The 144179-nt window shown below is 41.1% G+C and overlaps 3 protein-coding genes and 2 long non-coding RNA genes across 5 annotated transcripts; 2 read left to right on the top strand and 3 right to left on the bottom strand.

Moving 5' to 3' along the window:
* Nucleotides 1-93486: 93486 nt before the first annotated feature.
* Nucleotides 93487-95533, top strand: LOC103723955 (heat stress transcription factor A-5-like). Its single transcript, XM_008815054.4, has 2 exons — nt 93487-93870; nt 93975-95533. Exons 1-2 carry the CDS (start codon nt 93658-93660, stop codon nt 95169-95171), a joined length of 1410 nt encoding a protein of 469 aa, XP_008813276.2. The 5' UTR covers nt 93487-93657; the 3' UTR covers nt 95172-95533.
* A 9277-nt stretch (nt 95534-104810) lies between these two features.
* LOC103723954 (protein RALF-like 33) lies at nt 104811-105560 on the top strand. The gene has a single exon (XM_008815053.4). The coding sequence runs from the start codon at nt 105025-105027 to the stop codon at nt 105376-105378; it is 354 nt and encodes a 117-aa protein (XP_008813275.1). The 5' UTR covers nt 104811-105024; the 3' UTR covers nt 105379-105560.
* Nucleotides 105561-114372: 8812 nt separating this feature from the next.
* LOC120105339 lies at nt 114373-115432 on the bottom strand. Its single transcript, XR_005507719.1, has 2 exons — nt 115362-115432; nt 114373-114549 (listed from the first exon to the last, which is right to left on the bottom strand). It is a non-coding gene; the product is annotated as an uncharacterized LOC120105339 (long non-coding RNA).
* Nucleotides 115433-119059: 3627 nt separating this feature from the next.
* Nucleotides 119060-121280, bottom strand: LOC120105338. The gene is made up of 3 exons (XR_005507718.1): nt 121030-121280; nt 120058-120157; nt 119060-119245 (listed from the first exon to the last, which is right to left on the bottom strand). It is a non-coding gene; the product is annotated as an uncharacterized LOC120105338 (long non-coding RNA).
* A 6542-nt stretch (nt 121281-127822) lies between these two features.
* LOC103696915 (adenosylhomocysteinase-like) lies at nt 127823-130890 on the bottom strand. The gene is made up of 3 exons (XM_008778635.4): nt 130089-130890; nt 128701-129237; nt 127823-128334 (listed from the first exon to the last, which is right to left on the bottom strand). The coding sequence occupies exons 1-3, from the start codon at nt 130797-130799 to the stop codon at nt 128125-128127; spliced, it is 1458 nt and encodes a 485-aa protein (XP_008776857.1). The 5' UTR covers nt 130800-130890; the 3' UTR covers nt 127823-128124.
* Nucleotides 130891-144179: the final 13289 nt, after the last annotated feature.

Genomic DNA, 144179 nt, shown 5'->3' with positions numbered 1-144179 from the left:
GTCTCTGAGAGGCGAGTCGACTCCAAGACAGTTCGAGTCGACTCCAAGGCAGCGCTACCCCAAAAAAAAATAGAAGACTGCTTTTCGGATACTGAGAGCCGAGTCGACTCCAAAACAGTCCGAGTCGACTCCAAGACAGCACGAGCCAAAGACAGAAGCTCGAGAGTTCGAACTCCTGAGCGCCGAGTCGACTCCCAGAATTCAACGAGTCGACTCGAGTGAGCAAACTTGAAAAATGCATACATGGATTCCTTGGGATGAGCCGACTCCAAAAGTGCCAGGTCAGCTCCAGACTTTGGGGAGTCGACTCCGGGTTAAGTCGAGTCGACTCCCAGTCGAGAAGAGCACTTTAATTCAAATCCGGAATAGTTGCCGAGCCGACTCCCAGAAAAGCATGAGTCGACTCCTGCTACAGCCGAGTCGACTCCGGATCGCGCGAGTCGACTCCGATCCCAACGGAAACATTGTCAGGATGTGCAGAATGTGCAGAACGGCTAGTAGATTGTGTCTAACGGCTAGTTTCCGTGGAGAATGGCTTAAATAGCCACAGAGAACTGTAGCAAGGTAGACAAGTGACATTCCTTTCAAGGAAAACACAATATTCTTCATTCTGCCAAAGGATTTTCAACGGAAAAGAAGGAAGAGGTGTGGAGTGAATTGATTAAAACCCCATTTGATTTTGATGAGCTCAAAGCAATTAAGTATATCTTGGTGATTACTAAATGAATTCAATTGAGTGTTTTCAGTGAAAATCCTGTCCAAGTGTTTCTAGACTTGGTTCATAGTATTTTGGATATAGTTAAGAAGTCTGCATGAACCAATGTCTGAGACTCGAGTCGACTCCCGAGTATCACGAGTCGACTCCAAGCGTATCAAGTTCACTGCACGAGCTCGAGTCGACTCCAGATTAGTACGAGTCGACTCCGACTGAGAACAGAAAGCTTCATCTCAGACCTATCAACGAGTCGACTCCTGAAGTGCGCGAGTCGACTCCAATGTTCACCGAGTCGACTCAGGGAAGTAAGAGTCGACTCCAAGCAGTCACAGGCAAAAAAGTCAGAGAACGATTTTCGGACTCTGAGATTCGAGTCGACTCCCGCCAGTACACGAGTCGACTCCGAGACTGAGCGACCATCAACAGACAGAAGACCATGTTACTGCCTCTGAGATTCGAGTCGACTCACAGACAGCTCGAGTCGACTCCAAGACAAGCTTCACGTCAAAGGCAGAAGACCAACTTTCGGAAACTGAGAGCCGAGTCGACTCCAAGGAGGTTCGAGTCGACTCCAAGACTGGATGAGCCAAACGACAGAGAATCGAGAGTTCGGACTATGAGATTCGAGTCGACTCCCAGGACAGTCGAGTCGACTCGAGTGGATTTAATTCAAATTTGGATCCACGGACTTCAGTGGATGAGCCGACTCCAAAAATTGCCAGGTCAACTCCAGAAGTTGGCGAGTCGACTCCAGGTCAAGACGAGTCGACTCCCAGTCAAGACGGCAACTTTAATTCAAATTTGGAACAGTTGCCGAGTCGACTCCGGAAAAGCGTGAGTCGACTCCTGCTACAGACGAGTCGACTCCTGATCGCGCGAGTCGACTCCAACCCACCAACGGTCATATTGTCAGGCTGCGCAGAGTGTGCAGAACGGCCAGAAAAAGCAGAGTAACGGCTAGTTTCCGTGGGGGTTGGCATAAATAGCCACAGAGGACTGTAGCAAGGGAGAGAACAGATATTCCACTCCAAGCATTCAAGTTTTCAAGCTCTCCAAGTGCTTTTAAACGAAAAAGGGGAGATCTGCATTTACTGCTCCAACAACTTCTTCCCAACAATCAAAGCTTCCTCCTCCTGCATTCAAGTCGACCACTCTTTCAAGAGGAGACCGGAGTTCCAGAAGCCATACCTCTTCACCAGCTTAAAAGCGTTTGAGGGCTTCTAACTCCTTTACGATTATATTGTCTTAAATCTGCTTTTTGAGAAGCTATTTTCTGTTTTCTTCTATCTCTTGTATTTACTTGATTCAATCGGAGGATTGAATCAAGGGGTTTAAGGTTGGTTGGTGAGCCAAGTTAAAACCAACGTGTGTAAGGGTTTGATTGTGAGCCCGGAAAAACAATCGGGGTTGGTTCTAGTCGGTGAGCCTGGGAAAACCGACCGAGTTCGTTGTGAGCTCGTAAACAACAAGTTTGGTTGTGAGCTTGCAAAACAACCGGCTGTAATCCAAGGGGTTATAGTGAAATTCCAAGTGAGACTTGGGGAGTGGACGTAGGAGCAAGGGTTAGCTCCGAACCACTATAAAACTTTGTGTTTGTAGTGCATTGTCTCTCATCTTCTTCCCCGCACATTACTCACAGCATAGGCGTTAATTAATAACTTGCTATAGTTTTTAATTAATCATCCACAAAGTTTTAATTAGTCAAATTATATTAAAACCCAATTCACCCCCCCCCCCTCTTGGGTTGTCTATCTGGGCAACAAGTGGTATCAGAGCCAAAACTCTTCCACTCAAGAGTTAAAAGATCAAATGACAACCCATTTGGATCTTCTCACATTGAGGGTCAGTCCACCCAAAGACCCCCTTTCTTCAATGGATCGACTACTCATACTGGAAGGCTAGGATGAGAATATTCATCCAAGCCCAAGACTATGAGATGTGGACCATTGTAGTAAATGGCCCATACATCCCATCCATATAGTAGATGGTGTTAAGGTACCCAAACTAGAAAGGATTGGGATGAACATGACATGAGGAAGGCACAATTAAACTCTAAAGCTATGAATGTTTTATTGTGCCTTAGACCGTAATGAATTCAATAGGGTCTCTACTTGCAATTCTGCAAAAGAGATTTGGGACAGACTTGAAGTGACCCATGAGGGCACGAATCAAGTAAAGAATCCAAAATAAATATTTGGTTCATAAATATGAACTATTTAAAATGGATTCTAATGAAACAATCACATGCATGTTCACTAGGTTTACTGATATTGTCAATGGCCTAAAAAGCCTTGGCAAGAACTATACTAACAGTGACTTGTCAGGAAAATCCTTCGGTGTCTACCAAGGTCGTGGGAAGCTAAAGTGACGGCAATCCAAGAAGCTAAAGACTTGAACAAGCTTCCACTTGAGAGCTCCTTGGATCCCTATGACGCACGAGCTACCATGAAACAACACAACGAGGAAGAGTCCTCCCATAAGAAAAAGGTAATAGCTTTAAAATCTACTTCTTCTAACAAGGACTTGTCTTGCAGCAGCAGCAGTGAAGAAGAAGAAGATGAGGAAGATGGTGGTGAGGCTCTTCTTGTGCGCAAGTTCAAGAAATTCATCAACCACAAGAAGTCCTATCATCAAAGGAGAGGCCCCTCAAATTCCTACCGCAAGGACAAAGGTAAGGAAAGGGAAAATGAGGGGAGTGTTACGAGTGCAAAAGCCGGGTCACATAAGAGCTGAGTGCCCCTTACTAAAGAAGAGCAAGTACAAGAAGAAGAAGAAAGCCTTGTCACACCCTATCGGACTCCGACTCATCATCCTCTCATCAGATGAGAACAAGAAGAGAAGGCCAATTTCTGCTTCATGGCCAACGAAAACGAGGTAACTTCCGATACGCACTGATGATTTTCTTTTGATGAACTTTATGATGCATTTAATGAATTAATGTAGAATATAAGGCTATAAATTAAGAATAAAGAACTAAAATAACTAATCAATATACTACATAAATACGATAAATTAGATAAAGATTAATCACCAAAGAAAATATAGAACTTAAGACAAGCAACCAACTTTTAACTCAAAAGACTAACACCTTAACTAAAGATAATGAAAAACTAACTAAGGAACTTTCAGAACTTAAAAATATAAACAAATCTTAATAAGGATCTACAAAAGAACTTAATGATCTAAAAGCGAAAATCAAACACTAACTAAAGAACTTAACAAATACAAACCCTTAGTTGAAAAATTTACATATAGTTCTGAAAATTAAACATGATACTAATAGTCAACGAGCCAGTATTTAATAAAGCGGGTTTAGGTATAAACCAAGAAATAAACAAAAACTTCTTAGTAACTTCTTTGTTAAAGCTGGGAAACTAAAACTAAGAAAATAACCTGCTTTTGTTGTGGAACTATAGGACATAAAGCAAATGCATGTAACTTAGGAAAAGTAAAACTAAAAGAAAAATTAAAAGGGTATGGGTTCCAAAAGGAACCAACTTGACTAACCATGAAGGACCCAAGAAAACTTGGGTACCTAAGATGACATGATTTGCTTGTGTAGGAGTGTCTTGCAGCCAAGGTCAACAAAAACTGCTGGTATTTGGATAGTGGCTGCTCAAGGCACATGACGGGTGATAAAGATCAATTTTTCACCCTTGAAGCTAAGAAGGGAGGTGCTGTGACTTTTGGAGACAACAACCAAGGTCACATCATTGGTATTGGTAAAGTTCAAATCACCCCTTCTACTTTTATAGATAATGTTAGATATGTTGATGGTCTTAAGCATAACTTGTTAAGCATTAGTCAATTATGTGATAAAGGATATGATGTTATGTTTAAACCATCACTATGCATTATAACAAATCCTAATGATAATAGTTTAGTTTTTAAAGGGATTAGACGTGGAAATGTATATGTTGTAGACCTAGAAGATCTTGCAAAACATAACCAATGTCTAGTTGTAAATGAAACTAAAGATAATGATGCTAGTTGGTTATGGCACCGTAAGTTAGGTCATGCAAGCATGGACACAATAACTAAACTAGTTAAAAGAGACTCCGTGATAGGTTTGCCAAAATTAAAATTTGAAAAGAACAAAATATGTGAAGCATGTCAATTTGGCAAACAATCTAGGAACTCTTTTAAATCCATAAAATGTGTCTCTACCTCTAGGCCTCTAGAATTATTACACATGGACCTATTTGGTCCAACTAGAACAACAAGCCTAGGTGGAAATAAATATGGTCTAGTTATAGTAGATGATTACTCTAGGTACACATGGGTCATGTTTCTAGCACATAAGGATCAAGCATTTTCTATGTTTAAAAAGTTCCATAAGGAAGTAACAAATGCTAGAGAGTCTTCAGTCATAGCCATTAGAAGTGACCATGGTACCGAATTCGAAAATCAATTATTTGATGAATTTTGTAGTAAAAAGGGGATAACCCATAATTTTTCTGCACCTAGGACACCACAACAAAATGGAGTTGTGGAAAGGAAGAATAGAACACTAGAGGAAATGGCTAGAACGATGTTATGTGAAAGTAACCTCCCTAAGTACTTTTGGGGAGAAGCCATTAATACTTCTTGCCATATATTAAATAGAGTTTTATTAAGACCCATTATAAAGAAAACACCTTATGAACTGTGGAAAAACAGAAAACCAAAAGTTAACTATTTTCATGTTTTTGGATGTAGGTGTTTTGTACATAATAATGGGAAAGATAATCTAGGAAATTTGATCCTAAATCTGATGAAGGAATATTCTTAGGTTATTCTACAACTAGTAAAGCCTATAGAGTCTTTAATAAAAGAACCTAGTTATAGAAGAATCTATACATGTTTTTGATGACTCTAGTGACATCTCTCTAGTAAGAAGGTTAATTTTGATGATGATATTGAAATACTTGAAGAAAAGATAGATGAGATGGGATTACAAGATGATAATCAAAAGTTGATTGAAGGAGAATCATCAACCAAGAGCCTATGTGGATCATGGGCTAACTAAAGCTTGGAGGTATGCTCACGGGCATCCTAAGGAACTAATTCTAGATGATCCATCACAACCGGTTAGGACTAGAGCATCCCTTAGGAATTTGAATAACCATCTAGCTTTTGTTTCACACTTTGAGCCCAAACATATAGAAGAAGCCGAAAATGATGTAAATTGGATAAATGCAATGCAAGAAGAACTAAACCAATTTACTAGAAACAAAGTGTGGGATCTAGTAGAGAGACCTTCTGAATATCCAATTATAGGTACAAAATGGATATATAAAAATAAGCTAGATGAAAATGGAATTGTTATAAGGAATAAGGCTAGACTAGTAGCAAAGGGTTATAATCAAGAAGAAGGCATAGATTTTGATGAAACCTTTGCTCCCGTAGCTAGACTTGAGGCTATTAGACTTTATTAGCATATGCATGCTCTAAGGACTTCAAACTATTCAAATGGATGTAAAAAGTGCTTTTAAATGGGTTATTAATGAGGAGGTGTATGTAGAACAACCTCCTGGTTTTGAAAATCATCAATACCCTAATCATGTGTATAAACGAACAAAGCGCTTTATGGACTAAAACAAGCACCTAGAGCATGGTATGAGAGACTTAGTAAATTTCTATTAGAACATGAATTCTCTAGGGGAAATGTAGATACAACATTATTTCTGAAAAAGAAAAATAAGGATATGTTATTAGTATAGATCTATGTTGATGATATCATTTTCGGTGCTACTAACAATCGCCTCTGCGAGGAATTTGCTGATTTGATGCAGAGTGAGTTTGAGATGAGCATGATGGGAGAGCTGAACTATTTCCTCGGGCTTCAAATCAAACAATCTGAAGGAGGCATCTTCATCAATCAAGCAAAATATATCAAGGAGATGCTCAAGAAGTTTGATATGGAGGGAAACAAGTCAATCAGCACCCCCATGAGCTCATCATACAAGTTAGACCAAGATGAATCAGGTAAATCTGTAGATCAAAAACTTTATAGAGGTATGATAGGTTCTTTACTGTATCTTACTGCAAGTAGGCCTGATATTATGTTTAGTGTGTGCATGTGTGCTAGATATCAGGCTAATCCTAAAGAATCACACCTAGCTGCAGTTAAGAGAATCTTTAAATACTTAATTGGAACTAAGAACATAGGGCTGTGGTACTCTAAAGAATCTAGCCTAAACTTAATAGGGTACAAGATTCAGACTTCGCTGGATGTAAGCTTGATAGAAAAAAGTACAGCGGGTCTTGTCAATTTCTAGGAGAAAACCTAATCTCATGTTTAGCAAGAACAAAACTCCGGTTGCATTAATCCACTGCAGAAGCTGAATATGTTGCCAGCCGGAGTTGTTGTGCTCAAATCTTATGGATTAAACAACATTAGAAGATTATGCATTAAAACAAGATAAAATTCCCATTAATTGTGATAACACAAGTGCCATAAATCTAACTAAAAATCCATTCAACACTCAAGAACTAAACACATTGAGATAAGACATCACTTCATAAGAGATCATGTATTGAATGGTGATGTGTCACTCCAATTTGTGTGTACTGATAATCAATTAGCAGATATTTTACAAAACCCCTAAGTTGAAGAGAGGTTTAGTGTGTTTAGAAGGGGATTAGGAGTGATTGATCCATCCTAGTGGGAGTTTTTCACTAGATTAATTGATTTTGATGATTAGAATGAGGTTAAAATAGAGTTTCTATGCAGTGATCATCAAATCAGTCCTTAATTAGGTGATTTTCCCTCATTTGGCACGATTATGGCATGGTTTTTAGGTGCGTGCCAAGGTTAGAGACGACTCGAGTAAGTTTCAGAGCCGGCTCGCGCATTAGCGGGAGTCGACTCGCAAGTTGGCAGCTGAGGGGGAGTCGACTCGCACACTGTCGGGAGTCGACTCGAAGTCTACATGCGCTAACGGAGAGTCGACTCGCGCATATTCTGGAGTCGACTCGAGGTCGAGTCGACTCGCGACTCAGGGAGTCGACTCGCAGTCGGGATCCGACTTTTTAACCCTAGGTTTGTCGTTTCGCAAACACTTTTCCTCAAGCCGCCACTGTTCACAAAGCCCTAGAGCCGACTCCTAGGTCATCCCCGATCGTCTCCAAGCCCTTTCCCGTCGATTCTTCGCCGGACATTGAGGTTCCGTCCGTTCCTAGGTCATTTCCGGTCCGTCCCGAGCTTCCTCTGTCGGTTCTTCACCGTCCTCTAGGTATTCTTCTTCCCGTTTAAGTCAAGATGCTCGTAAGACCGTCATTAGAAGAGGTCCCGTCCCGAGGCCGGGTCCCGAGCGACGCTCCAAGGCGCGGCACGATCCCCACGAGGCAACCACCTCCGGATCGGTCCCCGCCTAGGGGGTTCTCGTTAGGCCGTGGCCGGAAGGCCGTCACCTCCGGGAGGTTTGTCATTTCGACTATCTCTCCCCGGGAGGGGTCACCATAGGCGATAGGCTTAGAGCCTAGGGCCTAGAGTACTTCCTCACCTTGGACCTTCCCACCTATCCTGCCTAGTTCAAGAGTTTTACCAGTACCGTCCATCGGGGAGATGGAGGTATCGAGGGTACGGTAGTAGGTGTCCCGTTGCGTGTCACAGAGGACCTCATTGCCCATATCCTTCATCTTCCATTAGTAGGGGTGGCCTCCCGCACACCCTGAGGATAGAGTTGCGGCCCTTACGGTCGTCTTAGGGCATCCACCTCAGTCCCCCCTAGATGAGGTATCTGCTAGCTCACTTCCTATTGAAGTAAGAATCCTTTTGAGCATTCTGTCCAGGTCCATCTTCCCTAAGACAGGGAGATTTGATTTTGTGAATGAGAGGGACTTAGCTATTATGTCTTATATCCTTCAGGACACCCCGATCAACTTTCCAAAGCTCATTTATAGGTATATGTTGAGCCCCTAGATAGACCTAGGCTCTCACTCCCATACGGGATGTTATTCACTCTTCTTTTAGGCAGTACGAGATTCCCATTCCTGAGAGGGAACCCTCTCGTGCCTTGCGATGGACTGATCGCCTGTGTACGGGGACTATGCACAGGATGGGATTTCGAAGAGAGAAGGGATCTGGGTTAGGAAGTCTACTCTCACTGCTCAGACCACCAGACCATCACCCAGTCCTGAGCCAGATTAGACTACCCAGACCTTCCAGACCATCCAGACCTCCCATCCACTCCTCCTGCTCCTACCACCTTTGCCGGACCTTCCTCCTCAGCTACACCATCTATGGAGGTTCGGATTGATCCAGAGCAGCTCCGGGAGCGCGCAGGAGATCGTCCGAGATCTGAGGGACGAGCTGCTTCGGGAGCTCCGAGGTGCGGCTGCTGCTCCCACTCCTGCACCCGTATCTTCTCAGTTGGTGCCCTTCCTTGACAGCCGTGACTGAACATGACGGCTCATGTACGGGAAAGAGATCTACAATATCCGGAGTTTGGTCCAGGCCCAGTTCCACAGCATGAGTGAGGTCACGAGCTCCACTCGACAGATGCGAGAGAGATAGGTCGTGACATGCACACCACCACTGAGGGGGCCGAGCGCTTGTCGAATGTACTCATCGACAAGCGGACGCACTTCAGACATCGGTGACCGGGCTTCAGGCGTCGGTGACAGAGCTCTCCACTACACATAGCAGAGCCACCACGGTCTATCATCGCACAGCTTGGCCATGTGACAGATGCAGTCACCCTCCTCATGGAGCAGAGCCGATGAGAGGAGGAGCCACATCCTCGAGAGGAGGAGCCACATCCTCCAGAGGAGGAGATGCATCCTCGAGAGGGGAGCCTCATCCTCGAGGAGGCCATAGATGTTTTTGTGTTTTGTCTTGTTTTGCTTTACTTATTGTATTCTCAAATGTATTCACATTCATATCAATACAATGAGTAGACATTTTATCTTCAATTATGTGCCATTTGATGTGCCATTTGTTGATTGCCATTGATTGTGTGTGATTACCTCCTTTTTGGTATGATGACAAAAGGGGGAGAAATATGTATAAAATATGGTAAAATATGTAAAAGGGGAGAAATATTAAAAAATATGTAAAAGAAATGGATTCGGTACCTCGAGGCTCATTATCTCTCTTTTGGGGCTCCTAATGGAGTAATCTTCAGAATCTATTCAAGGGATATTCGGAGATTAGCTGAATCCTACTCAAGAACAAATTGACAGATTTTTCCTCTAAAAAGATAAAATTCAGTTCAAAAACTTCAAAGCATTAAAGGAAATTCAGAGAATCAAAACATAGTTGAATGCATATGTTGAGGGGGAGAATCTGAATTTTAATCAAGCTAAATCATTAATGACATATAAGCCAAACAATTGATTGCATAATATGAGGCTTATATAATTCCAAATGAAAGGGGGGAGCTTTAACTCCGAAAATTTAATGTTCACTCCTTTCAAAACTGGATAAATTAAATTATCAGACATTTGAATTCATTTATGGATTTTACTTCATTGTTTTATGAGCAATTCATTTTACATATTACTCAAAGTTTTGTCATCATCAAAAAGGGGGAGATTGTGGGAGTGATTGATTAAAACCCCATTTGATTTTGATGAGCTCAAAGCAATTGAGTATATCTTGTGATTACTAATGAATTCAATTGAGTGTTTCAGTGAAAATCCTGTCCAAGTGTTTCTAGACTTGTTCATAGTATTTTGGATAAGTTAAGAAGTCTGCATGAACCAATGTCTGAGACTCGAGTCGACTCCCGAGTATCACGAGTCGACTCCAAGCGTATCAAGTTCACTGGCACGAGCTCGAGTCGACTCCAGATTAGTACGAGTCGACTCCGACTGAGAACAGAAAGCTTCATCTCAGAACCTGTCAACGAGTCGACTCCTGAAGTGCGCGAGTCGACTCCAATGTTCACCGAGTCGACTCCAGGGAAGTAAGAGTCGACTCCAAGCAGTCACAGGCAAAAAAGTCAGAGAACGATTTTCGGACTCTGAGATTCGAGTCGACTCCCGCAGTACACGAGTCGACTCCGAGACTGAGCGACCATCAACAGACAGAAGACCATGTTACTGCCTCTGAGATTCGAGTCGACTCACAGACAGCTCGAGTCGACTCCAAGACAAGCTTCACGTCAAAAGGCAGAAGACCAACTTTCGGAAACTGAGAGCCGAGTCGACTCCAAGGAGGTTCGAGTCGACTCCAAGACTGGATGAGCCAAACGACAGAGAATCGAGAGTTCGGACTATGAGATTCGAGTCGACTCCCAGGACAGTCGAGTCGACTCGAGTGGATTTAATTCAAATTTGGATCCACGGACTTCAGTGGATGAGCCGACTCCAAAAATTGCCAGGTCAACTCCAGAAGTTGGCGAGTCGACTCCAGGTCAAGACGAGTCGACTCCCAGTCAAGACGGCAACTTTAATTCAAATTTGGAACAGTTGCCGAGTCGACTCCGGAAAAGCGTGAGTCGACTCCTGCTACAGACGAGTCGACTCCTGATCGCGCGAGTCGACTCCAACCCACCAACGGTCATATTGTCAGGCTGCGCAGAGTGTGCAGAACGGCCAGAAAAAGCAGAGTAACGGCTAGTTTCCGTGGGGGTTGGCATAAATAGCCACAGAGGACTGTAGCAAGGGAGAGAACAGATATTCCACTCCAAGCATTCAAGTTTTCAAGCTCTCCAAGTGCTCTTAAACGAAAAAGGGGAGATCTGCATTTACTGCTCCAACAACTTCTTCCCAACAATCAAAGCTTCCTCCTCCTGCATTCAAGTCGACCACTCTTTCAAGAGGAGACCGGAGTTCCAGAAGCCATACCTCTTCACCAGCTTAAAAGCGTTTGAGGGCTTCTAACTCCTTTACGATTATATTGTCTTAAATCTGCTTTTTGAGAAGCTATTTTCTGTTTTCTTCTATCTCTTGTATTTACTTGATTCAATCGGGGGATTGAATCAAGGGGTTTAAGGTTGGTTGGTGAGCCAAGTTAAAACCAACGTGTGTAAGGGTTTGATTGTGAGCCCGGGAAAACAATCGGGGTTGGTTCTAGTCGGTGAGCCTGGGAAAACCGACCGAGTTCGTTGTGAGCTCGTAAAACAACAAGTTTGGTTGTGAGCTTGCAAAACAACCGGCTGTAATCCAAGGGGGTTATAGTGAAATTCCCAAGTGAGACTTGGGGAGTGGACGTAGGAGCAAGGGTTAGCTCCGAACCACTATAAAACTTTGTGTTTGTAGTGCATTGTCTCTCATCTTCTTCCCCGCACATTACTCACAGCACTAGGCGTTAATTAAATAACTTGCTATAGTTTTTAATTAATCATCCACAAAGTTTTAATTAGTCAAATTATATTAAAAACCCAATTCACCCCCCCCCCCTCTTGGGTTGTCTATCTGGGCAACAAGGGCCATTAACTCCATTCAACCAACTCTTTCCAGCATTAAAGAAGTCTCCTTTAGCTTTCAAGTCTTCAAGACATTCAAGAGGAGACCCAGAGTTCAAGAAGCCCTCCACTACATCATCATAAATCGTTTGAGGGCTCTTAACTTCTCTTCTATTTATATTGCTGAAAATCTGCTTATTTAGAAGCTGTATTTTTCTGTTTTTTTTCTATCCATTTGGTCCTTACTTGATTCAATCAGGGGATTGAATCAAGGGTGTAAAGGTTTGTTGGTGAGCCTAGGTTGAAACCAACGTGTGAAGGGTTTGATTGTGATGCCGGGAAAACAATCGGGCGGTTCTAGTCGGTGAGCCTGGGAAAACCGACTGAGTTCGTTGTGACCTCGTAAAATAACAAGTTGGGTTGTGAGCTTGTAAAACAACCGGCTGTAATCCGAGAGGTTATAGTGAATTTCCAAGTGAGGCTTGGGGAGTGGACGTAGGAGCAAGGGTTAGCTCCGAACCACTATAAAATCATTGTGTTTGTGATTGCCTTGACGTCTTTATTTTCATCTCACTCACTGCACATAGCATCTAATTAATCAACTTGCAAAAAGTATTAATTAGTGTCCACAAACATTTTAATTACAATAATTATTTTAAAACCCAATTCACCCCCCCTCTTGGGTTGTCTATCTGGGCAACAAGTGGTATCAGAGCCGGAACTCTTTTACCCAAAGAGTAAAAGATCAAAATGACAACCCCATTTGGATCTTTCCACATTGAGGGCCAGTCCACCCAAAGACCCCCATTCTTTAATGGATCCGACTACTCATATTGGAAGGCTAGGATGAGAATATTTATCCAAGCCCAAGACTATAAGATGTGGACCATTATACTAAATGGACCATACATCCCATCCATTTACGTAGAGGGTGTCACTGTACCCAAACTTGAAAAAGATTGGGATGACAATGACATTAGGAAGGCACAACTAAATGCCAAAGCAATGAATGTGCTTTATTGTGCTTTAGATAGAAATGAATTCAATAGAGTCTCTACTTGCAATTCTGTAAAAGAGATTTGGGATAGACTTGAAGTGACCCACGAGGGCACAAATCAAGTGAAAGAATCCAAAATAAATATATTAGTTCATAAGTATGAATTATTTAAAATGGACTCTAATGAAACAATCACTTGCATGTTCACTAGATTTACTGATATTGTCAATGGCCTAAAAAGCCTTGGCAAAAATTATACTAACAGTGAGCTTGTCAGGAAGATTCTTCGGTGTTTACCAAGGTCTTGGGAAGCCAAGGTGACGGCAATCCAAGAGGCTAAGGATTTAAACAAGCTGCCACTCGAGGAGCTACTTGGATCCCTCATGACGCATGAGCTAATAATGAAACAACACCATGAAGAAGAATCTTCTCACAAGAAAAAGGTAATAGCACTAAAATCGATTTCCACTAACAAAGATGTGTCTTGCAGCAGTAGCAGTGAAGAAGAAGACAATGAGGGAGATGATGATGAGGCACTCCTTGTAAGAAAATTCAGAAGATTCATCAACCGGAAGAAGTCCTCACATCAAAGGAGAGGTGATGAGAGCACAAAAGTGCGACCTACATATTACTAAAATTAGTGTTATTGTTAACCGATAAATAAATTCACTGGATTAATATTATATTTGGGTTTAACATAGATTAGTATAAATTAGAGATAAAATGCACATTGAGTACAAATTTGACTTCAAATCAGATCCGAGTCGGGTTCGGAACCGAGTCGGGTTTGGGTCCGAATTGGGTCCATTTCTTTTGTGCTTTTGGAAAATAATTTTGGGCAAATCTAAATGGGCTATATCATAACTATAAGGTACTGAGTGACCCATGACTTGAAAGAATTGCACTTGACCTCCAGCCAGAATAGATGACCCGTCTACAAGCCAAATTTCATATCACACTATTTTTCTATATGACTAATTGAATGGAACTTGGTATCTCCCAGCCTCTCCAACCTTCCATGCTCGTCCGACTACTGCAGCGTGATCCAAGCACCGTCCCCGCATCTCCAGTGGTCCCGAGTCCCTGCTTCGTTCGCATCACAGCGCCCGCGATCAGCGTCAAGCTCCGTCGATCAAGTGAAGCATTCCTCCCAGCCGTCCGCGTTTCTCCCACCGCGTGCCAGCGTCCCCACCTTCCATTCCAGCATCCTCCCCTCTTCCGGATTCAAGCCGTTCGCATCCCCCTCATGGCCCAAAGAAGGAAGCTCACAGCCTCCCAAATCAGCGACTCCCCTCACGCGTCCGTGATCTTCTCCTCCGCATCCAAGCATCTGTGCCAGCAGCACCCGAGGAAGGAAGCCAACGTCCCCACCTTCCACTTCAGCTTCCAGCGATCCCGCGCCCGTGAAGGAAGCCCCAGCATCCTTCCTCCTCCGCGTGTGATCCCGACGATCAATCCCGGCCGAGCCAACGCCCGAACTCGCAGCCAGCACCTCCCCGACGTCCTCCGACTCAGCATGTCTTCATCCCTGCCATCTTTCTGGAACAGCGGATGTTCTCCACGGATTTTCCATCCTCAACGTCTTCAAAGCAAGCCGTCTTCTTCAGCCATTTCCATACAGTTCTTCATCAACTCCCCGGGTTCTTCTCAGCAAGCGTGCCAGCCCAACCGCGATTCCAGCTCTTCCCCGAGTATTCCGCCATCAGCAGCCGTCCCCGTCTTCCACGCGATCATCCATCGCGTTCGCTGGCAAAGCCGCATCCCAGCTGCAAGGCGTCTCCAAATCCTCCGCAATCACCGTGCTTCCCAGTTGCCGTTCTGAGCAAATGCAGTATCTCCAGCTCCTCAACCACGTGCCAGCCATCTGCGAAGCCAGCAGCCGCGTTCCTCACACGGTTAATGCCCTAGCGCTTTCCGCATCAGGCGTCCGACCGAGTCATCCCCGCCTCGCAGCCGTCCATCTCACCGCATCCCGCACCGCATCCAGCTCCATCCGCGCGTGGCAAAGATCTCCCCCAGCGAGGCAGATCTCCAACACGTCTTCAACGCGTCTCCAAGACTCCTATAAGAAGAGGCCACCAGGGAAGGAGAGGGGGTGTGCTCGGTTGGGGTGGTGGCTGGCTGGTCGAAGGAAGAAGAAGGAGTTTGGCTCCTTCGGTTTGTCCAAAGAAACAGGGGAAGAGGAGAGAGGGAGGAGAAGGGAGCTCGGTTGGGGTGGGATCCAAAGGAGGAGCTCGGCTGGGATCGGGTCCAAAGAAGAAGAAGGAAAGAGGCCATCGGCTGGTTCGGGGAAGAAGAAACAGAGAGGAGTGTTGTATGCTCTGTTTTCAAACAGGCACATTCCTTTGTTTTTTTTTTTTATTCTTTTCTTTTTCTTTTCATGTTTAGTTTTATTTTTAGAGCATGTTTATGCTTAGTTTTATTTTTAAAGAGCAATGCTTTATGTTAGTTTTATTGAGAGCATGTGTTTTGAGTTTGAGTTTTACTTGAGAACAATGTTTTAAGTTTTACTTTAGAGAATTTTATTTTGGAGGGTGTTTTACTTTTAAGATTGTATTATGCTGAATTTTAATTTTTTTATGCAATACATTAAATTTCTTTTAAATTTATGTTTGCTTCAATCCTTAGTTTCATCCATTTAATTTTATGCCAGAGCTTTATTTTTCATTAAAAATGCTTTTTGAATTAAGTACATGTCTTCTAGTTAATTTCAATTAAATAATAATCCGGTAGACTAGAACATCAACATCTCGAAATAATGTTTTCTTTTATCATTCAAAAATCGATTTCAAATCCGAGTGAACGTTCTAATTTTTATGCAACTCCAATCGCCTCCCTGTGGATCGACCTCTTACACACTATTCTTCGAGTAGAAAGGTAAGAGTAAATTTAATTAAACTTTTGTTCGTCGTTCTAACAACGATCTGTCTAGATATTTTTAGGTAACAGGAAGGACGAACAAAATTTTGGCGCCGTTGCCGGGGAGGCAAATCGAGAAGCAAGAACGATCACGAAGATCAAATGATTTTGGATACCCGGAGTGAACGCACTCCGGTAGTAAGTTTTTATTTTTATTAATTTTTCTTATTTTGATTATTTTTAGTTAAGTAATTTTGTAGTTTTATTAGTTATTAAGTTTTTTTTTATTAGTTATTCTGAAATTTGAAATTCGAATTTAAAGTTTTCTAAAAAAGTAAAAAAAATTAAAAATTTCCAAAATTCAAAATTCAAAAATTTAAATTCAAAATTTGAATTCTGTGATTCGAAATTTGAAATTAAAAAAAAAATTTTAAAAAAAGTTAAGTAAATAAAATTAAAAAAAAAAAAAAAATATATATTATTTTTGCTAGTAATTGATAGGGTGCAATCCCCGAGGTGATCATACCTCTATTGGGGCTCCTCACGGAGTAATCTCCAGAGCTTATTCAACGGGCATTCGGAGATTGACTGACGCATAAGGATTAGTTTTAGTTTACATTCAAGTTATTCCTATATTAAAAATTAAAAAAAAAACAAAAATTAAAAAAATTAAAAATAAAAATAAAAAATTGCTTGCTCATTTAATCAGTACAACCTAATGACATTGCATAAACTTTAAAAAATATTGATTATTTGCTGCATTTAGTATTAAGCATTTGCATAAAGTAATTAAGGGCAAAACCCATTAAAAAGATAAGGTCGGGAAGTCATTACCTGTCCTTAGCCCAAAAATCACCACCTTATATCCTAAGCCAAATTAAATTAAAATCAAATTAGACGTTGGCCTTAGGGTTTTCGAGCTCAATTAGGCTCTTGGAAAGAAGCGGCTGAAAGCCACTCCAGTGAGGATTTAGTAATTGGTGATGTCTAGGAAAGTTTTACAACAGTGAGAACTGTTACGGGTATTGTGGTATCGGTGTATCCCTTCTGGCACCACCGCACACCCCGGGACTTTCCTGGTCACTGGTTACTGGATCACTTAACTGGTAAGCTCAAGCTTAATCTGAAAGGGAGATTAGGAGCTGTCTAATCTAGAGAGAATTTCAGGAACTTTTTAACCTGATAAGTCTCTGTGCAACTAGATTTAAGAAGCTACAACCTCACTTAGCTCTAAGACTAATAGGGTCAAATTGTTATGTGGTGTTGATTGTGGTCATCTGTGTCTAGCCCTTCTCTTTCTTTTAGGATTTCGTTTAGGAGTCGAGTCTAATTAAGTTATTGATAATGTATGCATGGTAGAAATCATTAAGGGATAATTAACCCATTTGATCCTGAGATTGACAGAACTTTTCATCATAACCTGCGAACTGTAAACCAACCGTCGATCTCTACAATGGGTGAACATATTAGAACCCTGAATGAATTGTTTGCACCCGCATCCGCTAGTCCCCTACTTGCATAGTATTACCAATTAATAATGCAGCCCAATTCGAGATTCGGGCTGCAACAATAAACATGTTACCCAAGTTTCATGGGTTCGAGAGTGAACAACCCTACATTCATCTAAACAAATTTTTGACAATCTGTCAAACGTTTAGAAATCAAAATTTAGATGAAGAGGGTATTAAATTAAGGTTATTTCCATGACTTTAGAGGATCGTGCTGCTGCATGGCTGTATTCCCTAGCTTCAAATTCCATCACATCATGGGAACAACTATCTAGGAAGTTCATGGCTAAGTTCTATCCCATGGTGAAGACTGAAAAAATTAAGGATGCCATCAGAACTTTTAGAGGAAAATCTGAGGAGGAATTTTCCAACTTTGGGAAAGATTCCATGATCTTTTGGTCAAGTGCCCGCACCATGGGCTTGACAAGGCTGATCTAGTACATTTTTTTACAAAGGACTACCTCCAGCACATAGAAACATGATCGAGTCCATGCACAAGGGTAGGTTCATGAACCAAACCCGGATCAAGCCTATGAATTTCTTGTTGACTTAGCCGAGAACGCCCAAAATTGGAGTAGCTATGGTGAGGAATAAATAGAGATGAGTTCGGGTCTAGAAAACCAGGTAATTATGAAATGAAGGCAGACCCAGAACTCAAAAATGTCATGTCCAATCTGGTGACTGGAATGAACAACTTAAGCAAAAAGTTTGATGCTTTCACTGTTTCACAAGCTCGAGTTCATACAAAGAGTTAAATCCCATCATGAAAGTGGATCACGAGCCACATAGTTTATGTATCTTGTGTAATAGTTCTGAGCATCTAGTGGAGTGCTGTCCTAGTTTACCCAACATTAAGGCTGAGCAGGCAAATGCTCTAAACTCATATAGTGCCTTCAAGAAGCCCACTCCCAATTCATTCAGCCCAGTTTACCACCCTGATAATAGGTTCCATCCAAATTTCTCATACAAGCAAAATGAACCTATTCAGCATCAAGGTGGTCCACCAGGTTTTCAGAAGAATTTTTCCAGGATAGGTCCATCACAAATAAACCAATCATTGGCTCCACCTATCCTACTTATAGTGCCCCTATCCCTCAGCAAACTACATCATTGGAAGCCATGATGGCTAACATGATGAAGCAGCAACAAGACTTCATCCAACAACAACAACAGACCAACATGGCTCAAACCCAGACTAACCAATTCCATGCGCAAGCGATTGCAAAACTTGAGGTTAGTCTGAGCCAAATAGCCAACTCTCTAGGGGATAGGAAGAAAGGTGAATTGCCCAGTCAGCCAGTGCCTAACCCTAGTAGGCAACAGAATCAAGGGCCGAGAGGCCAGTTTCATATTGATTCTAATGGAAACCCTACCCATGAAGTCCAGGCAATTACCACCTTACGGTCTGGCAAGCAAGTGGACAACAAGGTCCAACTTCCTGTGCAAGAAAAAGAAGAAAAGCATGAGCCAAACCCCACCCAGAAAAAGACACAAGAACAGGGAACACAAGGAAAAGGAGAAACCAATAGAAACTTACACACCTAAGGCTCCCTTTCCTAGTAGACTACAAGACTCAAAGAAAAAATCTCAGTACGATGAAATCATGGAAGTCTTTAAAAATGTCCAGATAAATTTACCCTTCCTAGATGCCATCAGACAGATCCCCTCCTATACAAAATTTTTAAAAGACCTAACCACGGTAAAAAGGAAAACCAGTATTCCTAGGCAAGCTGTGATGGCTGCACAAGCCTCATCTCTTATTCAACAGCAGATTGCCCCAAAATACAAGGACCCTGGTTGCCCCACTGTTGAAATTAAAATAGGAGAAACCATCATTCGGAGAGCCCTATTAGACTTAGGAGCAAGTGTAAACCTATTACCCTATTCTGTCTACACCGAACTAGGTTTGGGGGAATTAAAACCCACAAACATTACCTTGTCATTAGCAGATAGGACTGTGAAGTATCCCAAAGGAATTGTAGAGGATGTGATTGTAAAAGTTAATGAATTCTACTACCCTGTGGATTTTGTAGTCCTTGAAACTGAACCAGTAAAAAATCCAGAAAGTCACATCCCGGTGATCCTAGGTAGACCATTTTTGGCCACTTCAAATGCTGTGATTAGTTGCCGAAATGGAATAATGACTCTAGCCTTTGGGAACATGACTGTCCAGCTCAATGTTTTTCATAGTAGTAGTCAGTCAACTGAGATGGACGATTTGGAAGAAATTCACATGATTGAGAATATAATTAGCAGTTCTTTTGAAGAATCGAGTTATTCTGACCCATTAGAAAGATGTTTGGCTAATTTTGGTCAAGATTGTGTGTCAAGTCAAGAGGTTAATGCATTGTTAGATTCCATTCCAGTGATGGATACTAGCAGATGGGCCACCAAGTTTGAATCATTGCCTATTTCGGAATCTCAGCTAGTGTCATCCAATGTCAAACCTCCACAACTAGAACTTAAAGACCTTCCCGAAAACTTGAAGTATGCATTTCTTGGAGAAAACAAGACCTTACCTGTTATAATTGCATCGAATCTAACTAAAGAACAGGAAGAGAAGCTGTTAAGTATCCTTCGGAAGAATCAGGAAGCTATCGGTTGGTCTATAGCTGATATTAAGGGGATTAGTCCTTCTGTGGTCCAACATAAAATCCATCTAGAAGAAGATGCAAAAATTTCTAGAGAACCACAAAGGCGACTTAATCCAATCATGAAGGACGTAGTTCGAGCCGAGGTCATCAAGCTTTTAGATGCAGGGATTATATATCCTATTTCTGATAGTCAGTGGGTAAGCCCAGTTCAAGTCGTACCTAAAAAGTCTGGCATCACTGTGGTGAAAAATGATCACAATGAGTTAGTCCCTACTCGAGTCCAGACGGGATGGCGAGTATGCATCGACTATAGGAAGCTTAATGCCATGACTAGGAAAGACCACTTTCCTCTACCCTTCATCGATCAAATGCTAGAACGGCTAGCTGGCCACTCCCATTACTGTTTCCTCGATGGTTATTCTGGATATAACCAAGTCCCTATCGCACGTGAGGATCAAGAGAAAACCACATTCACCTGTCCTTATGGTACTTTTGCCTATCGTCGCATGCCTTTTGGGCTATGCAATGCACCAGCTACATTCCAACGGTGTATGATGAGTATTTTCTCCGACATGGTGGAGAAATTTTTAGAAGTTTTCATGGATGATTTTTCTGTATTTGGATCCAATTTTGAGGAATGCCTACACCACTTGACACTTGTTGTAGAACGCTGTAAACAGAAAAACTTAGTTCTTAACTGGGAGAAGTGTCATTTCATGGTAGAATCAGGTATTGTTTTAGGACACATTGTGTCACAAAGGGGAATTGAGGTGGATAAGGCCAAAGTAGAATTAATTGCTAAATTGCCACCTCCCAAAACTGTTAGGGAAGTCAGATCCTTTTTAGGGCATGCGGGTTTTTACCGCCGCTTTATCAAGGATTTCAGTAAATTGTCGAAACCCTTATGCGATTTGTTGGCGAAAGATGCTACTTTTAATTTTTCGCCAATTTGTATAACTGCTTTCGAAAGACTAAAGTCTGAACTAACTTCAGCACCCATCATAAGGAGTCCTGATTGGAGTCGTCCTTTTGAAATCATGTGTGATGCATCCGATTATGCCATAGGTGCTGTCTTAGGTCAGCGAGTAGAGAAGCTTCCCCATGTGATTCATTATGCGAGCAAAACTCTGAATGACGCCCAACTTAACTATTCTACCACTGAAAAAGAATTGTTGGCAGTGGTTTTTGCCCTAGATAAATTTCGTCCCTACCTGATAGGATCTAAGGTTCTTGTTTATTCCGATCATGCCGCCCTTAAGTACCTTCTCACAAAGAAGGATGCTAAGGCAAGGCTCATTCGTTGGATCCTATTGCTCCAGGAATTTGATCTCGAAATTCGAGATAAAAAGGGATCTGAAAATGTTGTAGCTGACCACTTGTCCAGATTAATTGTTGAATCATCTGGAGAATCCATGCCTGTGTCCGAGACCTTCCCTGATGAACAATTAATGATGATTTCCCATACCAATGTTCCATGGTATGCTGATGTAGTCAACTACCTTGTTACTGAACAAATGCCCAGCTCTTGGACCAAACAAGAGAAATTTCGCTTCCTAGCTCGTGTAAAATGGTATTTTTGGGATGAACCATACCTGTTCAAATACTGTCCTGATCAAATCATCAGACGATGCATCCCTGAACACGATCAAAGGAATGTCCTTTCCTTTTGTCATGACCACGCTTGTGGTGGTCATTTCAGTGGTAAAAAGACGGCTGCAAAGGTCTTGCAGTGCGGATTCTATTGGCCCACACTATTTCACGACTCACACGAGTATTGCAAATCATGTGATCGATGTCAAAGACTAGGAAAAATTTCAAGAAAAAATGAGATGCCCCTGAACCCGATCTTAATTGTAGAAATCTTTGATGTTTGGGGTATTGATTTTATGGGTCCTTTTCCTATGTCATTTGGGCACCAGTACATACTCCTAGCTGTTGACTATGTATCTAAGTGGATTGAGGCTATCGCGTGTAAGACCAAGATCACAAAGTAGTGATCAAGTTCTTAAGGAGTCTGTTCGCTCGCTTTGGCACCCCTCGTGCTATCATTAGTGATGGGGAAACATTTTTGCAATAGAATTTTTAAAGCCCTTGCTAGGAAGTACAACATCACCCATAAGGTCGGTACACCATATCATCCACAAACGAGTGGACAAGTTGAGATTTCCAACAGAGAAATCAAGATCATCCTTGAGAAAACTGTCAATCCATCTCGAAAGGATTGGTCCCTTAGGTTAACAGATGCATTGTGGGCATATCGTACGGCCTACAAAACACCAATTGGAATGTCCCCATACAGGATTGTCTATGGCAAGGCTTGCCATTTACCTGTCGAGTTAGAACACAAGGCCTATTGGGCAATCAAACGCTTAAATTTCGATCTCGACAAGGCGGGAGAACATAGAAAGCTTCAGCTTGACGAGCTTGAAGAAATTAGGAACGATGCTTACGAGTGTGTTAAGAAGTACAAGGATCGTATGAAAGTCATGCATGATAAAATGATTACTCGTAAAGAGTTTTACCAAGGACAAAAAGTTCTCTTATATGATTCTCGATTACATCTATTCCCTGGAAAACTTAAATCCCGCTGGACTGGCCCATACACAGTAGAGAAAGTACATCCGCATGGTGCGTAGTAATATGCAATACTAAAGATGGTAGGTCATTTCAAGTTAATGGACATCGTTTAAAACCATACCTTGAGTATTTGAGTCCAGAAGTCGAGGAGACACTTCTGACCGACCCTGTGTATCATGAATGAATTATAATTGTCTGGCTGAAGACATAAAACTTAGCGCTCTTGGGAGGCAACCCAACATATAAATATCTTCTATAAAAAAAAAAAAAAAAATAAACATGCAGGTTTGGAGAATTTTACCCCAATTTTCAATTTACCTACCCATATCAGGTAACTTCTCCTCTGTCCTCTTACTGCTTTAATTTTTCTTTAACATTGAGGACAATGTTAGATTTAAGTTTGGGGGTATTTTTAAGCATTTGGAATTTTTATTAAAAAAAAAATTTGGAAATTAAAAAAAAATAAAAAAAAATTAGAACACACAAGGTATATAAAATCTAAGAGCCCAATGACTAGTTGGAAGTAGTGCAAAGTGAGTTCTTTTTATTAAGTTTCTTTTAGTGAGTTGTAAGCTAATTAGTGCTTTGAATTTCACAACACATCTGGCCTGCATTTTCTAAGGTATAGGTTCGACATTGTTGTTAGAATATGGTAGCAACCTCGAATCCTGATGAACCATCTTTTTCTGATCCAAAAAAAAAAAAAAAAAAAAAAAATAATTGGTGGATTTAGTCAGGTACATCGAAAAGGGCTACCTATTGTCAAAGGCCAGCGGGCTTGTGATGAGGAACCCGAGCATAGGTCCGTAGGGGAGTCTTGATGCCCGACACCTCATGCCAACTAGTGTGAGAATTGTCGACTAATTGCTCGCTACATGGAGGAATCATCACAGGAGTAAAAGTGCACAATATATACATTATCATTTCCCTTTAATGCAAAAAAAAAAAAAACAAAAAAAAACACAAAAAAAAAAATCTGAAAAACAAAAAAAAAAAATGTATATTGACCTTAAGAAAGACAATAGTGTGAAAGCCGTCGTTGTAAAAATTCGAGTAAACTGGAATATACAGATAAAGCCCATGAGGTATTAAAGTAAACATCCACAGCTCTCGAAATCCTGCAGAAAAGATGATTTTGAATCAGCAAATAGGTCTTGTCCGACCAATTCTTGGAAACTACTAATATTAGCGATATTTTGGAGATCCAAAACCTTAGCTTGTGCATGGTCCAAACTTCACTGAGCACTCAAGTATAAATAAGTTTTACAACTTCCTAACGGAAAAACTTAATGACTTCAACTTAAATGCATACTAACCTAGAATTTGGGCTACTTAGTAATTAAAACCTTGTGTGCTTTTGAAATTCTTATCAGTTATGTACTTGAAATTAGACTTTCATTTCATAAAATAAATTTTATTTTGGGATTGAAGTTTGTGGGTAACTTCACTGCAAACCCTCACGAGACAACACTCGTCCACTAGGGTAACCTAGGGGTTTAAAGGCTTGTTGCACGTGCTAAGTGCAATCGTAATGCTCTACGAAAGTGAGTATTTATCTTAGGATAGTTAATAAATAACACTTTTGCTCTCTCATTTTATCATTTTCGCACCGAATTGCTAGAGACTAGCAATAAGCTAGTTGGGGGTTGTGATGAGAGCACAAAAGTGCGACCTACATATTACTAAAATTAGTGTTATTGTTAACCGATAATGATAAATTCACTGGATTAATATTATATTTGGGTTTAACATAGATTAGTATAAATTAGAGATAAAATGCACATTGAGTACAAATTTGACTTCAAATCGGATCCGAGTCGGGTTCGGAACCGAGTCGGGTTTGGGTCCGAATTGGGTCCATTTCTTTTGTGCTTTTGGAAAATAATTTTGGGCAAATCTAAATGGGCTATATCATAACTATAAGGTACTGAGTGACCCATGACTTGAAAGAATTGCACTTGACCTCCAGCCAGAATAGATGACTCGTCTACAAGCCAAATTTCATATCACACTATTTTTCTATATGACTAATTGAATGGAACTTGGTATCTCCCAGCCTCTCCAACCTTCCATGCTCGTCCGACTACTGCAGCGTGATCCAAGCACCGTCCCCGCATCTCCAGTGGTCCCGAGTCCCTGCTTCGTTCGCATCACAGCGCCCGCGATCAGCGTCAAGCTCCGTCGATCAAGTGAAGCATTCCTCCCAGCCGTCCGCGTTTCTCCCACCGCGTGCCAGCGTCCCCACCTTCCATTCCAGCATCCTCCCCTCTTCCGGATTCAAGCCGTTCGCATCCCCCTCATGGCCCAAAGAAGGAAGCTCACAGCCTCCCAAATCAGCGACTCCCCTCATGCGTCCGTGATCTTCTCCTCCGCATCCAAGCATCTGTGCCAGCAGCACCCGAGGAAGGAAGCCAGCGTCCCCACCTTCCACTTCAGCTTCCAGCGATCCCGCGCCCGTGAAGGAAGCCCCAGCATCCTTCCTCCTCCGCGTGTGATCCCGACGATCAATCCCGCCGAGCCAACGCCCGAACTCGCAGCCAGCACCTCCCCGACGTCCTCCGACTCAGCATGTCTTCATCCCTGCCATCTTTCTGGAACAGCGGATGTTCTCCACGAATTTCCCATCCTCAACGTCTTCAAAGCAAGCCGTCTTCTTCAGCCATTTCCATATAGTTCTTCATCAACTCCCCGGGTTCTTCTCAGCAAGCGTGCCAGCCCAACCGCGATTCCAGCTCTTCCCCGAGTATTCCGCCATCAGCAGCCGTCCCCGTCTTCCACGCGATCGTCCATCGCGTTCGCTGGCAAAGCCGCATCCCAGCTGCAAGGCGTCTCCAAATCCTCCGCAATCACCGTGCTTCCCAGTTGCCGTTCTGAGCAAATGCAGTATCTCCAGCTCCTCAACCACGTGCCAGCCATCTGCGAAGCCAGCAGCCGCGTTCCTCACACGGTTAATGCCCTAGCGCTTTCCGCATCAGGCGTCCGACCGAGTCATCCCCGCCTCGCAGCCGTCCATCTCACCGCATCCCGCACCGCATCCAGCTCCATCCGCGCGTGGCAAAGATCTCCCCCGAGGCAGATCTCCAACACGTCTTCAACGCGTCTCCAAGACTCCTATAAGAAGAGGCCACCAGGGAAGGAGAGGGGGTGTGCTCGGTTGGGGTGGTGGCTGGCTGGTCGAAGGAAGAAGAAGGAGTTTGGCTCCTTCGGTTTGTCCAAAGAAACAGGGGAAGAGGAGAGAGGGAGGAGAAGGGAGCTCGGTTGGGGTGGGATCCAAAGGAGGAGCTCGGCTGGGATCGGGTCCAAAGAAGAAGAAGGAAAGAGGCCATCGGCTGGTTCGGGGAAGAAAAACAGAGAGGAGTGTTGATGCTCTGTTTTCAAACAGAGCACATTCCTTTTGTTTTTTTTTATTCTTTTTCTTTTTCTTTTCATGTTTAGTTTTATTTTTAAGAGCAATGTTTCATGCTTAGTTTTATTTTTAAAGAGCAATGCTTTATGTTTAGTTTTATTGAGAGCAATGTGTTTTGAGTTTGAGTTTTACTTGAGAACAATGTTTTAAGTTTTAACTTTAGAGAATTTTATTTTGGAGGAGTGTTTTACTTTTAAGATTGTATTTATGCTGAAATTTTAATTTCTTTTATGCAATACATTAAATCTTCTTTTATGAAATTTATGTTTGCTTCAATCCCCTTAGTTTCATCCATTTTAATTTATGCAGAGCTTTATTTTTCATTAAAAATGCTTTTTGAATCTAAGTACATGTCTTCTGGTTAATTTCAATTAAAAATCATAATCCGGTAGACTAGAGAATCCATCAACATCTCCGAAATAATGTTTTCCTTTTATCATTCAAAAATCGATTTCAAATCCGAGTGAACGTTCTAATTTTATGCAACTCCAATCGCCTCCCTGTGGATCGACCTCTTACGACCACTATTCTTCGAGTAGGAAAGGTACGAGTAAAATTTAATTAAACTTTTGTCCGTCGGTTCTAACAACGATCTGTCTAGGATATTTTAGGTAGACAGGAAAGGACGAACAAGAGGCCCCTCAAGTTCCTATCACAAGGATAAAGGTAAGGAAAGGAAAATGAGGGGATCGGATGTTATGAGTGTAAGAAGCCGGGGCACTTCAGAGCTGAGTGTCCTTTGCTGAAGAAGGGGAGCAAGTACAAGAAAAAGAAAGTCCTCGTCTCCACCCTATCGGACTCCGACACATCATCATCATCATCGGATGAGGAACAAGAAGAAAAGGCCAACCTTTGTTTTATGGCTAACGACAATGAGGTAACATCCGGAACACATTTAGATTTACTTTGATGAATTATATGATGCCTTCAATGAATTAATGGACGAGTATAAGACAATAAACCTTAAAAACAAAGAATTAAAACTAACTAACCAAACTCACCTCCGTAAGTATGATACATTAGTTAAGGATAAAGATGTTTTTAAAGAAAATTCAGAACTTAAGACAAGCAACCAAATCTTAATTCAAAAGACTAATACCTTAACTAAAGATAACGAAAGGCTGAACCAAAGAAATATTAGAACTTAAAAACAATAAACAATCTTAAAAGAGAGTCTCACAAAAGACCTAAATGACTAAAAACAGAAAAACAAAAATTGACTAGAACTTGAAAAGTACAAGCCTTTTGTAGAAAAATTTACATATAGCTCAGAAAAATTAGAATGATACTTAATAGTCAACGAGCTGTGTTCAATAGAGCTGGTTTAGGGTATAAACCTAAAAATAAGCAAAAACTCCTTAGTAATTTCTTTGTTAAAGCAGGGAAAGCAAAACTAAGAAAATAACATGTTTTTGCTGTGGAACATTAGGACATAAAGCAAATGTGTGTGATTATAGAAAAGAAAAACTAAAAGAAAAATTAAAAGGGTTTGGGTTCCAAAAGGAACCAACATTACTAACCATGAAGGACCCAAGAAAACTTGGGTACCTAAAATTGTATGATTTGCTTGTGTAGGAGTGTCTTGCAGCCAAGGTCGACAAAAATTGTTGGTACTTGGATAGTGGCTGCTCAAGACACATGACGGGTGACAAGACAATTCTTCACCCTTGAGCCTAAGAAGGGAGGTGCTGTGACATTTGGAGACAATAACCAAGGTCACATCATTGGTATAGGTAAAGTACAAATTACCCCTTCAACCTTTATTGATAATGTTCGATATGTTGATGGTCTTAAGCATAATCTACTTAGCATTAGTCAATTGTGTGATAGAGGTTTTGATGTTTTGTTCAAACCATCCTTATGCATCATAACCAACTCAAATGACAATAGTTTAGTTTTTAAAGGAATAAGACGTGGGAATGTGTATGTAGTAGACCTTGAGGATCTTGCCAAACATAACCCATGTTTAGTTGTTAATGAAACTAAGGATAATGATGCTAGTTGGTTATGGCACCGTAAGTTAGGTCATGCAAGTATGGACACAATATCAAAACTAGTTAAAAGAGATTCCGTGATAGGTTTGCCAAAACTAAAGTTTGAAAAGAATAAAATATGTGAAGCTTGTCAATATGGCAAACAATCAAGGAACTCCTTTAAATCCATAAATTGTGTCTCTACCTCTAGACCTCTAGAACTACTACACATGGATCTATTCGGACCAACTAGAACCACAAGTCTAGGTGGAAATAAATATGGTCTAGTTATTGTAGATGATTTTCTAGATATACTTGGGTCATGTTCTTAGCTCATAAAGATCAAGCATTTTCAGTTTTAAGAAATTTCATAAGGAAGTAACAAATGCTAGAGATACTTCAGTCATAGCTATTAGAAGTGACCATGGAACGAATTTGAAAATCATTATTTGATGAGTTTTGTAGTAAAAAGGGATAACTCATAATTTTTCTGCACCTAGGACACCACAACAAAATGGAGTTGTGAAAGAAAAATAGAACCTAGAGGAAATGGCTAGAACCATGTATGTGAAAGTAACCTCCCTAAGTACTTTTGGGGAGAAGCCATTAATACCTCATGTCATATTAAATAGAGTTTTATTGAGACCCATTATAAAGAAAACACCTTATGAACTTTGGAAAAAGAAAACCAAAAGTAAACTATTTTCATGTCTTTGGATGTAGGTGTTTTGTTCATAATAATGGGAAAGATAATCTAGGTAAATTTGACTCTAAATCTGATGAGGGTATATTTTTGGGGTATCTACAACTAGTAAAGCCTATAGAGTTTTTAATAAAAGAACCCTAGTTATAGAAGAATCTATACATGTTGTTTTTGATGATTCTAGTGATATCTCTTCTAGCAAGAGAGTTATCTTGATGATGATGCTGAAATTCTTGAAGAAAAGATTGATGAGATGACATTACAAGATGATGAACAAAAATTAATTGGAAATGCATCATCAAGCCAAGAGGCTATTGTGGATCATGGGCTGACTAAGGCTTGGAGGTATGCTCATGGGCATCCTAAGGAATTAATTTTAGATGATCCATCTCAACCTGTTAGGACTAGAGCATCTCTTAGGAACTTAAATAATCATCTAGCTTTTGTCTCACATTTTGAACCCAAACACATAGAAGAAGCTGAAAAAGATGTAAATTGGATAAATGCAATGCAAGAAGAATTAAACCAATTTACTAGAAACAAGGTATGGAACCTAGTTGAACGACCCTCTGAATATTCAATTATAGGTACCAAATGGATATATAAAAATAAACTTGATGAAAATGGAATTGTAATTAGGAATAAGGCTAGACTAGTAGCAAAGGGCTATAATCAAGAAGAAGGTATAGATTTTGATGAAACCTTTGCTCCTGTAGCTAGACTTGAGGCAATTAGATTATTACTAGCATTTGCATGCTCTAAGGATTTCAAATTATTTCAAATGGATGTAAAAAGTGCATTTTTAAATGGGTATATTAATGAGGAGGTGTATGTAGAACAACCTCCTGGTTTTGAAAATCATCAATACCCTAATCATGTGTATAAATTGAACAAAGCACTTTATGGTTTGAAACAAGCACCTAGAGCATGGTATGAAAGACTTAGCAAATTTCTACTAGATCATGAGTTCTCTAGGGAAATGTAGATACAACACTGTTTTTAAAGAAGAAAAACAAAGATATGTTAGTAGTGCAGATTTATGTTGATGATATTATTTTCGGTGCTACTAACAATCGCCTCTGCGAAGAATTTGCTGACTTGATGCAGAGTGAGTTTGAAATGAGCATGATGGGAGAGCTGAACTATTTCCTCGGGCTTCAAATCAAACAATCTGAAGAAGGGATCTTCATCAATCAAGCTAAATACATCAAGGAGATGCTTAAGAAGTTTGATATGGAGGGAAACAAGTCAATCAGCACACCCATGAGCTCATCATGCAAACTAGACCAAGATGAATCAGGTAAATCTGTAGATCAAAAGATGTATAGAGGTATGATAGGATCTTTATTGTATCTCACTGCAAGTAGACCTGATATCATGTTTAGTGTATGCATGTGTGCTAGATATCAGTCTAATCCTAAGGAATCTCATCTAATTGCAGTCAAGAGAATCTTTAAATACCTAATAGGAACAAAAAATATAGGTTTATGGTATTCTAAAGAATCTAGCCTGAACTTAATAGGATACACAGATTCAGACTTTGCTGGTTGTAAACTTGATAGAAAAAGCACCAGCGGGTCATGTCAATTCTAGGAGAAAATTTAATCTCATGGTTTAGCAAGAAACAAAACTCGGTTGCATTATCTACTGCTGAAGCTGAATATGTTGCTGCCGGGAGTTGTTGTGCTCAAATCATGTGGATCAAACAACAACTTGAAGATTATGGATTAAACAAGATAAAATTTCCATTAATTGTGATAATACAAGTGCTATTAATCTAACTAAAATCCAATTCAGCATCAAGAACTAAACATATTGAGATAAGACATCACTTCATAAGAGATCATGTACTGAATGGTGATGTGACACTTCAATTTGTTTGCACTGATGATCAATTAGCTGATATCTTCACAAAACCCTTGAGTGAAGAGAGATTTAGTGTGCTTAGGAGAGGATTAGGAGTGATTGATCCATCCTAGTGATGTCTCTTCTAGTTCATTGATTTTGATGATTAGCTTGTGTTAAATATGAGTTTCTCATCTATGATCATCAAATCAGATCATAACTTAGTGATTGTCCCTTGTTTGGTACGAAAATAGCATGATTTTTAGGTGCGTGCCAGAGTTCGAGTCGACTCGGATACGTTTCAGAGTCGGCTCATAGGGGAGTCGACTCGCACATAGACGGGAGTCGACTCGAGGTCGATGGCAGCATAGGGGAGTCGACTCGCGCATATTTTGGAGTCGACTCGAGGTCGAGTCGACTCGCGACTTACTGGAGTCGACTCGCGGTCGGGATCCGAGTTTTTAACCCTAATCCAAGCGTTTAATCAACACTTCTATTCACCGCCTCCACTGTTCACAAACCCTAGAGCCGTCTCCGACATCGTCTCCGACCCTTTAGGTTTTCCGTCGACCTTCTTCCGTCCATTAGGTTTTCCCCATTCCTAGGTCAAATGCCTCGTAAGGGTTGTCCCAAGCCGGAAGAGGCCCCAACCCGCAGCGGCACCGAGCGACGGTCCAAGGCTCGGAACGATCCCGTGAGGCCACAACCTCCGGTTCGTTCCCCGCCGAGGCCGGTTCCCTCGCGTCCGTGCGCCGGGAAGGCGGTCTCCACCGGGAGATATGTCAACTTCGACTATCTCTCCCGGGAAGGCTTCACATAGGGATAGGTTGAGGGCCCAAGGTAGAGTTCTTTTGTCCCTAGATCTCCCCACATACCCAGGGCTAGTTAGGGAGTTCTATGGACAGTGTCTAGGGGAATGGTGGGATACAGGGAACCGTAGCGGGTGTCCCTTTATTTATTTCGAGGATTTTATTGCTCAAATCCTCATCTTCCCCAAGTAGGGGTATTCCTACTCACCCGGCCGATAGGACTGAGGCCCTTACGGCCATATTAGGGAGTCCACCCCAGTCCCCACTAGATGAGGTGTCCGCTAGTTCACTTCAGTTGAAATGCGGCTCCTCTTGAGTATTATTCTAGGACCCTTTTCCTAAGACCGGCCGCTTTGACTTTGTATCTGAGAGGGACCTAGCCCTCATGTATTACATTCTCCAAGACACCCCAATTAACTTCCCAAACTGATCTACAAATACCTATGTGAGCCACTAGACAACCTAGGCTCACCCTTCCATATGGGATGTATATACCCTGATCTTTAGGGAGTCCGAGATCCCATTCCTGAGGGGGAACCCTCTCGCGCACTGCGATGGACAGATCGCATGGGTGAGGGAACCCTTCACAGGATGGGTTTCATAAGGTAGAGGGAACCTGGGTCAGGAAACCATCCTCCTCCACACCTACTACTAGACACTCCCCCAGTCCTGATCATTCAGACTTTCCCACCTATCCCTCCACCTCAGCACCATCCACCTCAGCCGGACCCTCCTCTCACCACCTCAGCCACTAGAGGTCCGGATCTCTCCTGAGCAGCTCCGGGAGTTGCGGCAGGAGATCTGTAGGGATCTTCGGGACGACCTACTGAGGGAGCTCCGAGGTCCAGCGACTGCCCCTCCTGCTCTTCTGCATTGGTTCCCTCATATCAGCCGTGACCGAGATGACGGCTCATCTGAGGGAAGAATTTACAATGTCAGAAGCCTGATACAAGCCCAATTCTCAACATGAGCGATGTCACAAGCAACACAAGAAGATGCGAGATGACATCCGACATGACATGGGCACCAGAGTCAGGGGGCCGAGCGTCTGGCGAATGTGTTGATCGCCAAGTTGGACACACTCCAGGAGAGTCTGACTGAGCTCTCCTCGATCCACAGTAGGGCCACCTCGGCGATCATCACGCAGCTAGGGAACGTCACAGATGGGGTCAGTCTACTCATGAACAATCAGACTGAGCAAGGGAATCACATCCTCCTCGAAGAAACCCTAGCCTGCTTTTTCATTTTTGACATGTACTTACTGCTTTACTCTTTGTATTCACAAGTGTACCTACATATACATCAATACAATGAGTAGACAATTTTCTTCAAAAATGTGCAAATTAATCTCTAATTGCTTGTGTGATGCGCTTTCTTCCTTTTTGCTATGATGACAAAAAGGGGAAGAAATATATTGAATAGACATGTAAAGGGAATCAATGAAAATCAATAAAAGAAAACTTTTAAATACACCAATAATTTGTTCTTAGTGGATTCGATACCTCGAGGCTCATTATCTCTCTTTGGGGCTCCTAACGGAGCAATCTCCAGAATCTATTCAAGGGATATTCGGAGATTAGTTGAATCATACTCAAGAACAAATTGGCAGATTTTTCCTCTAAAAACCAAAAATTTAAGTTCAAAGCTTCATACACTAAAAGAAATTTCAGAGAATCAAAACAAAGTTGAATGCATGTGTTGAGGGGGAGAATATGAATTTTTAAGAAAGCAAAATCATTAAATATATATAAGCCAAACAATTGATTGCATGACATAAAGGCTTATATAATTCCAAATGAAAGGGGGAGCTTTAACTTCAAAATTTATTGTTTCACACCTTTCAGGTTTGGATAAATTAAATAACCAGACACTTGAATTCATTTTAAAATTTTACTATAAATCTCCTTGTTTGTTGAGCAATTCACTTTACATATACTCAATGTTTTGTCATCATCAAAAAGGGGGAGATTGTGGAGTGATTGATTATAACCCTATTTGATTTTGATGAGCTCAAAGCATTTGAGTATATCTTATGTTTACTAATGAATTCAATCTAGTGTTTCAGTGAAATTCTTGTAAATTTATGGTTAAGTGTCTCTAGATTTGGTTCAAGACATTTTGGATAAGTTAAGAAGTCAATTTGAACCAAAGTCTGAGACTCGAGTCGACTCCGGGATATTACGAGTCGACTCCAAGCGTATCAGAAGCACTGGCACAGGCTCGAGTCGACTCCGACTGAGAACAGACAGACGAACAGAAAGATCCAACTCAAAACCTGTCAGCGAGTCGACTCCTGAAGAGCGCGAGTCGACTCCGATGCTTGCCGAGTCGACTCCAGAGTAGTATGAGTCGACTCCAGGGAGTTACAGACAGAAAGACAGAGAAGTTATTTTGGACCCTGAGAGCCGAGTCGACTCCTGAGGAACTCGAGTCGACTCCGATGGTTGGCAGGTCGACTCCAAAGGAAGCGAGAGTCGACTCTCAGTGTAATACAAGGCAAAAGTCAGAGAGCAACTTTCGGACACTGAGAGCCGAGTCGACTCCCGCAAAGCCGAGTCGACTCCGAGACAGCGCGACCCCAAAAAGACAGAAGACAGTATTTTGTCTCTGAGAGGCGAGTCGACTCCAAGACAGTTCGAGTCGACTCCAAGGCAGCGCTACCCCAAAAAAAGAAGACTGTTTTTCGGATACTGAGAGCCGAGTCGACTCCGAAACAGTTCGAGTCGACTCCAAGACGGCACGAGCCAAAAGACAGAAGATCGGAGTTCGGACTCTGAGCGCCGAGTCGACTCCCAGAATTTCCGAGTCGACTCGAGTGAGCAAATTGAAAATACATCTGGATTCCTTGGATGAGTCGACTCCAAAAGTGCCAGGTCAGCTCCAGACTTTGGGGAGTCGACTCCCAGTCGAGAAGAGCACTTTAATTCAAATCCGGAACAGTTGCCGAGCCGACTCCAGAAAAGCATGAGTCGACTCCTGCTGCAGCCGAGTCGACTCCGATCGCGCGATCGACTCCGATCGCGCGAGTCGACTCCGATCCCAACGGAAACATTGTCAGGATGTGCAGAATGTGCAGAACGGCTAGAGATTGTGTCTAACGGCTAGTTTCCGTGGGAATGGCTTAAATAGCCACAGAGAACTGTAGCAAGGTAGAGAAGTGACATTCCTTTCAAAGAAAACACAAATTCTTCATCTGCCAAAGGATTTCAACGGAAAAGAAGGAAGAGGGCCATTAACTCCATTCAACCAACTCTTCCCAGCATTAAAGAAGTCTCCTTCAGCCTTCAAGTCTTCAAGACATTCAAGAGGAGACCCAGAGTTCAGAAGCCCTCACTACATCATCATAAATTGTTTGAGGGCTCTTAACTTCTCTCTATTTATATTGCTGAAATCTGCTTTTTAGAAGCTGTATTTTTCTGTTTGTTTTTCTATTCCATTTGGTCCTTACTTGATTCAATCAGGGATTGAATCAAGGGTGTAAAGGTTTGTTGGTGAGCCTAGGTTGAAACCAACGTGTAAGGGTTTGATTGTGATCCCGGAAAAACAATCGGGCGGTTGCTAGTCGGTGAGCCTGGAAAAACCGACCGAGTTCGTTGTGACTCGTAAAACAACAAGTTGGGTTGTGAGCTTGTAAAACAACCGGCTGTAATCCGAGGGGTTATAGTGAATTCCCAAGTGAGGCTTGAGGAGTGGATGTAGGAGCAAGGGTAGCTCCGAACCACTATAAAATCATTGTGTTTGTGATTGCCTTGACGTCTTTATTTTCATCTCACTCACTGCACATAGCATCTAATTAATCAACTTGCAAAAGTATTAATTAGTGTCCACAAACATTTTAATTGCAATAATTATTTTAAAACCCAATTCACCCCCCCCCCTCCTCGGGTTGTCTAATCTGGGCAACAGCAAGGTAGCTAGTGGACCCATATAATTAATTCTAGTCTATGCCGACTGATATTTTTAAATCCATTCTTACGATGCTACCCTGCGAATACACCATATCCATGCTGATTAAAACATAGTTCGGAAACAGGGGAATTTAGTAACAGTGAGGAAAGAAGGCATAGACCAACAATGAAAACATAGCAAACTCAAATAGCAGTAATCTAATGCTTTCAGACATTCAGAAAATGCAAGTTCTGTCCATTCATGGGATCCCAGAGAACTTATAAAATTGGATGCAGACCTTCGTGAGGTAAATTCTTGAATATAAGCACCAGGGCAATCACCAGATTGGGGTTGAAGGCTGATGTGCCATGGAAAGAATAGCTAATCCACATGCTAATAATTATTATCCCCTTAACATGCAAAAATCCTAGTGCAAACATTAATCAATTAATCTATTCTATAAAAGATAGCTAAGAAGATGACTAACAGAGGCATGGCACGCAACAGTTTCATCAGAACACAGCTAGGAAGATGACTATAAAGCGGAACCGAGCAGGAAAGATCAAAAAAGCAGAAACCAGAGAGGAAGGGGGCAATCCCTGAATCGGCACTTCCCAAAGAACCAGGAGAAGATCCTCGGGAAGAATCCTCGGGCAGAGGCGAGCTCGATCAACGCTTGAGGGCCAATTGGTGGAGCTGGAGAGGAGGGACGAGAGAAGATCCTCGAGCGGAGGTGAAGCTCACTCGAGGCTTGAGGGTCGGTTCGGTCGACGGCGCGGGAGAGGAAGGAGGAGGCTTGAGGGCGGAGGCAGCGCTCGTGCCGGAGAGGAAGGAGGAGGCTTGAGGGCGGAGGCAGCGCTCGTGCCGGAGAGGAGGGCTAGCTAGGGCTCGATCGGGTGGGTATTCGGGGAGGCGGAGAGGCGGAAAGGAGGCTAGGCTAGGGATCGATCGGGAAGAGTCGTATTTGGGGAGGAGGCCACCGACGCTTCTTTGAAAGCATGAGGATATGTGGTGCCTGGGGCATTTTTTCCCCGACGCGTGTGAATAGCGGTCGGCAAAAAAGGGGTCGCCTTTTCCCAATTTTCTGTAGTGATGGTAAATAAGGCTGAGTAAAATTTTTTTGAGTGTAAAGTTAAATTACTGAAGCATTTCTCTTGACCAAAACACCTTCCTCCAATCATCAGGATTTGATAATCCGATGTGAAGGATAGCATACCATGACGTACTTGCTGATGAATTGCCAGAGCTTGCATAATGCTGGCAATTCAGATACCGATCCTTGTTAGATACGGTAGAAAAATAAAATATATGAATAAAAAATATTATAGAGAACTTTTTCTATCTTCTTCATAAGATAGTCAATATGAATATAGTTGAGAATGTACAAAAAGTTACAACTAGAATGATAGAAAAATATAAAGAAATAATAATGGATTCGTAGGATACATTCTAAATTTATGCTATTTAAAATTCAAAATTCAAAATTCAAAATTTGAAATTTAAATTGACATTTGAAAATTTGAAATTTCTAGCAAAACAGATTTTTAATATGGTCTGATATGGGGCTAGATCAAGATACTGCGAATACCTCCCGCAAGCTAAGGTGAGTAACACTGAGATCTTGAAATGCAACTATTAAAAGCATTGGAAGGCAAGTCCTTTAGTGAATATATTAGCGAGTTGGTCGTTGGAGAAGATGAATTCAAAATTCAAAATTTCTAGAATCATGGATCATTAATATGTGATTTGATATGTTGCTGAGATGAAAATATACTTTAATATAAATTAAAAAAATATCTATATATGCATTACAATTTTTATAATACATTTTTTATTTTCCATAACTCAATTGCGCTTCGGCGGTTCCGAACAATCATAGCTCTACATACACTAAAGAAAATAATTCTAGACAATGCCAAATAAGGCTGGTGCTCAGGTACCACACAGTACTTTTCTTCTTGCAACGAGCTCGTGAGCATTCAAGCTCTTGTTCAAGAGAACCGCGCGACAACTAGAGGTCATGCATTTCCCTTCAGGTAGATAGCATGTGAATTCCACTGTCCAAAAAAAATCACAATCTCCTTTTCTATCCTGCACTATAGGTTGATCGAACATCCTGCCTAACTGAAGAAATTCTAACCTAGATGGCTGGGCGTGTTAAATTTACTTATTCTCTTCGATCATCCCACGACGCAAACCGACCAGTCTGCCTTGGAGCCCCTCCGGGTAAGGCATATGGTTGCCTTAAAGGGCCGACAAGGGGCTGCAATGGCATCTATCAGTGCCGTAATAAACGTCCTAGCAATCCGCTGTAATCATATTATGTATTCTTCCTCCAGTTCTCTTCTAGCCTTTATTACGATTTCTGAATAAAGCATTGCTCATGCAATGACATCGATGGTTAGCGGTGAAAGTTGCATATCCGTATCCTCTTCGTTTAAGGAACTACGTACGTAGGTGGCTAATAAACATGTACGATTTGTTTATCTTTGATATCAGAAAGGTGGTGCAAAAAGTGGATGAACTTAGAGGGTGTTTGGCAATCCTTTCGGACTTGAGATCAGAAAGTCAGCAACTACGTACGCGCATGGCCGGTCTAACCCATCAGCCATGGCAACCCCTAGGACCGTCAGGCCAGGTGCTCTGATCAGCTCGCTTCTCTCGACTACTTAATTTGGGTCTTCACTCTACATTAAAAAAAAAAAAAAATTATAATCTGTACCTTTGTAACAATAAGAATTTTTTTTCCTCTGGATAAAGGTGAAGTGTTTACGTGAAAGATAAACATGTTTCGTTAATTCCGGTTGTCCAATTGATGCTATCGGATTTTCATATGGCACTTGTTGGATCGATTGTCTTAATCTAGTTCAGTAGATAACACGTATATAATTGGCACGTAAGTGGAACGTTCTCATATAGTGCTATTATACATGCGGAACCTCGATAATTTAGTCGGTTAATTCGAATATCTGGCTAAACATTGTCAGATTATGCTTTTAACATTAAACATTATTAGAAAGAATTTTCTTTCAGATTAAACTTATGGTTATGAACAAGGACTACAGCATGTTTCAGAAGTTCATCGTTTATCATCCACAATATTTAATGTTAGCTATCAATTAGGTGTGATAAATCACGAGATTATCGTACCTAAAGAAGGATGTTTAGGTGTGATAAACCATAAGCATAAGGCACTTTTTAGTTAGAACTTTTCAGATATTTATCTCTCAATTCTTAAAATTTGTATATTAATCAACAAATTTTTTTATTTATTGGACCTATTAGTCCTTGAACTTTCCTAGCCGTGCCTATTGATAGAATGACCTATATGGACTCATAATCTATCAAGTTAAGGGGGAGATAGAGAATTTTCTTCCAAATTAAACTTAAGGTTATGGAACAGGGTCAAACACATGCCATCTATTTCTTTCGTCCTATTTTTGTTTTCTATCTTTTTAGATAAATTCTAGTAAACAAATAGAAGATGCAATACTTGATTCCTTCATCAAGGAATTTAAAACAAAAAATTTCAGAACCGTCAAACTATGAGTTTCAAACTAAGAGATAGAGAGAGGAATTCACCTAAATTTAAATAGGAATAACATTACAGCAACACTAGTTAATTTATGCCAAGATGTATGTTTGTATATACATATGTTTGTGTTTATATATATATATATATATATATGTATGTATGTATGTATGTATGTATGTATGTATGTGTATGTGTGTATATATATATATGTGTGTGTGTGTGTGTATCTATCTATCTATATATATATATATATATATATATATATATATATATATATATATATATATATATATATATATATATATATATATATATATAGAGAGAGAGAGAGAGAGAGAGAGAGAGAGAGAGAGAGAGAGAGAGAGAGAGAGAGATATTTGTAATGTGTGTGTGCATATAAAGAGCTCTATGTTTATAAGGAACTAATATGCAAATGTAAATGATTTAAGGAATTGTAAGAAAATAAATAGAATTCGACGTATACATGCAAATAGAATTTTCCAATCACATATTTAACTCATTAAATCAATATTTAATATATCTCAAATTTATATTTTTTAAGAATTATTAATTTTAGATTTATTATATTGACGTAGATTGTGATATCCTTAACCTAAAATATTGGCTAAGATCTCAAAAGATTTGGATCCCTCAAAATTTCTCCACTTCCCGTCATGGTTAATTATAACTAATTTGTCGATTCTTAACAACTTTGTTTAAATTAAAATATATTTCCCAAGCACAGTGCCTTTCTGATCGACATAGGATAACGCATTAAAAATGATAGGATCCAGTGGTCAAGACTTGCCCCGCCCCCATCATGCTTTGGCACTATGGATCTGATAGTAGTTCGATCTAAATTGGCCACAAAATATGTACGCTCGTATCAGCATTTCCAAATAACATTTCCTTTCAGATAACATGTGGATTCCACAGTTCCACTGTCCAAAAAAATAACACTCCGTATGCATCTAAATAATAGAGTCGTAATTAATGCTAGGGGGCTCACGGGTCGGTCCTCAAATTTTGTTTCCTTGGTACCGAGGTCCTTCTGCTGCCCAACGAATCAATGGCAATTGCTTCTGTCCACCGCCTTCCACCCTCAAACTTTTGCACTGCAATTCACGAGACAGTCGCAGGCTGTATACTTACCGTTTGTTTGTTCCATTTCTATCCTGCGCTATAGGTTGATCGAACATCCTGTTTAACTGAAGAAATTCTAACCTGGATGGCTGGGCGTGTTAAATTTACTTGCTCTCTTCAATCATCCGACGTGAAGGTGGGCCTGCCATCTACATCAATGGCATCCTTTAAAGCAACGGTGAGGTGAACAAGGAGAGGAGTGGAAAAGCAGATGGAGTTGAAGAGATTGGGAGCTCTCACTCTTCTCTTTGGTGCATTTCTTTTTAGCAATGCTGTGCTTTCAGCACACTCCGCTGTGGCTGCTCCTGCTGCTGCTGTTTACCGAGGCTCCGCATGCAAGGGAAGTGATATCCATTGCGAAGCAGAGGAGGAGGAGGAGGAGGAGGAGATGGAGTTTCAAGTTGTTTCTGAGATCGAGAGGGGGTTTTTGGAGCCTGATCAGATGACTATTCGTTACCCAAACATAGCCGACGCAAACCGACCAGCCTGCCCTGGAGCCCCTTCGTTTAAGCAATATAATTGCTTTAAGGGCGTGAATCGGCAGACAAGAGGCTGCAATGTTTACAACGACTGCCGTAATAAAAAACCCCCCACATAACAAACGACGCTGCAATCCGCCGCGTCTATCAGAGCCTTAGCTAGTAGCCGTCCTAGCAATCCGCCGTAATCATATTATGTATTCTTCCTCCAGCTCTCTACTAGTCTTTTTACGATTTCTGAATAAAGCAATGCTATTGTTCATGCCGAACCTTCATAATTTAGTCGATTAATTTGAATTCCTGGCTGAACATTGTCAGATTATGCTTTTAACATTAGGCATTATTAGAAAGGATGATGAGATTCTAATCGTAGGACATGATCGCGAAGCTCCATCAACCCTAGCCAAGGATGCAAACCCAACAGATGTTGCTTCAATTGACTGAAGATTGATATGGATAACTGGCTCCTTATTGATGTTGCACATCAAAGCGTATACCAAACAATCTTGATTGTTGCCCACCAATATGGGAAAAATTATCCTATAAGATGGTGGAACATTCATCAAATGCCTCTAAATAGCGTAATAACATTTACATTAAAAAAAAAAGGAACACAACTGCATCATGTCAAGTATTTATAAGAATATTCCGGTACTAACCCAAGCTGGGTCTGCAAAACCTGCGATTGCTGGATTCCTGTTTATGCTTTGCTCTTTCTCGCTCTCTTAAGAAAAAAAGAAAGAGAGAAAGATAGAAAGCAAGAAAGAGAAATCCTATTATATGTCTTTTTTTGGCTGAAATTGGTAAGTTCTCTTGAACATAGAATTGAACCTAAGAAGTTAAGCAATCTTTGCAATGTTCAAGGAGTTGATTAGTCCAAGAAGTCTAGTTGGTGACTTGGTGCTTGGGTTGTTTTCTCGGCCTACTCTAATAAAGCTATACTGACGGAGTTATATCAAACAAAGGTGAAAGGTGTTTTCCTTCTTGTCTCCACGCGGCTAGATGAAATATTATTCTTGGTTTGGCCTCTCCTAAAATCCGGACTATCTAAATTGGCATTCTTTCATGTTTAATGTGGACTGGTAGGCTTTGATCTTTTTTTTGTGCGTGTGTGGATTGGCTAGCTATTTTATAGTTGCACTAAGATAGTGGATCCATGACTGACTAGGCAAGAAATGTTTGTTTGGGAATGATTGCTTGGCCCAAATAACATCAATAAACTAAGAAGTTAGAAGACATCAGTAAACTCGGAAGTTAGACATTCTGTTTTATTTAGGGTAAGCTCCCTTGAGATGGAGAACATTGAGCCTAGAAGGAGTTTTCATGCTCACCTGCTGCTCAAGGAGTTTCTATCTTCTTTTTACATCTTTATAATTTTGACATCATTATGCCTGTTTTTTATTTCATTACTTTCACGAGATTTGTTAGGCCACTGAACCTAACTTTTCTTTTCTTCATTTTTTTAACAAGAAGTCTTTTAGTTGAACAGGTTAGCACGGGCTGAGTGTAACTCTGAAATGTTTTTTATTTAGTAAAGAAGAGTCAACCTATTATAAGAGAAATAATTTTCACTTAGAAGGTATTTTATCAATGGCTACAATCACTTGCGAATTTCTTATTAAGATTGATTCCTTTTTGGCTTATATCATGAACCAATTTTGCAGTTCATGAGTCTACTAGACAACTAATTTTTCATCGATCATCTTATACTCCAAAGAATTTTGCTACAATTTTGGTTTTCTAATCCTTAAGTTTCTTTATCATATTTTGTTATAAGGAATCCGATAATTTTGCGCACCGGTAAAGTGTATTAGAAAGTGCAGACAAAATTCTACCATATATAGCAAGTAAAATCCTTTTCAAAATATGATTATGCATGGTGGCTTAGATATTCAAATCACTGGTGGCAGAGGTGATGGGAGGATTAGGAGGATAAAAATTCTCAATAAATGATATAATTGTGAAAGTGCCGACCCACAGCATCTTAGTTCTGCTTGTGCCAAAAATTCTGGCCAGAAAATTTTTCTAATTCTGCAAACAATTGCTCATCTAAAGATGTCACATGTATAAATATAATAAACTAAAAGTTCTACTCTAAAATTGTTGAAATCTTTTAATCAAATTTCTTTTTATGCTGATTAATTAATTAACAAATTTTTGTCCATGTATAAAGAAAGTAAAAAAGATTAAAGTTAGAAGATATCATCTGGTTGAAAGCATTTTAAGCACAAACTACTATATATGGTCTGCGACGAGCAAAAGCAAACAACAACCTCGCTTCTAATTTGCCAAGATGCTATTTGGATGTCTGGACCATATATCGTACTTTGCACTTAGCCTCACTAATAAATAAGGCTGCAAATGGGTCGGGTCGACCCGAGACCCGACCCGACCCGACCCGTGTAGACCCGAACCGACCCGAATTTTAGGACCCGCGGGTCCGGGTCGGGTCCTAAAATTGGACTCGAATCATTTTCTGGGTCGGGTCTGGGTTTACTGAAGGGACCCGACCCGACCCGAATGGACCCGAAGAGAGAGAGAGAGAGAGAGAGAGAGAGAGAGAGGGGGAAGCAAAAGAGATTTTTTTTTTTTTTGTGTGTGTGTGTGTGTGTTTGTGGGTTGGGGGGGGAGTAGGATTCAAGCGTGGAAGGATAGCAACAAGCATAAAATCCAAAGGAACCTCGGCCCGTTAGGATTCTATCTCCATCTATTACACTGTTGATACCTCTGGTGTCACACCCCTCGACCTAGGCGCGCGCGGGGCATGCGCGCAAGGAGGCTGGCTCTGCGCTGTCCATGCGCAGGAGGCGCAGCAGGGTCAGGCCGGAGGTGGGCGCAGGCGGCGCGCACCCTATGGACAGCCCAGCCCATGAGCGGAGGCGAGCTGGGACGCTGCCATTTCAGCAGCAGCCGCGCGCAGCGGAGCGCGCGGCCAGGCATCATGCACGGCAGCAGCGCCGCAGTAGCGCGCGCGGCCGGGCTTCGTGCGCGGCAGCGTGAGCGGCCAGGCGCGGTCGGGCACCGTGCGCAGGAGGCGCACGGCCGAGCGGGCGCGATGACTGCGTGCAGGCGTGCGCGCAGCTCGGCAGGACGCATGGCCGGTGGACACCCGTGCGCAGGGGTATGCGCGCGCAGGCGGCGCGCGCATGAACCCGTGCGTCCGGCCGTGCGCAGGCGCGTGCACGGCCAGCAGGCCAGGAGGGGCCGGATGCGGTGAGCGTACAGGCGGCGCGCATCACAGATCCACGCGCGCGTGGGCGCGCGACACGGACAGGCATTCAGCAGTGCCATGGCTTGGCTTGGGGCGGCACCAAGCCATGAAACTGTGTGCGCCATGGGCACACACTAGGCAAAGACCTCGCACGGCTCAGGCGTGTGCGCGGTGTTGGGGAACCGCCCATGCCGCTGATATTTCAAAAATTTTTCAGATGGCAGCGGAATCGGCATGCACGAGTTCGACGTTCATCGCATGAACGTTGTTTCGAGACCTTTCGTAATTAGGTAAGAATTAAAACTTTTAAAACTAATAGGAAGATCAAATCTTCACCTTGCGCGGGTAGATGATCACCGCAAATATGAATTCGTGGTTTTGGAAGAGGGTTCGTTTGAAGCCGTTCAAACGTCCGGCCTCTACGGGTATCCACACGAAGTAGAGAACCGATCAAAGCTTTCTTGTCTTCCCGGGGTGCTAGCTCCCTTGCAAAGACTTCTTTTGATGGCTGGTCTCTTCTCTTTCTTTCAACTCTTGAAAGTGCTTGAGAGGAGGAAGAAGAAGGATGAAGAAGAGGAAGAAGATGAGCCCTGCACAGCCTTCTTCTGTTGCTTGCGCTGGATGAAGAAAAGGAAGAGGAGGAGGCCGCCAACACTTGGAGGTTTCTTCCCTTGCTTGCGGCTGCAACTAAGAGGGAGGAAGAGGGTGGCCACGGCACAAGAGGAAGAGGGCTCCAATGCCTAGGGCGCCGGCCTCATGGTGCTTTTTATAGCCATCAAGGGCTCCTCCAAAGTAGGAGCCCTAGATGGTTTTCCAAAGAAAGAAGGGGGGCGCCGGCTCCTCTCTTCTTCAATCCGCACCATCCAAGATGGGAGGGGCTTATGCCCCTCTTACTTGGTTAACCTAATCCTCTTCCAAAGAGGATTAGGTGCCTCTCTCATGGTTTAATCCTAATCTAATTAGGATTGGCCAAATTGGGTTCAATCTATGCTAGTCCTAATCCAATTAGGACTTGAATGAACCATGACTCAATTGAACTCTTCAATCCTAATCCAATTAGGAGTCATGTTGATTCATTAGATTAATAATTAATTTAGACTTAAGGAATCCTAATCCAATTAGGATTTGTTTAATTTTAGTCCTAATCCAATTAGGACTCTATTTGAATCCGAAGTCCTAATCCAATTAGGATTTCTAGGAATCCTACTCCAAGTAGGAATCCAATTTTAATTCAAAATTCCTAATCTCATTAGGATTGTAGGAGTCCTATTCTAAATAGGAATTCGAGTCCTACTTCAACTAGGATTCCCAGTCCTAATCCAATTAGGACTCTAGGAATCCTACCCGAAGTAGGATTTGTGTTTAAGTCCAATTAATTAATTCCCTTTGTTCCTTCTTCAACTTCTTATCAATCAAATTGATTTCTTGTGATTCCTAATCACGATTTCAACCATCGGATCGGTCAATACTTCTAGTGTGTGTGACCCCATAGGTTCTATTCTGACTGGTAGTGAGATATATTGTGATCTCTATCACTATATCATTGGAAACTCCTTTCAATGGGTTGGAACGATGTCCACTCAACTCATTAGGGTTATCGATCATCAAGATATCCCTATGAGTCCCACCATCCACCAGTGACACCTAGCGCTTGTAGTGGCTACCCAGCGAATGGAATGATGAACTCTAGGTGCAGTTAACATGTGATACAGTCCTACTATCGTGGATCCCTACAGGACGGAGGTCATGGACAACTCATCAAACCCCATCGTCTGTCATATGTCAAGATTTATTCGACTCGAGTTCGATAGTGGAAAACTCTTTTCCACTTTATATTACTGCCCTGGCCAGGTCTTAGAACTCAGTCTAACAATCACATAGGATCCTCCTCTTCTATCAAGGTCGATAGATTCCTTATAGGTGCATACCCTACTCCTACAGTGAACTACTGCAGCAATCTACACTGCATGGACCATATGGCTAGAGACCATGTATGTGTGCAGTCAAACTACAATAACCTCACTGTGAGTAGCCGAAGCACCGCAGGTCAAGGACCAGTCACACTACTGCAACATCAAGCAAGTCACTGACGAGTGGATAGACATCCAAGTGACTTCTTGTCTTGGTCACGCTCAGTACCCTTGTTCTCTAACAAGCACCTGCACTATCACTTCAGTGTCCCTACACTGTGGACTCAAGTCTCGTCCATCCAGAAGGAAAGTGATCTGTGCACTGATCGGATCGATCACCATCCTCGTGATGATCCATGATCAGGAGATTTAGAAATTAATCACAATAATACATGGCTCAAATTCTCAACTCTTGAGAATAATGTATCATCATCTTATTAATTTCTTGGACGATTCATAGACACATAAAAATATGAATGAGAAAATGCCTTTTATTTATTCAATAATAAATAGTCAAGTACAAAATTATGTCCCTAGAATTAACAATGTGTCAGCCAGATTGGCTTCTAGGGCATACATCTAACAATCTCCCACTTGCACTAAAGCCAATTAGTCATATATCTAAGCCCATCTTCTCAAGGTGGGCTTCAGTCTTTTGCTGACTTAGCTGCTTAGTGAACGGGTCTGCCACGTTATCCGCGGAGTCTACCTCTGCACCTACATCATAGTCGCGTATGAAATGGAAGCGCCGCTCTATGTGCTTGGATTTCTGATGAGACCATGGCTCCATAGCTAGTCTATGGTGCCAATGTTATCGCTTGTAAAGTGTTATGGCATCTAATGACATTACACCTACTCTGCAATTAACTTTTAATCAGAAGGTTTCCACTGCACCCTTAGATACGGCTTAACATTCAGCTTCTAAGGTAGAATCTATAATGATCGGTTGTTTGGAACTCTTCCAACTCACCGTACCACCATTGCACAAAGACATGTATCCAGATGTTGACTTCCTGTCATCGACATCAGTCATGAAGTCTGAATCTGTGTACCTTCTACCTTTAACTCTGATGATCCTCCAAAAATCAAGAATAAATCTTTAGTTCTTCCCAAGTACTTAAGAATATTCTTCACAGCTGTCAGTGTTCTTCACCTGGATTCGACTGATATCTGCTTGTGACACTCACAGCAAGAGCTATATCAGGTCGTGTACATAGCATGGCATACATGAGGCTTCCTATTGCCGATGCATAAGGAATCTTGCTCATGCGTTGAATCTCTTCAGATGTGTTGGGGCACATCTTCTTGGAGAGATGAATTCCGTGCCTTAGGGGTAAGAGACCCTCTTGGAGTTTTCCATGCTGAACCTCTTCAGCACCTCCTCTATGTACATCTTTGTGACAGGCCAAGCATCTTTTAGATCTATCTCTATAGACTTTATTCCCAAAATATAGGATGCTTCCCAAGGTCTTTCATGGAGAATTCTTTTGACAACCAGACCTTGACCGAGGTTAGCATGGGAATATCATTCCCAATCAGGAGAATGTCATCTACGTACAGTACGAGAAAAACGACAGCACTCCCACTAACCTTTTTGTAAACGCATGGTTCCTCTTCGTTTTGATGAAATCAAACGTTTTGATTGCGTCATCGAAACGAGTGTTCCAACTCCGAGATGCTTGCTTTAGTCCATAGATGGACCTTTGCAGCTTGCAGACCTTGTGATCTCCATCACTGGAAGTGAAACCCAAAGGCTTTCCATATAGATATCTTCATCAAGATATCCATTCAGAAAAGCAGTTTTCACATCCATCTGCCAGATTTCATAATCATGAAATGCTGCAATGGCAAGCAATGTTCGGATGGATTTTAGCATGGCTACAGGTGAAAAGGTCTCCTGATAGTCAATGCCTTCGCGCTGACTATACCCTTTCGCCACAAGCCTTGCCTTATAGGTCTCTACCTCTCCATCCGAACCTATCTTCCTTTTGTAGATCCATTTGCATCCAATAGGTACAATACCTTCTGGTGGATCTACTACGGTCCAGACTTGGTTGGAATGTGTTGCCCAAGGTGACAACCCAGAGGGGGGGGGGGTGAATTGGGTCTTTTAAAACTTTTAAACTACTTCTAATCTTTTAGATTAATTATGCTAAGTTGTATGGATGCTTAGTGAAGCTTAACCTTAGCAAGAGTATGATTCTAATCTAATCAACTATTAAGCAGTGGGTTCAATAAAAGATTAGTCTAATTTTGCCCTAGTATGCTATTCATTTAATGATTGAGTAAATGATTATGCTTGCAACTAAAGGATGCACGAAGAAGAGTTAAGCAAGCTTAATATCTAAGTAAGTGAGTGAGGAGGTCAGTCAACAAAGAGCATCACAAACACAACAAAAATATAGTGGTTCGGTGCATCCCAGCACTACATCCACTCCCCAAGACCTCTTGGGAATTCCACTATAATCCTACAGATTACAGCCGGTTGTTTTACAAGCTCACAACCCAACTTGTTGTTTTAACGAGCGCACAACGAACTCGGTCGGTTTCCCAGGCTCACCGACTAGAACTCTCCGATTGTTTTCCCGGATCACAATCAAACCCTTACACGTTGGTTTTATCCTCGGCTCACCAAAACCTAAACCCCGTTGGTTTTCCCCTTGGCTCACCAACAAACCTTAAACCCCGTTGGTTTTCCCTTTGGCTTACCAACAAACCTTTAACCCTTGATTCAATCCCTTGATTGAATCAAGTTACAAGATATTAAAACAAAGAATAAAAAACAAATCAAAGCTTCTTAAACAAGCAAATATAACAATGTAAACAAATAAGTAAGAGAAGCCTCAAACGAGTTTTGAAGATGGAGGAGCTCGACTTCTTCTTACTTGACCCTCTTCTGATTGGCATGAAGTAGAGGATCACCGCGGCAGCACACGGATGGTGAGGAAGCTTTGGAATACACTTGGGAAGCTCTTCTTCTCTCTATTTCACTTTGAATGGCCTTATTGTGCTTATGGGAGATTTCCCTTGGAATCTCTTCCCTAAATGTTTTCTCCTACTTCCATGCATTCTCCCCTAGCTCTCTTCTTGTTTTTATAGCTTTAGATGGAGTGGAAACAAGAATATAGCCGTTAGAGACAAAAATAGAGCCGTTGGAACCAGTCTGCAGCTCCTGACAATATGACCGTTGGGTTTGGAGTCGACTCGCGCGATCAGGAGTCGGCTCGGCTGTAGCAAGAGTCGACTCGAGCTTTTCCGGAGTCGACTCGGCAACTGTTCCAAGTTTGAATTAAAGTTGCCGTCTTGACTGGGAGTCGACTCGACTTAACCCGGAGTCGACTCGCCAACTTCTGGGCTGACCTGGCAATTTTGGATCGGCTCATCCTCTGTAGTCCGTGGATCCTAATTTGAATTTTGTCCACTCGAGTCGACTCGACTGTCCTGGGAGTCGACTCGAATCTCAGAGCCCGAACTCCCGATTCTCTGTCTTTTGGCTCATCTAGTCTTGGAGTCGACTCGAACTTCCTTGGAGTCGACTCGGCTCTCAGTTTCCGAAAGTTGGTCTTCTGCCATCTTAGTGTAGCGCTGCCTTGGAGTCGACTCGAGCTGTCTGGGAGTCGACTCGAATCTCAGAGTCGAAAAACTGATCCTCTGTATTTTGGAGCCGCGCTGCCTTGGAGTCGACTCGACTTGTCTTGGAGTCGACTCGCCTCTCAGAGACGAAATACCGTCTTCTGTCTTGGGGTTGCGTTGTCTTTGGAGTCGACTCGGACTTTGTGGGAGTCGACTCGAATCTCAGTGTCCAAAAACTGCTTCTCTGAGTTTTCCCTTGTGTACCATGAGAGTCGACTCTCGCTTTCTTTGGAGTCGACCCGGCAACCATTGGAGTCGACTCGAATTCCTCAGGAGTCGACTCGAAGACTATTCTTTTGAATTTTCCTTTGAATTTGCTCCTCCAATTTGAATCTTTTGAACTTTAAAGTTGGGCCAATGAATTGTAGCTTTCTTCTAACTTTTCTTGAGTGCTTTTGGAGGCCTTCTTGTGTTCTTCCAACTTGCTATGTCCTTGCAAAATAAATATCTTTCTCCTTGCAACATAAACATTAGTATCTATACTTCAAGGTGTTGTGATCATCAAAATCAATCTATGAATCAATCTTTGGGTCATCAATCTCCCCCTTTTTGATGATGACAAAACTTGGAGTATATGCAATATAAAAGATATTGTTTTCTAGAAGTAATACATAGCAAAGTTGCATGAAGTAGACAACATGTATATTTAAAACAAAACATACTTCATGATAATGCTTTAGATTTAATCAGCTTAACACAATCAATATATTTCAGTTCAAGCTGATTATCACAAAGCATTATAAGCATATACTTAGATATTCTTCCCCTTTTTGACAGCATCAAAAGATAGTGAAACATTAAGCACAAAGATCAGAACACTCAAATATTTCTTTCCCTTACTGTACTCTGGTTGAATGTTACATTATTGCCAGATATGAATCATTTAACTCAAGGCAATAATATTGGAATCAGATTAGTGAGCACAGATCAGAGCCAATTAAGATAATTTCAGTGCAGAACACATTGAATGTGATTTCAAGAAGTTTTCTAATTTGATACCACAGATAGTTTCTAATCAAGTGTGGGTGGAATCTCTCTTAGGTTAATTCAAGAAGTACCACAAATGATATTCAATGAAACACGAGTGGAAATCTAACCTCTCTTCAATAATAAGTATGAAAGCTTGTTCAATTAAGACCTTTTGCCCAATCTAATTAAGTATTTTATCAAACATGAGAGCAATTTTGATTAATTTTCAGAGTAAAAGATCAAAACTTATATATGTGAAAGACATATCATCATTTGGGTCATTAATTCTTTATAACTTCAAAGGTTCTTATAATAATAAGTGCATTTGAGCACAATACCAAATTATGAAATCATGCAATTTGTGATACATCTTAGAGCTCTTTTAAAGACTTTCTTTTATTCCTTTAGAAAATAAGCACAATTGATACATATATAAAAATATGAATTGGCACAGAATTGACGTTCTAAAGAGCAAGCTAATTAGGACTTATTAGTGAATTTCAAAATAAATTTTCTAAGAGATACTCAAGACCATTCAACACGTTATTCTCCCCTTTGTCATTAAGTTAAAGGCTCTTAAGATCAACTTGCAATTTGGTTCATCATTTATGCATAAGATATACTAACCAAATAACACGCCTCAAGGTGTATCATAAAGGTTTTCAGATTTAAATTTCAGATGATACATATTGGAGAGTATTAGGATCACTTTTCATTAGTATTATTTCTCTCTCCTTTATAAATTATGCAATTAAGTTCCATCAGACCTCTCCTTCTGAAATTTTCTTTCTCCCCCTCAATTGATCATTCCATCTAAGAGTTTTAAAATTTGAAGATAATGTTCAATAAAATCGTCAATCTCAAAAATATATTTTCTATAAGTTTCAGCTTATTTTCACAAGACTCAAGGTTTGAGATAAGACAACCTTTATAGAACTCATCTCAAGGTAATTAAAGCATGTCTTGCAATATAAGGAGGTTCATCAAAATCAATCCATAAAGTGCAAGGTATGCATCAAATTGAAGTGACTTTAGGATAAGATACTGAATATCTAAAGCTCCCCTTAAAAGATGCATTCTTCTTTAATCTTTCTTTTCTTTTGTCGAATTTCAGATTTTAATGATAAACGTGAATAGAGCTGAAACTTTATGATATCAAGAATGTAGTAGCTGATCTAGAAATATTCACAATTTATAGTAATCACTCTTAGTTTTAATCTTTTAAGACAAGTTATTGCTTTCTCCTAATCTTAGAGAAAATGTAGTGAAAATATTAATCAAAAAGTAATTCTTTGAAGCTTAGTTTTCCTTTCAAAGCATTTACATTTTCTTCTTTTAGATCATTCACTCTATTGATGAAGTCTTTAATGATATAGGAGAGAAAAACATATAGATGGCATCTGGATGGAAGTATATGTAATTTATAGAACTCAATTTCTTAATCATAATTTTCAGCAATGTATACATGAACTCAATAAATTTTTAAATATTAAAATAAAGTCTATATTTTAAAATATTTACTTGCAATCAAGATCATTGAAAGACACATCATTTAGACCAATATTGGTACATTTTAATGATAAGAAGATAGATGTTCGGATGCGTTATCGGAGCAATCAAATATAATATTCTGTTTTTCTTACATTAACATATTTATTTAGTAATCATATGGAGTTTAAGCTTTTATACAAAATCAAATTCTGAATTTCATAAAGATTTTCAATAGAGGCCTTTTAAGTCATAATTTGAGATATGTATCTTTCACATTGTGGCTCATCTTAAATTATTATGATTGAAAAATACATATTTCAATACCATTAAAGCACTTTCAGAATCTTTGTGTTTAATTTTGAGTTTCGATACAAAATAAAGGATATTTTAACAAGTATTAGGACATTATGTATCAAAGTTAGGCGAGTAGAAAGATAGATCAAAATCAATTTATTTTCCCTAAATAGAGATATTCTTCTCTTCTCCTTTCTACAATTTTATTTAGCTTTCAGATTTTAACAATGATTGTGAATGACAAATCTGAAATTTTTTTTCAATAAAACTAAACAAAAGATGTTATTTAGCAATTCATGCATTCAATCAAATTGTCCAAGGATGAAGCATTACAAAACATTGAGAATCAAGACATCATACATATGCAAAATAAATCATGTGTTAAATCATGCATTAAAATATTAAGAACAAGCATGTCAAGGATCCAAATCAATATTTTTCAAATAAACTCCCCCTATTTAAATATAATCTTGCAATGATTTATCCTTAAAGTGTGTTTTCAAGTGATTAAAAAAAAATTGACTTAATTCTACTTTCATTTACTTTGTTTTCATTTATAACTTTCTTATCCTCTATACTCTATTTGCTCCCTATCCGGTGGAGTTGGGAAGGGGCACGAGGTACTACCACTAGCCTCCCTCTTGTGCCGTCCCTAATATGCCCTACACCGAATAGTTGGGTCAAATAGTGCCGGGTACTACCACTAGCCTCCCCATTGGCACCATCCCTATGATGAGCAATATAGAAAATTTATAAAGTTCACTTCAAACTATTCCTGTTTAAGTGTAATTAATTACGAATTTTATCCCTTCCAAATGTGCCGAATATATTATGCTGTTTTGCTTTTCCTTAAGATTGGAGTATTTGCCTCTACTTGGATTTTACTTCTCTGAATAATATCCATTTTCTTTTCTTATCTCTCTCTCTTTTGTTATTCTCAAGTAATTTACACGAAAGAGCAGAATAAAGAATTTATCTTGTGTATCATTTATATGTGTATCATGCAAAACAACATTTTCATTATGCTCATTGGATTCATAACTTCTCATAAGTTATTTTACATCAAAATTTTAAGCATATACTTGTGTATTTCATGGTTATGACATATGCAAAGATATATTCTAGTTTTGGCAAACCATGAAACACTCTCTAAAAGTACAATTCAATCAATTATAGACATGATATCAAAAATTAATAATTAAAGACTTTAATCATGTTCGTAATAAGACTTAAGGTTATTTGACTTGCTCAATTAATTTATGAGAGAAAGTATCTAGAATTACCATTTTCATTCTGCATTCTTCAGTCAAATACCTACTAGATTTCTTATGTATGAACTTTTGGCCTGAAGAAGGTCCTCTCTCTTGTTTGCATGTGAATGTTTATTGTAATCTTACATGGAGATATCCTTCAAGTTGAGGATCTCTCATTTTCTTGCTCAGGATCCTGCATTATTAACAAACTCCTTTTCTTTCTTGAAAGAAGGTCATTAGTTTCTTCAAGATACAAAACATTCAACCAACATATTTTTATTTAAACTAGATGACTCAATCATAAGATATGACAATAATCAGATGTTGAATCACTTTACTCAAGAGATTGCCTAAATATAAGCAAGCACATTTCACTTGAACTAAAGAGATAGTTTCATTAACCAAGATAGTTCAAGGACAAGCATGTGAGGCAATAGAAGATTTATCAAGGTCAATTCAATTTCTTATTTTCAAAAATAATTTAGTTTAGATTCTATTTGTTTAAGATAATTATCAATAAGATATTTTAGCTAAGTTTTAATCAATTTTATCTTAAACAGTTGTTTCTATCAAAAATTCAGATTATGATTTATTTGTTATCAATAAAATAAGATTCATTAAAGTTAGATTGAAGTCTTGCCCAAGTGCACATAATGAGCATACATTCTGGTCTATTAGCTGTATGATGAAAATAATTATTCTATCAATCTTCAATACAACTTTAAACAATAGATCTACTTTGCTCATCCTATTCAAATTCTACAAGATGGGTCTTAGATGTACCTTCTTCATGCCAATCTTCTATAAGAGTGTTCTTGTGGACTAACATTGGTCAATGAAGATCCCCTTTCTTGTTTGTCTTAATTTGGAGTTTGAGAGAAGATGTTAATTCATTCATCACACATATTTCAAACTCACCTTACATGAGCTAAGTAAAATCTTCATATAACTCTTCATTAGTAGAACCAAAACTGATGTCATCAATGCATTCTTTGAGCAAATAAAATATTACAAATTCTTCTTTTTGATCCATAGATTTATCACTATTGCTTTCTATCAAAAAGTTTACTTAAGCTTTTATATATTAAGTTTTGATGCTTGTATCAAATCTCATATTGCTTTATCATATATGTAATGTGTATTTTAAGTATGGTGGTTATTTTACATAGATCTCCTTTTTAATGAAATAACCACACAAGAGTGTGTTCTACACATTCATTTGATAGAAATAACGCTCGTAAAGCAAATAAATGATAAAGGTGATTTTTACTTCTAATTATGCAAGAATCTTATCAAGATCTATTTTATCTTTTCTTAATTTAGTCTTTTCATAGTCAAAAATTTTTTTATTAAGAGCATATCTGAAAAATCCAATTTGGTTCTAATTATTAACAAGTTTTCAGATTGTTATATGTAAAAGATTAACCATATAATTTTAGTATCTTGATAATAAATCACTAGTCTCATAAAGAATCAAAATGAATTGATACTTCTACAACTAGAATCTTTTCATGAATGCTCTATATGCATTGCTTGGTGAATGATATCCAAGGATAGAAATATCTTTATCAGATTTGGCATTATTTTCATAAGAGCATATCAAGCATAACATGTACGACTGAAAAGGATATGCAATGGTTCATTTTCCATTTTTCAGAAGATCAAAATTTTCATCAAAATAGATTTAATAGAAGTCATATGTATGACAAGCAGTGATGATAGTCTTTTAATTGTTTGAGTAGATGACTATCATACATAATTGTCTTTTTCATTTCTTCAAGAATTCTATTAATTCTATTTTACTTATGGTGTCCTTGGTGCTGAAATCATTGGATTTAATATTATTTTCTGTATAACTTTTATCAGGATTTTGGTTTTCAACACTGTGCCATGATACTCTTTATCTTCACAGTTTGGAAACCTTTATTATTTGAAACACTTTTACAAGATTTAGTAAATACAGAAAATTACTTCAGTTTTATTTTCCAAGAATAAATCCAATGTAAGCTTTTGAAAAACTTAGAGATGGAAACAACATCTTTAGATTTAGAAATGATTTTTGTTTGTTTCCTTAGTTATCATGCATAGCAAACTTTGACCTATCAGAATATAATCTAAGTAAGCCTATGACAAAGTCTTTTGAAATTAGGTCCATACTAGCATAAGGTAAGTTTTCATGCCAAAAAGAATTCTTTGATCTTAGTATTTAAGCACATGTATTCAAAAGGTACACCAAGTACACATTCTCGTGTTTATTGTCAATAAGGATAATGCCGTGGATAATAATTCTTAATCAAGCATATAGAGAATTCATAGAGTTATCTTTAATAATGATTAATCATTTAGCAACTTTATCCAATGGTGAGTAAAGTATCTTATAATGTGAAGTGATTTGGTTATATTTCCAAAAATATTTTCTATATCACAAAACACATGCAATTCATACTTTAATCAAATACTAGAACAAGAATAATGATGAGATGCAAGAATTACTAATTTCCTTATTCTTATTATTATTACGTTTACTAAAAGACTATATTTTTTTTGAGTTTCAATGTGTCTAGAACACCCATTTGTATAAATCTATTTGGTCCATGGGTATCTTGGCACACCTATGTCTACATCCTCATATTTTCATTTTGGGTACCCAAGCTTGCTTGGGTCCTTGAGAGTTAGGACATAAGGTTCCTTTTGGAACCCAAATTTGTTTAATTCTAATAACTTTACCATTTGATTTAATTGTGTTAGAATGATGGGAAAAGTTGTTATGCCCATTCTTTTCATATTTGAAATAGGTTATCTTATTTAAGGGTTTGCTTGGTGAATTGATAACCCTTTTATCTAAAGATTTATTGTTAAGTAAAAAGTCAAGTCAAGTTTTGATTTATCAAAATCAGCATGTTGGCTTTCAAACATTATTTTTAATCTTTCTGAACTTACAGTGAATTTGTTAATAACAGATCTTAATTGGTTAATTTCTTTGCTTAAGTTTTGATTTTCTTTAATTAGGTTCTGATTTTTCTGGATCAATTGTTCTGAGTTTGACTGTAAGGTTTCATTTTCAGAATTTAGTTTATCTTGTATTTCATCATTAGAATTCCTCTCTTTTGAAATTTTTAGATTTAGTTTCTTAAGATGTTTATTCTTCACAGCTAATTTTCTACATTCATCATACAAATCATGAAAAGCATTTAATAATTCATCATAAGAAAATTCTTCTAGAAAATCATTTGATGTAAAAGTAGGTTCAGTTTTTACCTTGTCTTCTTGTGCCATAAAGCACAGGTTAGTTACCTCTTGTAGTTCCTTGGAGCTAATATCTTCATTGTTGCTCCTAACTTTTATTTTCTTGCTTGACTCTTTCTTGGTCAAGGCTTTCTTCCTTTTTATCTCTTTCTTCCTTTCTTCTTGCTTCCTTTTCTTCTTTGTCTTTAGGAAGCTGATTTGCCTTCGAGTCGACTCGGACCTTATAGGAGTCGACTCGGTTAACTTGAGAGTCGACTCTAAAATACTTGGGGTCGACTCGACTGAGATGGAAGTTTCAACACCTTTTTCTGCAGTCTCATTGTTAGTATGCAATTGAAGTACATGTGAGCTACTCTGAGATTTCTCATAAATATTTTCTAAAGTATCCCAGATCTCCTTTGCAGATAAGCATGCAGAAATTTCATTAAACATTGTTTCTTGAATCGCACAATATAATATGTTCATAGCATTAGCATTTAATTGTGCTAAGTCCTTTTCATTAAAAGTTTGAGAGAGTGTGTGAGGGTCATTTATTATGATTTTTCAATAGTAATAGTTTTGTGATTGAATAAAGATGCGCATGCGTATTTTCCAATGTGCATAGTTTATGCCATTAAATAGTGGAGGTGTGTCAATTGCTTGTCCTTCTCCTAGAAAACTATCTATTTGAGTTGTCATGATCTTTGGCTCTAGTCGGTTAAGACTACAAATAATATTTGAGCACCTGCTCTGATACCACTTGTTGCCCAAGGTAACAACCCAAGAGGGGGGGGTGAATTGGGTCTTTTAAAACTTTTAAACTACTTCTAATCTTTTAGATTAATTATGCTAAGTTGTATGGATGCTTAGTGAAGCTTAACCTTAGCAAGAGTATGATTCTAATCTAATCAACTATTAAGCAGTGGGTTCAATAAAAGATTAGTCTAATTTTGCCCTAGTAGGCTATTCAATTTAATGATTGAGTAAATTGATTATGCTTGCAACTAAAGGATGTACGAAGAAGAGTTAAGCAAGCTTAATATCTAAGTAAGTGAGTGAGGAGGTCAGTCAACAAAGAGCATCACAAACACAACAAAAATATAGTGGTTCGGTGCATCCCAGCACCTACATCCACTCCCCAAGATCTCTTGGGAATTCCACTATAATCCTACAGATTACAGCCGGTTGTTTTACAAGCTCACAACCTAACTTGTTGTTTTACGAGCGCACAACGAACTCGGTCGGTTTTCCCAGGCTCACCGACTAGAACCTCCCCGATTGTTTTTCCGGGATCACAATCAAACCCTTACACGTTGGTTTTATCCTCGGCTCACCAACAAACCTAAACCCCGTTGGTTTTCCCCTTGGCTCACCAACAAACCTTAAACCCCGTTGGTTTTCCCTTTGGCTTACCAACAAACCTTTAACCCCTTGATTCAATCCCTTGATTGAATCAAGTTACAAGATATTAAAACAAAGAATAAAAAACAAATCAAAGCTTCTTAAACAAGCAAATATAACAATGTAAACAAATAAAGTAAAGAGAAGCCCTCAAACGAGTTTTGAAGATGGAGGAGCTCGACTTCTTCTTTACTTGACCCTCTTCTGATTTGGCATGAAGTAGAGGATCACCGCGGCAGCACACGGATGGTGAGGAAGCTTTGGAATACACTTGGAAGCTCTTCTTCTCTCTATTTCACTTTGAATGGCCCTTATTGTGCTTATGGGAGATTTCCCTTGGAATCTCTTCCCTAAATGTTTTCTCCTACTTCCATGCATTCTCCCCTAGCTCTCTTCTTGTTTTTATAGCTTTAGATGGAGTGGAAACAAGAATATAGCCGTTAGAGACAAAAATAGAGCCGTTGGAACCAGTCTGCAGCTCCTGACAATATGACCGTTGGGTTTGGAGTCGACTCGCGCGATCAGGAGTCGGCTCGGCTGTAGCAGGAGTCGACTCGAGCTTTTCCGGAGTCGACTCGGCAACTGTTCCAAGTTTGAATTAAAGTTGCCGTCTTGACTGGGAGTCGACTCGACTTAACCCGGAGTCGACTCGCCAACTTCTGGCGCTGACCTGGCAATTTTGGAGTCGGCTCATCCTCTGTAGTCCGTGGATCCTAATTTGAATTTTGTCCACTCGAGTCGACTCGACTGTCCTGGGAGTCGACTCGAATCTCAGAGCCCGAACTCCCGATTCTCTGTCTTTTGGCTCATCCAGTCTTGGAGTCGACTCGAACTTCCTTGGAGTCGACTCGGCTCTCAGTTTCCGAAAGTTGGTCTTCTGCCATCTTAGTGTAGCGCTGCCTTGGAGTCGACTCGAGCTGTCTGGGAGTCGACTCGAATCTCAGAGTCGGAAAACTGATCCTCTGTATTTTGGAGCCGCGCTGCCTTGGAGTCGACTCGACTTGTCTTGGAGTCGACTCGCCTCTCAGAGACGAAAATACCGTCTTCTGTCTTGGGGTTGCGCTGTCTTTGGAGTCGACTCGAACTTTGTGGGAGTCGACTCGAATCTCAGTGTCCAAAAACTGCTTCTCTGAGTTTTCCCTTGTGTACCACTGAGAGTCGACTCTCGCTTTCTTTGGAGTCGACCCGGCAACCATTGGAGTCGACTCGAATTCCTCAGGAGTCGACTCGAAGACTATTCTTTTGAATTTTCCTTTGAATTTGCTCCTCCAATTTGAATCTTTTGAACTTTAAAGTTGGGCCAATGAATTGTAGCTTTCTTCTAACTTTTCTTGAGTGCTTTTGGAGGCCTTCTTGTGTTCTTCCAACTTGCTATGTTCCTTGCAAAATAAATATCTTTCTCCTTGCAACATAAACATTAGTATCTATACTTCAAGGTGTTGTGATCATCAAAATCAATCTATGAATCAATCTTTGGGTCATCAGAATGCATGGAGTCTAACTCTGACTTCATAGCTTCCAGCCATTTCTCGGAATCGATATCAGATATCGCCTCGTTGTAGGTTTTGGGATCCTGTATGTGATCCCTATCTCCCACTAGGAACATTTCCTCGGTATCCTCTTCTAGTATACCTAAGTATCTATCGGAAGGATGGGAGACCCTACTAGATCTACGAGGTGGTTGAGGGACATCGTGTACTGGCTTTTTATGAATGGGTTCTATAGGATCCATGACTCGTTGCTTTTCAGAGACTTTCTCTTCAAGCTCAATTTTCCTCCCACTGCCTCTATCAAGGATAAACTGATTTTCCAAGAAGATGGCATGATGGCTCACAAACACATTGTGATCCTCTGAGACGTAAAAATTGTATCCTAATGACTCTTTAGGATATCCTATAAAACGAGCACTTATGGTCCTAGCCTCTAACTTGTCCGCCTGTAGTCGCTTGACGTGGGCCGGACATCTCCAAATCTTGAGATGACCAAGACTTGGTTTCTTACCATGCCATATCTCATACGGTGTGGTAGGAACGGATTTAGAGGGAACTCTATTCAACAAATAAATCGCTGTGAGTAAGGCATCTCCCCAAAGGAACATAGGTAAATCAGTGAAGCTCATCATGGACCTGACCATATCCAATAGGGTCCGATTTCTCCTCTCTGACACCCCGTTGAGTTGAGGTGTACCCGGAGGTGTCCATTGTGAGACTATGCCGTTTTCTTTGAGATAGTCCCGGAATTCCCCACTAAGGTATTCTCCTCCCCGATCTGATCGAAGAGCCTTAAGAGGTTTTCCAGTTTGTTTTTCTACTTCATTCTTGAACTCTTTGAACTTTTCAAAGGATTCAGACTTGTGTCTCATAAGATACACATACCCATACCGTGAATAATCATCAGTAAAGGTAATGAAGTAAGAATAACGTCCCCTGGCTAGCACATCGAATGGGCCACATACATCTGTATGTACTAGGATAAGTATTTCAGTGGTCCTCTCCCCATGTCCTACAAAGGGCAGTCTAGCCATCTTTCCTTGAAGACAGGACTCGCAAATTGGATATGACTCGGAAGTCAATGAGCCTAAGAGCCCATCTTTATCCATTTTGTTCATTCTGTCCTCTCCAATATGGCCAAGCCTGAGGTGCCACAAATACCTTTGATTTATCTCATCTCTGGATCTTTTGGATCCTTTGGCACTCACATCTTGCTCGGTAACATTCACAGATACATCCATATGTAAATGATAGAGACTGTCAATCATAAAACCACGTGCGACTATTTTATTTCTTAAATAAATAGAACAGCAGTCTTTGTCAAATGTAAAAACATGACCTTCCTGTGCTAGACATGAAACAGAAATCAAATTTCTGCTAGCAACAGGTACATAATAGCAGTCTCTAAGTATTAAACTAAATCCAGACGGTAGTCGCAGATGGTAGGTGCCCACAGCCACAGCAGCAACTTTTGCCCCGTTGCCAACCCGAAGGGTTACCGCACCTTCCGCCAGCCTTCTACTTTCCTTTAGACTCTGCATGGTAGTGCACAAATGAGCACTAGAACCAGAATCTATAACCCAACTAGAAGTAGAAGAAACCGTTAGATTAGTTTCAATGATGAGCAAGTCTATACCTTCTGAAGGTGTGTCTTTCTTGTTCTTCAGGCTCTCGAGGTATGAAGGACAGTTTCTCTTCCAGTGGCCTTCGACATTGCAGTGGAAACATTTTCCTTTGTCGTTAGCCTTTTTCTTTTGAACTTCCTTCTTTGGCTTCTTGTCTTTCTTCTGCTTCTTTGCAGGCTTCTTTTTCTTCCAAGTAGACTTTCTCTTGGAACCAGAAGTCAACTCAGCAGCAAGGACATTGCCCCTTGAACCTTTCAAGGCTCCCTCAGCAGTTACCAACATGTTGATTAGTTCAGTCTTAGTGCATTCAATCTTATTCATGTGGTAGTTTACTATAAACTGACCAAATGAATCAGGAAGTGACTGTAGGATCAAATCCACTTGCAATTCCTTGTGCATGTCCATACCGAGCTTCTCAAGCTCCTCTAGGTCCTTGATCATGGTCAGACCGTGATCATGGACAGACTGCCCTTCGCGCATCTTCGCTTTGAAAAGCCTCTTGGACACTTCAAAACGAGCCGTGCGACTCTGCTCACCATACAACTCTTGCAGGTGTGCCAGTATGTCCCTAGCAGTCTTTATATTTTCATGCTGGCATTGGAGTTCATTAGACATAGATGCCATCATATAGCATTTTACTCTAATGTCATCATCCAACCACTTTTTATGCATCTCACGCTGAACATCAGTAGGACGTGCTGGTAGTGTGGGGATATCAGAATCGAGTATATAGCCTATTTTCTCACAGTCCAAAACAATTTTGAGATTTCTAAGCCAGTCCTTGTAATTGGTTCCGGTCAGTCGGTTGGTCTCAAGAATACGGGTCAAAGGGTTTGAAGCCGACATTGTATCTGCAGAGAGTAAAGATTATAGTTAGACTTTTGTACTTGATCCTAATCTGTTCTAAGGTCTTTTAGAACAAATGTGACTCCCACTATTTTCTCGAATTCCTCACACTCTCCTGGTAGAAAAACGGAAATCCCACACGACTAGGGTTTCTAGTGGGTACTGCGGTCCCACCGATTTACATGCCACCTCACCTAACAGTTATTGGTGACACATAGATGGATGAGTGTACAACTCTTGTACAATGCTTCTCATGCATGTTGCAGTGTAACTTGGTCTCCAAGCCATGAAGACCTCACCTAACAGTTATTGGTCCCATTTCTTAGTTAAGTCAGACCCACCGTATAACCGTAGGAATAAAGTCGTCATTGGGTCCTCACCTAACAGTTATTGGTGCCCAACCCCACCTTTACCCTACAACATCTCATGTCTATAGAGAGGTCCAGCCCCCCGATGCAACTTGACCACTGTGTCCAGCCGAGACAAGTCAACATCAGAAAGGCCTTAGCAGCTCTACTACAGTGGAAGACCTATTGACTTAATATTGGTTAATCAGGTCTTAGTGTTTGCAACTTGAGCCCTTCATAAGAGGTAATCGAACAATTGGCCAGGTAAGCAGGTGGGAGGCTTTCCTTACTCAGAGAGTAAGGTCCTAATTAAGTAACCACCTTTCATGCTTTCCTAGACACCAATTAGATCAATTAATCTAATATGACTTGCTCATGTCGGTTCACTCTCGACTTGATTGAGGAGGTTTTGATTTAGGTCTCAATTGGGTTTGCTACATCACATGTAAACCTATCTACCCGACTCTCATTCACATCACATGCAAACGGCGCATTGCAGGCAGTTATAATCGCGGCAATAATTAAAGCTAAACTTTAACTAGGTGATGATCATGGATTCTAATTAGGTCGTATTACAAGCACATGCACATCAATCGATCAAGTGGTCTTCAACTCTTGAATTGGTTCCAAGCTTCCTTGATTCGATCCTTGATCAACTCTTGATCCCATCGCCATCAACCGCTTAGATCACCTTTCATCTCATGCCTTTGCTTCAACTTGATCGTTGATGTACATCACATCACAGAAATACAACCAGATGTAAAATAAAAATAAAAATAAATTACATCTTCTTTTAGGAGGCACGCAGGCCTCTCAAAATATCAAATAAGATGCATGCAAGCATCTGAAAAATTACATGACATCGCAGATCACATCGCAGGTCATTACATTTGATACCAAAAAGGGTTTGAATCCTATGATCATCACCGTATGCTACAATTATAATTTCAGATCTGAAAACTAACTGATTATATCATGACATAGGTCGCTGATCATGCTAATCATGATTCTAAACTTTGTAATCCCATTAACAATGCAATTAGAATCATCTTTTTATCACATAAAAATCAGCATGTAAAAAATCAGCACCCCTGAAAAATCTGCATGCAGAATTTTTCAGCATGCATGATCATTTAATTTTCAGATCTAATATGCCTTTAAATATTTAATTCTTACCTTAATCTACGAAGCCTAGGCTCTGATACCACTGTTGGGAACCCGCCCATGCCGCTGATATTTCAAAAATTTTTCAGATGGCAGCGGAATCGGCATGCACGAGTTCGACGTTCATCGCATGAACGTTGTTTCGAGACCTTTCGTAATTAGGTAAGAATTAAAATTTTTAAAACTAATAGGAAGATCAAATCTTCACCTTGCGCGGGTAGATGATCACCGCAAATCTGAATTCGTGGTTTTGGAAGAGGGTTCGTTTGAAGCCGTTCAAACGTCCGGCCTCTACGGGTATCCACACGAAGTAGAGAACCGATCAAAGCTTTCTTGTCTTCCCGGGGTGCTAGCTCCCTTGCAAAGACTTCTTTTGATGGCTGGTCTCTTCTCTTTCTTTCAACTCTTGAAAGTGCTTGAGAGGAGGAAGAAGAAGGATGAAGAAGAGGAAGAAGATGAGCCCCTGCACAGCCTTCTTCTGTTGCTTGCGCTGGATGAAGAAAAGGAAGAGGAGGAGGCCGCCAACACTTGGAGGTTTCTTCCCTTGCTTGCGGCTGCAACTAAGAGGGAGGAAGAGGGTGGCCACGGCACAAGAGGAAGAGGGCTCCAATGCCTAGGGCGCCGGCCTCATGGTGCTTTTTATAGCCATCAAGGGCTCCTCCAAAGTAGGAACCCTAGATGGTTTTCCAAAGAAAGAAGGGGGGCGCCGGCTCCTCTCTTCTTCAATCCGCACCATCCAAGATGGGAGGGGCTTATGCCCCTCTTACTTGGTTAACCTAATCCTCTTCCAAAGAGGATTAGGAGCCTCTCTCATGGTTTAATCCTAATCTAATTAGGATTGGCCAAATTGGGTTCAATCTATGCTAGTCCTAATCCAATTAGGACTTGAATAAACCATGACTCAATTGAACTCTTCAATCCTAATCCAATTAGGAGTCATGTTGATTCATTAGATTAATAATTAATTTAGACTTAAGGAATCCTAATCCAATTAGGATTTGTTTAATTTTAGTCCTAATCCAATTAGGACTCTATTTGAATCCGAAGTCCTAATCCAATTAGGATTTCTAGGAATCCTACTCCAAGTAGGAATCCAATTTTAATTCAAAATTCCTAATCTCATTAGGATTGTAGGAGTCCTATTCTAAATAGGAATTCGAGTCCTACTTCAACTAGGATTCCCAGTCCTAATCCAATTAGGACTCTAGGAATCCTACCCGAAGTAGGATTTGTGTTTAAGTCCAATTAATTAATTCCCTTTGTTCCTTCTTCAACTTCTTATCAATCAAATTGATTTCTTGTGATTCCTAATCACGATTTCAACCATCGGATCGGTCAATACTTCTAGTGTGTGTGACCCCATAGGTTCTATTCTGACTGGTAGTGAGATATATTGTGATCTCTATCACTATATCATTGAAAACTCCTTTCAATGGGTTGGAACGATTCCAACTCAACTCATTAGGGTTTATCGATCATCAAGATAATCCCTATGAGTCCCACCATCCACCAGTGACACCTAGCAGCATGTAGTGGCTACCCAGCAGAATGGAATGATGAACCTCTAGGTGCAGTTAACATGTGATACAGTCCTACTATCGTGGATCCCTACAGGACGGAGGTCATGGACAACTCGTCAAACCCCATCGTCTGTCATATGTCAAGATTTATTCGACTCGAGTTCGATAGTGAAAAACTCTTTTTCCACTTTATATTACTGCCCTGGCCAAGGTCTTAGAACTCAGTCTAACAAATCACATAGGATCACTCCTCTTCTATCAAGGTCGATAGATTCCTTATAGGTGCATACCCTACTCCTACAGTGAACCTACTGCAGCCAATCTACACTGCATGGACCCATATGGCTAGAGACCATGTATGTGTGCAGTCAAACTACAATAACCTTACTGTGAGTAGCCGAAGCACCGCAGGTCAAAGAACCAGTCACACTACTGCAACATCAAGCAAGTCACTGACGAGTGGATAGACATCCAAGTGACTTCTTGTCTTGGTCACGCTCAGTACCCTTGTTCTCTAACAAGCACCTGCACTATCACTTCAGTGTCCCTACACTGTGGACTCAAGTCTCGTCTATCCAGAAGGAAAGTGATCTGTGCACTGATCGGATCGATCACCGTCCTCGTGATGATCCATTGATCAGAAGCATTTAGAAATTAATCACCAATGATACATGGCTCAAATTCTCAACTCTTGAGAATATGTATCATCATCTTATTAATTTCTTGGACGATTCATAGACACATAAACAATATGAATGAGAAAATGCCTTTTATTTATTCAATAATAAATAGTCAGGTACAAAATTATGTCCCTAGAATTAACAATGTGTCAGCCAGATTGGCTTCTAGGGCATACATCTAACACGCGGGGCCTTGCGCACAGGAGATGCGCATTCAGAGGGGCTGTGCGCAGCTTGGGCGCACAGCCAGGCGCTCGGCAGTGCCGCGCAACGGTGCGCGGGCGATGGCACGGCGCGCGAGCGGGCGCGCGCAGATGGCACGGCGCGCGGGTAGGCGCGCGCGCGGACCACAGGCCAGGCGGTGGCTGGCCAAGTCAGCCGACAGCAGCACATGTGCTGTTAGCCAGATGGGCGCCAACAGGACTCCAGCAGGGCCGCCACGTCACCTGGAGGCAGTTGGCCAGGTGGCAAGGTGGTTGATCAGGTGGTTGCACAGTTGGCCAGCCAAGCACATGATTGGCTGGGCAGTTGGGCAGTTGCTGCCAGCATGGCCAAAGGCAGTTGGACAGCGGCCAATAGGGAGCTGCCATTTGGACTGTGAGCTGCCACCTGGGCAGACTATAAAAAGGCTGCAGGGAAGTCAAAACAAAAAAGCTCATTAGATGCGCATTCTTGGCTATCAGAGGAGCTGAAGTCTGAAGGCTAATTCCCACCGTGAGAGGAGCTCTTGAGTGGGGGCTCAAAGGGAATTCCATGGGGGGAAAAAGGCTGAGTGCATGCTGTGAGGATTTGGGTCATTGTATGTGAGTGATCCATTCGGCCAAGGGGGCTTTGGCCGAGCCACTGTGTGTGGGTGGCATTGGGGGTTTTGGAGTAGGCTGATTGCAAGGCTATGTCCCTCGGCTTGTGAGGGATTTCCATTGATGAGATCAATGAAGCTTCTTTCCCCAAGTTCTTGTGTGTATGTGCGAGCGTTGCTGGAAGGAATTTGGTGAGGCATTGCAGCGCCAAGCCAAGGAGTCTTGGGCGTGATCCTGGCCCGAGAAAAGAAGAAGGTAGGCTGACTTGCTGTTTTGCAGGAAAATAGTCAAGTGCCGCACGCCGGGAGGAGGAAAACTCGAGAAAAATTCGGTGTTTCCATTCCGCTCTCCCAACGGTGTGACAGGAGGTATCAGAGCAGCGTTCTTGCTGTTCTTGGGGAGTTCTTGAGGTGATCTTGGTGTGCCTCCAGCACCATGACATTGGCGGACAGAGTTACCCGGCTGGAAGAGATAGTGGGTAACCCAGGTGAAGATGAGTTCCCTGATTTACTTTCCATCTCCACCGAGCACCAAGAGAGGCTGACTACATTGGAGGCTTCTCATCAAGATCTGGTCCAAGATATGGAGGTCCGGTCTGAACACCAAAGGGCGGAGCAAGCTGGTTTGGTGGAGAGCATGTCAAACCGGATACATGCCTTGGAGGAAGAGGTAGGTTTGCTGAAGCGTTACATGCTCAATGCTCCAGCAGCGTCTTCTTCCCATGCCGATCATGGAGGAAGGGTTAAGGTGCCAGAACCCAAACCCTTCGGTGGTGCAAGAAATGCTAAGGAATTGGAGAATTTCCTATGGGATCTCGAGAACTATTTCAAGGCTGCAAAGGTGCCTGATTGTGATCAGGTGAGTATGGCCACCATGTTCTTGCATGGTGATGCAAAACTATGGTGGAGGACTCGGGTGGCAGATGACATGAGTGCTGGACGCCCTCATGTGGAGTCATGGGAGGCCCTGAAGAAAGACCTTCGTGATCAGTTTCTTCCCTGCAACACTTCTTGGGTTGCAAGGGAAAGTCTCAAGAAGCTTCGCCAAACGGGAGCTGTTCGTGAGTATGTCAAGGAGTTTTCTTCCCTCATGCTTGACATCATGAATATGTCCGAGGAAGACAAGCTCTTCAATTTTCTGTCGGGCTTGCAGCCATGGGCGCAGACGGAGCTTCGACGCCAAGGGGTTCGGGATATCCCCTCGGCAATGGCTGCTGCAGAAGCCTTGGTGGACTACCGCACCAGCAATCAGGGTGCTGGACAGAAGGCTAAGTCCAAGCCTTCGGATGCCAAGCCGGCCAAGGGAGGATGGCCGAAGAGAAGAAAGACCAATGGCGATCCTAAGAAAAAGAAACCTGCTGTTCTGCAGTCCAAGAAGCAACAGCAAGAGAAGGGCAAGAGTTCTTGGGGGTGTTTCATATGTGGTGAACCCCATTTAGCCCGAAATTGCCCAAAGAAGAAGACCCTTAATGTGCTGCCGGTGCAGGAAACTGCCCCACATGATGGGGAGGAAGGGGGCACAACTCGTGTCAATCCTTTGCAAATGGTAAGTGCAATGGCTGCAGAGCCAAAGATCCCTCCTCTCTACACGGGGCTGATGTATACCATGGTACGAATCAACAAGGAAGGAGTGCGGGCAATGTTGGACACGGGTGCAACTAATAATTTTATGTCACAACGTCAAGCTGAGCGCATGCGTTTGAAGGTGTCCAATTGCCCAAGCAAGATCGAGGCTGTCAACTCCGGGGCCACACCAGTGAATGGAGTTGCTGATGTTACCCTTGAGTTTGGTTCTTGGAGAGGTAAATGTACTCTCATGATAGTACTTCTTGATGATTTTGATTTGATACTGGGTATGGAGTTCTTTGTGGCTGCCAAGGTGAGCCTTATGCCTTTCTTGGGTGGGATCTTGATCGGAGATGAAAGATCCCCATGTTTTGTAAAGACTGAAGCAAGTGCTCCTAAGCCTAAGGGCAAGGGGGTGATGATGACGGCCAAGCAGGCCAGCAAGGGGCTGAAGTGTGGGGAAAACACTTTCCTTGCTGCTGTCAGGGAAATTCAGCCCGATGTGCAGCAAGAAATCCCTCAACCGGTGCAGAAACTGTTGGCTGATTTCTTGGACATTATGCCAAGTGATTTGCCAAGAGAGCTCCCACCTAGAAGACCGGTGGACCATCAAATTGAGCTGCTGCCAGGCTCAGTACCACCAGCAAAAGCACCGTATCGCATGGCACCCTTGGAGCTGGCTGAGTTGCGCAAGCAACTGGATGAGCTCTTGGAGGCTGGGCTGATCCGACCTTCCAAGGCACCCTTTGGAGCGCCGGTGTTATTCCAAAGGAAGAAGGATGGATCCCTTCGAATGTGCATTGATTACAGGGCTCTTAACAAGGTAACGGTCAAGAACCGATATCCTATACCTAATGCTTCAGATCTCTTTGACAGATTGGCAGGGGCATCATACTTTACAAAGCTTGATTTGAGATCGGGTTATTGGCAAGTAAGGATTGCTGAAGGGGATGAGGCCAAGACTACATGCATTACGAGGTATGGCTCATTTGAGTTCTTGGTCATGCCCTTCGGGCTTACTAATGCCCCGGCTACATTTTGCAACCTTATGAATGATGTTCTTTATCCTTTCCTAGACAAGTTTGTTGTTGTATACTTAGATGATATTGTCATCTTTAGCAATAGTCTTGAAGATCATCTAGAACATCTAAGACTTGTATTCTCATCCTTAAGAACCAACAAGTTGTATATCAAAAAAGAGAAGTGTCAATTTTGCCAAGAAGAGATATCCTTTTTGGGTCATCTCATAAGCCATGGCCGAATCCATATGGAGAAGGACAAGGTGAAGGCAATTCAAGATTGGCCGATCCCTACCAAAGTTGGTGAGTTGCGGGCCTTTCTAGGCCTAGCAAATTACTACAGGAGATTCATAAGAGGGTACTCAAGGATGGCAAGTCCCCTCACTGATCTCTTGAAGAAAGACAAGTCATGGGAATGGACTGCAGCATGCAGTGAGGCATTCACTGATTTGAAGACTGCAATTGCAACTGAACCCGTACTCAAGCTGCCAGATTTTGATCACCCTTTTGAAGTGCACACTGATGCCTCTAATACTGCCATTGGAGGAGTATTGTCACAGAGTGGACATCCCGTTGCATTTGAAAGCAGAAAACTTAATGCCACTGAACAGCGGTATTCAGTCCATGAAAAAGAAATGACTGCAGTCCTTCACTGTTTGGAAAAATGGCGCCATTACTTGCTGGGTACGTACTTCAGAGTTGTCACTGATAATGTGGCCAATACCTACTTCTCTACTCAAAAGAAGTTGTCCCCAAAGCAAGCTAGATGGCAGGAATATTTGGCTGAGTTTTCTTTTGACTGGGTGCACCGACCAGGCAAGCAGAACTTGGTGGCTGATGCGCTGAGTAGGAAGGCTGTTGAAGGCTATGTTGCTGCCTTGACTTCTTTCCAGAGCACTTTCCTAGCTAAGCTCAAAGATTTTGCTGCTAATGATAAGGAGTATGCAAGAATTCTGCAGGATGTGCAGGGAGGTGTGACGCGCAGATTTTGGGCTGAAGATGGATTGCTGTATGTGCGAGGAAGGAGGCTGTTTGTACCAAATGGAGCTGGTCTTCGGCAGTCCCTTCTGAAGGAGAGTCATGACCCACAATGGGCAGGTCATCCGGGGGCCGAGTGCATGATGGCTTTGTTGTCTAGAAGCTATTATTGGCCAAGGATGGAGGAAGACATTGAGCACTATGTCAAGACTTGTCACATTTGCCAAATGGACAAAGTGGAGCGCAGAAAGGTGGCAGGATTGTTACAGCCGCTGCCCATCCCTGAGAAGCCATGGACATCCCTTTCCATGGATTTTATCACTGGTTTGCCGGAGGTGAAGGGGATGCGTTTGGTGTATGTGATTGTGGACCGGTTCTCTAAGTATGCTGTCTTCATGGCAGCACCATTTCCTTGCCCAGCAGAGAAGGCTGCAGACCTGTTTTTCAGTGGGATAGTGAAATACTTTGGAGTCCCAGCTGATGTGGTTTGTGATAGAGATCCACGGTTCACTGGTAAGTTCTGGACTCATCTTTTTAAGCTAATGGGTTCGGAATTGCTGTTTTCCACAGCATACCATCCACAAACCGATGGGCAAACGGAAAGGATCAATGGGCTACTTGAAGAATTTCTGCGACATTATGTGACAGCGAGCCAACGAAATTGGGTAGACTTGCTGGAGGTGGCTCAATTCTCTTACAATGTTCATAGATCCTCTTCCACCGGCATGAGTCCCGCAGAGCTTAGCATGGGGTTTCAGCCCATGTCACCTCTGGAGGTGGCACTTCAAGGAGATGGGGACACATGCCCGGCTGCTCACCGTTTGCTTCGGGAGAAGGAGGAACTCATTGAAGAGGCCAAGGAGAGTCTTGCAAAAGCTATCAGCCGCATGAAGAAGTTTGCAGACCGCAAGAGGAGGCACTTAGAGTTTCAAGTGGGTGATCTTGTTTTGCTAAAGATCACACCACAACTATGGAAGAAGATTGGGAAGATTAAGCTCCATCGGGGGCTGATGCCAAAGTATGATGGACCCTTCAAGGTGTTAGCAAGGGTCGGGACTGTGGCATATCGGTTAGAGTTGCCGGAAAGGTTGAAGATTTTTCCCACATTCCATGTGAGTTTCTTGCGCCCCTATTATGAATCGGGAGATGCAAGTAGACCAGTGCCAAGGAGGGTACCACCCACTGTCAGCAAGGTATACTCTAAGAAAGTTCAAAGAGTACTTGGGAAGCGCAAGGTGGGGAGAACCAATGAATTTTTGATTCAATGGGAAGGCGAGGAAGTGGCGGATGCTACTTGGGAGCAAGCAGCGAATCTGTGGCAGTTTGAGGATCAGATCCTCTCTTATATGCAGGGGGAGTCGACGAGGGCGTCGACATCTTCGGCCGGGGGAGGATTGTCACACCCCTCGACCTAGGCGCGCGCGGGGCATGCGCGCAAGGAGGCTGGCTCTGCGCTGTCCATGCGCAGGAGGCGCAGCAGGGCCAGGCCTGAGGTGGGCGCAGGCGGCGCACACCCTATGGACAGCCCCAGCCCATGAGCTGAGGCGAGCTGGGACGCTGCCATTTCAGCAGCAGCCGCGCGCAGCAGCGCGCGTGGCCAGGCATCGCGCGCAGTAGCGCGCGCGGCCGGGCTTCGTGCGCGGCAGCGTGAGCGGCCAGGCGCGGTCGGGCACCGTGCGCAGGAGGCGCACGGCCGAGCGGGCGCGATGACTGCGTGCAGGCGTGCGCGCAGCTCGGCAGGACGCATGGCCGGTGGACACCCGTGCGCAGGGGTATGCGCGCGCAGGCGGCGCGCGCATGAACCCGTGCGTCCGGCCGTGCGCAGGCGCGCGCACGGCCAGCAGGCCAGGAGGGCCGGATGCGGTGAGCGTACAGGCGGCGCGCATCATAGATCCACGCGCGCGTGGGCGCGCGACACGGACAGGGACATGGCAGCAGTGCCATGGCTTGGCTTGGGGCGGTACCAAGCCATGAAACTGTGTGCGCCATGGGCACACACTAGGCAAAGACCTCGCACGGCTCAGGCGTGTGCGCGGGGCCTTGCGCACAGGAGATGCGCATTCAGAGGGGCTGTGCGCAGCTTGGGCGCATAGCCAGGCGCTCGGCAGTGCCGCGCAACGGTGCGCGGGCGATGGCATGGCGCGCGAGCGGGCGCGCGCAGATGGCACGGCGCGCGGGTAGGCGCGCGCGCGGACCACAGGCCAGGCGGTGGCTGGCCAAGTCAGCCGACAGCAGCACATGTGCTGTCAGCCAGATGGGCGCCAACAGGACTCCAGCAGGGCCGCCACGTCACCTGGAGGCAGTTGGCCAGGTGGCAAGGTGGTTGATCAGGTGGTTGCACAGTTGGCCAGCCAAGCACATGATTGGCTGGGCAGTTGGGCAGTTGCTGCCAGCATGGCCAAAGGCAGTTGGACAGCGGCCAATAGGGAGCTGCCATTTGGACTGTGAGCTGCCACCTGGGCAGACTATAAAAAGGCTGCAGGGAAGTCAAAACAAAAAAGCTCATTAGATGCGCATTCTTGGCTATTCAGAGGAGCTGAAGTCTGAAGGCTAATTCCCACCGTGAGAGGAGCTCTTGAGTGGGGGCTCAAAGGGAATTCCATGGGGGGAAAAAGGCTGAGTGCATGCTGTGAGGATTTGGGTCATTGTATGTGAGTGATCCATTCGGCCAAGGGGGCTTTGGCCGAGCCACTGTGTGTGGGTGGCATTGGGGGTTTTGGAGTAGGCTGATTGCAAGGCTATGTCCCTCGGCTTGTGAGGGATTTCCATTGATGAGATCAATGAAGCTTCTTTCCCCAAGTTCTTGTGTGTATGTGCGAGCGTTGCTGGAAGGAATTTGGTGAGGCATTGCAGCGCCAAGCCAAGGAGTCTTGGGCGTGATCCTGGCCCGAGAAAAGAAGAAGGTAGGCTGACTTGCTGTTTTGCAGGAAAACAGTCAAGTGCCGCACGCCGGGAGGAAGAAAACTCGAGAAAAATTCGGTGTTTCCATTCCGCTCTCCCAACGGTGTGACATCTGGTGTCTCGGTAGCTGGCTTTTTTTTTTACCTTCTGTTTTCTGGTTTTTGTTTCTTTTAACTTTTGCAGAGAGGAAGTGAGGGAACACTGAACTGAACTGAATATGGGTCGCGCCAGTTTTCTGCAATGGAAGTGGATTTTGGAAGAAGGTCTGGGATTTTTTTTGTCCTCGTGAGAGGGGAGCTAGAAGACACCGAGTTCCGTCCAATCAGTCATATAGATAAAAAATAGTGTGATATGAAATTTGGCTTGTAGACCGACTTCGTTATAAGTCACGGGTCATCTGTTCTGACCGGAGGTCAATTGCAAGTCATGGGTCACCCAGCATCTCATAATTATGATATGACCAAATTAGATTTGCCCAAATTTTTTTTCTAAAACACAAAAAAATGGACCCGATCGGACCCGAACCCGACCCGACTTGGACCCGAACCCGATCCGGACCCGACTCGGACCCGACCCAACCCGACCCGATTTTCAACCGGGTCGGGTCTGGGTCCAAAATTAGGACCCAAACAAAAAATCGGGTCGGATCGGGGTCACTTAGGACCCGACCCGACCCGACCCATTTGCACCCCTACTAATAAATAGCTTGAGCTTTAAAACTCTAATTTAAAAGCTACCTGGCAATGGATATTAATATCAATAAAACTATACTTGAAATAATAAATGTTATTGGGCTTCATGGATTGTTCATAATGCTAAAATGGCATTTGCCACTTCCTCGAGATACATCAAAATAAAGAATTTTTGTGGTAGAAGAAACTTTTTGTGGCTAAGATCGTGCCAGAATGGGCCCAAGCTGATCTAAGGCCCATCTAGTTGAGTTGGCTATAGGGCTAGTGTTGAGGCCTATCCTTAGATGATTTCATTTGGGCATGGGTCTAGAAATTGAAGCACAATAGAATTTTTAGTTGGATTGAGTTTAATGCAAGGCCCAACCTGAGATTGGCCCAAATTTTAAGCATGCTGCCAGCCTGAAGCCCCCTTACCTATTCATCCCCTTACCCAATCCTCTCTCTCTACACTTCTTTATACCCTTTCCTCTCTCCCCTCTTTATATCTCTTAATTTCTTGATATCTCTCCCTATCTTGATCCCTCAATATTTCTATTCTCTCCACCCTCTCAATCTCCCGATATTTCTTTCATTCCTCTCTTGTAGTCTATCCCTTAATCTCAACCTCCCTTCTCTCTCAACCACTTTCTGCCATTATGCATAGAAACTGGAGAAAGAAAATGGAGAATCGGGCTCAAATGGAGTTTGACTTATTTAGGCTTCGGGTTGGGCTTAGATTCACACTCAAGTCAAGCTTAGGGCATCAAATAAGTTGTGTTGATATGTAAACTAACCTAGTTGCAACTCAATTGGAACCCACCGAGCCATATCTCAAAGACCAATGGGTTAGGTCTGGTTCAAAAATTAAACATAATCTAAAAATTACGTCAAGTTTGGATATTGTATTTTACAATCCAACCAGCCCGTATATCAACCAAGTCTAATTTGGATTAACAAAAAATGGACTTGACCCGACTCAGTCTGACTAGAAAACCAAACTTATATAAAATCCAGTAACCCTCACTCTAGATATCTCTCCATTCATTGAATGGACTCTCTTTTAAGCCAATCCCTCTCTTTTCATCTTAAAAACCCATCTCTTGTCCCTACTTTCACTTAGTTACTAGCAACACATGCAAAACACATTAAAAATAATAAAAAAGAGTTCAAAAATTGAGATAAAGAGAGAAAATATGTGGACTAGATGAAAGAGTGTTAATATTTTTGTTTTTGAAAAAATTCAAGAGAGTGAAATGGAATTGGAATGTGGACAAGAAATTAATAGAACCTTGGTTTAGATAGAATCCAACTAGTTTTGAGATGTCTAAGAAAAATCATATAGATGAGAAATAGTGGCGAAAGAATAAATAGAGGGACATGCGGATTTATATCTGTGGAGTGATTGATTAAAATCCTATTTGATTTTGATGAGCTCAAAGCATTTGAGTATATTTCTTGTTTACTAATGAATTCAATTAAGTGTTTCAGTGAAAATCTTGTCTAAGTGTCTCAAGACTTGGTTCATAATTTTTGGATAAGTTAAGAAGTCAGCTTGAACCAAAGTCTGAGACTCGAGTCGACTCCAGAGTATCACGAGTCGACTCCAAGCGTATCAAGTTCACTGGCACGAGCTCGAGTCGACTCCGGATCAGTACGAGTCGACTCCGACTGAGAACAGACAGACGAACAGAAAGCTTCAACTCAGAACCTGTCAACGAGTCGACTCCCGAAGTGTGCGAGTCGACTCCGATGTTCACCGAGTCGACTCCAGGGTAGTAAGAGTCGACTCCAAGAGGAATACAAAGAAAAAGTCAGAGAGCAGTTTTCGGGTCTGAGATTCGAGTCGACTCCAGTGGAACGCGAGTCGACTCCGATGGTTGGCAGGTCGACTCCAAAGACAGCAAGAGTCGACTCTCAGCAGTACACAAAGAAAAAGTCAGAGGGCAGATTCTGGACTCTGAGATTCGAGTCGACTCCCGCATTACGCGAGTCGACTCCGAGACTCCGCGACCACAAAGAAGACAGAAGACCAAGTTACTGCCTCTGAGATTCGAGTCGACTCCCAGACAGCTAGAGTCGACTCCAAGGCAGCTTCACATCAAAAGGGCAGAAGACCAAGTTTCGGAAACTGAGAGCCGAGTCGACTCCGAGGAAGCTTGAGTCGACTCCAAGACTGGACGAGTCAAAAGACAGAAGATAGGGAGTTCGGGCTCTGAGCGCCGAGTCGACTCCCAGGACAGTCGAGTCGACTCGAGTGGACCAAATTCAAAAATACGTCCACGGACTTCATGGGATGAGCCGACTCCGAGAAAGCCAAGTCAGCTCCAGAAGTTGGCGAGTCGACTCTGGGTCAAGACGAGTCGACTCCCAGTCGCGAAGGCAACTTTAATTCAAATCTGGAACAGGTGCAGAGTCGACTCCGGAAAAGTATGAATCGACTCCCGCTACAGACGAGTCGACTCCTGATCGCGCGAGTCGACTCCAACCCACCAACGGACACATTGTCAGACTGTACAGAGTGTGCAGAACGGGCAGAAAAAGCTCTCTAACGGCTAGTTTTCGTGGGGGTTGGTTTAAATAGCCACAGAGGACTGTAGCAAGGTAGAGAACAACCATTCCACTCCAAGTATTCAAGCATTCAACTCTGCAACTTGTTCTTCAACGAGAAAAAGGGAAGATCTGCATTTACTGCATCCACCTACATCTTCCCAGCAATTAAAGAAGCTCCTCCTGCATTCAAGTCGACTACACATTCAAGAGGAGACCGAAGTTTAAGAAGCCATTCCTCTTCTCCAACTTAAAAGCGTTTGAGGGCTTCTAAACTCCTTTTAGATTATATTGTCTTTCATCTGCTTTTGAGAAGCTTGTTTTTCTGTTTGTCTATTTTATTTACAACTTGTATTTGCTTGATTCAATCGGGGGATTGAATCAAGGGTATAGAGGTTAGTTGGTGAGCCTAGTTATTAAAATCAACGTGTGTAAGGGTTTGATTGTGATCCCGGAAAAACAATCGGGGTGGTTCTAGTCGGTGAGCCTGGGAAAACCGACCGAGTTCGTTGTGAGCTCGTAAAACAACAAGTTTGGTTGTGAGCTTGAAAAACAACCGGCTGTAATCCAAGGGGGTTATAGTGAATTCCCAAGTGAGACTTGGAGAGTGGACGTAGGAGCAAGGGTTAGCTCCGAACCACTATAAAACTTGGTGTTTGTGTTTGATTGTCTCTCTTCTTCTTCCTCTCTTATCACTCACAGCACATAGCATTTAATTAAACAACTTGCAATAGTTTTAATTAGTCATCCACAACGTTTTAAATATCTAAATTATTTTAAAACCCAATTCACCCCCCCTCTTAGGTTGTCTATCTGGGCAACAAGTGGTATCAGAGCCTAAACTCTTCCACCCAAGAGTAAAAGATCAAAATGACAACCCCATTTGGATCTTCCCACATTGAGGGTCAGTCCACCCAAAGACCCCCATTCTTTAATGGATCCGACTACTCATATTGGAAGGCTAGGATGAGAATATTCATCCAAGCCCAAGACTATGAGATGTGGACCATTGTAGTAAATGGGCCATACATCCCATCCATATATGTAGAGGGTGTCACGGTACCCAAACTAGAAAAGGATTGGGATGAACATGACATGAGAAAGGCACAACTAAACTCTAAAGCTATGAATGTGCTTTATTGTGCCTTAGATAGAAATGAATTCAATAGGGTCTCTACTTGCAATTCTGCAAAAGAGATTTGGGACAGACTTGAAGTGACCCATGAGGGCACGAATCAAGTCAAAGAATCCAAAATAAATATTTTGGTTCATAAATATGAACTATTTAAAATGGATTCTAATGAAACAATTATATGCATGTTTACTAGGTTTACTAACATTGTCAATGGCCTAAAAAGCCTTGGCAAGAACTATACTAACAGTGAGCTTGTCAGGAAAATCCTTCGGTGTCTACCAAGGTCATGGGAAGCTAAAGTGACCGCAATCCAAGAAGCCAAGGACCTGAACAAATTACCACTTGAGGAGCTTCTTGGATCCCTAATGACGCATGAGCTAACCATGAAACAACACAACGAGGAAGAGTCCTCCCATAAGAAAAAGGTAATAGCTCTAAAATCTACTTCATCTAACAAGGACTTATCTTGCAGTAGCAGCAGTGAAGAAGAAGAACATGAGGAAGATGATGGTGAGGCACTTCTTGTGCGCAAATTCAGAAAATTCATCAACCACAAGAAGTCCTATCATCAAAGGAGAGGCCCCTCAAATTCCTACCGCAAGGACAAAGGTAAGGAAAGGAAAAATGAGGGGATTGGGTGTTACGAGTGCAAGAAGCCGGGTCACATAAGAGCTGAGTGCCCTTTACTGAAGAAGGAGAGCAAGTACAAGAAGAAGAAGGCTCTTGTCACGACACTATCCGACTCAGACTCATCATCCTCTTCATCGGATGAGGAACAAGAGGAAAAGGCCAATTTCTGCTTCATGGCCAATGAAAATGAGGTAACGCTCGAATCGCCTTTAGATTTTACTTTTGATGAGCTTTATGATGCCTTTAATGAACTAATGATTGAATATAAGGCTATAAATGTTAAAAACAGAGAATTAAAAGTAACTAACCAAACTTATATCCGTAAGTATGATTCATTAGTTAAGGATAAGGATTTAATCACCAAAGAAAATATAGACCTTAAGACAAGCAACCAACTTTTAACTCAAAAGACTAATACCTTAACTAAGGATAATGAAAAACTAACTAAGGAACTCTCAGAACTTAAAAACCATAAACAAATCTTAAACAAGGATCTCACAAAAGAACTAAATGATCTAAAGGCAGAAAATCAAACACTAACCAAAGAACTTAACAAATACAAACCCTTAGTTGAAAAATTTACATATAGCTCAGAAAAATTGAATATGATACTAAATAGTCAACGAGCAGTATTTAATAAAGCGGGTTTAGGATATCAACCAAGAAATAAACAAAAACTTCTTAGTAACTTCTTTGTTAAAGCTGGGGAAAGTAAAACTAAGAAAATAACCTGCTTTTGTTGTGGAACTATAGGTCATAAAGCAAATGTGTGTAATTTTAGGAAAGGTAAAACAAAAAGGAAAATTAAAAGGGTATGGGTTCCAAAAGGAATCAACTTGACTAACCATGAAGGACCCAAGAAAACTTGGGTACCTAAGATGACATGATTTGCTTGTGTAGGAGTGTCTTGCAGCCAAGGTCAACAAAAACTGCTGGTATTTGGATAGTGGCTGCTCAAGACACATGACGGGTGATAAGGATCAATTTTTCACCCTTGAAGCTAAGAAGGAAGGTGCTGTGACTTTTGGAAACAACAACCAAGGTCACATCATTGGTATTGGTAAAGTTCAAATCACCCCTTCTACTTTTATTGATAATGTTAGATATGTTGATGGTCTTAAGCATAACTTGTTAAGCATTAGTCAATTATGTGATAAAGGGTATGATGTTATGTTTAAACCATCACTATGCATTATAACAAACCCTAATGACAATAGTTTAGTCTTTAAAGGAATTAGACGTGAAAATGTATATGTTGTAGACCTTGAAGATCTTGCAAAACATAACTAATGTTTAGTTGTTAATGAAACTAAAGATAATGATGCTAGTTGGTTATGGCACCGTAAGTTAGGTCATGCAAGCATGGACACAATAACTAAACTAGTTAAAAGAGATTCCGTGATAGGTTTGCCAAAATTAAAATTTGAAAAGAACAAAATATGTGAAGCATGTCAATTTGGCAAACAATCTAGGAACTCATTTAAATCCATAAAATGTGTCTCTACCTCTAGACCTCTAGAATTATTACACATGGACCTATTCGGACCAACTAGAACAACAAGCCTAGGTGGAAATAAATATGGTCTAGTTATTGTAGATGATTATTCTAGGTACACTTGGGTTATGTTCTTAGCACATAAAGATCAAGCTTTTTCAGTATTTAAAAAGTTTCATAAGGAAGTAACCAATGCTAGAGATACTTCAGTAATAGCCATTAGAAGTGACCATGGTACCGAATTTGAAAATCAGTTATTCAATGAGTTTTGTAGTAAAAAGGGAATAACTCATAATTTTTCTGCACCTAGGACACCACAACAAAATGGAGTTGTGGAGAGGAAAAATAGAACTCTAGAGGAAATGGCTAGAACTATGTTATGTGAAAGTAACCTCCCTAAGTACTTTTGGGGAGAAGCCATTAATACTTCTTGTCATATATTAAATAGAGTTTTATTAAGACCCATTATAAAGAAAACACCTTATGAACTTTGGAAAAACAGAAAACCAAAGGTAAACTACTTTCATGTTTTTGGATGTAGGTGTTTTGTTCATAATAATGGGAAAGATAATCTAGATAAATTTGACTCTAAATCTGATGAGGGCATATTCTTAGGTTACTCTACAACTAGTAAAGCCTATAGAGTCTTTAATAAAAGAACCCTAGTTATAGAAGAATCTATACATGTTGTATTTGATGATTCTAGTGACATCTCCTCTAGTAAGAAAGTTAACTTTGATGATGATGCTGAAATTCTTGAAGAAAAGATAGATGAAATGACATTACAAGATGATAATCAAAAATTGATTGAAGGAGCATCATCAAGCCAAGAGGCTATTGTGGATCATGGGCTAACTAAAGCTTGGAGGTATGCTCACGGGCATCCTAAGGAACTAATTCTAGATGACCCATCTCAACCGGTTAGGACTAGAGCATCCCTTAGGAATTTAAATAACCATCTAGCTTTTGTCTCACACTTTGAGCCCAAACATATAGAAGAAGCCGAAAATGATGTAAATTGGATAAATGCAATGCAAGAAGAATTAAACCAATTTACTAGAAACAAAGTGTGGAATCTAGTTGAGAGACCTTCTGAATATTCAATTATAGGTACAAAATAGATTTATAAAAATAAACTAGATGAAAATGGAATCGTAATAAGGAATAAGGCTAGACTAGTAGCAAAGGGGTATAATCAAGAAGAAGGTATAGATTTTGATGAAACCTTTGCTCCTGTAGCTAGACTTGAGGCTATTAGATTATTATTAGCATATGCATGCTCTAAGGACTTCAAACTATTTCAAATGGATGTAAAAAGTGCATTTTTAAATGGGTATATTAATGAGGAGGTATATGTAGAACAACCTCCTGGTTTTGAAAATCATCAATACCCTAATCATGTTTATAAATTGAACAAAGCACTTTATGGTTTGAAACAAGCACCTAGAGCATGGTATGAGAGACTTAGCAAATTCCTATTAAAACATGAGTTCTCTAGGGGTAATGTAGATACAACTCTATTTCTGAAAAAGAAAAACCAAGATATGCTGTTAGTACAGATTTATGTTGATGATATTATTTTCGGTGCTACTAACAATCGTCTCTGCGAAGAATTTGCTAACTTGATGCAGAGTGAATTTGAGATGAGCATGATGGGAGAGCTGACTTACTTCCTTGGACTCCAAAACAAACAATCTGAAGGAGGCATCTTCATCAATCAAGCCAAATATATCAAGGAGATGCTCAAGAAGTTTGATATGGAGGGAAACAAATCAATCAGCACCCCCATGAGTTCATCATGCAAATTAGACCAAGATGAATCAGGTAAATCTGTAGATCAGAAACTGTATCGAGGTATGATAGGATCCTTATTGTATCTTACTGCAAGTAGACCTGATATTATGTTTAGTATTTGCATGTGTGCTAGATATCAGGCTAATCCTAAAGAATCACATCTAGTTGCAGTTAAGAGAATTTTTAAATATTTAATAGGAACTAAGAATATAGGGCTATGGTACTCTAAAGAATCTAGCCTAAACTTAATAGGATACACAGATTCAGACTTCGCTGGATGTAAGCTTGATAGAAAAAGTACCAGCGGGTCGTGTCAATTTCTAGGAGAAAACCTTATCTCATGGTTTAGCAAGAAACAAAACTCGGTTGCATTATCTACTGCTGAAGCTGAATATGTTGCAGCCGGGAGTTGTTGTGCTCAAATCTTGTGGATTAAACAACAACTAGAAGATTATGGCATTAAACAAGATAAAATTCTCATTAATTGTGATAATACAAGTGCCATTAATCTAACTAAAAATCCAATTCAGCATTCAAGAACTAAACATATTGAGATAAGACATCACTTCATAAGAGATTATGTATTGAATGGTGATGTGACACTCCAATTTGTTTGTACTGATGATCAATTAGCAGACATTTTTACAAAACCCCTAAGTGAAGAGAGGTTTAGTGTGCTTAGGAGGGGATTAGGAGTGATTGATCCATCCTAGTGGTAGTTTCCACTAGATTCGTTGATTTTGATTATTAGATTGTGGTTAAAATAGAGTTTCTTTTCAATGTTCATCAAATTAGATCATAATTTAGTGATTTTTCCTCATTCGGTACGAACATAGCATGATTTTTAGGTGCGTGCCAAAGTTAGAGACGACTCGAGTAAGTTTCAGAGTCGGCTCCTAAGGGGGAGTCGACTCGCGCATTTGCGGGAGTCGACTCGCAAAGATGGCAGCAGAGGGGGAGTCGACTCGCATATAGTCGGGAGTCGACTCGAGGTCTACAGGCGCATAAGAAGAGTCGACTCGCGCATATTCTGGAGTCGACTCGAGGTCGAGTCGACTCGCGACTCAGTGGAGTCGACTCGCAGTCGGGATCCGACTTTTTAACCCTAGCTTTGTCGTTTCGAAAACACTTTCTTTCTCAGCCGCCACTGTTCACAAGCCCTAGAGCCGACTCCTAGGTCGTCCCCGATTGTCTCCAAGCCCTTTTCCGTCGACCTTTCACCGTCCCTTAGGGTTTTCCTCCCTTTCTAGGTCGTCCCCGGTCATCCCCAAGACTTTCCCGTCGGTTCTTCACCGCTCATTAGGTTTTCCTCCCATTTAGGTCATTATGCCGCGTAAGACCGTAGTCCGGAAGAGGTCCCAACCCGAGGCCCGTCCCGAGCGGCGCTCCAAGGCTCGGCACGATCCCGCGAGGCCACAACCTCCGGCTCGTTCCCCGCCTAGGGCGGTTCCCGCGAGGCCATTAGCCGGGAAGGCCGTCTCCACCGGGAGATATGTCGATTTCGACTTCCTCTCCCGGGAAGGGTTTACTATAGGTGATAGACTTAGGGCCCAGGGCTTAGAGTACTTCCTCACCTTAGATCTCCCCACATATCCAGGCCTCATTAGAGAGTTCTACGGTACCGTCCATCGGGGAGATGGAGGTATCGAGGGCACAGTAGCCGGTGTCCCTCTGTTCATTACGGAGGATCTCATTGCCCACATCCTCCACCTTCCACAAGTCGGGGTGTGTGGGACAGGGTTGAGGCCCTTACGGCCGTACTAGGGCATCCACCTCAGTCCCCCCTAGACGAGGTATCTGCTAGCTCACTTCCGATTGAGGTGCGGATCCTCTTGAGTATATTGTCTAGGTCCATCTTCCCTAAGACAGGGAGATTTGATTTTGTAAATGAGAGAGACCTAGCTCTTATGTTTTATATTCTTCAGGACACCCCAATCAACTTCCCCAAACTCATCTATAGGTATCTGTGTGACCCCTAGATAGACCTAGGCTCACCCTCCCATACGGCATGATATTCACTCTTCTGTTCAGGGAGTACGAGATTCCCATTCCTGAGGGAGAACCCTCTAAGGCATTGCGATGGACAGATCGCATGCGAGCGGGGACCCTACACAGGATGGGGTTTCGGAAGAGAGAGGGGATCTGGGTTAGGAAGTCATCCATCACCACACAGACCACCAGACCTTCCCCCAGTCCTGAGCCCGATTCTGACTTTCCCGACGTACCAGACTTTCCATCCACTTCTGCTCCTACCACCTCCGCCGGACCCTCCTCCTCAGCTCCACCCACTCAGCCTATGGAGGTCCGGATCTCGTCTGAGCAGCTCCGGGAGCTGCGGCAGGAGATAGTCCGAGATCTGCTCCAGGAGCTCCGGGGTTCAGTGCCTGCTCCCACTCCTGCACCTTCGTCAGCGTTGGTCCCTTCCTTGACAGCCGTGACTGACATGACGGCCCATGTGCGGGAAGAGATCGACAATGTACGGTTCCTGGTCCAAGCCCAGTTCCACAGCATGAGTGAGGTCACGAGCACCACTCGACGGATGCGGGATGACATCGGCCGTGACATGTCCACCACCACCGCGGGGGCCGAGCGCTTGTCGAATGTGCTCATCGACAAGCTGGACGGACTGCAGAAGTCAGTACTCGAGCTGGATACGACACAGAGCAGGGCCATCCAGGCCATCATTCGCCAGCTAGAGAACGTGACCAATGCGGTCCAATCACTCATGGAGCGCATGCCTCGAGGAGATACATCCTCGAGAGGAGGAGCCACATCCTCGAGAGGAGGAGTCACATCCTTGAGAGGAGGACCTACATCCTCGAGGAGACCGTAGCTACTTTTTGTATTTTGCTTTGACATGTATTGCTTTACGTTACTTATTGTATTCTGAAATGTACTTACATACAAATTAATACAATGAGTAGCCGCATTTTTCTTCAATACTGTGCCTTTTGATCTATGTTTGATTGTGTGTTCTGTTTATCTCCTTTTTGATATGATGACAAAAAGGGGGAGAAATATGTAAAAGGAGGAAAAATATGTATAAAATATGTAAAAGGAATCAATGGAAATCAATAAAAAGATAAACTCTTAAAATACACAAATTTGTTCTAAGTGGATTCGGTACCTCGAGGCTCATTATCTCTCTTTTGGGGCTCCTAATGGAGTAATCTCCAGAATCTATTCAAGGGATATTCGGAGATTAGCTGAATCCTACTCAAGAACAAATTGACAGATTTTTCCTCTAAAAACCAAAATTTCAGTTCAAAAACTTCAAAGCATTAAAAGAAAATTCAAAGAATCAAAACAAAGTAGAATGCATATGTTGAGGGGGAGAATCTGAATTTTTAAGAAAGCTAAATCATTAAATATATATAAGCCAAACAATTGATTGCATGATATGAAGGCTTATATAATTCCAAATGAAAGGGGGAGCTTTAACTCCGAAATTTATTGTTTGACTCCTTTCAAGCTTGGATAAATTGAACTACCAGACATTTGAATTCATTTATGGATTTTATTTCATTGTTTATTGTGCAATTCACTTTACATATACTCAATATTTTGTCATCATCAAAAAGAGGGAGATTGTGGAGTGATTGATTAAAACCCTATTTGATTTTGATGAGCTCAAAGCATTTGAGTATATTTCTTGTTTACTAATGAATTCAATTAAGTGTTTCAGTGAAAATCTTGTCTAAGTGTCTCAAAACTTGGTTCATAATTTTTGGATAAGTTAAGAAGTCAGCTTGAACCAAAGTCTGAGACTCGAGTCGACTCCAGAGTATCACGAGTCGACTCCAAGCGTATCAAGTTCACTGGCACGAGCTCGAGTCGACTCCGGATCAGTACGAGTCGACTCCGACTGAGAACAGACAGACGAACAGAAAGCTTCAACTCAGAACCTGTCAACGAGTCGACTCCTGAAGTGTGCGAGTCGACTCCGATGTTCACCGAGTCGACTCCAGGGTAGTAAGAGTCGACTCCAAGAGGAATACAAAGAAAAAGTCAGAGAGCAGTTTTCGGGTCTGAGATTCGAGTCGACTCCAGTGGAACGCGAGTCGACTCCGATGGTTGGCAGGTCGACTCCAAAGACAGCAAGAGTCGACTCTCAGCAGTACACAAAGAAAAAGTCAGAGGGCAGATTCTGGACTCTGAGATTCGAGTCGACTCCCGCATTACGCGAGTCGACTCCGAGACTCCGCGACCACAAAGAAGACAGAAGACCAAGTTACTGCCTCTGAGATTCGAGTCGACTCCCAGACAGCTAGAGTCGACTCCAAGGCAGCTTCACATCAAAAGGGCAGAAGACCAAGTTTCGGAAACTGAGAGCCGAGTCGACTCCGAGGAAGCTCGAGTCGACTCCAAGACTGGACGAGCCAAAAGATAGAAGATAGGGAGTTCGGGCTCTGAGCGCCGAGTCGACTCCCAGGACAGTCGAGTCGACTCGAGTGGACCAAATTCAAAAATACGTCCACGGACTTCATGGGATGAGCCGACTCCGAGAAAGCCAAGTCAGCTCCAGAAGTTGGCGAGTCGACTCTGGGTCAAGACGAGTCGACTCCCAGTCGCGAAGGCAACTTTAATTCAAATCTGGAACAGGTGCAGAGTCGACTCTGGAAAAGTATGAGTCGACTCCCGCTACAGACGAGTCGACTCCTGATCGCGCGAGTCGACTCCAACCCACCAACGGACACATTGTCAGACTGTACAGAGTGTGCAGAACGGGCAGAAAAAGCTCTCTAACGGCTAGTTTTCGTGGGGGTTGGTTTAAATAGCCACAGAGGACTGTAGCAAGGTAGAGAACAACCATTCCACTCCAAGTATTCAAGCATTCAACTCTGCAACTTGTTCTTCAACGAGAAAAAGGGAAGATCTGCATTTACTGCATCCACCTACATCTTTCCAGCAATTAAAGAAGCTCCTCCTGCATTCAAGTCGACTACACATTCAAGAGGAGACCGAAGTTTAAGAAGCCATTCCTCTTCTCCAACTTAAAAGCGTTTGAGAGCTTCTAAACTCCTTTTAGATTATATTGTCTTTCATCTGCTTTTGAGAAGCTTGTTTTTCTGTTTGTCTATTTTATTTACAACTTGTATTTGCTTGATTCAATCGGGGGATTGAATCAAGGGTATAGAGGTTAGTTGGTGAGCCTAGTTATTAAAACCAACGTGTGTAAGGGTTTGATTGTGATCCCGAAAAAACAATCGGGGTGGTTCTAGTCGGTGAGCCTGGGAAAACCGACTGAGTTCGTTGTGAGCTCGTAAAACAACAAGTTTGGTTGTGAGCTTGGAAAACAACCGGCTGTAATCCAAGGGGGTTATAGTGAATTCCCAAGTGAGACTTGGGGAGTAGACGTAGGAGCAAGGGTTAGTTCCGAACCACTATAAAACTTGGTGTTTGTGTTTGATTGTCTCTCTTCTTCTTCCTCTCTTATCACTCACAGCACATAGCATTTAATTAAACAACTTGCAATAGTTTTAATTAGTCATCCACAACGTTTTAAATATCTAAATTATTTTAAAACCCAATTCACCCCCCCTCTTGGGTTGTCTATCTGGGCAACAATATCCATTTTCTTAATTATAGTTTTCGTGGATATTCATGAACAAACGAACTAAAAATATTTTAGTTACAAAATTTGACAAATATAATATAAAATGACATATTTCCTTATTTAATAATATAGATATTTGAACTTTCATTGTTTGTTTTAATGAATTTTTGTTTATAATGTTCTCAATTATATCAACATACACTTATAAAAATTGTAGTATGTAAACTTAAGAATGAATTTCTTGGATGAAATTATATATTTTTCGTATGAAAATTAATGTTGAAGTTGTTATTTTTATTTTTTTTAAAAATAGTGAATTCATATTTAATTAGTAATTTTTATAATAGTAAAATTCTTGATTCGAATTGCAAGATATGATTTGACTCGGTCTTGACTTAGACTTGAATATTTTGGGTTGGGTTTAGGTCATACTTGACCCCAACCAACCCAACTGACCTATTGTTTCTAAAACACTTCCTACTCAACCTATCCATTTAGCTAATTGGTTGGGTAAGAGTTCAAAATCAAGACCCAAAATGAAAACTAGGTCAAGTCAGCATCAAGCATGCTCGACCCAGTGCAACTTAGTTCTAGACTTGTCAAGCTTATGATGAACTTTTTTAAATAATTTTTAAGTTTAGATCTAGCCAAGAGCTTGAAAATTCTTTCAGGCCATGCTAAGAAAAATGATAAACCTCATCCAGTTTGGCCTAGTCCACCTCTACCATGATCATATCATTACTTTCCTTGTATACATAATGGAAGGTCTCATTTAATGACAATTTTGTCATTACCTTTTCCAAACAAGCACCAATAAAAAACAAGATTTCTTTTATTGGATTTATCTTCTCATGTCAAGTTGAAAAGGATGAAGATGAAAGTCCAACTCATCATGAAAATTGCATTTAGTTTCAAGGTTGCTATTGGAAGTGGCCTCCTATTAAGAAGATTCTTGAGGCAAAAGAAAATAATATTGACATTTAATTTGCTCTAATAAATATTTTTAGAAACACTGCCTATGTTATTTTTGGAGGGATATTGATGAAAAGGGAGTAGGGACTTTATTAAAAAAGCTTGAAACTATGATATGAGCCAAGAAAAACCTCTATAGTAAAACATACTTCAATAATTTGCAATTCCATAATGGGGAAGGATACATGGTTAGAAATATATAGTTCCCCAAGCACAATCTTTTCCTTTACAAGAAAGCAAAAATTTAGAAAAATTGTAAAATTTTTAAAAGCCCAAAATTTATTTTTTTGAGTGAATCTTAACAAACTAGAGGTATTCTTATGCTTTCTAAAAATATTTGCTCCAAAAAAATTGCCCAGTCATTTTTTGGCCTACATTTTTAGGTTTACTGGATGTTAATGCCTATCTCTTACACTTATATAAGAATTGCCTCAAAAATAACAGAACATTGTGTCTTTTCTTTCCAAAAATCACTATCAAACAACATTGAATGGCATCGACTATGGTCCTAAGAAATAGATAAATCAACTCACACCCAAGGATCATGTCGATGATAGAATAGGTTGACACCACCCATTATCAAGTGATGCAGTCATGTAATACGAGCACCTAGCATAACCTAGGGCTCTTGTCCAAGTATTAATGAGCCTCCCTTTGGAATTTGACTATGCCATCCCTTGAGTCAAGTTCCACACTAAAACAAATAAACTATTAATCTTTTATCACCCCTAGCACAACCCTGCGGAGTGCACAACTATGAATTTGAGCAGCTATTATATTGGTATTATTATTTACACCACATCATTATGTAATTTCAAAAATGATAATCAAGGCAATCTTGTCTAGCTTATTCTTTCTTCTTTCTCTTCATTGGGTACTATCATCCTTTGCCTTGACACTCACCCACTTTGTGGACTTTGTCAAAGAGTAGTATAATGTGGACACTCTCAATTGCAGAGAGAATAACTTCTTTGTACAATGGTGGTAAATCCTAATTCATCTAACCTGATCCTTTATCCAACAAATCTAAAACCTAGTGCATCCAAATCAAACTTTAGTTTCATCCATCCTAAATGCTAGTCTACCTGATTCAAGCCGATCACAATTTTAGCTTATCAAATGAACCCTAGCTTGCCCAAATATAGCCAAATCAACATCGTTAGTTATATCTAATTACACCTGATTATGATCAATCATACTTGATCAAACCCTTGCCCAATTAGTCTAGCCTCTTCCTAGGCCTGTCATATCCTTCGTAACCTAATTTACCTCAGCTTAAGGGCCAAACATGACACATGAGGTTAATTAGCCTTCGCTCAATTTTTGTACCCAAATTGAGTTTGACATCACCTAGTTGTAGACTGGGCCAAGCCTAGATTTCATTAAATCCCTTAATATCCTCAAGCCATGAACCACACCTTCTTAACAAAAGTTCAGCCAAAGAAAAATTTTCTTACCCATGGGGTTGCACTACAACAAAACTACACCTCTCTTATCTGACCATCCATCTCTCACCTTGGAATCCCTTGTCAAGTGGCATCCTAAGAGGCCTTCACTTTATTATTTCCTCTAACAAACTTGATTTCTCTATTGCTCCTCTCTTGTCATATATCATTTCACACATGCTCCGTTCGCCAAATCTAATTCTAACTCCACCAAATGACAAACCTCAGATTTTCACTCATAACTGACGTTATTCATTTAGATGCCAAATCCTTAACATGCATTGACCTAATTCTTGTGCCCCATGTCTGGATCTCTTATCCTCTTCAAAAGACTTAATGGCCTTAAACCCTTCCCCTAGATCTAATAATGTTCAAATTAATGCTACCATCAACCTACACTATTGAATCACTCATTCCTCTCCTATAACATCCTAACCATTCATTCACCCTCCGTATCACCAATCATTGTGAGGTGTGGAAGATTAAATCAAATTCCTTTTTCTAGCTTCCTTCCGACACTCAGATTAAACTCTATCCCTTAAAATTAGCCCTCCCCTCTTTCCTCTAATCTTATACTTCCAAAGAAACATAACTAAGCAAACACATCCTCCTTAAATCCCCACTATCCACCCATTCAATCCTCTCTTCATACCCCTTAGTCAAAAGAATTTAGCTACCTCGAATCCATCATAACCTTTTATTTACATCCCATCTCTATAATCTAGCTAGCCATGAGCAAGTGCCATGTGGACAAGATAGGATGGGTCAGCATAGGTGAAAGTCATATGACCTTTGCTAAGCTTAATAATGTTCAGCTATAATAAATCCCACTAAGTGTAGAGGCACAAGTCCAAAAGACAAAACTCGACCATGATGTTGACCATGATGAGTAGGCTGAAGGAATAGAACTTAGCTATGACCAACCATGACACACGGGTATGAGTCATAGGCCGAAGAATATTAGTTCTAGATCATAGTCTAGTTTATGGTTATGACTTGTGTGGAATCATGGAAGCAAATCTCTAGCATGGTGGAAGATCGTAGCAACATGAACGCTTACAGAAATCAATGGTTGTTTTGGAGTTATTGTTATGTATATAAATAAATAGATTGTACTTCGGAAAAGAGCCTTCAACACATCAATCAACCCAATTTTTCTTAATTTATCTTTACATTAGCTTTCCTTTATCTTGTTCTTAGACTACCATAGGACTCTACCTTAGGAGTAGTGGTAATGTAGATCTCTTCTATCATAGCCTCACCCAACCCAACTCTATCCATCTACCTTTGACTAGGCAGTATGATAGTAGTAAAAGTTCTTGAAAGTCGAGGCAATTAGACCTATATTATTCGAATCATTTTTCTTTTTATTATCCTCTTAATGGCTACTCAAGTACAAAAGAAGAAAAATAGCTTTCATAATCAACCTTTCTAGCATGAAACCAAATTAATTTTTTGATATTTTTGTGTCACACTTCAATCTATGCTCAATCACTCTCTCTCCCAAAATTTTACAGTATGAATCGTGAGTTTAATATCACAATACTTAGAACAATATTTGGATCCCTTTATCTTAGATACTCTAATTCTACATGTATACTTGATATTTCTACCTTAATGGAACTAGTGAGGCATCTAAAATTATTTGTATGACTTTCATTTAATCGCTTATTAAACTAAAAAGTTTTATTAAATAGATGTAAAGAAATGAGATGAATTATTCGAGTGCTAAGATTATCAATCCCAATGAGAAATATATAGGGTGTACAAAGGCACATGGCTACAATGATAGGATCCTTCTGTTCGATAGTTATACATGTAGAATTATTTTGTTTCTAAGATAGGAAGGCATTATGACTATATTGGTTACAATCATACAACAAACGACAAGTATTTATTCTGATCCAATAGTTATAACTAAAAGGATATGTTGTTCCTAGCCATTACGATGTGCTGTTCTTATTTTATACTTGACGAACGACTAGATGATGGTTAAGATGCCCGCTCAAGTTGGAGCGTGGAGATCATGAACCAACTTGGCCAAGAGGCTTGGTGAATAGATTTGCAATCTACTGAGGACTGGATATAAGCTGTCTTGATGAGACGATGTTGGATCTTCTCGCGGATAAAGTGGCAATCAAGTTCAAGATGCTTGGTGAGCTTATAAAAGATAGGATTGCAATATGTAGAGCTGATTGGTTGTCACAGAAAAGAGTGGTTGTATGATGCGAGACTTGCAAATCATGAAGCAAGAATTTCAACCCTTAAATTTCACATGCAACCAATGCCATAGCTTGATTTGCAGATGAACAACAAACAATATCTTGTTTCTTAGAATTCTATTATATAGGAGTGGTGCCAAGGAAGGTACAATATCCTGTGATAGACCTTCGAGAAGTAGGATAGCAAGCCCAATCTGAATCTAAAATAAGTAGAAAGTAATAATAGGCTCGAAGAAGAGAAGAAAAGACCTGCTCGTGGTGATGATTTGATATAGAGAACCACTAGAGGTGCAACTTTCTAATGAGACTGACATGGGGCATGCATTGACTGGCTAAAAATATTGATAGGATAAAGAATGTCTAGTCTTGTAATCGTAAGATAAAGTAAGCAGCCCACAAGTCTCCTATAACGAGAAGGTTCAGAAAAAATGGGGCTCAAATATTTTTAGAAATAGTGTGAGATTGGGCTCCATAGGTGAATCACACGTATGACAACCAATAGCACCTACATCAGCTAAAATGTCCAATGCATATTTTTATTGTGAGAGATAAATACTTTGAGCAGATTGGGCAACTTCAATCCTAAGAAAATGCTTGAGAGGCCCTAAGTACTTTATATGAAATTTGGAATCAAGGATCCTTTTAACAAAAGTAATGAGGAGGGAATCATCACCTATTATGACAATATTATCCACATATTTGAGAACAACAGTGAAGAGTATGAAAGGCGCGGTCATGGAGGAGGAAGAGAGGCACGATCACGAAGGAGGAAGAGAAGCATGGTGAAGAAAAAAAAGCACATGTCCCCTATGAATACCGGATCCACTAGCCTAGAAGAGGATGTTGGAATTAAAAAAGTCATCGAGATCTTCTGATGAAGTGCTATGGTTGGCAAAGGATCGGCAACGAGAGGGGCCGCAGAGGTGAGAATAGAGAAGATGGGGATCGGGCAGAGGGAGAAGCGATGGTGTAGCTAATGGCAACGGGAGGGGAGATGGGAAGATGATGCAGGTCGGTAGAGGTGGAGAAAAGAAGAATTTTTTTTGGGTCTGGCGGAAATGGTTTTGTATTGGAGGAAAAGAAGAAGAGTGAGGAAAAATTCTCCTACTCTGATACCATGTAAAGAAATGAGATAAATTATTCAACTGCCACGATTATCATTCCTAATGAGAAATATATATAGGATGTACAAAGCCACATGGTTACAACTATAAGATCCTTTTGTTCGGTAGTTCTCATAGAATCATTTTGTTTCTAAGATAGGGAAGCATTATGAACATTTTCGTTACAACCATATAACAAACGATAAGTATTTTGTTCTAATCTAGTAGTTATAACCAAAGGATATATTGTTCTTATCAAATACGACACGTTGTTCTTATCCAATACTTGATAAATTGCCACATAATGGTCAAGAATAGAAAGCTATAATAGCTGAATTTCTATTATACATTAAGTAATGAGGTTTAATGATGGCCGAGCAAACACTCTCATCATAAATATTAGTCCTGCATGGTGCATAGGGCATGATGTTTTCTTTTTTCTAACTATTTCTGAAATACAATATAATAATACAATAAATATAATAAATAGAAGATTTTAACAACTAAATTTTTGTTACATAGATGGCCACCAAAAACTTATGTCATTAAACCAATATCTAATGGAAAATGGAGAACTCTAAAAACTCTTTTAATCGATCTCGGTATCAATAATATCAGTTGTTTAATACATAAGAAACGATAAATAGGTGAGCACATTAAGGACTCATTTGGTTCACAGGAAAAGAATAGGGTAAGATGCGGTCAAACCCCTTGTTTGGTTGGCGTTTTCAAAAGAGAGAGATAGAAAAGTAGCATTTCCATTGAAATAAAATTTCTATGTTTCATGAAAAAGAAAAATCCATTGGGGACGTAGAAAAGTTACTTTTCGATTTTTTTTTCCACTACTATTCTTAAAGCCATCAAAATATATGAATAAGGTCTTTTTTTAATTAAAGCTATAATAGATATTTCACATAATTTTCTAAAAAAAATAGATGCTCAATCAAACATAAGCCACTCTGTAATGTGTTACTTTTCTATTGTCAACTAAAATGTCAAAATTATTTTCGCAGGCATTATATTTCTATAAATTAGCTTTTCAAAAAAAAAAATTCAGTAAAAAAAAAATATCTTACGAACCAAATGAGTCATAAATACTGATATTATTAATATTTATTGTATATTAAGTAATAAATTTTATGATGGATGAGGATTTTTAAATGGTGCAGGGAGAGATCTGTATAGGTTGAGCCTCTGTTTTGATGGTCCTAAACTGGATTTAGCTGAAATGGAATACTAGCCTCCATTAATCGACCCTGTCTATCCTCCTCTTCCCTCGTCCCCTCTCGCCCAGAAGTCTTCACCAACTCTTCTTTTCCCGCTCCGGCACCACCCAGACGAAGAAGCGCCGATAGAACGAACCATAGGTCGTGGAAAAAGGAAAAACCTAGAAACCGATGGAAGGCGGCGGCGGCGGCGGCGGCCCTGCTCCTTTCCTTCTGAAGACCTACGACATGGTAGATGACTCCTCCACCGACGACATCGTCTCCTGGGGCCCCGCTAAGACCAGCTTCGTCGTCTGGAATCCCCCCGACTTCTCTGCCCGCCTCCTCCCCGCCTACTTCAAGCACAACAACTTCTCCAGCTTCATCCGCCAGCTCAATACCTACGTGACTCTCAAAACCCTAGCTCAATCTCGGATTAGGGTCGTTGTTATTGTTTCTCTGGTAGAATTTGATCTATAATTGAAGTCAAAATTTGATCTTGATGATAGGGCTTTCGGAAGATCGACCCGGAGCGGTGGGAGTTCGCTAACGAGGACTTCATCAAGGGGCACAAGCATTTGCTCAAGAACATCCACCGCCGCAAGCCCATCCACAGCCACAGCCATCCCCCAGGCTCGCTGGTCGACTCCGAGCGGGCGGCGCTGGAGGAGGAGATCGAGAGGCTCACGCGGGAGAGGGCCGCCCTCCAGGCCGACCTGTACCGCTTCAAGCAGCAGCAGACCGGGACCAAGATCCAGCTCGACGACCTCGAGCGCCGGCTGGTTGAGATGGAGCAGCGGCAGCTCAAGATGATTGCTTTCTTGCAGAGGGCCGTCCAGAAACCCCGGTTCGTGGAGAATCTCGCGAAGATGGTTACGTCGTCGTCGTTGTCGGTGGATTTCAAAGCAATTCATAAGAAAAGGCGGTTGCCGGGGACAGGGTTTTGCCAAGAGGCTCCGGAGAATAGTTTGTATGATGATCATAGCAGCACTTCGAAGCCTGACATCGGGCATGGATTCCATACCGATTTCTGTCATAAGCTGAAATTGGAGTTGTGCCCAGCTATTTCGGATGGTAATTTGGTCACTGTGAGCTCTCAGAGCTCCCATGAAGATAATGGGAGCCCGCACATGAAGCAACCTGAGTGCGGCCTCATTAGAACGGAAAACCTTCCTTTGTCGCCACAGCCACTTGATCTTTCGGATACAGGGGCATCTCTATGTCCTGCGAAGAATTTATGGTTTCCAGGAGCAGTTGATGAGGGGGATGGGCACTTTCCATGTCATTTGAATCTCACTCTTGCTTCGTCTTCAATGCAGTTGGACAGTAATCAGTATTCGAGTAGAAATTCAAACTCGGCCGATCACAGAGTTCACAATGCCTGCGAATTGAGGGAAGCTGAGATGAGTAGGGATGACAGTCTTGGTCAAGCTGCTGGGAACATCCAAAGTACTTCTGCCGATGCAAAAGCTGCCTCTCTGCAAGAGGTTACCCCATGTAGTAATCAAGAACCTAAGGCTCCTCAAGGAAGAACAAATGATGCGTTCTGGGAGAAATTCCTAACCGAAAGGCCAGGCCCTTCAGACACTGAAGAGGCAAGCTCAAGTTTCAGAGAAAATCCTGGTGATGCGGAACAGGAAGGGAGGAAGCCAGACAATGAGAACATATGGAGAAACAGAAAAGATATGGAGCAGCTTACTCTCTGAGTTGCTCATACAGCAGTCTCTTATGTGGTTTGGTGCTGCAAGATACATGTATGATTTCACAACCAACATCCCTGCACTAACTATCTGCTGTTGTGGCATAAATGTTTCATCTGATATATGCTGATCATGATCCACTGTTCTATACCAGTGTACATGAATATGACAGTAGATTAATGCTCAATGAGTTGGCTTTTTAGTGCAAATCAACAGAAATAATTGTGTTGATAAATGCTGCTACTCATCTCAAAGCATTTGCTTGCATATATTTGTTAAAAATTGATAAAGAACACTATGTATAGCTGTGGACTAAATTGACTAATTTAATTGGTTGAGTGAATGGCCAGTGGATTTCTTTTACATAATTTATACATGTTTGCATTTACTTGACATGAACCTTGCTTTTGTCTTTCTACTGCAGTTGTATTCTTTTCATGATCGGTCATTATACTTGGCATTTCTTGTTTTTCCAATAGCTTTCTGAAAAAATATATCAAGTTCATATATTTGTGAAAACAGAGCTTATGAGTGAAAATTCTCAACAAACATGACAAAATTTTAATGTTCTTGTGACCTTTGAAGAATATTTCTAGAAACACTGGAGATAAAACAAGGTGCTGTGCCATAATCAAGTGAAGGGAGAAACTTTTTACCGTGTTGTCCCAAAGAATAGCAATGGTTGCGTCTATAGTCATTAACTTTCTAATGATGCTTTATATAAAGGAAAAGATGATTTTTCTAATTTTCTCTTTATTTTCCCTGTTTTTATCTTGTAGCAATATGTATGACTTTGGCATCTTGTTCAGATTAAGCAGTTCCATTCTCATCTTTTCTGTGGTTTTGGGTTTCATTTGTGGTACCACTTATATAAGTTAATGCTGATATATAACATAAATGCTAAAAACAAATATAAGATTTTAAGATAAATTGTGGTTGAAGACGATAAATGCTGATATATAACATTAACATCTATAAGTGGTACTACAAATGAAACCCAAAACCACGGAAAATCTTAAGATTTTAAAATCAAATATAATCTTTTTATCCAAGTGTATGGTTGAGATAAACTGATAGATAAACTCAATTGTAGGATTTTAAGAGAACATGTTGAGATAAACTGATAAGACAAACTGATTTTAAACTACAAATTAAATCTTAAATAGCAATCATAATATTAACTAGTTTTATAATGCTAATCAATTGCTTTCTTCCTGGGGCAAAACTGATAGACCTGTCAACACATGATGATGCAAAAAATGTAAAAAACAAACATTTATGTTATTTGTGCCATTTGAGCTTCATTACTGCCCTTTCTGCTTTTCCTTTGTTTTCATCATGAGCTATAAAAAATAAATAACTGATAGATAGGGAAAGTCTGAAGACAATTTGAGTAACAGGACCATGAAGCTTAAGTAAAAAGGATGGGAAACACAAGTAACATGAAAGAAATAAAATAATCAGGACAGGTAAAAAATCCATATCAGAGGTATAACCCAGATTTTAATAGAAAAATCAAGTGATACATATGTATGTATGCATGCATGCTGGGAGCCTGGCACAAATATATGTACACACAAAGTGATGTAGGACCAATTGGAGGTTATAAACAATGCATGGAAGGACTTGAAGGGTTTGGAAAACTAGGATATGGGTCAAAAAATCATCTTGCTGTCCTGTTACAGAAAACAGCACAGAAAAAGGTGTTTTTTTGGCAATTATAAAATTTAACAATGGCCTAAAATTTTCTGTCTTAGGCTTTTGAATGAGGTATAGGTGCAAAAAACAACTATCTAAAGAAGGCTTGTCTGGTGTTGATAGTATGTGGTAGTCCTATATCATAAATCTAAATCACAGATTTTATATTTGTGTAAAAAATAAGAGTAAAGTTATTTCTAGAAAATCCAAAACATTGATAATATTACCCAAATTCAAAAGTAATAGAAGAGAGGTCAAGAGGAAAGGAGGGGGATTTTGTGTATATGTGTGTAGATAGAGAGAGAGCGAGAATGAGAGCAAGAGAGGAAAAGGGAGGCCAAACCTAGCCCCAAGAAATCCTTTCTTTTTTTCAGACTAAATCACATACAATACCTTCTGGTGGCCAGCCATTGGGTCTTTTTTTAATTTTTTTCACTTGTTTTACAAGTAAACTAGTTTTATAAATAACCAAGTAACTGATTTCCATATGGAAGCCAAAAACTTACCTAAATGTCAAATGTGGAGTCCCATGTAACCCTAGATAGAAAGACACCAAAAACAGTAAAAATCAAATTCCAATGAATGCATTACATATCCAACCGAAGATATGCCTAAAGTATGACACTTGCACATAATTCTGCTTAAAACAGGACTTGAAGACCTACTCTCAAAATTATCTAAATAAAAGTTCCAATAAATACAATAAAATCAAGGGTCAACTACCTTTTGCTTTGCCATCACAAGTATATATGCATAATATGTATAGATATATGTATATATGTAAACACAAATACACCTATATATATGCATACATATACATATATATGTATGTATGTATATGTATGATGTAAAAGCTTATGCGTATGTATATGAGGTGGACTAGGATCCTGTTGACCAAATCTGAAGTTGGTTTTGGTCTATTGTGACCGGACAATAGGGATCTAACATTCATGATCCGAGCCATTAAATATGATCTACCTATAAACTACTTGCAGACAAAAAATGATGAGACTTGGAGACCCCTAGCTTCTGAATTGAATGGCAAGCATTATATTATGTTATTTAAATTGTCCATTTGTTACTATTGGATACGTAGGTTTGGGGTCTCCAAAGTACATAATTTTTGGTTTGGAATCAGTTTAGTGGTAGTAAATCACATCTAACAGCTCAAACTATCAATGTCGGGCCCCTATCATTCAGTCAAGACTGACCGGATCTAACTTCAAATGGAGTCGTTTGAATCCCAGATCACCTCTATAAACATACATAATGTGTACATATACATATATGTATGCATGTTTAAGTATATGTATATGTACACATACATATGCACACATATATACCTAAGATGCATATATTTGCACATATACATAAGACACTTATACACAAATATACATAAGACACATATACACAAATATACATTAGAGACACGCATATATATACACATCCCATACATAAATGTCTGTACATATATAAGACTTACACACATATATACATATCAAAGCATGTGTATACATACATATGTGTATGTTTGTGCGTATTTAACGTATGCATAGTGTGTGTGTATAAGAATCTCCATTTTTGACATTGTCCGGAGTCCAAGGTTCACCGTACCGGTACCGAACCCCGTACCGGTGCTGCACTAGTATAGGCGTACCGAGTGTCGGTACGGTATGCGGTACGTCAGACATACCGACATTGGCGTACCGATACCGGTACCCATTGGTACGGGTACAGTACGTCCGGTACCGACCGGTACAGCATACCATAGTCCGGACTATCTTGCTGGAACAGTTAGCTAAGAGGAACTACTATGGGTGTGGGCAGGGTGGGTGGTTGTAAGATCCATACCTGGGAGAACTCAGCATACAATGTTAAATTTGTTGTAGTTTACAAAGAGACACCACTTTAAAGCAATCATTTCACTTTCCTTTAAAAACTAATGTTGTTTATTTATTCATAAAGGTGAGAAAGGTACGCATACCTTCATTGTGCGGGTTAAAGGCAATTAGTAAACACAATAGAGAGCTTAGGTTTGGAGACAAGCTAGCTAGTTGGTTATCTTTTCAGAAAAACTGATTTTGTTGAACAGTATGATGTTCATCAGCTGTTGGTGCATTTAGGGTTGAATCTTGATGGAGATGCAAGAGCTGATTTTCAGGAACAAGGACTGGGTTAAAGGGTCAATGAGGAGGAGGCATTCAGGAATTGATTTTCCTCTAGTGTTGAGGAAGTCATACTACTAAAATAGGATCATAGTTTGCTTAATTGTGAAGCATGGAGGATAGAATTTGCTAAATGTTTAGAATGGGCTGAGAAAGATTTTGGAGGTTTCAAATCTAATAGATTGGAAAAGAGAAGTTATAAGGATTGTGTCAAGACACTACAGCCTCAAGGAGTCATAAAGATTTTGAAATGTAAACATTTTGTCCTAAAACTTGGCTTTTGAATAACATTGTCTTTGTAGGACAGTGTTTACGTGGACTCTTGGATAACTCTGAAAAACCATGTTTGATACGTATCCAAATGGATACATGTCAGACACTTGGTTACTTACGAAACTTTTACATCCAAAGCTTTTAGAGATTTGTGGAGAGCTAGGCTCTACCAACACTTTATTGAACCCTGCTTTTTGATGTTAGGAGTGAGCATTTGTTCTTTTAAAAATTGATTAAATTTAGGATGTCGATATTAAAATAAACTTGAAAAATGTTATTTTTCTCATATGCTCAAGTTATTTGGAGGTTTGGATGAGAAACATGCATGTTGAAAGGCCTTGAAGACAATATCTTTTGATCTATTTATGAAGTTATAAATATATATTATTAGTTAGAATTATATCCTGTCTTATGTATCTCCATATCACCATTTTATCCTCTTATTTGTTAAGACACATGGATGCATGTCTGATTTGATTCTTGTGACTGTGTTCATGCAAGACTGTCATGGGAAGGTTGGATTTCGAGAATGTGAATAGTTTTTCATCAGTATAAAACATCTCCTTCTTTATGTTTGCATCTGGAAAACTCTTTGGCATGTAATAAGTTGGGTGGTGTTTCCCAAAAGAATAATTACTAGCACTAAACTTGATGTGGCTTGTTAACAAGAAAACTACTTGGAAGTGGTAAACCAGAACGTGTAGAATCATTTGTCTGCTGGAAATTTAATATACCACATCAAAATCTGTAAATTTTGGTGCAGTTAGCATGGTGTGAGATGTTGAGGCCAAGGTTAGAATTTATTTTAACATTATATTTCATAATCATGTTGGCTTCGTGAGAAAGGGAGTATGTTAGATAGAAAGAGTGTTTTTGAAGGACGATCATGTTGAGTTTTGCATTTGTTCATGGACCAAATGGTTTGGCAATTGATTGTGATGGGAGTTGGATTAATGCAAAAGAGGCAGGCGAAGGTTTTCTTTTATTCATTAGTAAAAGTTTCATTTATATAGCAAGACGGGAGTAAGATAGTTGTAGAAGAAATAAATCAATAAATTAGGATGATAAGGTGACGACTAACCATAATGTTAGTCAAGAAACAATGCAGGTAGAAAGATTAAAAAATTGCAAATTTGCAAGAGCCCAACCTGAAACAGCAAATTTTCATCGTATCAATGCTAAGGTTTCTGAGGCCAGTCCTTGAGATTTGAAGATAATGCCAGTTCAAAAACTCTCTTAGGCTTTTGTACCTCTCCTCTAAATTCAACTTTACCATATGTTATAGGCTGCATGATATCTTCAGGCAATCCTTATTCAAAATGTTGTTACCATTATAGATGATGATAGCATTCATAGTAGAAGGAAAGTATATGAAGGAGATCGAAAGTGTTGCTTGTTTTCCAATGATGTTACTTTTTTTTTTGGATAATCCTATGATGTTACTTTGAAACTATGAAGCATGGATATGGATATGGGATACAAATACAACACAATATGATATCAAGTGTGATTGGATGATGTTACAAAGCGCCGCTTTTTGGGGAACATGAATGGACCAATTCAAAAGCCTCTTAGGAGAGAGAAGATATTTATTGGAGAAGATTTAAATGAACACTTGGTAAATTATACTATAAGTTTTGAAAGAGTGCATGAAAGTTATGGTTTCAGCGATAGAAAGGTGAAAGGAAATGCCATTTTGGAGTTTGCGGCTAACACTTGCTCTAGAAAGGACTCAGTTGGTAACTTTAAATTTAAGCATAATACTAGTCAAACATATTTCTTCCTTGCTAGAAAGATTAATTGAGTTTTATATAAATATTATAAAGTTATACCAGCTGAAAGTTTAACTAGCTAACATACAATGGTAGTTTTGTATGTGTGTATTAGTAAATTAAAGAAAAAAACTTAAAAAAAGGGAATTCAAGGACTCGGCAGTGGAATTTGCAAGGAGAGAAAGCTATGAATTTTAAGGATAAAATGTGAGAAGGCTATAAGTTTTAAAGATAAAATGTTGAAGGAAGAAAATAGGATCTAGAAAGAGAAATAAATACCATACGGAAAGAGATGGCTAATAATATTAGAAAAGTGGCTACAAAGATATTAGGAGAATCGAAAAGAAAAGTGCTATCTACTAAAGAGACTTGGTGGTAGAATGAGAAAGTTCAATTGATGGTCAAAACTCAAAGAAATTGCTATAGAAAATTAGCTAATGTAAGAATAGAGAAGCATATTAAAACTATAATGTGGCTATGAAAGAATTTAAGCATTACCGTATGAGAGGCTAGATTCGAAGCATATGAACAATTATATCATTAGTTAGAAACTAAGGATGAAGAGAAAGATATCTATAATATTGCAACATCAAGAGGAAGGAAATTAGAGATGTGACTCAAGTTCAAAGGATCAGAGATAAAAATTAAAAAAAAACTGAGGAGGATGAGAATAGAGAAAGATTGAGGAGCTAGTTTGATAAGTTATTCAATGAAAGTTATGCAGCCCATTAACCATAGAAATATTAAGTATATATGTAAACATAGAGTATCTGAGATAAAGGTAGTTATAAAAAAGATGAAAATAGAAAAAATGATTGGACTTAATGGAATTCCTATGAAGATTTGGAGGTGTTTAGGTAATGTGGAAGTAATTTAGTTAACTAATTTGTTAAATAAGATTTTAAGACTAAAAAGATGCCTCATAAATGGAGGAAGAGTAGTATAGTATTGATTTATAAGAGTAAAGGTGATATTTAAAACTATTCTAACTATTGTGGTATTGAACTCATGAGTTATATATGAAACTTCCACGGGAGCGATTGAGAACAGATGAAGGTGTGGTATAAAAATATTAGAGCACAAAGAAGGTTGACTGTGGAAATTATTTTTCACTTTCATAGGTTAATGGAGAAATATAAAGAAAGAGATAAGATCTTCATATGATTTTTATTTATTTAAGAAAAAAGCATATAATAAAGTCTCTAGACAAGTCTTAAGTGGCTGTTAGAAAAGAAAGAAGCTTTTGTTAGTTATATTAATAAGATCAAGAACATGTTAATGAAGTAATTAGTAGTGTAAGAACTACTGGTAGTAATACTAGTCAATTTCCAATAATGAATGTCTACGCTAAGAGCCTACTTTAAGTTCTTACCTTTTTACGCTAGTTATGGACAAGCTTGCTAGGCATATTCAAGACAATATTCATTAATACATGCTATTTATGAATGATATAGTTTTAAAAGATAAAACTAATGTTGAGTTAATCATAAGTTGGAATTATGGAGAAGTGCATTAGACTCCAAGGGCTTCAAATTAAGTAGGACCGAGATAGAAATACATGGATTATACTCTCAGTAAAATTAAAAATAGAAATGAATGTGGAGTGAAAATTGATGATTATGAAGTTTCAAAGAGGAATTATTTTCAGTATTTAGGATGCATTATTTATAAGAAATGAATGATTGAAGAGGATGCTATCCCTAGTATTAAAATATAATGGATAAAATGAAGAAGTTCAATTAGGATATTATGTGATTGTAGAATATTAGCCAAGTTAAAAGAGAAAATTTTATAAGACAACCATACAACCAGCTATATTTCATGATAGAGAATGTTGGACAGTTAGAAAACATTTTTGCATGAGATGAATTTTGCCAAAATATTGAGATGGTTGTGTGGTAATACAGAAAAAGATAGAATAAGAAATAATGTTATTCGTAAAAAGGTAAAGACAGTACCACTTAGAATAAAGTGAGAGAAGAATGACTTAAATGATTTGGACATGTACAATGTAGACCAAAAGATGCACTAGTATGAAAATTATATAAAATAAAGTAATAAGGAATAAAAATCACTACATTTTTCAGAAAGTATGGTTCTAAACATAATAGAATGGAGAAAAAAGATTTATATAGTCGACCCCAACTAGTTTGGGATTAAGGCTTAGCTGGGTTGAGTTGAGTTTTATAAATTTTAAATTACAATAAAAATATTGTAAAATGACTATCACAACAATTTGCTTTAAAAAAATACCACAGATAACATGAATAGGAATTTGTTAAGACAAAATCAGCATTTTATCTTATTTTTTCTTTTATGCTTACAAAAGAACAGGTCGGTATGTGCATAGACATGTGCGTATATATGTGTGTGTGCGCGCGCATGTATCCATATGTGTGTACATATAATCGAGCCAAGTTTCAGATTTTAGGTGTGAATTTATCTAAACCTAAATGTAATTTAGAACGCAACCTCATTCAAATTATTTAGCTCAACTTTCATATGCAAATCTCATATTTTGGGTTGATTTCAACCAAGTTAGATGGTTATCAGTCTGCATTGACGCCCTTGAGTGAAGTTATTCAGAGTTTTCCTTGCTTTAGTCTATCATATATTCTACTATTAAACTCAAAACTCTTAGGCATCCCCTTTTTGAAGCTCCGATTAATTCGGTTGCAAAATTTATTTTCCGATAACACTCTAGATGTGCACTTCCATTCAACTTTTCCTCCCTATTAGACTCTAGTTATAGGTGAACACATGATTGCACATGAAAAGGATAACCTGACAATGGGATGGTAGTCAAGACTTTATTTGAATGTTGCTTGAAGGTTGGATAATATAAAGTTATCCAGCTAACTAGCTAAGCACCACTCAAAAAGTGGTGACTACATTTATTCAATCAACATGAAGAAAATGTACTCTCTTTCTCCTTTTTCTCCTTAGGTACTTGTTTTTGCTTTTTTTCATAAATTTATCCCTCTAATCATGGGATACCAACCAAAATCAATTGTTAAAGTACTTCAATTGGTGGTTAGTTATTCGTCGTCCAATATGCAACCCAAAAGTGATGAGAAAAAACGATATTTTGCACTTATTTTTCGATATAAAAAGAGTTCCTGATAAAAGACAAATCAAATAAAAATAAACTAAAAGTTTGAAGATAGAAGAGATGGAAACTAGATAGTTATACAAGGGTTAAAATCATATGATAGAGAATTAGACTATGCTTTCTTAAAAAGCAAATTGCACAAATTTAAATTTTTTTAATTATCAACAGGATCATAGCCTGCCATCATTTCTCACGTGGATGGCACGTGCATCAAGTGCTAGTTAACACACAACAATAAATCCTGCGCTTTCCCCATCAAAATGGGGTTGGAGCAGACAGAAAGGACGATCCAAGATCGTGTTGTTGGGGGAAATGGGTCGACTTAGAACGTGTAGTGCTTCCTCCAGCCCTTATCAGCCGCTGCCATTCTGATTTCTGACGTACCTCTCATTGCCTTGGATTTCTTACTGCCCTGAGCCTCTCTGTAAGTACTCTTAAGTAGCCCAACAAAACAACCAATTAGGCTAAGCTAAACATTTTAGTTCGCATCCAATTTGATGTCTTTGGAGAATAGGAACACTTTGGGCTTTTAGCTTGAGGAAGGAGATTCCATTCCTTCACACATTTACCCCATCATGATGCCTTAACCATAAGGAAAGTTCTCAGAGCACGCTTAAGCAGCTCCAGAGGCTAACACAACAATGGCACTGTTGACATAATAAAAGCTTGTGGCTCTGGTGGACCTGGTGATTGGTCCTTGTCACTCACCACACAACCAAAGCAAGTTGGAACTTTCCGACATTACATTGAAGGCCTCAGAGAGAGAGAGAGAGAGAGAGAGGGAGAGAGATCCAGAAAGAGGAAGAAGAAAAGCAGGGAGAGATCTCCAGCAAGAGGAGATGGCAAAGCCTGCCATGAGTCCCACCCTGAAGAAGAGTATGATCTCAGTGGCAATGCTGCTCCTCTTTGCCTCAAGGAAGAGCATTGGAGGGGATGTGGTGGTGAAGATGGGGTGCTCTGGGAAATTAGGGGACTGCCTTTGGGAGAAAGGAAAGGAGATGGAGATGGAGTCGGAGACTAGCAGAAGAGTATTATGGGCTGCCCACAAGAAGTACATCAGCTATGAGGCTCTCAAGAGGGATGTGGTGCCTTGCTCCAAGCCTGGGGTTCCCTACTACAACTGCCGTGCCCTTCCCAAGGCCAGTCCCTACAGTAGGGGCTGCGAAGCCATCTCAGAGTGCAGGGGAGGATAAATCTAATGATTCATGGAGAAACTGAGAGGAAGTTGATTCTCTTGTGTTTCTTCTGCTTTGCTTGGAATGTAATAAGTTATTATGGTAGTGTAATCATGTTTTTACTCATTTTCTCAAGAATCATGATCATATATTTTTTTAAGTTTGATTCGCAGACATAATCTCAAGCATGATCTTTATGATGTCTGGTTTTGGATTTCATTTTTGACAATGGCTTCCAATCATGATACATTGCTGGCATGGTCTTGAGTCGAGTGGAGTACAGCTGTTTGCAAAGAGAGATTCCCCTGAAGGAGTGGAACAAAGCCAAACAGCACACCACTGAGCCAACTCTGGGAGATCTCATATCCAGCCAAAATAATCGTACTCATGGCAATGGCATCCTTCAAAGCATGTGAGCCTTGGACCCAAATGTAGCTAGATGCCTAATCAATTACAATTCATCATGCATCATTATTTTGAACTTAAGACCTGGTTGGATTAATGTCAAATTCAGCTAAGTTGGACTTCTGCAGTCAAAATTTCCTGGATAAATTAACTCGAATTAGATCCTCAAAAACCCCTCTTATTTAAGTCCAAATTATTCTAGTTTTTGACAGATTACTGGATTTCTGGTTATAAGTCTAAGTTGTTTTAGCATTTGCAATGGATTGGCTGAATCTGTTGGTTTAATAGGTTGGCTCAGTATTCACATTGACAAAATCATGCTTTGTCATATGCACCTTTCAAAATATTGATGTTTTTGCAATCCGACAGAGAAAGAAACTTGTTGTTTGAGGATTTTGGCTGCACGTTGGTTTAGCAATGGAGCAGCCTGGCCTAAGTAGCTCGAAAGGGTGAAGGCTCTGGAATCGAGCTCAAGATTTAGAGCCTTAGGTCCATGAAAACCAAAAATTTAGGGGCCTTGTGAATTGAGGGATGGGACGAGCTAAACGAAAAGCAAATGGGGCTAAAAGGAAAGACCCTTGGAATTTTAACTAAAAATTAGAAAAATATATATTATTAAATTCATATATGTGGCTTTTCCTATTTTAAAGCCAAGACAAATCTTAAATCAACTAAGAATTTTTAAAATATTTCTCCATCAATACTATGACTCTTCGTTAAATCCAAAAACCATGCGAAGATTTTTTAAAAATGATTTGAACTCAAGAATAATTTTATTTTACAACTTCAAGCCCGATTTTTGACTCCTATGATGACCATATTAGCTAGAAGTTATAATAGGAAACTTCGAAATTTGAACCTCCATGCCCTAAATAGATATGTAAAACTAAAGTTATGCCTCTAGTAAGGCAGTTGACTCGAAAGTCTAGAAATTAACAATCTTAATCCTTGTAGAGAATTTAATTTGCATCAACAGGACTGAGTTTTAATCCTATCATGCTGCATTAACACCCATCACTGTAAATTAACATGCAGGTTTGTTTCTAGCTCTTGCTCCTACATATTGATGCTTAATGTTGTCTTTACAAATTCACGTCCTTAAGAATGATCATAGCGTTTCTCTTAGATCAATTTCTAATGATGGAATGAACTTTAATGTAAAATATGTCTAGTGTGAAAATTAGATAATAATATTTCTAAATATGTTTTGAAAACTAATAATATGATTAGATGATGAGTATTTGATGGTTCTAATGTTTTCCTTTGAGAGTACTCTCTTAGGGCACATTTGGTGTTTCTTCTAAAAACCAAAGCTAAAATTGTAATAAGTTCGTCTACAACCTATAAAGTAAAATAGTATGTTCTAAAAAAATTGTTATTTAGTACCTGAGGAGTGCTGCTTTGAGAAGTAGAAGTCAAAAAAATATTTTTGGAAAAGTTAAAAAACTGACTTCTAACTTCTCTGAAAAGTGCTGCCATTTGACAATTTCCACTTGTTCTAGTCGCTTCTTTGATGGCAATAGAAGTTTAAGTTAACAATGGAAGACCTCAAATAGAAGTTGAAAGTTTAGTAAGTTGCACATGAAGAAGCTTTTACACTTGGTTAGACTTGGATTCTGTAACACCATAACTTACATACTATTCTTTCTTAAATATTAAAATTGAAAAGCTTGTACACGAATTGAAGTACACATGTTTGCAAATGTCCACTTAAATTTAAAACGTGGAGGCTTGACCTTATTGTCTATTTAAAGGTTGATATGGTGTATATTTGTCAACCTGATCTCAATCTTGGCCAAGATACTTGACCTTGGTATTGTCTAAAGTGCTTGACCTTAGGTTAACCGAAGTAACATTCTGGCCGAACCGAGCAACGAAGAAGAGCCACGTATCTCCCATTTAAGTCTATTTAAAGAAAGTTAATCCCCATTAAGAGTATGGCCAGTGGCAGTTCTGCTAGCTCGGCCATTATTGCATAATTGGAAAGGTTGTTACAACATGCGTGACCTAGCAGCCGTTATCGAGTAGTTAAGACACGTCCTACTAATCTTGATAATGGACGCCAACCCTTTCCTATATAAGGAGACAAATGAAGTACCTTTAGGCAAGTTCTTTTCTCCATTCTCTCTCCTAAACTTCTACATCTCTCTCGAACTCTTCCTATTTTTCTAAAATATATTAGACTTAAGCATTGGAGGGTACCCCATCGAACAAACCGGCAAGAGGACCTCTTTTCCTATTTTCAGATTGACCAAGTGTCATTCTGCTCGAGCTCAAGTTCATTTGTTATCAGTAGCTTTCATCAACTCTCCAGCCTATCTTCCAAGCTCGGCGCTTCGATACCCACCTCAAGTCTTCACCTTGGTCAATTACTGACCTCGGCTCTTCAATTCGAATTCTAGGGGCAACACATTGGTACTAAAGGAAGGGTCATTGATCCCTATTTGGAAGCTTGAGAGATATCTGAGTTTTTAGCCATGAAGTTGAGAAGGACTCAAGATGCACCTACTGCTTCTCAATGGGAGGTTCACCCCAAATTTGATGCCACCCAATAGAGTCTTCAACAAGCACCTCCACCTCAGCATCCATTAGCAGCACTTGCCATCACTACCGAATAGTCTAATCTGCACATGCAGTAGGTGCAAACATTAACAACAGCTATCCAAAGCCTGCAGCACGTGATAGCCAACCAAGAGTGAGTAAATGAGCCGAATCCATCTCTAGCTCCAGTTCCGTCCAGCCATCATTCTCATCCTCAGAGTCTAGGACAAACACAATAGAGTTATCATTCTTGACCAAGAAGTCTTAAGTGAGATGACAAACATCATTCTCCTAGCCCATACTTCGCAAAGATTCTACTCCGGGTCACTCCTCCCCTCTTCAATCAGAAAGAATTTTCAGGTGGAAAGCCGACCTCAATCGGAAGATCAAGGAGATAGATCGTCAGATTGAAGCTCTAAGAGAGAGAACTTCCAAGCTCGAGGATGACCTGGACTTCACTTTGGAGCCATCTTTTTCGTCAAAGATTATGGAGGAACCGCTTCTATCTCAATTCAAAATGCACCAACTAGAGTCATACGATGGCACCTCGAATTCTTTGGATTATCTGGAGAGTTTCAAAGCTCTCATGATGCTTCAAGGTTCTACCGGCACTGTGTTGTACCGAGTGATCCCTGCTATGCTCTAAAAGGTGGCTTAATTATGTTATTCGGTCCTTCAGCTGGGCTCTATTCTTTTATTTGAGTAGCTCCACCGACTATTTACAGCCTATTTCATCAGCAGCAGGAGGAAGGCTGGGGTTCTGAGACACATTTTGTTGTGAAGCAAAGGGAGGGAAAGTCCCTTAGAGACTTTGTTAGCCGTTTCAGTGTGGCTATGTTGTAGATTTGCAATTTGAACCAATCGGTCTCGATATCCACTATGAAGAGCGAACTGAGACTATCCCATTTCTTTTTTTCCTTGGAGAAAAAGTTTCCCAAAGACATCGTCAAGCTTCTCACCTGAGTTGGGAAGTACAAAAATGCCAAGGAGGTGATGGCAACTCGATGCAAGTCAGTCGAGGATAAAACCGAAAAAAAGAATAAGAGAAGCAAGAAAAAAATGGATGAGCCAAAGAGGAAGTCCTAAAGAGATGAAGGAAGCTTGCGCCGGCCGAAGAGTCTATCTCGAAAGTTTGAGAGATATACATCTCTCAATACACTTAGGGCCCAAATTCTTATGAAGATCAAAAGCTAAAGCTATGTGAAGTGGCCTCGAAGGATGAAGGCATTGGAAAATAAGAGGGATAAGAGAAAATATAATGAGTTTCATCAAGACCACGGCCATGACACCAGAGAGTGTCTTCAATTGAAGGACGAGATCAAGGCCCTAATCCGACAAGGGCACCTTAATCGTTGCGTTAATGATTAGTAAGATCAAGATGGAGCTAATCAGGACTAGCCAATAGTAAGAGTGATAATGCCATCTCTAGAGGCCTTGGCTGGTGGTTTCAGCTTGTCAAGGACCCATGGTCAAGACAGCCAAGCAGAGAATGCAACACCAAAGTGATAACAAATTTGGAAAGTCATCTCTTTCACCGATGCTAATTTGAAGGGAGTTCAAACCCTACATGATGATGTTATAATTTTTCTTACCATTGCAAATTATGATATAAGAAAAAATTTAGTAGATAATGAAAGTTTGACAAATTTATTATTCTATGATACCTTTCAAAAGGTGAAGTTGCCTATAGAATAGGCTGAAGAGACTTGACTCTCCTCATCATTTTTTTGGGAGATCCTATTCCTATAGAAGGCATCATCAATCTTTCAGTCACTGCTAGACATGAACCTCAACAAGCAACTACGAAGCTAGATATCTGGTGGTTAAAGTCCCCTCTGCTTGCAATATAATTTTAGGTTGGTCTGGTTAAATACCTTCCAAGCTATAGTGTCGACCTACTACTTGTTGATAAGATTCTCTAGAAAGCATGGAGTTAGCGAAGTCCAAGGTGATCAAACCATGGCTCGACAGTGTTACATGGCAACACTCCTAGGAAACAACCATTATCGAAACACTCTCTATTGAAAGCTTGAACATTTGGGACGAGTTGAATGAACGGCGAGGAGAACCAATTGAGGAGATCATTCCTATTTGTCTCAATGAAGGTGATGTGAGCTAAATAGTTCAGATCAGCTCACAGCTAGACGAAATGATCCAAACTCAGCTCACAACTAGACGAAATGATCCTCATCAGCTTGCTTCAAGTCAATGCATATGTCTACGCCTGGTCGGCCTCTAACATGCTAAGTATAAGTCCTTGTTGTTCACAAGCTCAATGTAGACCCAACGCTCTAACCTATGCGGTGAAAGAAGAGGAGCTGTACCCTGGAGAGACAATAGATGATTGACGGAGAGGTTGAAAGCTTCTAAACGATAGCTTTATCCACAAGGTCAACTATCTTTATTGGCAAGTATCTTGGTGAAGAAGGCCAATGGAAAATGGCAGCTCGATCAAGCTGGACTTGGCAAGACTTGAATATACCTAAATCATATTATATATATACTCTCACCACAAATAGGACAAGCAAATTCATAAAATAAATATAATAAAATTTTGAGAATAAGAAATATTTTCTTAAAAATAAAAAGTATCAATTTTATTCCTTAAATTAGTTTCCACCAATATTTTGATAAGTTTTTCAATATTAATGCTTATAATTTATACTTTTCTAAGAATAAGTATTACAAATATCATTGTTTACAAGATGAAAATTAGCTAATAAGGATTTATCTAGCCTCGGCATAGTGTTCCTTGATCATGCAAGTAACAATGTTTAGTTTGTACAAACTCCAGATTCATTTCAAAAGAATTTCACATTATCTTATATTTTTTCTAATTATATATAAGCTAGGGGTGTTAATGAGCAATTGGAGCTTAGCATATGAGAAAAGCTAGAATCAAGCTTTTAGTTTGAAGCTAATCAAACCAAACTTGAACCAACAAACAAGCTCATGGCCCTAGCTCGATCAAGTTCAAGTCAGCAAGTATCTAAATCATATTATATACATACATACATACATTCTTACATTGGTGTATTCTTTTATTTTTTGGATTAGTTTAATGTTAAGTTAGAGCCGAAACAACCTTGGAACTAATTTTGAGAGCAAGAACCGAGCTCACACTTAGCTCGAACCAAGCTTGATTTAGTCTTGGGTTGATTTCATTTTGAATTAGGATTATCAAGCTGATCAAGTAGGCTCATATCCAATTCTATTCAAAATTAAGCTCAAATTGAGCTCAAAATAATGATAAACAAATCAAGCTCGATCTTGAAATTTAAGCTCAAAATTAATTTCAAACCAAGGTTGATTGTACAGAAGGTTGATCAAGCTCAACTCGATTATACCCTTAGTATGAGCCTCTCGGTTTCCAACTATATAGAGCACTCCCTAACTTTTTTATATAGATTAAAGGGGCAAAACTACTATATTAAGGAGAATGCTTAGAGGTAGGTCATGCAAAGTCCAATTTTGTAGTCTGAAGCCATAATTCATCTGCTGCTTTTCCCTTGAGCATCCTTTCTGGAAGGGGGAAAAAAGTTGGGGGGTTAAAATACTTGAGTTCCTTTTTTCCATACTCCACTAGATTGTCGAAGCCAACATAACTAGTTAATTCTTTCAATCTCCACACTCCCAAGCAAGAAATTAAAGAACCATGCCATCCCACTAACTTCATCTTTATTTTGGAAATTTCCAAATTTTCATGTGAACTAAAATCTCATGTCCATCTATATATATATATATATATATATATATATATATATATATATATATATTTATATATATATAGTCCACACACACACGCATATATATATATATATATATAGCCATGTCTGTCTCTTTCCCAAATTTGCTTCAAATATCTTTTTCCACCACCTGTTGGCCGGCCTAATATGACCAGCTACAGATCTTAAATTCATAGACAGCTCTAGGTCTTAGGATTGGGGGATGCATTAGTTGACTGGATCAAGCTCTTTTAGTGGAATAGATTATGATTTCAGTTTAGAGGTTATATAACGAATTTTTTCAGAAGTTATCTGTGGATTAGGATGAAATGCTATTAGATCTCGATTAATATTTTTCACCTATTATCCAAGTTTGTTAATGGTCCTACAAACATTTTCGGAGAAGGGGACAAGCTGCAGATTTCATGACCGGTTTAGCAAATTTTGTTCATGATGACATGGTTTGGACCTCGGTTTTTCCCTCTAGGTTGGATGTTCAGTGTTCTTGTACAAGCCCATTCCTCAGGTTCTACTAATTTCTTTAGATTGTGAATAAGCCGAAGTCCTTGGCCCACTAAAATAGGGGGGAAAAAGAAAAGAAAAGAAAAGCTATTAGAGCTCGAAGAAAATTTGTACTAATGGGAGTTTAAGGTGTTTGAAGTTTGAAAGAAGTCTGGCCATGCAAAAATATTTCAATATATTGTTAATATATAATAAAGAAAAAGTAAAAGAAAATTTTAAAAGAAAAAAATAAAAGTAAGCCATGTGGTGACACAGTCATAGTGGTATTTGTGATCTCTGAGTTTAGGAAAGCAATTTAGATAGATAGGAACTATTAAAATAGAGGATAACGCTAAGTTTATTCAATAATCTCCCTAAAATGGGAGTTTACACCCATTTTGCAACTTTTTTTGCCTGCTGATGTATAGGGCATTCAGTTTTTGAGACTGCAACTTTGTTTCTGGTTTGCCAGCTTTTGTACGCAAAAAAAAAAAAAGGTTTTTTTAAAAAAAAATTACTATTAGTATTTCAATGAGTTGGAGGCTTTCAATTTAACAATCTTAGCACAATAAATTTCCAACCATTTCCCTTCATATAGTGGTAAAAATTATCGAGATTTATCAAGATTTGAGGTAGCTTCTGTATAGCAATAAATTTATTGTCGTGGTAAATATTATCAATTGATAAATTTTGTGATGATTTTAGATCTGATTTTGATTTTATTGGTGTCATATTATGTTTGTGTCATAACTATCCATATTCTCTTTGATCTCCTCCAAAATGAGCCATTGAATATGTGAATGGATGCAATCCCAAGGTACAGGCATCAAATGTTATCCATGCACCTATAAGCAAGCGTGCTTGCAAGGAACCAAATGCCATGAATAAAAATAATATGGGGCAGGCACTACAGAATATCTTATAGGATGGAGCTCTTATTTTACCATATTTTTTCTAGCACCTATCTTAAAGAAAAAAAATCAAAAGTCAAATAATAATAAAACTTCTGCAATTGATAGAGTCTGTCAATCTCATAATTTTAAAAAAACCAAATGTAAAATGATTAATTGCTTGGTGTGTATTATTTGGCCATATAGTGTATACTGATAAAAAACATGCTCTGAAAATTATGTATCGACTTACTTGAAAGTGTGTACTGAATCACTACTAGGTGTGTATCAAATAAGCTTGCAGTATGTATCAGAAAGTATACGAGTGTGTATCACTGATCATCTATTATGTATTGGTGAATATGATATTCTGAAAACTGTGTATTAATTTACTTAGAAGTATGTATTAGGTTGCTAGATGACTAATTTGTTAAATGTGTATCATCTAACCGTATATTGTGTACTAGTAATACCAAATTCTATATTAATTTACCTAAATGTATGTATTGACTTGATAAATAACTAATTTACTTGGTGTATATTACTTGGTCATGTAGTATGTACTGCAATTTCTTTTCTTTTTTTTGGTTTTATTTTAATCGTGGAACTGACGATTCCATTAGTAGAAATAATCTATGACTTTCAGATTTTTTTCTCTAAAGATACACACTAAAAAAATATAAGAAAATAGAAAGCTCGCCCCATATATTTTTTCTTTCGTGTCTGCCCATATGATTTTTGTTCAAATGGGTTAATTCCATTAAGGCTCAGGAAAAAGAAGGCATTCCCCACCTAATTGTTAATTCCATCTACAGTACTAGGTTATCAATCCACATACTGTCACGCCCCGAACCCACCTCCGGCACGTGACCAGCCGCATGAGCCCTAGAGCAATGCCCTAAAGATCATGCAAGGCCTAAGATAAACAACAATTCCAATAATTCCATAAATGCCAAAATTAATGATTAATAAAATTAAATCAAATCCAACCAAAATGTACTGATTTATTACATAATTTTCCAATGTCCATAAACAAAAGATAGATTAACTCCTATCTATCCAGCAATCAGACTCCATGCTGATCTCATTTCTCGTCCCACCCATTGATCTCTACAAATCCAGTGCCTCTGAAAAAGAAAGTAAATGTAGTATGAGCTTTTCCAGCCCAGTAAGAATCCCAACAGCCACACACAGTAATTATGATAAAATGATCAAAACATCAAAATAATATCATTTCATCAAAACATCAATAAATGTCATTTCATCTTTTCAAAAGCTCAACAACAACAAGTGTATATAATCAGTACATATACACAAATCCTTTTTAGGCTCAACAAACAACAAATATGTAAATAACCATTTTGTATACATAAATCCCTTTTTCACATTTCGTGATTCATTCACGTAATACCATGATTCCCAAGTCTTCAGACTTTTTACTTCTGGCGTTGGACTAACCAAGTTCATGACCCAGTCCAAGACTGCACAAATCCCACGCATAAGCTCGTGGCAGCTATCCCACGCGTAAGCCCGTGGAGGCTATCCTACGCATAAGCTCGTAGAGGCTATCCCACGCGTAAGCCCGTGGAGGCTATCCTACGCATAAGCTCGTAGAGGCTATCCCACGCATAAGCTCGTGGCAGCTATCCTACGCATAAGCTCGTAGAGGCTATCTCATGACAAGGTTAGTCCAATCCATTTTACATGTCTAGTTTTACATGTTTAATCACATTTCAATCACGTCACATATTTTCATAATTTCTCAAAAATATGTTATTCCTTCCCAATTTAATTATTTCAATACTTTCATAATAAACAAAATGCACACCTCATAGTGTCATACAAGCTCAAAAACAAATAGCAACATACTGATAAAATATATCCAACTATAAATCCAATATATGTATAAATAGAAGTGCTCAGATGTAGGGATCCTTACAGAGATTGTAGATTGACTCAAACATAGATCCGAATCACAACCTACACGCTGGGGTGCTGAGTCCCCTGATCAAAATCTTCTGGCACCGCCGACTCTTCCTCTACAACATTAATTACAAATCACAAACTAAATTATTTAATATTTAGATATTCTAAACCATAATTTACATCTACTATGGGGTCCATCACCAGGCCCCCAAACATCTCAATCCCTCCAGATCTAGGACAGTCGGGGTGGCCCGACTCCCACCTTGTACCACCGGCCCACGTCGTCGCCAGTCGTGGCCGCTGCCACGCCGGCGATGATGGCCGGTCCCAGTAAACAGACCAACATAAAGGGATGATTCCTCTCTCTTCATGGTTGGGAATACATCTCCCCTTCCCCATTTCTTGGCCCAAGGGCAGCAGCCGCCACCTGCCCAATCCTCGGCCACCACTGGCCGAACCATCGTCGGCCGCCTCTGCTGCAGTCGCCGGCGATGGTGGCCGGCGAAAGAAAGAGAGGAGAGAAGATCCCTCTTCTTCTCCTTCCCTTAAAACCGAAAGGGTCCTCTCCCCCTTTCCTGCATTATTGACAGAAGGCAAGCATCCTCACAGCCACCGTGATGGTGGCTCGGCTCCCCCCCCCACCCGACAGCAGCCATGGTGGCCCACGACCACCGCCGCCGTCGCCGCCGGTGGCCATCCGACGAGGGGAAGAGGAGGAGAGGTTGGGATCCCGAGGAAGAGGACCTCGGATCCACCCTCCCTCATCACATACACAGCCTAGAAAACCCTCTCCGACCTTCATACGAACCCGACCAGCCCCACCGCCATGCATCTCGGCCATCCCGGCGGCCGGCGGTGGCCAAAAATTGGAAAGAAGAGGCCGAAACAGGGGTACCCTGTTTCGGGCTCTTCTCCGACGATTCACCGGCCAACACTTTACCCATGCCACCCAAAATCCAGAAAATAAAACACAAAGGAAGGATTACCTCGGTCCGGCGGGGCGTTCCGGCGAGAAATCGGAGAAGGGTCTTGGGTTTTCACGCATGGATCCGAGACTTCTTCTCCCGATTTGTGGGGGATCTTCACCGAGGGAGGGAAAAGCTTCCGGCTTCCTCCGCGGCCGGCCGGTTCCTCCCTCCGGCGCTCGTCTCTCCGGCGATCCCCTCTAATGCCGCCGCTGCCCCCTTTTTTTTGTTGTGTGTGTGTGTGTTTCTTCTCCCACGATCGTGCCCTAGGCACGATCGTATATGGTGGATGGGCCCGGTCTTTTCGGGCTGGCCCGTCCACCCCTCTTTTTTTTTTCCTTTTCTGGGGTATTACATACTCTCCCCCTTAAAAGAATTTCGTCCTCGAAATTAACTTACTTGAAGCCTCAAACTTTAAAAAAATATGCATCCATTATATCATCCCTAAGATCTCAAATAGTCTTCCTCTTGGAGTACCTACTCACAAGATTTTGACATACAAAAATCACAGCATCTCAAACCTTGATCATTTCTATTTACCACACGTAGTAAGTTCTTTTGATCTCCTTCAAAAAAATTCCAAACTCCCAACTTTGGATTAAAATGCCATAATTATATCTCAAAGAAATTAATTTCTCTTGATTCTAATAGAGATCATAATTGGCTTAACATAAATAGGAGAAATCTTTAGTATCAAATGCTCTTAATATTCTATAATCATTTTTCTTTTCTTAACTTTGCCTGTGATTAAATGATCAACCTTTATCTTAGAAAAAAACTGCAAACCTGTTCAAATAGGTATATTAACAATGTCATAGCTAGGAGTCGAAGAACTATATTAAATCATTCCAGGCCCAAGCTTAATCACAGAGCTATCAATCCTGTTAACGCTAAAATTAAGATGCCCCAAAATTCTTCTTAGAATTATCAAAAATAGGAGAGCCCACAACTACTTCCAGTAAGCAAAGAATCAACGACATTCCCCTCTACTAGAAAACTAACTCAAGTCTTCCATAATAATACCTTTCAGATCAAGGTATTATTATTATTATTATTATTATTATTTTTAATCGGTTTCAAAATAACTCAAACCACTACACTTTCGCTGCGCACTTTGATCTAACTCATCAAATTCTCTAAAGTCACAAAATAATTTCTGACCAAAGTATCACTTTGCATCGAGACTAAGAAAATCCAAATTTTAAATTTTAATTGAGCGGAACCTCTAGATCTCTCTGTCCTCAATTTATGTAGAGTATACTAACCATAACTAACACTCAAGCCATTAATCAAGTTTAAGGTCAGTACATGATCTTCACAACCATTTTAGAATTCAAAATATCTAGGTTTAATTTAAAATAAATTAACCTTGGATTTTCTCCGCAATTCGATTAGACAATCTACGTTGATCTTCTTCCCAAAAAGATTTACTTCAAATTCAATGGGTTAAAAGCCATTGAGCCAATACATTATGATTAGAAATTAACTCTATCGATCTCTAGATCTTTCTCCACCAAAATTCTTAACATTCATCAGCAATGCTATATATGATAATTCATGTAAGCATCTCATGATCGAAGTCTTTACTCAATATGACATTTATTAGTGGCTTCATCAACAATGACAAAAGATCCCTGCTCAAATCTTAAACCTAGGCTTGAGTTTTACATTAACACATCAAATAGTCTTCTACAATTACAAGTAAAATCCAGTAGCCCAATCCAAATGTGAGAATTCAAATAATTAGAATTCCCCCATCAATATGCATATTCTATGGCCTCAAAATAATCAAATATATTAATAGGAAATAGACCTATTTGCAATATCCAACATGCCAACACCAGATATAATCCACATACATATTCAACTTCGAAGAACATTCCTTTCAATATTATGAAATCTTCTTAGCTCACTCCAATACTATGAAAGATCTACGTACAAACCCTACTCTAATAATTAGCAAAACCAAAAGTACTATCACATCTACATCCATATCATGTTTGAACTTTCAGGTCACTTACACAACATCTAAACATGACATAACCAATATGCTAAGGCTAACCTTCCTATACTTGCCTTAGGTCTAATCCTCTTTTATCATGATCAAAGACAATTTATCCGGTCCTTGTAAACTTGTAGAATATCAAACCCAATACTTACATCATAAGCATTGAATTTAATTCTGCTACTTTTGTCATATCCCAAGTGATCATAACCTTAAGCTATAATACATTTTTGTCGCAAACCCAAGTGATCTTAATCTTATGCTTTGGTTCTAATTTTGTCACTAATCCCAATGATCTTAAACCTCAAACACTGATGCCACTTATGCTACGGTCCCCAGTAGTCTTAAACCTTAAACTCTGATTTCATTCCTGTCACAATCCCGAGTGATCTTATACATATGCTCAAATTCCAATTTTGTCACTATCCCCAATGATCTTAAATGTCAAACTCTAATGCCGCTAAGGCCACAGTCCCTAGTGGTCTTAAACCTTAGATTACAACATCATTCCTGTTACAATCTCAGGTGATTATAAACCAAGGCTCTGATAGTTTTCCTGTCATAATTTCCCACTCACACTCACCTGAACCTAAACCCTAGGATACCTTAACCTTAAGCTCTGATACCACTCTGTCACGCCCCGAACCCACCTCCCGGGTCCGGCACGTGACCGGCCGCATGAGCCCTAGAGCAATGCCCTAAAGATCATGCAAGGCCTAAGATAAACAACAATTCCAATAATTCCATAAATGCCAAAATTAATGATTAATGAAATTAAATCAAATCCAACCAAAATGTACTGATTTATTACATAATTTTTCAATGTCCATAAACAAAAGATAGATTAACTCCTATCTATCCAGCAATCAGACTCCATGCTGATCTCATTTCTCGTCCCACCCATTGATCTCTACAAATTCAGTGCCTCTGAAAAAGAAAGTAAATGTAGTATGAGCTTTTCCAGCCCAGTAAGAATCCCAACAGCCACACACAGTAATTATGATAAAATGATCAAAACATCAAAATAATATCATTTCATCAAAACGTCAATAAATGTCATTTCATCTTTTCAAAAGCTCAACAACAACAAGTGTATATAATCAGTACATATACACAAATCCTTTTTAGGCTCAACAAACAACAAATATGTAAATAACCATTTTGTATACATAAATCCCTTTTTCACATTTCGTGATTCATTCACGTAATACCATGATTCCCAAGTCTTCAGACTTTTTACTTCTGGCGTTGGACTAACCAAGTTCATGACCCAGTCCAAGACTGCACAAATCCCACGCATAAGCTCGTGGCAGCTATCCCACGCGTAAGCCCGTGGAGGCTATCCTACGCATAAGCTCGTAGAGGCTATCCCACGCGTAAGCCCGTGGAGGCTATCCTACGCATAAGCTCGTAGAGGCTATCCCACGCATAAGCTCGAGGCAGCTATCCTACGCATAAGCTCGTAGAGGCTATCTCATGACAAGGTTAGTCCAATCCATTTTACATGTCTAGTTTTACATGTTTAATCACATTTCAATCACGTCACATATTTTCATAATTTCTCAAAAATATGTTATTCCTTCCCAATTTAATTATTCCAATACTTTCATAATAAACAAAATGCACACCTCATAGTGTCATACAAGCTCAAAAATAAATAGCAACATACTGATAAAATATATCCAACTATAAATCCAATATATGTATAAATAGAAGTGCTCAGATGTAGAGATTCTTACAGAGATTATAGATTGACTCAAACATGGATCCGAATCACAACCTACACGCTGGGGTGCTGAGTCCCCTGATCAAAATCTCCTGGCACCGCCGACTCTTCCTCTACAACATTAATTACAAATCACAAACTAAATCATTTAATATTTAGATATTCTAAACCATAATTCACATCTACTATGGGGTCCATCACCAGGCCCCCAAACATCTCAATTCCTCCAGATCTAGGACAGTCGGGGTGGCCCGACTCCCACCTTGTACCACCGGCCCACGTCGTCGCCAGCCGTGGCCGCTGCCACGCCGGCGATGATGGCCGGTCCCAGTAAACAGACCAACATAAAGGGATGATTCCTCTCTCTTCATGGTTGGGAATACATCTCCCCTTCCCCATTTCTTGGCCCAAGGGCAGCAGCCGCCACCTGCCCAATCCTCGGCCACCACTGGCCGAACCATCGTCGGCCGCCTCTGCTGCAGTCGCCGGCGATGGTGGCCGGCGAAAGAAAGAGAGGAGAGAAGATCCCTCTTCTTCTCCTTCCCTTAAAACCGAAAGGGTCCTCTCCCCCTTTCCTGCATTATTGACAGAAGGCAAGCATCCTCACAGCCACCGTGATGGTGGCTCGGCTGCCCCCCCACCCGACAGCAGCCATGGTGGCCCACGACCGCCGCCGCCGTCGCCGCCGGTGGCCATCCGACGAGGGGAAGAGGAGGAGAGGTTGGGATCCCGAGGAAGAGGACCTCGGATCCACCCTCCCTCATCACATACACAGCCTAGAAAACCCTCTCCGACCTTCATACGAACCCGACCAGCCCCACCGCCATGCATCTCGGCCATCCCGGCGGCCGGCGGCGGCCAAAAATTGGAAAGAAGAGGCCGAAACAGGGGTACCCTGTTTCGGGCTCTTCTCCGATGATTCACCGGCCAACACTTTACCCATGCCACCCAAAATCCAGAAAATAAAACACAAAGGAAGGATTACCTCGGTCCGGCGGGGCGTTCCGGCGATCCTTCCGGCGAGAAATCGGAGAAGGGTCTTGGGTTTTCACGCATGGATCCGAGACTTCTTCTCCCGATTTGTGGGGGATCTTCACCGAGGGAGGGAAAAGCTTCCGGCTTCCTCCGCGGCCGGCCGGTTCCTCCCTCCGGCGCTCGTCTCTCCGGCGATCCCCTCTAATGTCGCCGCTGCCCCCTTTTTTTTTGTGCGTGTGTGTGTTTCTTCTCCCACGATCGTGCCTAGGGCACGATCGTATATGGTGGATGGGCCCGGTCTTTTCGGGCCGGCCCGTCCACCCCTCTTTTTTTTTTTTTTCCTTTTCCGGGGTATTACACATACCATCCATAATGTGTGTTGATTAGAGAAGAAACGTTATAGGTTCTTTGTTTCATATGAACAACTATTCATCCAATAAGATGAAGGATCTTTTTCTACGGCGGAAGAAATCTTAAAAAAATCCTGTGAAATTAACAAATAGGTTAAAAGGAACACAGATCTCACTACTGGCAATCCAAGTGTTTTGCCTCCCAACATCCATGATCACTACCTCTCAGAGAGCTTGTGAAAACTATAGAGGTTTTCTTCTTCTTGTTGTTGAAGCATGATGGCCAACCCTGGCTATTGTAGCCACTATAAAACCATGAAGGTTTTCTTTTGTAGGATCATGATGGCCAACCCTGGCTATTTATAGCCACCATAAAACCACGGAGGTTTTTTTCTGTAGGGTCATAATGGCCAATCCTAGCTATTTATAGCTACTATAAAACCACGGAGATTTTTTTTGTAGGGTCATGATAGCCAATCCTGACTATTTATAGCCACCATAAAACCACAAAGATTTTCTTTTTGTAGGGTCATGAATGGCCAACCCTGGCTATTTATAGCCACCATAAAATCATAGAGATTTTCTTTCGTAGGGTCATAATAGCCAACTCTGGTTTTTTATAGCCACCATAAAACCATAGAGATTTTTCTTTTTTTGTAGAGTCGTGATGGCCAACCCTGGCTATTTATAGCCACCATTAAAAAAAAAAAAAAATTTAGCCAATGATATGCATCGGATCCTTAAAGATCTTTATTCTCAGCCATAGGATCATAGCTGAAAACTATTTTTTATAATTTTCTTATATTCTTTTAATTCCAAATTTTAGTGTTCTACAATTTGTAAAAATGTCCATCAACACTTTACAATTGACCCCCAAGAAAAGACAATTATTTTAATAAAATCTCTTTTGCTTACAATTTTTGTTTATCTATCCTTCCATCACACTATATTCCACATAAACCAATAGGACCGAAAAAATTTTACTGATTAAATCTTTGGCTTATATAATTCTTAATTCTTATTCTATAATTTCTGTTAGACCCCAAAAATTGTTTCTAAAACAACTTTCATAAATAAATATTTATTTATCATAATAAGATATAATGAAAATAATTTTCATAAATCTCACTAGCCAGTTTTCTTTAGGACTTAACCACATACAAATATACTAAATATACTACCTCAAATTGAGGCTAGTGGATTCCTTATTGAGCATCTATGCAAATCTATCTGATGCACTCAAGACCGAACTCTGTTTATTTATTTGATCTCAAGAAGATCATCAACAATTGATTCGATCAAAGTACAAGAACACGCCAAACATCTCTTGACATACCTCTCAGGTCAAAGGACATCTAAACTAATTATATTGAATACTCTTTTCAACATCAGTGATCACTTCCAGAAGATATTAATATTTGGATCCTATTCAGTGAATGTACTCTTACAATGTACCCACTCGTCCGCTTAAGGTCTCTACCTCAATGACGGAGCCTATCATCCTATTATATAGTGGCACAACGAATGTAGGCCTAAAATATGTAACTCAGCCTAGAACAACGTGAATTAATAAGAAACCGAAAAATCACCACTCCGCCCTATGATTCATTAATCATCGGTGTAGTTCTTCTATAATGTTAATCAACATAATTACCATGTGAACATCTTATGTCACAATAAAATATCCAATAAATAAACAAATACATGTAAAAAAATAGAAATAAATAATTCAATAATTAATAAAAATAATTCATACATTGTTTTCTGATGGCATATATGTAACATAAGATGCCTTGGCGTGATAATATAAATTGATTCCATTGACTTGTCAAGGTATTAAGGTGTTGAGTCATCAACATTTATCTCTGCAAACTTCAACGGTGAAAGATACACGGATTGGGTGATCATTGGATATCTTCTATGATTCTCTCTTTCCTTCTCTCTAGCTTTTCTCAAGCTTCACCTTGCACAGGTAGGATTGTCTCTTGCCCTCTTTTCCAAGTTTTCTTTTTTTTTTAAGAACAAAAAGGTCATACAATTTTAATATGAATACATATTTTAAAATTAAAAAATAAAATATCATAAAATAGATAAGGAATAGATATAGAATCAGTCCATATACTGTCACCAAAATGTTCAGTTATATGGAAAGCTATCCAATTCGCAGCACTATTCGTCTCGATAGATTGTAATGCAACTTGCAGCTATCCTCAAAACAAGCATCGGTGTATCATTATAGGAATAAGCGGCTACGATTGACAGCATGCATAGCCACATGATGCATGCCGTGTAGGATATACTTTCTTCTTATTACTAACTAAGTAAATATTCTCCTTGACATCATAGCATATCTAAAAATGTCAGTGCAACTTTATCCGAACAAGAAGAGACTATGCATCCCCATCCCCTAGCTTATATGATCTACAACACCTCTCCAATGAACTCCTATATGCTTTTTTTTTTTGATGTAGACCCTTTTTTAATTATCTCCACAACTTATTCAAAAAAATCTATTCCTTCATATTGTTGTGAAATGATTGAAAGAACTATACAAAATTAAATAGATAGGAGGACATGAATTGAATGTATTCCAAATAATCTTGATTTTGGGACTAACGAATGCAAAACCAAATGTATGACCACTTGTTGCTTGGGTAAAAAGTCGAGCTCAATTCCAATTGGAGCCACCTTCAAGGGATGGGATGAGAATAAAAGTAGAAAATGGGGATTGGCCTCCCCTAATCTCAGAAAAAAAAGGAAAAAAATCATCAAATTGTCTCATCTTTTTAATGAACTACAAGCACTACATGTGCAAATACCAGTGCAGATGTAAAATAGAAGTTACTGGCGCAATCTATTCTAAAGAAAAGAAAGGTGGGAAGGCCACTTATTTGATAGATTAATGGACATAAGTCCAGTTTGTTTTACTTTTTGCAGCGAGTTGGCTGAATATGGAGAACAAATGGGTTGCTTCCACGCCAATATTTGCCATGGATCACAACTTAGTATAATTTTTTCGCAGCTTCTAAATCATTTCTAAGGTTTCTTAGATAGCTACAATTAGTTTTATCAATAGGCAGGCTGGTCCAAGAAGCTTAGAAGTGTAGCCCAAAATAATTTGTGAGCCTGACATCAAAGTTTTAGACCCAGAAGTCCTTTCTTCTAGCTCTAATTCTTGTGAATAAGACTCACTCATAGGCAGGGCCGGCCCGAGCCTTAGGCGACCGAGGCGGTCGCCTAAGGCCCCGGGCCAATGGAAGGCCCCCGGGAGGTGGAGAGAGAGAGAGAGAGAGAGAGAGAGAGAGAGAGAGGGGGGGGGGGGGGGGGGGAGGGAGGAAGGGAGGGAGGGTCTGACCATGACCAAAAGGAAGCAAAGGCCCCATATCCAGTCTTCCCCCTTGATGGAAGGGAGGTGGAGAGTTTCTTGGCCTGCAGAGGGGAAATTTAGGAAGTTGGGGACGGTAGTTTTGTTTTGGATGGAGAGAGAGAGAGAGAGAGGAGGGATTTGGTTGGCTTGATACACGCCTGAAGCTACTCTTATCTTTCATCCCTTCTCTTGTTTGGTTTTGGTCTTGGTTTTCCTTCCCTCACATTACTCCTGATCCAGCTGGGCCATCAGGAAGAAAGGGGGATTGGAAATGGACTTCTTGGAGGGTGGAGATTCTTTTAATTTTCTCCTCTCGGTTTCTTCTCCCCCCTTGGGTGGTAGAGAGAGAAGGAGGGAGGGGGTTGAATGGCTGCTGTGCTGTGATGTTGCGGTTGCTGCTTGGGTACTCACTTGAAGGGGAGATGGAGGGATGGGACTTTTATTAATTAGATGGAGTCAATTTCCCATAATGCCCCTACTTTCTCTTATAGAGAAGCTTCTTTCTGGACAAATTCTTTTCTTTACTTTGACCATGAAGTGCCATGGAATGACCTTTTCCTATTCCGCTCGACATGATAAACAATATTGCCAAGCATTATCTCAGTTATTTAATCAGTTTTATGGCCCTTTTTTTAGGATAATTACTTTTCTGCACTTCCATTCAAAAATAATATTAAATTAAAAAGATTTCTTGCCTATCTTTATTAGATTCATGTATCTTTGTTGAAATAGTGTACTTGATAGCTATCCATTTTCATATCATTTTTTTAAATATTTTATATTTATTAAAAAAATTTATTATTAAAAAAAGGCCTCATTCATTGGATTCGCCTTAGGCCCCCAAATGTATTGGGCCGCCCCTGCTCATAGGTCTTTTCCTTACCAGCATTAAATATCATAGTTAGTTCAAGTAGTGAAGTTTATTTCCTTATGGCAAAGTTTCAGCATTACCGTACACCTAGATCTTCAGATCTTCAAATCAAGCTCCTGCATCGATCGCAATACTTGCACATATAAGCTTTTTTTTTGATAGAAAAACACCACAAACTCGTCGCAACATTTCACCCTGCCGCCCGCTTGGCGGACGGACCGCTCATTATCCTGATTGTTATCTCTACTGAGGTCCCCTCCTATTGCTCTAGCCATAAGCTATGGCAGCTATGCCCACACCCACTCTGGCCCGCCCTGGGAGATCAAAGTGAGCTCAACAGTCAGCCCTTGACGTTAGGGGGTCTTTCACCTTGCTAGATCTATGGAGATATTACAAGTCCTCTGTCCTAGATTTTCTTGCCGCGGCCATCTGGTTCACCGGTGCTACCAAAAAGTATAATGCTTACGTTATTGTGACTGAGATCAAGCATAGGCCCACCCAAGAGAATAGAGAATAGGAAAACAGAAAAATAAAAGAAAACCAAAAGGAGGAGAAAAAGGGTGAAGACAAGAAGTCCAAACCCATGGACCACACTACTTATAAGCCAAACAGACGACCCTGACCTAAGCAAAATATGTATAAAACCCCACTCAAGCTCAGTTTAAATGCAAAAAGCCTGGAACACATCTTCTGAGCCCAAACACTACTATTGCGACTTAAATAACCTACAATATTTATAGGCATATTTGGTTGGGGGAGAAGTAGACTCTAAAATAAAAATTGGAATGAGTGGCTCTTATTCCAGCCATTTGGTTAGGAAAAGTTTCATTTTCATTTTAATTTCAGAAGAGAATAAAAATACGTCGATTCCCCAAAACTCAATCCCTATGCTCTTTCAATATTTAAATTTCATACCGATTTCAATTCTAATTCTAATAGAATATGACCAATTTGATTCGCATTTTAATATATTTCGATCGCAAAGCAAATGCATTTTGGACGGCAACGATGCCTTCAGCACCGCCGCAGATCTTGTATCTTTTTAACGAGGCCACGGGTCTGCAGCGACAACTATTGAAGGCATTTTGTTCAGCCGGTTGGGTTGGGCGGCTCGGTTGGTCCATCATAGACTCTCTAGGATTGAAGGCATTGCATGGGAAATGGGCTACATCATCGTTGACGCCCAAATAAGCCTACAAACAGATCTCGGGAGCAATAAATCATTGTTGCCAAAAGTTCTAAAAGTTTTACAAACAATTTGGGAACAAAGGAATTTCTTATATATGTTTGTTTATTCTGGTTTAATTTTGTTCTTGGATTTTTTTAAAATAGAAATAGTGGAAAAAAATATACCAAGCGCCTTCATTAGTAGAACTTTTGGTGGGCCAGAAAATATTTTTTGACCATCCAAAAATATTTTTTAAAAAATAAGAGTGTTTAGTATAAAAATCGAGAGCTTGTTTTAGTTTTCTAGCAAAACTAAAACAGCTTCTTCGGAAAAGCACTTTAAACATGCATCGAAAAGCTGTTTTGATTTATAATTTTTTTTCTTAGACCAAAATACCTATAATAAAATATTATAATTACAAAAAATATCTTTTTTATATTTATTAATATATAATGATAATAATTATAATATTTTATACTTTTATATTATATTATACTATAAATATAATATAATATTATGATAATATGATATTGTATTATAATTTATATATTTATATATATTATATTTTATTATACTCTGTTATTATCTTTTATCATTATTTTGCTATATGAAAAAGTATTTTCTCGGTTTATTTGCTTTTTATAACTGCCAACAAACAATCCGGCCCAATGGAGTGGTCGAACTCTTTTGTAATAAAAGACAAAAATGAACAAAACCTTCTCTCAGTAAACCAACATTCTTTTTTTTATAGACGGTGATGGATTTTAACCTTTGATTGAATAGAATTTTTTTCTGATTTCTTTCCTAAGTTAGGGTAGTCCGATTTCAGCTTCCGCTCGCTGGTGGTACGTTACACTAACAAGCTTATACCACGCATTTAGAGTCAAGGATGGACGATGCTGAGCTTGGGCCCAGATTTTTTTTTCTTCACTGATATTGACACCGCCAACAGATAGCAATAAAACTAAGAATTAACCTCCCGGTGGGGGCACTGTATACATAAATTCATGATACAGCTATAATGGATAGAAATAAGAAACAGTATCATAGCCAATGAACATGTAAGGGTAAAATATAACTGAAGATGAGAACTGACGGTGTTGCCTTCCAAATTGTGATCAAGAAAGAGGGCCAAAGATAAAAACATATCTGGCCATTACACCACCCCGCACAACCTCATTATTCTTACCAAAACATGACTTCCTCATTCCTCATCTTTGAATTCAAATGCAACCAAATTAATATCCAAACTCATAAAATACCAGAAGGGAAACCGGAGACAACATCACTCCAATCATCTCGACTTTTGCAGCTGCTGTTGCTGCTTCCTGTCATTAGCTCCATCTTTTCTAGTACCTGTAGTGAGCAGGCTTGTAGGGGCCCTCAATTGGAACACTAATGTAGTCGGCCTGGGACGGTGTGAGCTTGGTTAGCTTGGCTCCCAGCTTGCCCAGGTGGAGAGCTGCCACCTTCTCATCCAGATGCTTGGGAAGCACATAGACCTTCTTCTCATACTTGCCGCTTGCCCTCTCCTTCCACAGTTCCAGCTGAGCAATCACCTGCACACATTTTTTTTTTTTTTTTGCAATCAAATTACAAACTCCATCCATATGCCGATAAATAATTCAAGCTAGACTCATCAAATGTAAGATACATTGCATTATAACAAGAGGTTCCTAGTGTCCTAAAAAATTAATCGTAATAGCATCTTTGTATGAGACAATGATCATTGCACAAACTGCAGCAAATACCTAGTAACTTCTTCCAAATTTCTTATGAAAAATCCATGATCTTACTAAAACATTATCCACATAGGATCTTCAGGCAACAAAAGATGCTCCACAAAAGAAAATGCCAATTACAGCAGAACTGTGAAGTCGTCTTAAGAATAAATTGCGATATGATGTTAGTAGGGCGGATTTTACCTGGTTGGTGAAGGAGCAGGACATGACAAAGCTGGGATGGCCGGTGGCACAACCAAGGTTCATCAGACGCCCCTCGGCAAGAACGATGATGCCAGAGTTCGTGTCAGGGAATACCCAGCGATCAGTCTGGGGCTTGATGGTGATGCGCTTGACGCCTGGGTAGGTCTCCAAACCATGCATGTCGATTTCATTGTCAAAGTGGCCGATGTTGCAGACAATCGCGTTGTTCTTCATCTTCCTCATGTCGTCAACCATGATGATATCCTTGTTACCAGTTGTGGTCACAAAGATATCGGCCTCGGAGACCACATCCTTCAGGGTACGAACAGGGATGCCCTCCATCAGGGCCTGAAGCGCACAGATGGGGTCAATCTCTGTGACGATCACCCGGGCTCCAGCTTGCTTCATGGCAGAAGCACAGCCCTTGCCGACATCTCCGTACCCACAGACCACGGCGACCTTGCCGGCAATCATCACATCGGTGGCCCTCATCAGGCCATCAGGAAGAGAGTGGCGGCAACCATAGAGATTGTCGAACTGTTTAAAAAGACCAATAGAAAAAACAGAAATACATAAATAGTCAGAGATCTAGAAATATAAACCTATTTAAAAAAAAAAAATCAAAAACACCTGAGTTTTAAATCTGAGAACTACGAATCCGGATCAATAAATGCAATGAAATGATATGGATCAAATTGACATTTCAAGGCAAAAGCATGTTGAGATTCTCCATTTACTGGCTAAAAATATATCTTATACGATATAAAATTTCAATTTTGCTGCCAGAAAGTCCATATAAATTCCAAGAACTAAACCGTCAATACTCTATAAGCCACTAAAATATTACAATTCTGCAGTCTGACAACAGAATGCTGCAGGATAAAGATTAATTTTTTTTAAAACAAAAACCTGAGTCTATATTAGATACCAGATTAATCAAAGTTAGGTCACTTCAAGATATAAAAACACCGACTTTAGTGATTAAATATAAATTATTGAAATGAAATGAAAAAAAGATCTACTCTTTTCAGGAAAGCTCAAGTTGTATATATAGAACCCTATATTACTAGATCCAGATCTCTAAAGAATCTACTAACAAAATTAACAAAAGAACAGTTATTACGCTGCTCTAAGTTAGTAATACAGCAATTACAATCTGATCTATCTCCAGTAACTAGATCTAAACGATAATTTGAAAAGAGAAAAGCAATTGCTAGCTAGCAGAAATAAACCGGCGGAAGTAAAGCAGTAAACACTAGATCCGGATCAGATAACACGATCGATGGAAAAAATAACATCAGATCTGGGACTCGAGCACAGAGGAAGGAAGGAGATAATAGATCTGGATGGACTGATCTAGATCGGTAGAAGTAGTTTTTTTCCTTCACCTTGCTCTTGGTGACGGAGTCGTTGACGTTGATGGCCGGGAAGAGAAGGGCCCCGCTGGCCTGCATCTGGTAGAGCCTCTTGACGCCGGTGGTGGTCTCCTCGGAGACGCCCACGAGCCTCTCCTTCATCCTGCGGTACTTGCTGGGATTCACCTTGATGCTGTCCCGGATGAGCCCCAGCACGATCTGGAACTCGACGTTGTCGGTGGAGGTCGGATCGGGCATCTTTCCCGTCTTCTCGTACTCCTCCTCGGCCTTGACGCCCTCGTGGATGAGGAGGGTGGCGTCTCCGCCGTCGTCGACGATGAGGTCGGGGCCACCGGCGGGGCCCCAGTCGAGGCAGCGCTCGGTGCACCACCAGTACTCCTGGAGGGTCTCGCCCTTCCAGGCGAAGACGGCGGCGGAGTCGCGGGCGATGGCGGCGGCGGCGTGGTCCTGGGTGGAGAAGATGTTGCAGGAACACCAGCGGACCTCAGCGCCGAGGGCGGTGAGGGTCTCGATGAGGACGGCGGTCTGGATGGTCATGTGGAGGGAGCCGGTGATGCGTGCGCCCTTGAAGGGCTGGGAGGGGCCGAACTCGGCGCGGCAGGCCATGAGGCCGGGCATTTCGACCTCGGCGAGCTCGATCTCCAGGCGGCCGAAGTCGGCCTGGGAGAGGTCCTTCACCTTGTACTCGCGCCCGGAGGAGGTCTTCTCTACGAGGAGAGCCATAGCGATGGCGATAACTTCCTCTTCTTTTATCTCGAGATCGGGCAGGGAGGAAGAGGAAGGAGAGAGCTTTGGGGGGGAGGGGGAAGCGGCGAGCAGAAAGGAAGGAATGGGAGGGGTAATTTATAGATGGGGATGGTGGGGATGGACGGATGGATGAGTAGTTGGGATGGATATGGAGGATATGGACCGTTGGATGAGAGTCGAGCGAGTGCGGACCCTGTGGGCTGTGGCGCAGCGATGAAAGCTGGATCCGTTGCTGTTGAGATAAATGGACTTTGGATTTGGTAAATGGTAAATTGGTAATCATGTCCATAATTACTTTTAACCCCGCCATGAGTATATATATATATATATATATATATATATATATATATATATATATATATATATATATTGTTGCTGGAATTTGAACTCGGGGGCGGCCGCGAACCGAGGAGGAGGAGGAGCTCCGGCGAACACTGGCGGACGGCGATCCGTCGGCGGGCGGCGTCCTCCATCTGGGTGCATGCAGAAAAGCCGGTGGCCGGGCTTTTCCGGCGCCGGCCCTCCAATGCCTAAGTCAGAGGGGGGCTTAATTTTGGAGAAGAGAGAGGGACTGTATGTGAAGTCCGAAAAATCTCCTTGGGAGGAAGAAGCCTCTCCTTTTTAGAGGGAGAAGCTCCCCTTTTATAGGGAGAATGGCAGGGTTACCTGTGATGTGACTGGGCAAATTAATGGGTTACCGTCACGATTGGACGTGGGCGTGTGAAGTAATGAGTTGCCGTGGATGGCCCGTTTCCATCATGGGAGGAGATGGCGTGTAGCCAGAGCTTGCTTGTGGCGCGCAGTGCAGTACATTCTTGGGAATGGTGAGGCGTTGACAGTCGTAGCAGGGTATGGTTTCTGATTAATATGGCGTGGCGTGGCCGGCAAGTAAAGCATGGTGCGGTGAGGCTGCTGCAGGGGATGGCCGCAGCATATAGACGACGAGGTCGGCCTTCTGAGGTCAGCTCAGCCTTTTGGTCTCGGCCTTCTGTGCTCGGCCTTCTGAGCTCGGCAGCCTTCTGTGCTCGGCAGCCTTCTGATTCGGCCTTCTGTGCTCGTCAACATGGATGAGCTCGGCAGCCTTCTGAGCTCGGCTTGCATGAGCTCGGCTCGGCCTGCATGGTGAGCTCGGCTCGGCCTTTTGAGCTCGGCAGCATGGATGAGCTCGGCAGCATTCTGAGCTCGGCCTGCATGATGAGCTCGGCCTGCATGGTGAGCTCCGGCTTGTTGTCAGATTTGGCGCGCTTTAATTGTACGTGTGGGGTGGTCTATTTTTCCCCCAACACTACCTCCGACTTCCGAGTTCGAGCTGCTTTTTGGCTCGGACGAAGGAAGTAGTCCAGTCGTTGATCATCCTGTGATATAGCCAAATATATATGAAGATGTGCGTGCCAAGTAGGGTGTACCTCTCATGCAGTTGGAGTCAAGTGCTTCAGGTCGACTCAGCAGCCTTCTTTGGCTTGTGGTTGACTCAGCTCTCGAGAACGTCGAGACGACGCGGCAGATCTTCCGCGTCGCACTTCTCCCAGCTGACAAGGTGAAAATTCAGGCCATGAGCCTTTTTTTACTGTCGGAGTCGAGCGTCTTACGCCGAGGTCGGCAGCTTTGCTCCTCGACTAACTTTTGTGGACGCTCTTTTGTTCGGGGTCCGCTTTCTAGGGACGCCGGCACAATAGGAGAAATAGCTGCCATTGGAGATCTGTGTGGGCGTTGCTTTGTTGTTATCCACGAACATTTTGGGGGTGCTTTGTTGCCAATCACGAACATTTTGGGGGGCCGCGAAGGTACTACCCCATCATCCCGAGGTCGAGGGAGCTCGGGCTCACTGTCGACTCGTCGGGGCATCTCGACTTTAGTCGAGGAGGCGCTACGGGAGGCCGCGAAGGTACTACCCCGTTGTTGGTGTTGAGGGCCGCGAAGGTACTACCCCGTCTTTCCGAAGTGTCGAGGGGTCTGGGCACGCACTGTCGACACTCGGGGCATCTCGACCTTAGTCGAGGAGGCGCTACGGGGGGCCGCGAAGGTACTACCCCGTTGTTGATGTTGAGCGCCACAGAGGGCCGCGAAGGTACTACCCCGTCTTCCCGAAGTGTCGAGGGGTCTGGGCACGCACTGTCGACACTCGGGGCATCCCAAACTTAGTCGGGGCATCATTGGAGATACATACAGGAGATGGATTTCGTTGGCGATCGTGCGCCCTTATTCGGAGCGGGGCGACGTTGGAGATAGGGATACCCGTAGGTCATTTTTTGGATTCTCCGACCTAAAAATAGATGAAATATTGAAATTATTTGAAGCCAAAGTGGCATCCTGTACCTTCTGGAGATATTTTGATGGCTCTCGAGCTTTGAAGTCCCTCAGGACTTGGCTCAGCACCGGCCTTCTTTGGCTCGATTTTCTGGGAGGGGTGTTCTGCGCTCGGGCTTCTGAGCTCGCGCTTATGAGCTCAGCAGCCTTCTGGTCTCGGCCTTCTGAGCTCGGCCTGCATGAGCTCGGCCTGGATGAGACTGCTGCAGGTCGTGGCTGCAGCATGTGGATGACGAGCTCGGCCTTCTGAGCTCGGCCTGGATGAGACTGCTGCAGGTCGTGGCTGCAGCATGTGGATGACGAGCTCGGCCTTCTGAGCTCGGCCTGGATGAGACTGCTGCAGGTCGTGGCTACAGCATGTGGATGACGAGCTCGGCCTTCTGAGCTCGGCTCGGCCTGCATGAGCTCGGCCTGGATGAGACTGCTGCAGGTCGTGGCTGCAGCATGTGGATGACGAGCTCGGCCTTCTGAGCTCGGCTCGGCCTTCTGAGCTCGGCCTGGACGAGACTGCTGCAGGTCGTGGCTGCAGCATGTGGATGACGAGCTCGGCCTTCTGAGCTCGGCCTGGATGAGACTGCTGCAGGTCGTGGCTGCAGCATGTGGATGACGAGCTCGGCCTTCTGAGCTCGGCTCGGCCTGCATGAGCTCGGCCTGGATGAGACTGCTGCAGGTCGTGGCTGCAGCATGTGGATGACGAGCTCGGCCTTCTGAGCCCAGCTCGGCCTGCATGAGCTTGGCCTGGATGAGCTCGGCAGCCCTCTGTGTACGGCCGGGGCTTCGGTGATGGCGACGCTCTGAAGGAGAGCAACGTCACGAGCGCCGTCGTAAGGACTTACACCCATGAGGAGGGAGTACATAACTCTCCTTCTCCAGACCTCAGCTTTTATTTCTCTTTCCCTCCAACTCGTTGATGTGAGACTTGGGCTACTACTTCTCACTAGTTGCCCCCACGTACGTCGTTGTAGCGGGAGCCATGCCTGATTCGAGATGGCTCGGGAGAAAGTTTCTTCCTCTGCTTAACATGAACCCGTGGAGGCGGCACAGGAGGAGCCTCCACTTGTTGCAGGCTTTGGGCTGCAATGGCTAGCGCTTGGACTTGCTGCACTAGCGCGTCGAAGTGCTCGGGTTGGACTTGTGGAGCTTGATCTGCCGGAGGTCTTGGTGGTGGATTCTGGACTGAGCGCCTGGGGCTTGGAGCATGATGCCGGGAGGTATCAGAGACTCCTCTGCTCCTTAGTTTCATGGCCACAACTCGGTCCCTTCCTCTAGCGCCAACTGTTGCTGGAATTTGGACCCGGGGGCGGCCGCGAACCGAGGAGGAGGAGGAGCTCCGGCGAACACTGGCGGACGGCGATCCGTCGGCGGGCGGCGTCCTCCGTCTGGGTGCCTGCAGAAAAGCCGGTGGCCGGGCTTTTCCGGCGCCGGCACTCCGATGCCTAAGTCAGAGGGGGGCTTAATTTTGGAGAAGAGAGAGAGACTGTATGTGAAGTCCGAAAAATCCCCTTGGGAGGAAGAAGCCTCCCCTTTTTAGAGGGAGAAGCTCCCCTTTTATAGGGAGAGTGGCAGGATTACCTGTGATGTGACTGGGCGAATTAATGGGTTACCGTCACGATTGGACGTGGGCGTGTGAAGTAATGAGTTGCCGTGGATGGCCCGTTTCCATCATGGGAGGAGATGGCGTGTAGCCAGAGCTTGCTTGTGGCGCGCAGTGCAGTACATTCTTGGGAATGGTGAGGCGTTGACAGTCGTAGCAGGGTATGGTTTCTGATTAATATGGCGTGGCGTGGCCGGCAAGTAAAGCATGGTGCGGTGAGGCTGCTGCAGGGGATGGCCGCAGCATATAGACGACGAGGTCGGCCTTCTGAGGTCAGCTCAGCCTTTTGGTCTCGGCCTGCTGTGCTCGGCCTTCTGTGCTCGGCCTGCTGTGCTCGGCCTTCTGAGCTCGGCAGCCTTCTGTGCTCGGCAGCCTTCTGGTTCGGCCTTCTGTGCTCGGCAACATGGATGAGCTCGGCAGCCTTCTGAGCTCGGCTTGCATGAGCTCGGCTCGGCCTTCTGAGCTCGGCTCGGCCTGCATGGTGAGCTCGGCTCGGCCTTCTGAGCTCGGCAGCATGGATGAGCTCGGCAGGATTCTGAGCTCGGCCTGCATGATGAGCTCGGCCTGCATGGTGAGCTCAGGCTTGTTGTCAGATTTGGCGCGCTTTAATTGTACGTGTGGGGTGGTCTATTTTTCCCCCAACATATATATATATATATATATATTGTTACACCGGTTGCTCATACGTATATGAGCATATCTAATATAAAAAAAATACATAGTGTAGGAAAGCAAGTGCCGAGTCTTGATCCATCTAAATAATCTTTCTTATATAATGTACCAAGGCAACCCAACCTGCCACGCTGTCTGTCTTTCTCTAAATAAGAGAAGCTGGAAAAGTATCCCACTCCACCTCGAGAAAATAACATATGAAACAACTCATGGCCACACAGTGATGACATAATTTGCTTGGATGGGACACTGATGCATATGGGATAGAGAAACAGCTGCAGTAAAAGATAAAAGATAGATGTTTAGATAAAGCTTTCTTTTTTATTATTTATGTAATTTGATTAATGTAGTCTCATTTTTTTTATTAGTGTAGTTTATTTGTCCCATAAGTTTTCAGTTATTTAAAGAGACCAAGATATTCCAACTTTAGGTGATTTACTTGTCCTATTTAATGCTTATCTTAATCATTTTGTTTGAGAGAGAGAATAAAATAGTATGCATTTGATATAAAGATTATAATTATACAATGTATCGAATGCAACTAGTAGAGGGGATACAATCACTATCATTATTCATTACTCTTCAAATAAAATTTGAGTTATAATATAGCTAAACCGGATCTTGGTACATGCATTGCACATGAAAGTAAGTATGACTACCTAATATTCATCCACCTTACTAGATTTGTTTTTCTATTGAGAGTTCAATTTGTAAAAAGGAAGAGGAGTCTCTTTTTTATGTTTGAAATAAAGGATTGTTGCAATGAAAAGAGTCTCATGAGAGTTCTTAAGAGAGATAAGAGGAGGTCCACTGTGAGTTGGATATTTCTTTCTTGTGCAACTAGGACTTGATAAGATTAAATATAACTTCTTTGAACTACATGATGAGATAAAAGTATGGAAAAGTATAATTTATTTGGCTCATCGTGTTTTTACCGTCATTGTAAGCCTTGTATTTTAATGACAAAGGGACTCAATAGAGAAAGTCAATGGTTTTATAAGTAATTTTCAAGAGTCCATTCCTTCTGAACTTTTATTTCGCATGTTTCTTTCGCTTTTCCATCTTATCTCTATTTCTTTATATTATATGATTCTACATGAAATTAAGAGTGGCAATTTATGGCCCGATCCATAAACAACTCACTTTAAGCAGCTTTGGATTTAATATAAATAGATTTGGATCGTAAATGAGTTAACTCGTCTAAACCTAATGGGTTGGATTCAGGTTTAAACCTTCTACTCGTTTAACCTATTTTGACTCGTTTAATAATTATATCAGGTTATGATCTGACCCGTTTAATTTATTTTAAATTTGTTTAACTTGTTTCTGACCTATTTAATCTGACTCACTTAACCTGTTTAATTTGTTTAAATCTATTTAACCTGTTAAAAATCCGTTTGAACCATTTAACATGTTTAACAAATAGATTATGTGGATCGGATCATGTTACCTATTTAATAAACAGGTTGGATTCAAATTTAAAATTTTGACCTATTTAATGAATAGGTCAGGTTTGCGTTCATGAATTTTTGACATGATCTGCATCTAACCCAACCTGTATCTAGCCTTACCCGACCTGATTGCCAAGTCTACATGAAATGTGCTAAACAATATGGCCACCCATCTCTCTTTACTTACATGACATCCATATCTTATATCTTATTTGAAGAATATATAGAGTTTATTAGAATTTAAAGCATCCACTTTCTAGTTCATCCATCTCTTATTTACTTCAATTGATAAGTGCTTGTGATCAAAATTAATTTATGATCTCATGATAAATATGCATCATTTTGTTGAAAGATTTTATTTTTGTGATCACAATATATGTCAAATTTTCCTTCTTATATGGTAACAACATTCAATTTATTGAAAATCCAACAAATTATCTTCAAGAGTTCTCTTTCTATATAGTATAAAGATGGCATTGGCATGTGCAATATATATAAGAGAAAGTATTGAACGTTCAAGAATCAGTTAACTTTTTATCATTCATGTAACTTGATTGATATATCTCATTTGTTAGTAATAGGATATTACTTTTATGAACAAAAGGGAGGAGATAGAAAGAGTTTAAATAAATTAGATGTATTTATCAAAAAAATATAATAACTTATACTTCCAAATTTGTCTTAAAAGATGGGATAATTAACTATTATAACTAGTTAAATGCTACACCTAGAAGTTTGTTTTATAATGTAGCAAAAGATATATAGTGTTGGGCATTCCTGATACACATGAGACGAAACATTAGATGGATGAACATTTTCTAATAGATGTACTATGGTTTTTAGTTAACATAGTCCCGTCCTTTTGCTCTCCTAATAACTCAATAAATTAATTCTATTTTTATTAAATAAAGAGTTATATGCAATATTTTATATATGAACAAGTAGTAAAATTTAGTAGAGATGATGGCTTGGGGATCACAAAAGCTTAAATAATTTACATTTTAATAGTAGAGACGTACAAATAAGCTTCCCTCACATAAAAAGGTTCTCAAATTTACCATGTGTGCTAGACTTTGGGCATTCATATTACATATCCACCTTCAAGAACAACAAAACCCAAATTTTGATTAGCAATATAGATTTTATAGAAAGGCAAAATAATAAAAAGTTTAGAATTATAATTAAAAGGTGCATTGATATTATAACTGTTTAAAATGCAACCCAATAGTCTTTGTGAATCATACTACGCATCATATGCACAATAACTATGAATGGTATTAAATATGAAGACTATTAGCATTACGTAGCTTAAACCTGGGTTTCATTCTGATTGTAAAATCATTGACAATTACGTTGTAACCTCGAAATTTATATTCTGTATCTCAATCTCAGTCTTCATAATAGTGGCTAGAGCAAGGAGAAAGTACATATAGGTAGCTAAAGAGTAAAGAGTATGGCATTATAACAAATACAAAAAGGTTCAAAAACTATAGGTCTAATCCCATATTGCCACATAGCTCTAAGTGAAAAATAAAAGATATTACAATCATACGGAAAACATCAAGAACAAAATATCTCTAGTCATATGCGTCTATTTTTCTTGTGAAGAGCACCAAATGGAATGTGACAAATTGCATACCTAAACATGCAATATATGAAGTATTTTCTTAGACATGCTAGATATATTAAGCTAGTAATTTTTGATGCTACATCTTAGAGCTATTGCCCATCTATTTAGAGTCTAGTGGCACTTCCTTGCATGAAGGCCCGAAATAGCTTTAGCGATAACAAGAAGCTTGACACCCAAAAAAACAACATTCCTTTTTCTTTTCCATTAGATGCTAAAAAATCTTTTTGATTATAATAAACTAAACAGAAAATCGGCAGCTACTTTCCATACCATATACGAGGGCATGCCTATCTACAAATTGTTAGTCTGTAACGTAATGATAAAATATTATTTTCCATGCCTTTAGCTATGTATTTGACCTCAAGAAGCTTTTGTTTGAGGTTGAACTGATCGTTTTCTATAGTGCATTCAAAATCTAGAAAGAATTCATGGGAATGAGTTATCTATGAAATTATTGGCCATGTTTGCTTCTCTTGGATATTTAAAAAACAGAAATTCTTCTTTTGACATAGGTTACCTTTGATTAAAGTAAACTTTTCTCAATTCTCAGCAGTTAACTACAAGGTGAAATGATGGTCACCTTCATTTATATATGTTTATTGTTTTCTTATCAAGGATCTCTTTAGGGTGCTTAAATTATTCTTGTTATAACAACCAATGGTATTTTAGTATTTTAACAATTTAACTATTTGTTATTAAAAAAATTAATTTAAGGTGAGTATCTGATTATGCTCAAGCTCATTCAATCTCATGAAGCTTACATGTTTTCATATGCAAACCACAAAGTATATTATTGTACAGCTATAACGTTAACTTATGTAAGGCCATCAAAAGTCAAATATGATACAAGTTATCTTTTTAGGTACTATTGGTGGAAAAATGGACCACCCCACAAATGCAATTATAGCACCCAAATCCTTCCGCTCTCGAGCTCATCTAGTGCTCGGGCTCTTCCGCTCTCGAGCTCATCGAGTGCTCGGGCTCTTCCGCTCTCGAGCTCATCGAGTGCTCGGGCTCTTCCGCCCTCGAGCTCATCGAGCGCTCGGGCTCTTCCGCCCTCGAGCTCATCGAGCGCTCGGGCTCTTCCGCCCTCGAGCTCATCGAGCGCTCGGGCTCTTCCGCCCTCGAGCTCATCGAGCGCTCGGGCTCTTCCGCCCTCGAGCTCATCGAAGAGCTCGGGCTCTTCCGCCCTCGAGCTCATCCAGTGCTCGGGCTCTTCCGCCCTCGAGCTCATCAAGTGCTCGGGCTCTTCCGCCCTCGAGCTCATCGAGTGCTCGGCCTCTTCAGCCCTCGAGCTCATCAAGTGCTCGTGCTCGGGCTCTTCCGCTCTCGAGCCCAGAAGGCCGAGACCAGCGAGCCGAGCACAGCAGGCCGAGCACAGAAGGCCGAGACCAGAAGGCCTTAGCCAAATATCCAATCTCCGCCTAACCCTCTAAAGAATCTGACAACTAAATACATGACTCCACTTCAATCTGCCACCATCCCCAAGTCATTAAGGCACAAAATCTCCGCAGGCATTCGGCACACCCTATCATTAATGCATGAGACCCCCTCAGGCCTCCGATGCACTCAGTCATTAAATGAACACGGCTCAAGATGATCTCCGGATCACTGAACCATCAAAGCGTATGGCTCTTTCTGACCACCGGTTCACTCAGCAATCAATGCACTTGTCATCTACGAAGCCTAGGCCCACCACGGCCGGCGGTTCAACCACCCCAACGGGTCCGATCAATCGTGACAGCTCCCTGACAGTGACGGTAACCCATTAATTCGCCCAGTCACATCACAGGTAACCCTGCCACTCTCCCTATAAAAGGGGAGCTTCTCCCTAAATGGGGAGGACGGAGGCTTCTTCCTCCCGAAAAAAGAGGAGGGAGAAAAAGAGAAAAAAACAGAGACACCTACACACAAAAAACAAGTAACAAAAGGGCAGGCCTTCTCCTTAACGCCCTCCACATACTAAGCCCCCTCTGACTTAAGCTTCGGAGGGCCGGCGCCGGGAAGCCCGGCCACCGGCTTTCTTGCAGGACTCTCCAGGAGGACGCCAGCCGTCGGCGCACCGCCATCCACAGCCACCGTCCCGGCATCGGAGGCTCCTCCCCCCTTCTCGGTTCGCGGCGGCCCCCGGGTCCAGAATTTCCAGCAACAGTTGGCGCTAGAGGAAGGGTCCGAGTTGCTGCCATGAAACTAAGAAGTAAAGGGGCTTCCAATGCCTCTCGACGTCTTCCATCTAGTCCTGGACACTCTGTCCAGAACTCACCACCTCCGGCCGAGTCAACTCCTCAAGTTCGGCCGGAACAGTTTGATGCCCTGATGCAACAGGTGCAAGCTTTGGCTACCGCTGTCCAAGGCTTACACCCCTGATGGGACCCCCATTCCACGAAGCTGGAGTTCTGAAAATCTTCGCGTGTATCACCAGTAGGACCCCAAGGGGTCCTCTGTTATTCAACCATATATTTCATTTTATGATGATTTGTGATGGTTTGCGTACTTATTTGAACTCACCAATTCTCCTAATGGTCGTATGGTACCAGGTTCGTTCTCCTACCCCGACCATGGTCAGGATGCCCCGATACAACGGGATGCGATCTTCATCGACTAAACGAGCTCGGCTCGTTCTCCTACCCCGACCATGGTCAGGATGCCCTGATACAACGGGATGCGATCTTCATCGACTAAACGAGCTCGGCTCGTTCTCCTACCCTGACCATGGTCGAGATGCCCCGATACAGCGGGATGCGGTCTCCACCGACTAACGAGCTCGGCTCGTTCTCTATCGGCCAACGAGCTCGGCTCGTTCTCCTACCCTGACCATGGTCGGGATGCCCCGATACAGCGGGATGCGGTCTCCATCGACCAGCGAGTTCGGCTCGTTCTCCTGTTCCTGATTAGCGAAAAGTCCGTGATTAACAAGCTGGATTTTTCTCTGCCGGCGTCCCCAAAGAACGGACTCCGAGCAGAAAAGCGTTTTTTAGTTGCCAGGTGAAGTTCACAGCCTCGGCATAAGAACGCTCACGGTACCAGGTACCCGTTTAATTAAATGTCCTTACATTCACCTCATTTATTTTTACTTGGATTCACCTCTGCCGGAGTCCTCAAAGAACGGACTTCGAGTAGAGAAGCGTTTTCAGTTGCCAGGTGAAGTTTACGGCCTCGGCATAAGAACGCTCACGGTACCAGGTATCCGTTCAATTAATGTTTTTACATTATCTCATTTATTTTTGCTTGGATTCTTCTCTGCCGGCGTCCCCAAAGAACGGACTCCGAGCAGAAAAACGTTTTTAGTTGCCAGGTGAAATTTAAGGCCTCGGCATAAGAACGCTCACGGTACCAGGACGATCGACGACTGGACTACTTCCTTCGTCCGAGCCAAAAGGCAGCTCGAACTCGGAAGTCGGGGGGTAGTGTTGGTGGAAAAATGGACCACCCCACAAATGCAATTATAGCACCCAAATCCTTCCGCTCTCGAGCTCATCTAGTGCTCGGGCTCTTCCGCTCTCGAGCTCATCGAGCGCTCGGGCTCTTCCGCCCTCGATCTCATCCAAGTGCTCGGGCTCTTCCGCCCTCGAGCTCATCGAGTGCTCGGGCTCTTCCGCTCTCGAGCTCATCAAGAGCACGGGCTCTTCCGCCCTCAAGCTCATCGAGTGCTCGGGCTCTTCCGCCCTCGAGCTTATCGAGTGCTCGGGCTCTTCCGCCCTCGAGCTCATCGAAGAGCTCGGGCTCTTCCGCCCTCGAGCTCATCCAGTGCTCGGGCTCTTCCGCCCTCGAGCTCATCAAGTGCTCGTGCTCGGGCTCTTCCGCTCTCGAGCCCAGAAGGCCGAGACCAGCGAGCCGAGCACAGCAGGCCGAGCACAGAAGGCCGAGACCAGAAGGCCTTAGCCAAATATCCAATCTCCGCTTAACCCTCTAAAGAATCTGACAACTAAATACATGACTCCACTTCAATCTGCCACCATCCCCAAGTCATTAAGGCACAAGATCTCCGCAGGCATTCGGCACACCCTATCATTAATGCATGAGACCCCCTCAGGCCTCCGATGCACTCAGTCATTAAATGAACACGGCTCAAGATGATCTCCGGATCACTGAACCATCAAAGCGTATGGTTCTTTCTGACCACCGGTTCACTCAGCAATCAATGCACTTGTCATCTACGAACCCTAGGCCCACCACGGCCGGCGGTTCAACCACCCCAACGGGTCCGATCAATCGTGACAGCTCCCTGACAGTGACGGTAACCCATTAATTCGCCCAGTCACATCACAGGTAACCCTGCCACTCTCCCTATAAAAGGGGAGCTTCTCCCTAAATGGGGAGGACGGAGGCTTCTTCCTCCCGAAAAAAGAGGAGGGAGAAAAAGAGAAAAAAACAGAGACACCTACACACAAAAAACAAGTAACAAAAGGGCAGGCCTTCTCCTTAACGCCCTCCACATACTAAGCCCCCTCTGACTTAAGCTTCGGAGGGCCGGCGCCGGGAAGCCCGGCCACCGGCTTTCTTGCAGGACTCTCCAGGAGGACGCCAGCCGTCGGCGCACCGCCATCCACAGCCACCGTCCCGGCATCGGAGGCTCCTCCCCCCTTCTCGGTTCGCGGCGGCCCCCGGGTCCAGAATTTCCAGCAACAGTTGGCGCTAGAGGAAGGGTCCGAGTTGCTGCCATGAAACTAAGAAGTAAAGGGGCTTCCAATGCCTCTCGACGTCTTCCATCTAGTCCTGGACACTCTGTCCAGAACTCACCACCTCCGGCCGAGTCAACTCCTCAAGTTCGGCCGGAACAGTTTGATGCCCTGATGCAACAGGTGCAAGCTTTGGCTACCGCTGTCCAAGGCTTACACCCCTGATGGGACCCCCATTCCACGAAGCTGGAGTTCTGAAAATCTTCGTGTGTATCACCAGTAGGACCCCAAGGGGTCCTCTGTTATTCAACCATATATTTCATTTTATGATGATTTGTGATGGTTTGCGTACTTATTTGAACTCACCAATTCTCCTAATGGTCGTATGGTACCAGGTTCGTTCTCCTACCCCGACCATGGTCAGGATGCCCCGATACAACGGGATGCGATCTTCATCGACTAAACGAGCTCGGCTCGTTCTCCTACCCCGACCATGGTCAGGATGCCCCGATACAACGGGATGCGATCTTCATCGACTAAACGAGCTCGGCTCGTTCTCCTACCCTGACCATGGTCGAGATGCCCCGATACAGCGGGATGCGGTCTCCACCGACTAACGAGCTCGGCTCGTTCTCTATCGGCCAACGAGCTCGGCTCGTTCTCCTACCCTGACCATGGTCGGGACGCCCCGATACAGCGGGATGCGGTCTCCATCGACCAGCGAGTTCGGCTCGTTCTCCTGTTCCTGATTAGCGAAAAGTCCGTGATTAACAAGCTGGATTTTTCTCTGTCGGCGTCCCCAAAGAACGGACTCCGAGCAGAAAAGCGTTTTTTAGTTGCCAGGTGAAGTTCACAGCCTCGGCATAAGAACGCTCACGGTACCAGGTACCCGTTCAATTAAATGTCCTTACATTTACCTCATTTATTTTTACTTGGATTCACCTCTGCCGGAGTCCTCAAAGAACGGACTCCGAGCAGAGAAGCGTTTTCAGTTGCCAGGTGAAGTTTACGGCCTCGGCATAAGAACGCTCACGGTACCAGGTATCCGTTCAATTAATGTTTTTACATTATCTCATTTATTTT

This window comes from Phoenix dactylifera, unplaced genomic scaffold (assembly GCF_009389715.1).
Source record: "Phoenix dactylifera cultivar Barhee BC4 unplaced genomic scaffold, palm_55x_up_171113_PBpolish2nd_filt_p 000263F, whole genome shotgun sequence".
In the NCBI taxonomy this organism is placed as follows: Eukaryota; Viridiplantae; Streptophyta; class Magnoliopsida; order Arecales; family Arecaceae; genus Phoenix; species Phoenix dactylifera.
The sequence above is the reverse complement of the archived record's forward strand: the minus strand, read 5'-3'. Positions and strand labels throughout refer to the sequence as shown.

What these genes read in the sequence shown, in the direction of transcription:
- LOC103723954 (XM_008815053.4), top strand. Translation starts at nt 105,025, where the DNA reads ATGGCAAAGCCTGCCATGAGTCCCACCCTGAAGAAGAGTATGATCTCA.
- LOC103723955 (XM_008815054.4), top strand. Translation starts at nt 93,658, where the DNA reads ATGGAAGGCGGCGGCGGCGGCGGCGGCCCTGCTCCTTTCCTTCTGAAG. An exon ending in TCCGCCAGCTCAATACCTAC is followed by an intron (nt 93,871 to 93,974) that starts GTGACTCTCAAA and finishes TCTTGATGATAG; the next exon opens with GGCTTTCGGAAGATCGACCC.
- LOC103696915 (XM_008778635.4), bottom strand. Translation starts at nt 130,799, where the DNA reads ATGGCTCTCCTCGTAGAGAAGACCTCCTCCGGGCGCGAGTACAAGGTG. An exon ending in ACTCCGTCACCAAGAGCAAG is followed by an intron (nt 129,238 to 130,088) that starts GTGAAGGAAAAA and finishes CTTTTTAAACAG; the next exon opens with TTCGACAATCTCTATGGTTG. An exon ending in CCTGCTCCTTCACCAACCAG is followed by an intron (nt 128,335 to 128,700) that starts GTAAAATCCGCC and finishes AAATGTGTGCAG; the next exon opens with GTGATTGCTCAGCTGGAACT.